Source organism: Oryzias latipes, chromosome 22, assembly GCF_053564925.1.
Source record: "Oryzias latipes strain Hd-rR chromosome 22, Olatipes_Hd-rR_3.1".
NCBI lineage: Eukaryota > Metazoa > Chordata > Actinopteri > Beloniformes > Adrianichthyidae > Oryzias > Oryzias latipes.
Genome location: NC_136258.1, coordinates 24,706,571 through 24,824,648, shown reverse-complemented (window position 1 = coordinate 24,824,648; position 118,078 = coordinate 24,706,571). Strand labels below are relative to the sequence as shown.

The window sequence follows — 118,078 nt, the reverse complement described above, 5'->3', positions numbered from 1 at the left end:
TAAATCTTGTGACTTCAAATTTTAAAATCTCAATTTTGAGTCATATTTTTTTATGATCTTGGGGAGTTTATCATGTTTAATTTTTCTTAATTCTCATTTTCTCATCTCCTTTGTCTGCTGCATGAACAAAGTCAACATTAAAGATTAAAATAGTTTGAAAATGGACAATAATACAAATAAAACCAAGAAAAATCCTAAATATGTTTTAAAGTTATTTTTTTAGTTTAACAAGGCTTTAAAATATCAAAATGCCTTAAACAATTATTTGACTTTGAACAATAGAAATGTTATAATTCAAAATATATTAATTTTCAGAATTTGACATCCTCTTCCTCTTAAATAAAAGTAACTTAAAGCATTGCAAAAAATATTTACAATGGGTTTTTTTAAAAATAACACAGACATTGTTTCAAATTGAATGTTATTTACTAGATTTTAAAAAGTACATGTTTTGGGCTTGCTTTCACCACAAAGGAAACAGAAGTAACCCATCTTTCAGCATTTTTTCTCCGTTATGTTGTGTTGTGACAGCTTCCACATTGTGGAGCAGATTAACGTTGTGACAGACAAGTCAAATCTAAAAACAAATTAAAACTATAATATTTTTTAAAAAAAAGTTTGTATTTCAATTACCTTTGAGCCCAGGTTTGTTTAGCTGCTTCTTCTGCCTCCTACCTTTGACTAAGACACGTTCACACGTGGCTGAAATTCTGGCCCTGGGTTGAAACTGGATAAACCCAATTACAGAGCCTGGATGTACTCACATTACTCTTCCTAACGACGGTCTTAAGTGGAGCGAGCTCCAGACAAACAGGGAAGGGCCTTATTTCCCCTAATTCCATTAGACAAACTTCAAAGTCATTAAGCAGATATCAAACACTGACACTGCTTTCTGTAAGCAGGCTACTGCGAGTGGTGCTGTGTTGGAAACCTGTTGTTGCTTTTGTGTCTCAACGGTACCCCATGCTTGGTTTTGGGTGTTAATATTTCATTCAAATTGTTCACTTTTATCACGTCCTTGAATGTTGCACAAGTTTGCAAAATAAAGATTTGACCTTCTAGCTCTCAGCTGCCCAAAGGATGGGAGAAGCCAGAATCCTGTGAGATGAAAGGAGCATCAACTAAAGGCCCTGTATAGACAGAAGGAAAGGCAGCGCATCTTTATTTGTCTCACAGTTGATGGCCAGACAGTCAGAAAGAAGGTTTAAAGGATTTTCTGAGCATCTGAGAGCCAGTTAGCAGATCACACATAACCTTTATATAAAGAAACCTTTTTTCTGACAACCATAACTTAAACCAAATGAACACCGGAAAATCCCAGCCACACTCTTTCTGCTAACCAACAAGAGATAACAGAGGCTGGACTCTGTCTGTAAGGCTTTTTCTGGAGAGGAAGACGAGATCACAAAAGTGATTTAATACAAACTGAAACCAGTTCAGAGCTACAGATTGGAGTAGTGGTGAGCACTCTTGTGAAGTGTGAAGTATTTGGTTCAAATCCCAGCATGGTCCTTTACGTATGGAGTTTGCATGTTCTTGCATTGCATGAGTGGCTTCCACCCATTCTCATCCCAAAACGTGTAGTAGCTACGTTAGTCCACAGGGAAAAACGTAGCGGTTCTACAAAAACGGGCTCTAAGTCGTAGCTACTACACATTTTGGGATGAGACTGGGTTGCTGGCTTCCACCCACAGTCCAACAAAATCCTTTACAGTGTAAGATGCTGTTCACCTTTCAGCACATCCCGTCAGCGAATCAGCTTTCACTGATTCACTAAGGTGGTTTGGCAGAGATTTTTACGCCGGGTGCCCTTTCTGACACCACCCTGTATTTTATCTGGGCTGGGAGTTCCGGCACAGGGAGACCCAGACTTGGGTCCTCTTCTGGATACACAGTTAGGCAGATGTGTGAGGGGTCTCCGCTAAGGACCCACGCTGGATGAAGGTCATCGCGCAAACAAAGCCTGGTTTCCGGCACGCTCTCACCCACCCTGTCCGGCCGCTATGCTTTACAGTTTAAATGGTGATTTTAAATAGTGTGGTTGTGCGTCTGTTTTGGTTTGTGCTCTGAATTCCCTCTCTACTTAGTTCGTCATTTTTTCCAGGGTGTCTGAGTGTACATTTCCAAAATCCAATGCCCTGGAAAATTTCCAGATGTCTCTGCAAAAAGCCATTTTGCATCAATGCTCACTAGATTAGCAAATATAGACCACAATGCAATGCGTTTTAAATATGTCTGTACATTAATTTGTTGTATATCTTTCAAGTTTTTATCATCAGAAGTGGATTCATAAACAGTCTTCATAAACTATTTATAGTTATTCGATTTTTATTATGGGTGACATCATATTTAGCATTAAAAAACAAGTAGTGAGCATGTGTTTGAATTGGATTCAAATTCAAGACACTAGGTAGTCTTTGAGGGGTTAGGGAGTGAGTGAATTTAAACATAATCTGTGTGTGGCCCTGCAACAGACTGACAAACTGATCGGGTGAACCCTGCCTTTGCCTTTTAGTGGCTCCATCGCCCCCATGGAGGCAAAAATGAATGAAGCAAGTTAGGAAAATGGATGGATGGATGGCTACAACTCCAAAAAACAATAAAACAAGAAGACAGTATGCAGTTAGAACGTTTTACTGTTTTGGGGTTAACCGAATCTGAAACTAAAGGCAAGAACTGTATTGTTTCAAGTCTTTAACAATTGGTAAAGGGTTGCAAGTAAGAGATACATCAGGGGTCATACAGGAGTCTGCTCCACAGAAAGCAATTTAAACCAGTAGGAAGTCTGCAAAGACCACATAGAGTGCAAAAGCAGTTACAATAACCATTTATCCTGCTTTCATGCTTGATACGAGCTGATACATGCCTGATTTGAGTAGAAGAATCAGTGAGCCACTCACAAAGGAGAAAACACACAGCAGCTCATAGAGTTCTTACCCCAAGCAGGATAAGATCACCCCGAAAGGAAAATTTCGGTATTATATTATTGCTTTTGGAACTCACTTCCCTAAAAATCGGTAAATCATTGCCCACTAAGGGGGCATTGGAAGCCTGTACCTGCCACAGCATTGGCGGTGGAGCTCTGACATCTGCAGAGATTGTTGAGCTCCGTGTCGGCTCCAGGGGAACGTCGCAGTGCCGCTGCCGCCTGGAGGTCAACAGACTACTCTATCAGTCAACATAAAAGGTGGTGAAACTTATTGTTGGATCTAAAGGTATTGTTGTATACCAGTTAGTGTGACACATGTGCACTGGCTCCAGTAGTGAGTTACAAATGGAGTTGAGAATCTTATTTCAACACTGGAGGGAAAGATGATCTTAGGACCAGAACCTTTAGATGGGTCAGACAAAAACACAGTTTATAGCTTTAGTTTGGGTAATCATATAGTGAAATAAATGTCCAGCTCTCAGTCTTTTAGTACTTGAATGCAAAACATGGAAACCTGTTTGGTTTTGGCAACGTGAGCAGTAACTGCGTCTCCCTGATTCTGTCGGAAATTGACGTGCCGAACAAAAGAGTCCAAACACCTGTGTTGAAGAGAGTCTCTATGTCCTCCTTTAATTTAATAAAAATGGATCTGCAAAATATAATACAATTTTAAAAATGAATACATCCATTTCCCCGGGATTTCTGGTCACTCTGCAGATGAAATCAAGAATGGAAACCTTTACATAAATGTTAGTAAACAAAAATGGAAATGTCTGAACAGACTGATGAAGTACTTGGATGAGAGGAGGAAGGCTTTGAGAAGACAACATACCCAGATGCTTTGACTCAACTTCAACATGTCATGTGAATGAATGATCCCATCTCTGTGGGGGTCATGGGTGGAATATTGGAACCACAGAAAGATCCTTGTCAGGATTGTAGCATGATCGTATTTGTATTTGTGTTAAAAATTTGAATTACACCCAAATGTTGTCATGCACATATTCAATTTGTTCATTATTCAACATATACAATATGAGAAGGAGAAAAGGTACCAAAGTCATTATGACAGAAAAATACTTGACTTATTTGTCTTGCATTTTTATAAAGGTAAATCTGAAAGAAGTTGATCTTATTTAGCGCTGGGTGTGTTTTATTTTGAAAGGAAATTGGATTTGCTGCTGTCAAAAGCCAAAAGTTAAAATTGTTAGATATAGAAATACCCAATACAGTTTTAATTCAACTGTAGCAAATATATTAAAAAACTAAATCTTATAAATGAATGGATTAATGGCCACAAAAACAAATGTAAAGTGGTCTTCGTGGCTCTCAGGGTTTTGTCAATAAGAAACTGGCCCAAATGGCTCTTTCAGAGTAAAAGGCTGCAGACCCGCGATCTAACGTAACCCCCCCCCCCCCCCCCCTGCTGTTTTACAGTTTCCGTTTCAATGGGTTGGAAAGTACCCAACATCATCAGCTGTTTCCCAGTTGATCTGCTTTGTTTAAAGTCAAACAGTCATGTGTGCACATGAGGATGAGAACACATAGCAAAGTGTTTCCAAATCTCCCCATCGACAACATCGAGGGCCTCACCACACCGATCCATTCATAATTTAGTATTTTTACACATCTCCCTGCGTTTTAGAAGGTTCCACATTTCTACCATCCATGCTACACACTTTTGGTGCGTGATCAGAACATTCACCTGATAACTGTTCTGCACATTAACAGAATTGCACCTTTATTTAGATCCGTGGAAGAACAAACGTTCTTAATTACCCCATCTATCTTAATCGAAAAAGTTTTTTGCGTTGCCACAGAAACAGAAACAGAGGCAGTGCAGTGCATTATTGGTACTGGTTTGAGCCTTTTTTTATTTTGTTTGCTGTGTTGTTATCTCCCCGGGGCTGGTGAATAAGACAACACTGTTTGTGTCTCCTTTGCTTATGGATGTCGCTCCTATTTTTGCTTGCAGCATTTAACTCATTTTTTTTTTCTTTTGCAAACCTCTTCTCCACGTCAGTTGCCTTTCCTCCTGCTCTTGTCCTCCTCCAAAACTCTTTGCCCCCAATGTAGCTGCACTAATGCAAAATGTATGAAGGAACACAGGGCCGTGTTAGCTGTAAAAAGAAAAAAGAAAACATTTCCAAACACGGCATCTGCTCTATTTGTTCATTTTTTAGAAACCTACTTTGGTCCCACTTGGGTCCATAACAATGCTTAAGCCAACCGAGCTGCTGAAGGGGCAAGACCCTGGACAGTTCACCTGCCCCATGCGGGGCAACACAGCGTCTGGTCTTTTTTATATAGTTCCAAAACCAAAAGTCTCATCCCAGTACAAGTTTCTAGAAACAAAGTTGTAATGGTTATTTGTTAGTTTCTTGTGTTTTGTTTGTGAAATGCTGTTTATGAGAAGTTTATTTTATTTTGAAAATACTAGAAGTGTTAAGAGTGCTTAGCGCACATGCGGTACGAAAGACGACGGAGAAGAGAGACGCTGGAAACGTCTTTTGTACGCAAAATATGTCATGTGTGGATGCCAGAATAACACTAAGACTTTCTCCCATATCTGCAACGAATTGATTTATTCGTTTATTTTATCTGTCTGCTTACATTGCATGTTCGCTGTTAAAAGGGCGGCCGCGATAGGGCGGTCGACCCATGATCGTATTATTGTATGTTCGATTCCCGCCTTGCACATCCATGTGTCGAAAAGTCCTTGGGCAAGACACTGAACACCACCTTGCCTGTGGTGGCAGGTTGGCGCCTGTGTTCGGCAGCGAATCCGCCACCAGTGTGTGAATGTGTGTGTGAATGTGTGTGTGACTGTGTGAATGGGTCTGTGACTGTAAAGCGCTTTGGGCCTTGTAGGTAGAAAAGTGCTATGTAAGTATACGCCATTTACCAAAAGATTTCTATCATGTTTTTATATGCAGTTTTCACGGTGGATTTGGAGAGACCAAATGAACCCGTTAAGAAAACCATTTGTGTCTGTGAATGCCTGGTGTGGAGTCACAAAAGTACTAGAATTCACCAAACTGCATGTTTAGATCAAGCATTTGTCATTTCTAATGTTCACGAAGAGTAATACAAGGGGGCAAAAAAGTCTTCAGTCAGCCACCAAGTGTGCAAGGTCTCCCACTTAAAAAGATGAGAGAGGCCTGTAATTTTCATTATAGTTAACTTTGGAGGGAGTTGAAAGTCTGCGTTGCCCAGCGACAGCCCCAAAACATCACTGCTCTAGAGGAGATCTGCATGGAGGAATGGGCCAAAATACCAGCAGCAGTTTGTGAAAACCTTGTGAAGACTGACAGAAAATGTTTGGTTGCTGTCATTTCCAACAAAAGGTATAAAACAAAGTACTGAGTTGAACTTTTGTTATTGAACTTATACTTATTTTCCACCATAATTTACAAATAAATTCTTTGAAAATCAAACAATGTGATATCTGGATTATTTTGTCTGTCATAGTTGAAGTATACCTAAGATGAAAATTACAGGGTTTCTCTCATTTTTTTAAGTGAGAGAACTTGCACAATTGGTGGCTGACTTAAAACTTTTTTGCCCCTAGTGGTGCTTTCGGTGTCGCTTAAATGGAAAATGAACAGAAAAATTGAATTAGAGAGTAATTAAAATATATATTTGCCACAAAAAAAGAGATCAAGATAAGAAAAAAACTTGCAATATTCAGATTCAGTCCTCTAAAGTGAGCTTTCTCTCAAATGCTGCTTCCTCAAAGAACTCCAATGTGGAACTTTGTCTTTACCAGAGTTTGAGCAAATAAAATAGTAAAGAAACTCCTAGATCTCACATCTTTACTTCCCTTTATCACCTCTGCTTTTCCTGCTGTCTGAACATCTCCAGTTTCATCATCACCAGACAGAGACTCAAACTCTTGACGATTTTTACTTGGACAATAGCGAAGCTGCTCCCAAAACCAGCACAGCAGCCGATTGGATTTAAACAGTGCCAAAAATAGCTGGTTCCAGAGTACTCTTATCCACTGTAACCATGGAAACCCTGGAAATTTCACATTGCCCTGAGAGGAATCAGATGTACACGTGGGAAGCAGCTAAGGAAAGGGAAAAGTATTGATTTGTTCAATTAATAAACAGCACAGATTTAGATTCTTTTGCTCTATTTTCACAGACAGATTTTTTTAAGAGGAGCAAAATACCTCAGAGCTTGAGAACAAGTTAATTTCATTTTCTGAATTACATCATGCTTAGGAGCATGTTAAAGTACATCCTTTGTGTTTGGCAAATAAATCCCAAGTGACATTAAGTGCTGATTCCACGGGTCTGCCCACTTCCCAATCAACAAAAACACACCTCTAGTAATCCACAAATTGGACTTCTAAATAAGTAAATAAATTAAAAAAAACTTCTCCACATTCTTCAGCCTGTAAACATTTTTGATGTAGAGTTGGATTCTATCACATGGAGTAGATCGTTCCTGACAGATCCAGCCTCCAGTGGTCATTTTGGGAACTGCAATATTTTACAATTCGTGGTTGGAGTAGAATATTGGAGCTCATTGACAGATTTAAGAAAGAAATACAGACACCCCATTTGTTTAGTTTTCAAGTGATGGAATCATTGTATGTAAAATGTTTGTGTGCAGCTCTTCCGTCAAGGCTCTCCTAGTGTAAAGTTAAAAAAACGTATTTTACAGTGGAGCATCATCTGTTCATCATTTTAAGACATTTACTTTGTTTTGACTTTGTTTTTGGATTTGTACATTTGTATCTTGTCTCTACACATTTTTCATTTGTTGTAAAACATAAAAAGTGTTTAAAACTGTTCTATTTTTAAATGTAGTGGGCTCCCCACAACAATTACTACTTGGAATTGAGTTTTAGTTTTTTTGACGATTTATAGTGTAATACAATGGAAAATATCTGTAAATATATGTAAATCTGGAGTAAATGTGGACCAGTACAAGATTTTCATGCATTGCCACAAAAACTGTTTTAAAGTTAAGGTATCAAAGTTAAAGTAGGCACTGGATTACCAAGGGTTAAGCCGAAAAATCTGTGATGTTTAGAATTTTTGTTTAATCACAAGTGAATTTCTTTATTGATGACATAATTCAATTTACATGTAAATAAGGGACGAGCCTTATTTCAATTCAGTCTAACGGCTCTGCCAATGGAGTGTAATGGAATTAGATTAATCATTCAGACTTTTCTCGAATTTGTGTTTTTAGTGGTAAATGTTGCTTTTTTTTCTTTAGCACACACACGCACGCGCACACACACACGCACACACACGTCTCACGCAGAAGGTGAGAGCAGACAGGAACAGATGCCACGCATGCTCAGACGTCATAATTAGGTCCTCCCCTCCGTCTGTCTCTCTGTCTCACTGATCGGATGCAGGAGAAGCATCTCTGTATCCGTGGTGCTCACAGAGGGATGGACGTAAACGTCAGGTCCTCTTAATCCTCTCGTGCTCAGCACCCCGAGCGCAGTGAGGTGTGCGCAAAAGTCCGGCTGAGGCGCAGCGCGGCGCCCTTGAGGACATTCAGGACAGCCGCAGGAAGAGCAAGAGAAGGAGGCGAGAAGACCGGGAAGCGCGCAAATGGCCAGGGAGAGGTGACGGGGCGTTGGGCATGTGAATAACGGAGGCAGACAGTGAAGTTCCGTCCGGTGTTCCGCGGATCAAAGCAGGTGAGTGGACGCAGACTGGAGCCAGAACGCGCCAGACGGTGCATTTCTAATCACTCATCAAACAATCAATGCACCAGCGCCAAAAATAACATCCATGGATCAAAAGCTGTCAGGATTTTAATAAAACCCAGATACTGAATAATAAATTCATACGGTCCTGATGCGCCAGAGGCGGGAATCCAACTCGCAGAGTCGCCCGCGGCGCTGCTCCAGTCAGAAAACAGGGAGACGGTGCTTGAAGATGTGATTTTAATTGAGATTTCAAAGTGTTGTTGCCGTTCTGGCTCTACAGGAGTGCAGCACCCCGAATCATAACCTTGAGGTAAAATTAATAAGGTGCAGCCGCTCACCTATAAACAGCCTTAACCACGTTTAGGGCAGATCTGCTTCAAGAAGCTCTGACTGATGCATCATCCTTCTGGCTCCATTAGAGCTTCCATTAAATGACTGGAATATTAATATTAATAGTAGGCCTTTAGAGGACATCTGTCACATGAAATGCAAAAGAGGAAGGGCAGAAGAGATTTCTCCTTAATATTTGGTTTTATTTAGGAAAGCTCTCTAGACAAAAACCCCTCTGATGCCCTTTTAGGCCGTGCAGGTGAGTTGTCTCATGGGGGGCTCACTCACATGGTTGCATAAGGTGTAAAATCAGCTTTGGTGAGTGGAGCAGCAGCACTGCAGAGGCAGTCTGCATCATCCAGCTCACATTCTGGGAAGAGAGGAGCCAGACAGGAACATCCTGATCTCCAGTCATTTAAATGTTTTTTTTGTTTGTTTTTTATTTATCTTTTTTTTTCATGTTTCCTTGATCTCCATGTTTTTAATGCAACCTTATCTGTCAATCATAAAGCAAAATACATTCTGGGATGTCAGGGCGACCTCGAGCGTTCACAACTCGCTGTACTAAGGCCACAAATCTGAACAGCTGCTGAGAAACATCCAAAGCGTTTCCTTCACACCCATTTTCACAAAAGTCTTCATCATTTTCAAGGTTTTATCTAAAAAGAACCACACAACGTGAGCTTTAAAGCTCTTCTTTGTGCTCATGTGTGTGAATGTTCTTCCAGAGAACATATTTGATTTGATTTATTTTTGTTTCAAGCATTCCTTGTAGTCAATACAAAATTCACACAGATTTATCAAACTCATTACAGAAATGATGAAATGCACAGAAAAAAAACAGACAAAAACAAAGATACACGTCAATCACATTTGCTCAATTAAAAATTTAAAACCCCTCGCAGCTCCCCTAAAAAGCTGCACCATTGATGGGTTTAGCAACTGTCTTTGAGTCTGTGTGCTGCAGTTTTCAGCTAAGAGGCAAAGGAGCCAAGAGCAAAGACACTAAAAATGGGATTACTTTTTAGTTAAATAGATATTGTAAAACGTTTCACCCCTCAGACAGTTCTTGATTTCATTTCTGTTTCCGTCGTTTAAAGACCCAATCTGATCATCATTTGATGATTTTTTAAAGCGTTCCTAGTGGTCTTTTAAATATAATGATGCAGTTTTATGGGAAAATTTGAAAAACTAGGTCGTTTTCATCAAAAATTCATCTCTGAGTTGTGGCTTGTCGTTGTAACTTCTATGTCACAGCTATAAGCTTTTCCATCTGCATTCTTTTCGTCTGCTCCTGCCAAAATAACCATGCGAATCATCCACAACACTTTAGACATACCGGATCGGTCGAGGCCCGGGTTAACAACGACCGCCACCGATGCTGTTAACCTACAGGGTGTCGGTGGAAATTTGACTACTGTTGGTGGAAGAAAGAGGGGAGGCAGAAGGGTCCGTGACCAGAGAGAGAAGGGAAAAGGCAGGAACATAGGTTTGAGAATAGGGACTCTTAACGTTGGCACAATGACAGGGAAAGGCAGAGAGCTGGCAGACATGATGGAGAGAAGGAAGGTAGATGTACTGTGTGTGCAGGAGACAAGGTGGAAGGGCAGCAAGGCACGTAGTATTGGAGGAGGATACAAACTGTTCTATCATGGTGTTGATAGGAAGAGAAACGGGGTAGGAGTGATTCTGAAGGGGGAGTTTGTAAACAGTGTTCTAGAGGTGAAAAGAGTCTCAGACAGGATGATGAGCCTAAAGTTAGAAATTGAAGGGGTGATGGTGAATGTAGTCAGTGGGTATGCGCCACAGGTTGGCTGTGAGTTAGAAGTGAAGGAGAGATTCTGGAGTGAGTTGGATGAGGTCATACAGAGTTTTCCCAGAGGAGAGAGAGTTGTTATTGGAGCAGACTTTAATGGGCATGTTGGTGAGGGCAACAGAGGTGATGAGGAGGTGATGGGCAGGTTTGGTGTGAAGGAAAGGAATCTGGAAGGACAGATGGTGGTGGACTTTGCGAAGAGGATGGAAATGGCTGTAGTCAACACTTACTTCCAGAAGAGAGAGGAACATAGAGTGACATACAGAAGTGGAGGTAGGAGTACTCAGGTGGACTACATCCTATGTAGACGAGGTCATTTGAGAGAGGTTAATGACTGCAAAGTGGTGGTAGGAGAGAGTGTAGCCAGACAGCACCGCATGGTGGTGTGTAAGATGACTCTGGAGGTCAGGAAGAAGAAGAGAGGGAAAACAGAAAAGAAGACCAAGTGGTGGAAGCTACAGAATGAAGAAACTTGTGAGGAATTTAGGCAGAAGTTGAGGCAGGTCCTGGGTGGTCAGGATGAGCTTCCAGAGGACTGGGAAACTACAGCAGAAATTATCAGGGAAACAGGTAGGAAGGTGCTAGGTGTGTCATCTGGAAAGAGGAAAGACGGTAAAGAGACTTGGTGGTGGAATGAGGAAGTACAGGAATGCGTCCAGAGGAAGAGGTTGGCTAAAAGGAAGTGGGATGTAGAAAGGACTGAGGAAGGTAGACAGGAGTACAAGGAAGCGCAGCGTAGAGTGAAGAGAGAGGTGGCAAAGGCCAAACAGAAAGCTTACGATGAGCTATATGACAGGTTAGACACAAAGGAAGGAGAGAAGGACTTGTACAGGCTAGCCAGACAGAGAGACAGAGATGGGAAGGACGTGCAACAGATAAGGGTGATTAAGGACAGAGATGGAAAGGTGCTAACAACCCAAGAGAGTGTACAGAAAAGATGGAAGGAGTATTTTGAGGAGCTGATGAACGAGGAAAATGACAGGGAAAGAAGGGAGGAAGATGTGGTTGTTGTGGAGCAGGAAGTAGCAGAGATTGGAAAGGATGAGGTTAGGAAGGCTCTGAAAAGGATGAAGAGCGGAAAGGCCGTTGGTCCTGATGACGTACCTGTGGAGGTATGGAAGTGCCTAGGAGAGGCAGCAGTGGAATTTCTAACAAGGTTGTTCAATAGGATTTTAGAGAGTGAGAAGATGCCTGAGGAATGGAGGAGAAGCGTTCTGGTCCCGATCTTTAAGAACAAGGGTGACACGCAGAACTGCAGCAACTATAGAGGAATAAAGTTGATGAGCCACACAATGAAGCTGTGGGAAAGAGTAGTGGAAGCCAGGCTTAGGAAGAAGGTGGAGATTTGTGAGCAGCAGTATGGTTTCATGCCCCGTAAGAGCACCACTGATGCCATTTTTGCTTTGAGAATGTTGATGGAAAAGTACAGAGAAGGTCAGAAGGAGCTGCATTGTGTGTTCGTAGATTTAGAGAAGGCGTATGACAGGGTGCCGAGGGAGGAGCTGTGGTACTGTATGAGGTCGTCTGGAGTGGCAGAGAAGTATGTCAGAGTAGTTCAGGACATGTATGAGAGAAGTATGACGGTGGTGAGATGTGCTGTAGGTCAGACAGAGGAGTTCAAGGTGGAGGTGGGACTACACCAAGGATCAGCTTTGAGTCCTTTTTTGTTTGCTATGCTGATGGACAGGCTGACAGACGAGGTAAGACAGGAATCTCCCTGGACAATGATGTTTGCGGATGACATTGTAATTTGCAGTGAGAGTAGAGAGCAGGTGGAGGAACAGCTAGAGAGGTGGAGGTTTGCTCTGGAAAGAAGAGGTATGAAGGTCAGTCGTAGTAAGACAGAATACATGTGTCTGAACGAGAGGGATCAAGGTAGAAGCGTTAGGTTACAGGGGACTGAGGTGAAGAAGGTGCAGGAGTTTAAGTACTTGGGGTCAACAGTTCAGTGTGATGGGGAGTGTGGAAAAGAGGTGAAGAGGCGAGTGCAGGCAGGTTGGAGCGGTTGGAGGAAAGTGTCAGGAGTGTTGTGTGACAGAAGAGTGCCAGCAAGACTCAAAGGAAAGGTGTACAAGACAGTGGTGAGACCAGCTCTGCTCTATGGGTTAGAGACGGTAGCAGTGAGACAGAGACAAGAGGCTGAGATGGAGGTAGCGGAGATGAAGATGTTGAGGTTCTCCTTAGGAGTGACCAGGTTAGACAGGATAAGGAACGAGTACATCAGAGGGACGGCTCACGTTGCCTGTGTTAGCGACAAAGTCAGAGAAGCCAGACTGAGATGGTTTGGACATGTTCAGAGGAGGGATAGTGGATATATTGGTAGAAGGATGTTGGAGATGGAGCTGCCTGGCAGGAGGGCAAGAGGACGGCCAAAGAGGAGATACATGGATGTCTTAACAGAGGACATGAAGTTGGCTAACGTTAGGGTAGAAGATGTTCATGATAGAGTGAGGTGGAAAAGGATGATTCGCTGTGGCGACCCCTGATGGGAAAAGCCGAAAGAGAAAGAAGATTCTTTTCGTCTGCTCCTAATTCACAATGTTTTGAATTAACCCTTGTGCTATCTTAAATGACCACACCCTTACATTGACGTGTTCTCCCTACCATGACAAAGGTGGATAAAAGTGGAAAGATTTCATGTAATCCATGGACACCAGTGAGGTTCACAAATCATTGAAGAAAAAAGGTTCAGTGCACTGTCTAGTGGGTCTAGATGACCCAACTCCTAATGTTAAAGTACCTAGGATAGCACAAGGTGTACTCAAAAATACAATTTTGAGCTTAATTTTATTTATATATGTCCTCCATCATCAGAGAAATGCCATAAGAGCATGTAAAAAAACACATCATTTTTGTCAGTGTGCCTTTAATTCTATCTATCGATCGATCGATCGATCGATATATATGTAAATGTGTATTTGAACTTTTATGTAATGAAATATGAAAACTTAGACATTAACTTGTCTTGTGAACTCCTTTTAATTACCTTTTAAATTAAGTAATTTGATGATATATGCTCCAAAAACAGACCCCCCCTAAAGATAAGTAAAAAAATCATAACTAATTGGCAAATTTTCTTTAAGTAAGCAAAACAATTATACCTATGGGGTTAGAAAAATTGTCTTATCAAGAACTCTTATTTTAATAATAATTCTAAACATGTTTTCTCAAACTAATTTTACCTTGTGATTGAAAACCTGCTTGATAAGATTATCATTCTTGCAAGACAAAAAAATAAAAAAGGATGTTTATACTTTCTTAAAATTAAGTTAAAAGAAATATTGTTGTCAGTAACTGTACAAAATTAAATAACTCAAGTTTTCCTGCCAATACATTCAGAAACATGTCATCAGCCAATGCAAACTTTCAAACATTTGCAATACCTTTTTTTTTTTAAACAATCAACTGCATATTATATGGAGTTAGCATTTGTGAAATGAATATAAAAGAACCACCACATGTGCTTAAATTTGAAGCTTTAATCCAACCAACCATTTTTTTTAACCCGCCATTTCCCATTCGGGGTTACCAGTGCCTGTCCCAGCTACTGTATGGAGCGGGGCAGACCCTGGACAGGTCGCCAGTCTGTTGCAGGGTAAATTTTAAATCCAGAACTCTTCCAATCCTTTATTTCTAACAAAAAGTGATACATGTTTAGTTTGGTTTTACTAAACCTGTATGAAACAAATTAACAAAGTCTGAATGAATGTACATTTCTGGAGCAAAAAGCCTTTGCAAGAGCCCACAAGTAAAATGAGAAGTTGTTAAAAAGTAATCGGCAGAGACAAGAGCCTTCATTAGATGACACATTAGAGTGCAGAAGGTCAGTGAGTGGAAAGAAGGTGATGAAAAGTCATTAAGGAGAAGGTTAGGAGTGAAATGAGGCGAGAAGGTCACATTTATGTAACTGTCATTGCCAGCAGACACTGAGCGCGCTCAGAGGAGACTCAAACACCACCAGGCAGTTAAGATTCTGTTTCATTCCAGCAAACATCACCGAAAACTGTTTCAGCGCTGACTGGTCATAAGCGCAGTGCTTACGTAGACCGCAGGGACACAAGGGATGCTGTGAGTCACTGCTATTATTATCTCAGATATTAAAGATATATGAGATAGGCTGGATCCTGGAGAGAGGCGGGGTGATGGGGAGAAGACCTCAGGGAGTCTCAGAGAAACAGATATGCCATCTGAATCACTAATGGTGCCGTTTCTCCTGCAGGTGACTTTAAAAATGGAGTCCACACATCTCCTAACTGGCTCCAAGAAGCGCGTGAAGATCCACCCTCACACCGTCACCGCCAAATACGCCACGCAAGCCCCCTACGCCCCGCAAGCTGGAGTCCACACCCACTTCCCTCAGCCTGGGGACGAAGGCTACGACGACGCTCCCTCCTTTGAGGACTTTGGTTCATTCCTAGAGGAGACGTCAGACAAGAAGAAGCTGATGGAGAGCCGGCGGTGGCCCCTGACGCTGTTTGGCTCCAAAGAGAAGGACAAAGACACGGCCCACAAACTACAGCCTACAGGAGGAGCAGAGAGCGATGGGGGTGGCAAAGCAGCAAAGGGTCCTGGAAAAGGGGTCGGAGAACAACTGGCCAGTTTTGGGGAGGCGTCGGTGTCTGCGTCGCGACTCACCTGGGTGCTGCTGCTCTGCGCGGCACTGGCCCACGGCTGTCTGATCGTTCTGACCCGCCTTGCCTCTGAACAGTTTCACTTTGCCCCCCTGTTTCTGCTCACAGTGCGGTCGGTTGTACAACTCCTCTCCGTGGCTGCTCCCCTTCTGAAGGGGGAGAACCCCTTCGGACCAGAGGGGTACCGGCTCCGTCTGCTCTGTTATGGCATTGCCTACTCCCTCTCCCTGTGCTGCGCCTACTCTTCCTTGACCTTTGTCTCTGCTGGAAACGCAGCAACAACCTGGCGCCTGGCGACAACAGCGTTATCGGCCGTCCTTGCCTTCTTGCTCCTGGAGGAGCGGCTGGGGTTGTCCGATGTGATCACCATTGTCGCAGGGCTGTGTGGTTTGGGGCTTCTGCTGCTCCCCACCGTAGATGAGAGCAATTCTGATTCTCCGACTGACCCGGTGACTTTCTGGAAGGGTGCGTTTGGATGGTCTCTGTCAGCGCTGGCGGGTCTGTGGATGGCCCTGGCGCTGGTCGGGTACCGCTCTCTCAAGGACAGGGTGGGGGTTGGTACTGCTTTATTCACAGTAAGTTGGACCAGCTGCCTGCTTGCTCCGTCTTCCCTGGCCCTACTACAGGAGGGATGGGCGTGGCCCGCGAGCGTCCCAGCGTGGGCCATAATGGCAGGCCTCGTGTCCTGCTCCGCAGCAGCCTTCCTGGGAATGACCCACGCCCTCACCCGGCTCCACCCGGCTCTGGTGTCCGCCTCTCAGAGCGTGGAGGTGCCGGTTGCCATGCTTCTGCACCTGGCGGTGCTGCCTTTGGCTCCCACCGCGCCTGAGGTTGTGGGGAATGCCATGGTGGTGCTGAGCGTTGGATGGCTTGTGGCCACGAAGCTGTTTCTGCCTCGAGGGGGCGGCTTGCGTCAGAGAGAGGAATACGAGGAGATTTTGGACTCGCCCATCAAATAGACTCCTCCCCTCTTCTTGTGAAATAAACTTTGTCCTCGGTGAGGCTGTTTCTGTACATGAGAGACTTCTAAATGTTGATTGGAGTTTTAGCTGTTTTGTATTGTCGTTTCTGTTTTGGGAAAGTGCCAATATTGTGTCTGTGACAAGTGCAGTGACATTAAAACCTCTGTGATGAACACCGCCCGCTGTTCTGGCCAGTTTTAATCAGCGCTCCTCATCCGCGGCCATCTTTTAGGAGCCAGCTGAGCTTCAGCCACAGCTTGATACCATCTATCTGGCTGCTTTCTGCTGACGAGAAAAAAAAAAGAAAATGAAACGCGTGAGGTGCGTTGCATGGCCCACAAGTGCTACCGGCCCTCGCCGCCACCCCATTACCCCTTTTGACCCACCCTCGCTCTCCCCCTCTGCCACCCTGCTTAGAGCTGCATGTGACAAATTCATAAAGAAAAACACTTAAAAACATGTTTGCTTTTCTGTTGGTTTTGTCTTCATAGCAACTATTTTGTGTTTAGGTCGCCTGGTGATGTCAAGCAGGTCTGTGTCATTTTTAGAAGATGCATTTATGGATTTCCTTGGCAATGGAGGGTTTTGTTAACCCAGCTAACATTCTTGATTTTTATTATTATTGAAATCTTCCCGAGGTCAAAGGTCAATGAAACTTTGGCTGGTGTGGTTGTAGACCTTACTTGGTGGTGTGTGAAATTTCTGGGAAAACGAAAAAAACAAAAGTTTTCTTTTCCCATATTGTGGGAAAATCGCCAAATGTTACACTTTACCACATAATGGCCGGGGTCTTATGGCCATCCCATAATAATTTTAAAACTGCCATTGGATATTCCTGACTTCTGTGTTTTGGTTTCGTTCATGTATTCTAAATACTTTTTTGAGCCCCCTTAGAGATATTTTTGGCGGTTTTTCCAGCTGTCATGTCATAGTTTTTTTTTTTGCCGGGGTCGTTCAATAAATCTTCATTTTCAATTTTGGTAAGTTAAGAGTTTGAGGCTGGAGCCAAATTTTCCCTCAAAGGCACAGTAAGTAAGTTAAACTGTGAAAATAGTCTGGTTCTTGCAGTCCAGGACTGCTGTGGGATGTAACAAAGAAAAGGAGGACAAGTAAGACAGATAAATGAAGGGCCGAGAGGAGCCAACGTGACTGACGTACAGATAAGAAAACACTGGAATAAGGGAAGGGGGTGAGGTCAGAGATCAAAACAGATGGCTGCAGGTTGTTTTGACGCCAGGCGGGTGGTGAAAAACAAGATGGGATGTACAAGGAGCAGCCATTACACTTCATTACTGCCTATCAGGGGCATGAACATCACCACTTTTTCCAGGGTTTTCCCCTTCATCGGTTTGCCGCCTTCTTTTCTTCAACTTTCTGCAAACATAGAGGCTTTTATGAAAAGCCAATGACCTCAGCAGTCCTAGACAGTTGCTGGGAGCCATGCAAACACAGTGTGATGTCTGACCTGAACTGTTTTCTTTGACCTTTAGCAAAAAAAAAGTTTTCATTTCTTTAACCAGATGCTGACACAAACACAACTTTGTAAAATTAGCTTTACTAAATAAAAAGTTTGTTTTGATGCTTTCCCTAAGCAAAAAGTGGTCTATTTAAGTGTACTACAAGTATAGTCTATACTAAAAGTGAGGCAGTATATCTGAATTTTATTTCTTTTATCTACTAACTATACATTGTAAATTCAAAATGTTCCAGTTCAGTCTAAAGGATTCAGTTAGCATAGCTCTTACTCTACATGTACATGGTCTATAGCAGGGCTGGGCAAACACTTTGACTCATGGGTCACAAAGAGTTGGACGCTAAAACATGAAAAAATGCTTTAATTATGATTGAAATGTTTTTTATTTATTTAAAATAGAACATTTTGGAGCTTTTATGTCAAAACTGTGGCTTTTGTTCTCATTTTAGTGCCTATTGGACCAATGGGTTGATGTCACGATGATGGAATGATTGGAGATATTACTTTTTAACTTTGTCGAGCCAGAATAAGGCACATATGGCCCCCGGACCGCAGCTTGCTCATCCCTGGTTTCTAGTAGCTTTACTATACTCATAAAATAAACTTTAAGTGTACTACTTTTTGCTGAGGGTTAGTTTTTATATTTATGTTATGTTAAAAATAGTTAATCGTGAAGTGTGAGCATTTTATTTGATGATTGACCTACTTTTATTTTTAATAGAATGTTTTTTTCCCTAAATAAAAATTAAAAGTGAGACAGAAACTGTTAAAAACAAACAGAAAGTAGCCCAGACCATAATACCATCCACCTCTGGTGCTTTCAGTAAGAACAGTGGACGTTGTGGGTTTGAGGTTTGTGCAGGGCTGGGCCCCGCGGGGCTTTACAACATGGTAGGCTGTAAAAGTTGTGTCCTCCCGGATTCAGACGCTCTTAAATGGACTAACGAGTGGAAGAGACCAAACAACCAAACCGCAGCCTCTGACACACCTTCATTCACTTGGGGGTGTTAGTGAACACACAACAACACAAACACACTTATCAGGAGGAGGTAACAAACAAACCTGCTGCGGATGTCGTCAACGTTGTTATTTATATGTTTGTGATAAATAAATGAAAAGCTCCATTTTAATCTTTTATCCTTTTATTACACACAGGGTTTGTATTTTAAAAAAAGCAATGATACAAAAATATATTAAAGCTGTGTGCAAAGCTGCAGTCAATCAGTAAAAAAAAAAGATCACACTCTGTCCTTCCTCAGGGTTTCTGCTTGCTGTATTACTCTGCTCAGCTGCAGGTGAACCTTCTGCAGCTCCGTTACTATAGCAACCAAAGCCTTTTCCATCAAGGCCATGCCCGATGTGGACGTCACCTCCTGCTCCTTGTGGGCAGATAGAAAAGGCTTCACACCTGAACTGAATGCCACTCCCAAACTTCCAGGTCTCTGTGTCACTGGGTTTCCCATCATGCTCTCTGCCTCCTGAAGGTCCCGTGGTTTGGCGTTTTCCTCACATCTGCCGAGGATCATCTGCAAGGTGGCGTTCATCCTCTTCTCCCTCTTAGCCTCCTCTCTTCGGAGCTCCATCAGACCGTGATGCAGGGTGGTGCTCACTTTCGCCGCCTGCTCCCTGCAGGCTGACTCCAGACTGGGTGCACAGAGCTGGCACGCCCCCTTGGCCAGCCTGTCCGCCTGGTTGCTGAGAGAGGCCACGCCTCCACCGCAAAGCTGCACTGCTTCCAGCAGCATGTTCTGCCTCATGTGGGAGTTCTCCAGAGCAATGAAAAGCTTATCCCAGCGGGACAAGTCTGCATGGCATGGCGTGGAAGGAGGCTCCCCTGCAGACAACAACCATTGGGGGGGGGGGGGTCAATGCCTGGTTTATAGCCAAAAACATCCACCTGTATTCAACCATGCGAACAGGTCTGGTACTGCAAGGACAAATTCTTTTAAATGTCACTAAACTATAAGTGATGCTGCTGCCAGCCCTTCAATTCTCATAACCCCTCATAGAAACAAATTGTAGACAAACAAACTTAAAGCATTCAGAAAATGTCTTCAACCTGGAGGACTAGAAACATTTGAGGAGCGCCTGAAGACAAACAACATGGAAAACATTTGTATAAAATAAAAACAACAAAAAAATCCATAAGGGTGTTTAGGTTTGTGCCTTAACATTTAGCCGTGTCGTGTTTGAGATCATAATACTTTCAATAATTTGGTAAATATTTCTCTAATTAGTATTTATATATATTTATTCATTTCCCACAAAACAATTACAAAAACAAAACGTTTTATTCTTTTTTTGTGACAGTTAAAGGGGAGCAGAAAAAAGGAAACTTATTCTACTCGCTTTGCTTAATTAATGAAGCGATTTAAACACATAAAAATATCTTACAAAAAACCTTTCATATGCAGAATATTTCATATGAAGGTAAAATAAAATAAAAATGCTTAGGATAAGTAATGAAAGGGTTACCACTAAGTCTGTATATAATTTAAAGTTAGATGACTTAATGCCTGTCAAAATAAATGGGATGCCATAAACAGCATCCTTAAATGCTGCTTATATCACTTTTCTCTGCTTTTTTTTTTAGACTAAATAAAAAATGTTTTGGAAACAGAATTTAAAAAAAGCATACTTTCCTGCTGGTCCTCATAGATGTCATTGTCATAATTTTCTGCATGATTTCCTTCAAGCTCCACAGGATTCACTCTGAGAGACAAACCTGCAGCACCAAGCCAGCACGCGACAGACCAGAACCTTAGCATGATGCAGCGGTGAGACCTGTCTTCTGCAGGTAAAGACGCAATCTAGCTTCAATCTGACTGTTTACTGATCCAGCTGCTGTCAGGGAAAAGCTTTTAAAACTGAGCCAAAGTAAAGGAGAGGGGGGCGGACCATGGAAATAAGGGAAGGTTGTGTTGTGGATTTTTTAAAGGAAACGCCCCCGTTTCTTCATCAGAACAGCATTGGTTTAGTTTGTATGTAGTCTCACTGTAATCCATGACGATAAAAATGGATGAAAATTGTGTTTTTTGCAGTTTTAATGTGTTCTTGTGGCATTATTCTGATGATGGAGGACATGTATAAAGAAAATTAAGCTTAAAATTGCATTACTGAGCATCTGATGTACCCACTTGGAGACAAATAGATCCATGGACGTCTTGGTTTTTCTCGTCCCAGCTGGCATCCGGCTCCAAACTGTACGGCTGGATAGCTCCACTATTGCTCGCCATTTTTGTTGCACCGGTAATGTTGGGTTGGGGGTGTGAGAGGCTGGAAGCTGGGTGGAAAGAGTGTAAACAGAGAGAAACTATCTCCTAGAAAATGACAAAGACTATTTGGATTTTGGATAAAAGTGGCATAATCATAATCAAAGGACCACTGGGAATGCTTTGAAAATAGATAATCGGAGTGGGACTCTAAGTCCTCTATATGAAAGCAATTGATATGACTGTCAGGCTGAGGGAAATTGTTTCCCGTGCTTTGAGTACACCTGGATTAAGTTGCTAACAAACCAGTTGTTACTGTTAAAATGTCCAGTTTTCTTTCTGACATGTTTCAGGTTTTTTGGTTTAAAACGTTCAGGTTCTTACTCAGTTTTTTCCTAATCTTAGTTTAAGTTCTTCTCCATACAAAGCTTCTGCACTTGAGTCCTTTAATATTCCTGACCGTTATTTTCTGTCTGAACCAAGACAACAAAACTTGAATGTAAACCAGGAATGTTACGTGAATGCATAACTTCCTTTTAGTTCTTTGTCAAACAATAGTGTTCATTTTGATTCATATTTAATCTGATGTTTTAAGTGAAGACACAAAAATTTGGTTTTCTTCTGTGAAAATAATAGAATTGTATTTTTCTGAAGTCATGACTGTCCTGATTCTTGCACTTTCTCCAGTATCCTTTATTCTTCCTCCTTGTCCTTGAAGAGGAGGGTTATAATGTGTGTGAGGGGTGTGCGACCTAGAAGTAAACTGAGATTTATCCTCAAACTTCCTTTTCCCATCCCTTCCAAAGAAAACTGCAACTGGATTTCTGCTGAAAATCTCAACACTGTTTTAGGTTTTGGTGAAAAGCAATTGCTAAGCAATTTTTAAAATCCCCTTTCAGGCACTGATTATATTTGGTTGCCTGGCAACAGTGTGGATTAAGTATGAAGGACCATTTAAACTTGTTATTTTTTGAGGAATGTGACCTTGTTATAGTAAGAGGTCTGGCCGGGAGATGATGGCGTTCAGCTGCAGGCACAGAACACGTCAGGCTCTGAGGAAGAGCCCTCACCTTCCTCCCTGAGACGACCCATCCACATGCACGTCAGCGGGTGGATGTGAGATCATCCACGCCCGCCGAACTGGAACTCCAGCGGTGGGAGCAAAAAGTAAGCGAACATGGCAGATTTATTTCAGGAAAAAGAGAAAACCTGCAGGAAGAGTTGGTCTGCAGATGTGGAGGTGGAGACAGAAAGGTGCTCTGCTGGGGAGAAAAGGGGAAAAAAGTAAAAAAATGTGGAAATGGTTACTTATTTTTGAAAAATGTACCTCATTTCTATCCAGCAACAAATGAACACTGAACTATGCCGGTTTCTGCGCCCCTTCTTGCTCCCATCATGCTGTCGTTCCTCTGCTTTTGATTTATTCTTCATCCCATTTTCTCCTCTACAGGTTAGCTTCTGTTCCAATATCCCATAATTCACAGGAGGCACAATAATCAGCAAATGCCAGACGCCATTAACCCCCCCCCCGCGCGCCTGCACACCACACCTACAGTTAAAGCCACCGGCTAAACTCCTGGGTGGGAAGAAGGAGGAGGATGAGAGACATGGAGATCAAACGACAGAACATGGTGAAAGATGATGATGAAGATGGCTAAAGTTACATTTGATGAAGGTCTCCTCTTCTTCCTGATTGAAGGAAAAAAAGGTGTGTGGGGAAAACAGATGAAGCTTCTTCCTGACAGAACTGGGATGCCGGAGAAAGTGGGACAACGGTTGTTGTTGGGATAACGCTAAACAGCGGCAGACTGAGACGGTTTACGAGAACTCTGTGGTCTCTCAAAGCGGAGCGCCAAACCGAAGACAGCCTCGTGTTAAAGAGTGGAGTCATAAAACACGTCTACTCCTGACATTTTGGTAGCTGACGTCCTCAAATCATGAAGATGCACAGCAGAAGCTGTGACATTTGAGCAGTTTCTATGTTTCGCTCACCCCCCCTTTGATTTTAATTGCACCTTAGAAATGCAGAGGCCTTTAGTGTGTGTGTTTGTGTGTGTGTGTGTGTGAGGTGGGGGGGTTCAACACCACTGTCACCACACAGCTGGAAGTGTCCCTGTAAGCCCCAAGACACCAATTTAAATGACCTAATTTAACACATGCATGTGTGTTGATTTTGGGTTGTGTCTTGGAGGCATCGGGCACATGAGGGAGAGGAGGGCTCCCTCGCATTGAAATAGGTGTTGGGGGGCCCCTAAAGGTGACTGGAGCCAGATCAATTCTGGTTGAGCTGCTCTCTCCGTTTGGGGGCCCTCAGGTGTGGGGGCTGCTGTGTCTGCCAGGGCTGGTGTCTATGAGATTTTTGTATTTTTGTAAAGACATAGTGAGAGTCTTAAAATGTGTGGGTTTAAATCATTGACTGTATATCAGAACAGGACTGAGTGACTTCTACCCCCTTGTGTTCCAAACAGGAAGTACCCACAAAATTCCTTGTCCTTGGTAATTCTATTTAAAATTACATTCTGTAATGTAAGTTATTCGAGTTGTAAACTGGCCAATCAGATGCCTTAATTAAAGCAGGTGGAGCCTGTTGGGCTCCACGTCAAACGTTTGAAACACCTGATGGACAAATTAGGGGTGGGGTGTGAACTACCAACAAGCTTACTCTTGATTGGCTAGAGTGGTTGCCATAGAAACGTGGACTCAGACCGACTCGGAACAATCGCGGCTTACTGACGACGTTTGGCTCCAACATGGTGACGTCTCCAAACATGGAGACTGAACTGACTTCGGCCAGAAGTGAGTTATTTTCTATGGGTGATGTCACGCTCACTTAGTCTGCTTATCATGTGCAGTCAATGGTTCAACTCCATGTTGAGGTCATAAAAGACTCTAGAAGCTTGACACTTTGCATCATGGGAAGAACTAGGCCTGTGCTAGCAGCTTCCTGTTCCATCGGGAGGATGTCCCATTATGAAAAAAACAAAAGCAAAATGCCAGACCTGCCCATCACCTGCTCGGAAACACAGCTTTCCGCTTCTTTTTCGTATGACGCAGCAGTATCACAGAGACTAATGAGGGAACTGTGACCCTCTGGTTAAAATTGGAAACATCAAAACAGATTTGAGATGTGCCAGGCGCTGAATCAGAGGAGCGGAAGAACGCAAGCAACTGTGGACAGATTGAGAGAAGAGAATCTATTCCTGTTTAGTGAGTCACATGAAGCCTCCTCTCTTAAAATGCAAAGCACGTCTAGCAGAATGATGTAAATGTTTATAGTGGTATGGAGCCAAAAGGCCTCCTGAGAAATCTCAGATCGATGCCACGCGAGCCAATGACGGACCGTGTTCGGGTGGCAGCTGAGGAGATGAAATTGGAGGAAAAAGAAGGAGAAACCTCAGAATTAGTCTGTGTTGTTGGGGCAAGTGATGCAAACCATTGACTGTATACGAGACCTGGACTGAGTGCTCTTCACGCCACTCACAGAAATGTTCTTGAGCATATTGGTGGAGCCGGTAATTAAAATAATTGTACATTTTGTGGTACAAGCACCAAATTTAGTATGAATGTACCTTCAGATTCCCTCTTTCAGAAAAGCACGTTGGTGACAAGATAATCCAAGATTTCAAATATATAGAATATACATGTAGAAGGTAGCCCTCAGGTTTAAAGACTACATTTGGTGCATGAACAGCCCATATTGTTGAGACTGGGGAAAATAGACTCAGCAACAATTGAAAGGATGACCGCCACCTTTACAAATTATCAACCCAGCCGGCTCCGCTTTACAGGGGGACAAACAATTCTTTAGTCAGCCATCAAATGTGGAAGTTCACCCACTTAAAAAGATGAAGGAGGCCTGTTATTTTCATCCTAGGTATACCTCAACTATGAGAGACAAAATTAGAAAAGATAATCCAGAAAATCCAATTATGTGATTTTATTTTAATATTAAACATCTAAAACAGTAAAAAGAAGCAAGTATTAAAAGAAAGAGATGTTACCAAATAACCAGGAAAACCTGTAAACTTAAAATTGGGACACATAGTTGATGTAGGTTCAACCTAAAAGTTTGATAATTGTTACGAAAGGAGAGAAAACAGGAAAAAATGATCACTAAAAATTGTAATCTTGAGCCAGATTATATGTGTAAAATACATATTATAAATATTTCCTTCAAAAATTTGATAAAAATGAAAAAGGTGTAAAAAGTAGTGAATGAAAGACATTTCCAAATAATCAAGAAATATTAAGCTTTTAGGAATGAACTGCATTGTAAAACCTAATGAGTCCACAGAATTTAAATATTATTTTGTAACAGATTACACAATAATATTTAAGTTGTTATAAAAATGTCTAAGTTTACATTTATTAAAATTTACATTGTCCTAGATTTGAATTATTTCATTTTAGAAGGTTTCACCCAAAAATGTAATAAAAATGAAAAGGATGTAAAAAGTAGTGAATAAAAGACATTAACAGACTTTGTCGTGCATAAATTCGGTTTTCTGGCCTCGAAAAAATTGAATGCACTTCACTGGTAGTGTGCAAAATATCCTGCGCTATTTTTTACAAACAATATTTATCTTAATCATAAATCTTTGTCTTGGTCACCATATTCTTCATTTCAAATCATTATGGGATGGCGACACGACCAACGGTTTGTCTGCCATTTTGTGCGATTGAAACGCGGATTTACATCGACATCATTTACATCGGAAATGGTCGCTTGAACGAGCATGGCTGAGGACAGCGTGGCTTCTGCCACATCTGCAGATCCAGATCAGCATCTTTTACAGAAAAAAAAAAGAGAAAACACTCAAATTGTAATTTGCATGTTTTTTTTATTTCTCCTCTCAAGCTTTGACTGGAAGTTTCAAACTTGAACCTTGATGCAAGTTTACAGAATCTTTAGACACTTTAAAAACTCTATATTTATGAAGCTTTCTAATTGGTACATAAGACTGACCGGAAAAATCACATGGAAATGGAAAAATGGAGGCTTTTAAAGGGAAAAAATGTAAAAACACAATACCGTAAAGAGGGGAACATTGCTTTTGCTTGTGAAAAACAGCAGGGAACAGCAGAAAGCATAAAAAGCCCAATTCAACCTGGGTGTTGACATCTACAGCCATTGGTTGGCATCAGTGACAGACTATCACATTCACATATACAGTATATATATTTTAATAACTCTGGCAGTTTAAAGATTCACACAAATACTGACACAAATGTTTGGCACAAAGTGTTTTCTAAAACCTGAGATGTAGTGAAGGGAAATGAGTCGGGAGTCGTTCCACTTGTTGCTACCAGGAAAGACTCAATTCCTTTTTAGACATGAATAATTCATGATGATGCCATGTTTGGAGAATAAACGTATTTACAGCTGCGGGGGGTTCTCTCCCCTGTGGGATTCATTTGGCATAATGCATGTTGGTCCTCCTAATGTTCTACGATCATCAGACATCGGCTGAAGGGTGACGGGCGTTGATGCTGCGTCCTGTCTGCGTGATCCCAGCAGTGCATCCTCTGCTGCGGTTGTTTCGCTAACAGGACGAGTGTTTGTTGGCACCGCCTCACCGACGGTCCTGACAGAGGCTGCATCTGTGGCTGCGGCGGGGAGTCTGCTGGCCGAATAATCCCGGCTTGTGCGGCTGTGAGTTGAGACGTTGTTGTTGGTGGGATCCAGAGCAGTTAAAGAAGAATCCTTCTCAGTTTTGGTCGGGGAGTTTAGAGACCACGAGTCCTGATCGAAGTCTGGAAGCTGGTGGACAACTGCAGGCGCGGATGTGATGTCATCCAAGTCAACAGTCTTTGCATTGACACAGGTGGAGCGTGCAGACTGCCAGTTGTTGGAGCAGAAGACAGCTGGGATGCTGAAAGAGAAAAATGAAGCAAAACGACTTAAGAAATATTTTAGAAAAAAGCTGAATTTTATATGCATGACATGGTTTGTGAAACTGCTTCTGCAAAAGTTGCATTACAGGTACAAAGCAGAGCTCAATAGTTTTTTACCAATGCATGTAGGGGTTGCTATGGCAACCCTAAAGAGAGCAGTTTGATGTTAATTCAATGTACAAACGCGATCAAAGCTCGTGCGGCGGGATTTGAGCTTCAGGCGTGGCGGGGGGGGTCTGGCAGCAGGGCGCTTTAGGCGTCACGATATTTCCAAAGTTCAAATATCTGAAACTTTATGTAAGGGTTAATGGCCGACGAAGTGTGCATTATCTGAAATGAACGCACGACGTGGAAGCCTGAACCGCCCGACGCCAAGCAAAGTGCGTTAATGCTGATAATGCACACTTCAAAGGCCATAAACCCGCTTCTACCATGGTCACTTACAAAAGAACGAAATATTCTACCAGTTTTTAGTACTTTATTCTTGTCATTTTTTCGGTTGGTATCGCTTTCTCACAAAAAGCGGACTATTTACTGCTTGTATGCAGCGGCAAAGGAAAGTGATACATATGCTGAACATCATGATGTGTTGAATAAAGCATCAGTTTAGAGAGAAAGTTCACCTCCTACCGCTGGTTTTAGTCCAGATGATGAAGCTAAAATTTGTTTTAGAAGCCAGCGCAGTGATACAGAACATTTAAGCCATGTGACCGGAACGTGATCACTTTTTAATGCACACCCAGCAGCCAATCAGAATAGAGTATTCACTGGACCATGGTATCAGATATTTTTATTATTTGTATCGAAGCGATAATAAAAAGATCCTCCATGTTGGTTTCTTCCTTTTTCCCCCCTCCTCTGACTAATGCGAGGAAGCGAGTCATCAAACTGGGTCACAGCGAGACAAAGTACTGCTGCAGTCGATGGTGAAGCTCACCTATACAGTCATTGCTTCCAGGTAGCGACCAGGTAGAAGACTTTTAACCTCCACCCACACGTGTCTGGAGCGTCGACACTTTTGAATGCTCCAGTGCCCAGCATTGAATCTGACCCCCAAATCCCGTTCGGTTTGAACGCAGCATAAACTTCCTCCCTCCGTTTACATTCTAGACCAAGACGGACATTTCTGGGAAGCTGGTAGAAAACGTCCTGCTGTGTTCATCTCTTCTGCATTCATTTGAGTTATTTGTTTGAAAATGAGATCAAAGACTGACCTTGCGAGGTGTTTCTGAAGCTCTTCAGCATGTTGTTGGCACTCAGCAAAGTAAGAGGCCTGAGCGTCCACGAAATCTGTTAAACTGCGCATGTGACTGATCTGAGGCGGATGAAAAAGAAAGAAAGCGGAAACGTAAACAGGCATGAAGAAGTGGAACACGGGCTTCCACGTTTCCATGCGTGTGTACTCACGTGAGTGCTGCCGAGTCCTTCCAGAAGCCGTCGAGTAATCTCTGCCTGTCGATCGAAAAGACTCTGGCAGATTCTCAGCTCCATCTCTGCCTGCGAACGCGTTCAGACCTTATTAGCTCATGGCTTTCTCTTTCCACAGATTACCTCCCAGCAAAAGGCTCCACTCTGTTTGAAAAGCCCCAAATGGAAACCACAGAAAGGCTTTTGGAGCTTTTGTTGGTGAAAATAAAAGCCTTCCATCGGGCGCCATGATTGCTCACATTGTGTACTGAGTGGCGTTTGGATGAATAATGACAAACGAAGTGCAGGACACAAGCGCTATGATGCATTTAAAAGCCACTCTATTAACTAATACAGTATGTGCAGCCATGCTGTATGAATGACGCCGTAGGGAAACAGCAAAATGCAAAATCCACTTTTTGAGCTTTTAAGTGTATTATAATGTTCATTCCCCCCAAATAAACTACCCTAAACCGGTATTTTGATCTGTTAGCTATGAGCACCAGCCCTTCTCAATCCATAATAATTAGTAGGTCCTCGCATTGTGACATCACAAAATGAAGAACAGCCCCTTCCAGGAAGAGTCTGCACTGCCAGCACCGCCCCCTCCAGGATAACCCACTTTCTCTGTGGAGCTAGTGGTGATGCTTTTATTTGCACAATATGCACATCCATCTCTGCAAAAGTTCAGATGTTGTTTTTTTCCGTAAGTGACGCACAGACATGCTGCCGAGGTCGACCCTAGGTTGATGTCTTGAAATGGGCGGCACCCCCATGGAGAGAAAGGGGGTTCCTCAGCGATCGAGTCGTTTTTCCTCCGAGTAGGAAAATGACTTATATTTCATAAGAGATGGTTCTTTAGTGTGCCAAAGGTAATATATAAGATCATACATACGGATAGAAGCAGGACATTGTAGGCCCTTTAAAAATAAAGCAGTGATGTTTCTGAAGTGTCCACCCACACATCTGCATGATGCAAACTCTAAAATCTGATGCTACACTACCATTTCTTGCATTTTTTGTGCTTTAACACTGGAACACTTCCTAAATAAACAGTAAACTCTGCGCTATACAAACTGAATCTAACGAAAGTTAAAAACAAGACCATTTTTAAAAGAAAAACATGTCTTATTTTCTGTCTTGCAAGAAAAATAATATTTTTTTTAAGCATAATGTTAGTTTTAAAAAATATGTATTAGCGACTGGAATTTATTTCCTTCAAAAACAATTCTTGGTTAGACCGTATTTCTTACCCCATTGGCAGATTTTTTCACTTTTTATTTTTATGAATTTTTACTTATTTTGTCAACCATATATATATATATTTTACCTGACAGATTTCCTGAGCCCACATCTGTAGAGCACAAGAAGAGGAAGCGTTAAAGCAGCAGCTTCATTTGTGTCTGAAAGTTTTTCTGCTGTTTTACAGAAACACCAACCTTCAGCCATTTAATCCGCAGGAAGCTGAACATATAAGACACTTGAGACAGGTAGTCGTCTTTGAGCGGGTTTGAATTCAGGTTCTGTTTAAAAAAAACAAACAGGCGAGATGAGGATAACAGCTGAAATGTATGTTTTTAGAGATTAAACATTGATATTCCAGCGATTTTAAAGGTTGAAAACTCACTCTGGCCTCTGTGTCAGCCTGATGGGCTTTCATTAGTCTGCTCTTTGCTATGTCCAAGTCCAAGCGCTTGTTCACCAACATCTTGCGCTCATTCTGCCAACATTCGGACACATAACCAGCAGTTGTTTTCCTACACTTTTACATTTTTATTCACTTATTCATGACATTGTTTTTAATAGTTGTTATTATGTAAAGCAGGGCTTTGTTTGAATTGTGTTGATGCATTTTCTAAATACAGGTGATGACGATGGTCTGCCGCATCGCTGGCTGCAGAGTGGATGTGGGCCCTTCACCTGTATGGCTCTGTACTCCCCCTCGGTGAAACAGCGCAGTGGCGTGAGGAAATGAATGTTGACGCTTTGCACAAACTTCCTCTCCGTTTCTCCAAGCTGCTTCTGGGTCCCTCCACACCTCATCAGCGCCGTTCCTGATCCGCAACATGAACCCATGATGACCACGCTTGCCGTTAACCTTCTACATACGTAGATTCATCAGGAGAATTCACACTCACCATAGGGTGTGGTGGATCCGACCTCCAGACCGGCCTGGACCATTTCCTCCCCCAGCAGTTCGTGCGCCCGCGGTCGGGGTGGGGCGCTCCACTCCAGGTGTTCGTAGAGGCGGTCCTCCAAACGCGCTCCTGTTGACGGACAGACACTCAAAAAACTGTTTTTAGAATTTACCATCAATGAAGAGGATTTGAAACAGTGCTGACACACGATCCTTAAACTCCAGAACTTTATTCCAATACAAACACACTAGAAAGGAAACAGAAAGATGCATAGACTCATTCATCTGGAAACTGAAAGGTCCACTCGTTTGGTATACAGAAGACCTGAACAACCGTTTTAGCTGAACTACTTGAACTCCAACCAACATAATTACCCAAACTACAGCTAAGAGAGACTGAAGGATCTTCCTATGGTGAACTGAACTGAAGAGATAAGAGATCTCCAAGGTTCAGCTAACCGCCATTTAACATTTTATTTTTACATCAACCACTCGGATCAACATTTGATCTATTTTCAAAGCGTTCCCAGAGCTGTATTAATTATGATTAGGCCATTTTGAGTCAAAATCAAAAAACCTGTGTTGTTCCCCTCCCGTCAGCTGTCTCTTTACACTCCCTCCCACTAGCTCACAGCCCTCTCACAAAACCCATCCCAACATTGCTGGTGCATGGATCTATTCGTCTGGAAGTGGATTTTCTACATCACAAATCATTTATACGACGGCACTTTTTCATCTGCTCCAGGTTCACAATGATTTGAATAAATAAATATGTAGGAATACAACTTTAGGCTTAATTTTCCTTATATATGTCGTCCATCATCAGAAAAAATACCACAAGAGCATGTTAAAAAAACATTTGGGTCTTTAAGGATAGGAAGCAGACTAAAAACACAAAGACATCTGGAACTAGTAAAGGTATATAATGTAAAGGTTTTCTTCTGCTTTAGGATATGATCAAAAACTCCATGTAGTCATCACAATGTGGTTTATCTACATCAGTTTAAAAAAAATTATAACATAAAGGCAATATTTTTTTTTAAATATACAGGAATTTAAATCAGTCTTTCTGCATAATTTAAGTCTATAAAGTTAATAATAAAAACAATCTCAAATATTATCATTTGTAAACCTTATTGTTAGGAGAATTGCATTGTAATAAATGGGTTCCTCCTAGATTGCTTCCAGTGATGATTTGTGGACTTATTTCCATTTTTAAAGAAGTATTTTGGTCTTAAAACAGCAGCAGTCTGACTAGTAACAGAAATTCACCGGGATTAGGCTGCAGCAAAACCTCCGTCTGGGTGATGATCTGCTCCGTCCAGACTTTGGTTGCGTCCGCGAGGGCCAGCAGCTCCTCCAGCCCGGGATCCAACGCAGTCTTATCGGTTTGGCCAAGACTTTCCTCTGTCAACTGGAAAGATCCGTCAATATTTAATTAATGAGCTTATAACAAGAACAGCAATAAATACAAATATATAAAACTAATAAAAAAAATATAATAATAAAGTAAAAGTCGACTTTAATTTACCTGAACAGTTCGGTTGATGAACTGACCGGCATCCACAGCCAGGCGCGTGAGATCCATGATGTCGCTCTGAAGGTCACGCGCGCACTATATCCGTGTCAACTTACAAAGCGGCACGAAACAAACGGTCCCACTGGACCGGGTCAGTTCTCCTCAACCAAGCGAACGACCACGACATATACCCGTGACCTGCAATCCGAGCAGCCCTTTGCCTCGTCATAATGAATGCATGTCATCCTTCCATGATGATGATCACGCGCCCACGTCGACTTTAAAGGTTATTTTCTGGACATCCGCAGACTTATTTTAATAAAAAGTTTAGTGAAGGGTTGGAAATAAATTAAATGTTCAAATTTACAATAAAAAAAAAATCCGTCAAAACGTATATTTTCTAGCGAAATCAAATAAAATCCACTGACAAAAAAAGCGTCAACTTCCTGTTGAGATCAACTTCAAAATAAAAGCACAACACTGCATTTCTACAATGAGCGACCAGTCCATTCATATATTTATGAGAAAGAGACAGACGACTTCTTGATTGAAAACATCCCAATGAGGCCCATCAAATACTTTATCTTAAAAGTCAAAAACTTGGATAAAAAACTCCTATACCAAAGACAATTGCCAAACCAGCCACACATTAATAAAGAGGAGTAAAGCAATAATAAAAAACACAGCAGCGTTCTGTGTGTCTGAACCCATATCTCTACAAAAATGACTTACATTAAGAAAAATGAAGACATTCTAAAAAGTTCTACAGCTTCCAATAACCATACAAGTTGACTGCTTCCATGTCTGTGTGCAAAAGAAAAACAGGATTAAAGCTGCTGGTCAGGTGGCAGCTTGAAACGCTGCGCATCTAATGAGGGTTAAGAGATTAAAAGACACAGTACCCAGCAAAAACTAAACCAACAAAACATGTTTTATTACAACAAATTTACAGAAAAACAAAAACAGAATTATAAACACTTATTAGAAAACTTGCAACTACAAACGTGAATTCTTCAGAACATTTTTATCAAATCTTCAAAAAGTGCTTGGATGGCGGGTTGGAATGTGTGCTTTTACAGGTATGGACCCCAACCCAAATACATCTGGCAGAGAAGTTTTTCATCCGTGGCCTCTTGGATGAGGTAATGCACGTGTCCTTCTATGGACAGAGGTAGTCCCAGCACTTTGTTCCTGCTCTTTATCACCCCCAGCAGGCGCTGCTCGATGTCACACACATGTGTTTTCGCCTAGAAGATATAATTTCAGCAAAACCGAGTTAGTAAATGAAACGTACCTGACGCAGACTAGTGGAAAGGCTTTCTAAATCTAAGAAAATAGTCACCTTTTCATTTACTATCTCGCCAGTCTCGTGGACTTGGGTCTTTGACAGTCCTTTGGTTTGTTTGCTCCACTCCACCAAGGGGTCATGAAGGAAGGTCTTCAGCACACTAGAAGGGGAAAAAAAAAAAAAAAAGAATATGAGGCATATTGTGATTAAAGAACTTCAATTTGGTATATTCACGTTTGCAAAAATGCCTGGTAAATAGTTTTATATTAAGCTATATTTTTAAATATTTTACGAGTCTACCTCATCAGCGGCTCTCGCTGGTCTCTCATTAATCTTAATGTGACCTCACAGGCTTGTCGAAAGAGGCCCTCGGTACCCATGGGCCCCATAGCGTGGACCATGTTTTGGGTCAGCCGGAATGGAACCACCTCAGGCACATCAAAGGTCTCCCCCTAGTGGAGAGAAGTAAAAATGAAGGAAGTGATGCTTCTGAAAACTGGGTTTTTGCTGTTTGTAATGTGTTCTTGTGGATTTTTTTGACGATGCAGAACTTATATAAAGAAGATTACGCTTAAAAATGCATTTCTGACCATGTCTTTATTCAAATCATTGTGAAAGGGAAGCGGATGAAAAAAAGCTGTTTGAAAAAGATCATAGTTGTTTCATAGAAGCTGCAATCGGCAGATGACAGATTTTTAAAAACAGAACATTTGTAACGAAAAGACCACTGGGAATACTTTAAAATAGATCAAAGGATGATTGGAGTGGGTCTTTAAAACTTAAATATGTTTATAATTTGAATTTAGACAAAGACAAACCTTATTGAAGAGGCAGTTGAAGTCAACATGAACACACTCTCCAGTAAATGAGTCAAAAAGAATGTTTTCTCCGTGGCGATCACCGAGGCCCAGGACGTAGCCGACCATTGACATCACAGCAGTGGAGCGGCAGTACGCAGAGCGACTGCTGTACCACGAGGTTGGGTCCGGGAAGGTCCGCAGGAACCACTCATGGAAGACCGGCGGATGGCGGGCGCACAGCACCTCCTTGTGGATCCTCAGTTTCTCCTCAAAGGGAGCCGTCTTTGGTAGAATAAGCTTCCTCAGCTCTTTGCCCGATAAATAGACACCTGAAAAATAGAGAGAAATCAACGACTCGGTTCCCTTTTTAGTAATTGTGTATTTTGAACGGATGAATACGTTTCCGAGAGTTAGGTTACCCCTCTCCTTGTACAGCTTGGTGAGGATGTGTCGCAGTCCAGCGGTGTTGTTGACCCACTCGATGATGCCGCACTCCTCATTGAGGGGAATCACAGCGTAGGTGCGGATGTGAAGTTCCCTCCGCCTCGACTCTGCGTGTTTGCGCAGACACTATGCGCACAGAGAGAACGGAACGGCTTTACCGCTTATGTTACAGTATTTGAAGTATTACTGCAATTCAGAAACAGAATCATTTACAACTGCAGTGAGATTTGAGCAGCTCAGGACAAACAGAAGACATCAATTGTGTAACAAAAAAACTCAACAAAATCCGCAAAAAAAAATCCTCCACTTTGGTACAACTTTTGAGTTTCTAAGAATGTTTTATCTTTAAGGTGAAACCTTAGTGACAAATTAATATGATGCAACAGTGTAAGGATAAGTTGAGTTTATATACAAGAACCTAAACAGGCAGGTTATTCCCTTACAGCCCTTAAGGTTAACCATGAGGTCAAGAGGAAATAACCACACACCTTGTTGATGAGGCAGTTGAACTCCATGAGCCTGCAGTCCTTCCTCAGATCATCTTTCGGTTTACACATCATGGTGTAACTTCGGCCATCGGAGCCCCTCAGACTTATCTTCTTAGGCTTCTGTAAAGAAGCTAAAATCTCCACCTACACACACACACACACACACACACACACAAACACACACACACACACACACACACACACACCACTTTCTGTAAGTATCTACGTTGAGCTTTCTAACTCCTATAAAGTTAGCGTTTCCCTGCTGTTCACCTCGGGGGGATTTGTCCCCCAAAATGGGGGAACATTAGTGCTATATTTGATTAATATGATCTTCCTAAAGTAGGAGGGTTTGTTTCCGGTTCTCATAATGACAAAAACCCAAATCAGACATAAGATCTGATCATAATCCTCCTGATACATCCAACTGTTTTTGACCCCAACGATAAAACATTTGCTCTTACAACATCTTCAAAGCCATCCAGGTACGCCCAGTGGCCTGGGAAAGCGTCGTGCTTTGCGTTTGTCCCGCCGGTTGAAGGCAGCGTCGGGATGAGAACGGACTGCAGTGGGATCAGGATTTGGCTGAAGGTCGGCTCCTCCACCAGACGTTTCAGCTGCTTGAAGTGAACGCTGATGCTGAGGGTGGTGCTGTTTCCGTCCACCTGGATTGAACGCACGTTTACAGACATGAGGGAGGTTTACCTCGCTTTCAACAAAATAATCAATGAAAAAGAAGAGTTACCGGTTTGTTGCAGAGCTCCAGCAGCTTGTCCGTCAGTCTGTTGGCATCTCCAATAAACTTGTCCAGAGACGGTTTTAGACTGATGGCTTTTTTAAGGATCTGATTACAGCGGTTCATACGCATGTGGTACGAAGACTGCAAAGACGTGCACAGGAGAATTCTAGCTTTTAATACTGAGGTGGTTGAATAGAACAGTGTTTTTCAACCTTTTCTGAGTCACGGCACACTTTAACCTTAAAACAAATCCCGCGGCACACCAGCATCCAAAAATTTAAAAAAAGAAGGATAAACTCATGGTCTATATTGATCTACAGCCCCTCCACAATCTCACATGCATTTTTGAGATAATTGTTGCAGAAAAAGCTGGAAACTGCAGCTGTTTTTTTCTAAAAGATTCAATAAAAGTTAAGTTAGAAGATTTAAAAATAGTTTGATGTGTGTTCGTTGGTTTCAAGACGTCTAACGACAGAACTCCTTTTACCCTGTCACTCTCACAACCCAATGGATCATGGGAGATGTAGTGCATAAAACGGCCGGAGATCGGTTTTCGGAGCTTCATGGTTTTGTTCACTTGTTCCACGGTCTGATACCGGATTCTGTGGAAAGCTACAACGCAAAAGACGAGCTTTAGCTGGTATTTTTGTTAGAACTGAGCGACTTTACGAGCTAAATCAGGACAAGGAAGTGAAGACTTTAACCACTTCTGATTGGTCAGACTGATGACATGTGATTAAGCCCCTCAAGAATGATTGGTGGAGACAGTCAAAGGGACGGGACTTTTCCCAAATACAGCCGGAGCTGCAGCTGAATCGTGGTACTGTCATTCTTATCAAAATGTCTTTAATAAAATAAAATAAACGCAAAGAAAAAGTATTTTACGATCTTTTATATTCCTAACTCCTCAGTGTTTTATCAGGGCCTGTTTGGATGAACACAGAGCTGAAATCCTGGAGATGGGAAATGTTTTTAGATCAGTTAATGAGGGCAATTTTCCACGGCACACTTGACCATCACACTGGTTGAAAAACATTGGAATAGAACAACATTTGCATTTACATAGTAACACCTTCAAAAAATTGGATATATTCACAGAATAAAACAGCATTGACAATGAATGTCGCAGTTTTTCCTTTTAGTAACTATATTGATTTAAAAGCAGGCAAACTAAAAAGCCTTTTAAAATAAAATGTCTATAAAGTATATTAAAGTTCATTTATGAAATGATCTTCAACCACAAATCAGAGGCTAAATCAGTACTTTTTAAGTTAAAAATAGGAATAATGGTTGGTGGTTGTTTTTTAAATATTTTTTTGTTATATTTTGTATTTAAACTAAAAGATCCACACATGTTGGTGTTCGCTATCTTTTGTATTCTTTTCTTTTTTGTTTTTTGGGAAACAAGTGAATTAATGTGTTTATTTTTAACAATGTAAAAGGAGCAGAAGAGAGTTTTGCCCTTTCTGTTACCCTTTCATCGTCACAAAAAATGTTTGTGTGCTGTATTGTTATATTTACTAGAAAGTAAATGAATAAAATCAAATCTAAAACTTCATCTTTTTTAGTTCAAGGCATAATGATGTAGCTTAAGAGTTTTAATTTTGTATTGCCTGAAACGAGCACTTTCAAAATGTAAAAATAAAAAAAAATTGTCCACTATTTAAACTATAATATATTTGGCATTCTGGTCTGCATCAGAGTTTGCTTCCTTAGATTATCCGCTTCGTTTATCAGGCATAAAACCACATCTACAGTCTGGTGCAGGCCAAATAAGTGAATTCTGGTCCACTTGCAAGTGAACCCTGGCGCGATACGGCAACGGTGAGAAAACAACAAAAGATTTGACCTTTTCTGGGAAGTAAAGCAAGGAGAGTCAGTAATCTTGTGGGTTTTAGTATGAAAAAAAACAAGCTTCTTTTTTTTTTTTTTCTGGTCTAACGCAGTTGGAACAGCCTGATGTTTTGACACAGTTTAATCCGGTTAGTGTGAAGGTAGACCAAACCAAAAAGAGATGTGAAATTTCCATTCTAACTAAATCTGGTGGACTAATAGAAGAAAAGGGGAAATGTAGCTGGAAATATGTAACAAAGAGTATAACCAATACAGAAACATACAGTAGCTGCCCGTTATGATTGGAAAAACACTGCATCGTTACCTTGGAAACAGCAGCCATCAGCCACATGGCCTGCTGCGGGTATGCCAGGAAGACTTTGGCTACGATATTCATTAAAGCAGCAAAGACCTCATCACTGGAATGACACACTCTAGAGATGAGCTGGGAGAAGGCGGTGAGGAACTGGTATGGAGCCAGGTTGGCGCAGTGCTCAGACACGATGGAGTTGATTTTACTGAGCTCCTGTCGCATCTGTCTGTCTGCGCGTCCAGCTGTGAATGAGAGGCGTGAAGAAGCTTCAGTCATGTCGGGCGGTGGATGGCTGGAGGTTTTTGGTCACTCACTTTTCTCACATTCACACACTTTGGCTCCAAAATCCAACCAGAGCGACAGCATGCGAGGCATGGCCTGGTAGATGTACTGGTTTCCAAACTGAAGTGCCCTAAAAAGTACAAAGATTCCACAAAAAAAGAAAAAAGAATTGCAGTGTTTCCCTGTTGATTGTAAGAATTATCTTCTCAAACAGCCCATCATAGGCGAAATCCGGCAAGTAGTGATTTATTTTAGAATAAATATAGATAAAACCCCTCATTACACACTTTTCTCTAACAGACAGAAACATTTTCACACTTTTCTCTCTTGTTTAAACTCTCAATATTCAAAGCTTTGTAGAAAACACGTCCAGTATTATAGAATGACAAAGATTGATGTAAATTTGTCGAGCTGAATGCATTCTGTATAGCATACAGGGCACAAAGGAGACTGACTGGCAAGGTCTACAACCAATTTTCTTCTTTCATAACGGTGGACCGCGATCTAGCCAGGAACCGCTGACGTCACTGTAGTTTTGAGCCACAAGGTGACGTCTAGATAGAGGAGGCTAACGTACTTTCCGAAGAACGTAACGATGTATCGGATGAGGTTTCCTTGCTTCTCCAGCTTGTTATCGGTCACCATTGGCATCACTTTGTCATAGTACTTAGCCAGATAGAAGTTCCCATCCTCCCACTCTGGTAGAAGGTTTGTCACATCCTGAAAAAATGCAGCAGATTTAGAGAAGCACTTCAGTTTGAAGAAGAAAAAAAAGTAGTTTAAATACAAATGTAAAGAGTGATGAGAATATTAAACAATATGACCTTATAGGCCTTCATGATGGCATTAGACTCGAAGTTTGCCGTCTCCTCCATGAAGCGTCCCACCAGCAGCATGGCCTTGCCTTTGGTTTGAAGGCTGCGTGGGTCCATCAGGGGCTGATTATCGGGGAAACACTGTGCCACGCCCTTCTGCAGTACAATCAAGGCCTGGTGGACATCACCCTGATCACAAGAAAATGCAGAGATTTTGTTAGAGATCATCTCTGCTCCTTTGTGGACCTTTGAACTTTGTTCAAAAGTTCAAATAAATGAGTGCAGCGTTACTATGGTGACAGAGCTAAGCTTGTAGTGGTAGGTGGATAAGTTGATGGGCTGGATGCACCTTGGACCAGAGCCACTTGGCCTTCTCTGTGACCAGCTCAGCCAGGTGAGTGTTGTTGGCGTTGAGGAGGGCGTTGAAAGCCGTCTGGTGGTGTCCGGCCTTCCTGGCCACCCGAGCACTTTGGAGCCAGCACTCCCCGACCAGCTCCTGACGCACAGGCCTGAAGCACGGGGAACACAAAATTATTTCCCGGACTTTTAAGTCAATCAAGAAAACATCTATTTTAAACAGCATTCCCAGCATTATGATTATGAGGTTTTTAGCCAAAAAAAAAAAAAAAAAAAAAAAAAAAAAAAAAAAAAACCTCACCGTGCAGCCCCTGGCTAAAAACCTTTTTTTAGCCAGGGGCTGCACGGTGGCGCAGTGGTTAGTGCTCTTGCCTCACAGCAAGAAGGCCCCCGGTTCAAGTCCCGGCTGGGGGACCTGAACCAGAACATCAATGGGGGACCTTTCTGTGTGGAGTTTGCATGTTCTCCCCGTGCATGCGTGGGTTTTCTCCGGGATCTCCGGCTTCCTCCCACTGTCCAAAAACATGCTTCATAGGTTGATTGGCAACTCTAAATTGACCATAGGTGTGAGTGTGAGAGTGAATGGACGTGTGATTGAGGATGTTCTACCCTGCGACAGACTGGCGACCAGTCCAGGGCATCCCTTGCCTACGCCCAAGTGGCCGGGATAGGCTCCGGCAACCCCGTGACCCCGAAAGGGAAAAACGGTCAAGAAGATGGAGGTTTTTAGCCAAAATCAAAACACCGGTGTCCTCTTCTAGGACATAGTTTCTGCAGAGTGACTGTAGGTCATTAGATATTCATGTGATTTTGGTTCCCCCATCTGTTTACACGCTTTCCAGATAGCTTACAGCTCATCACAGCCCCCAAAATCTAACATTACCGGTGCAAAAAAACGACGAGCAAAATTGGAGCCTTTCAGCTGAACCGTTTAGATCCAGATTCCAGCTCAGACGAGGAAAATGAAGACGTACACGGATCTATCCGTCTGCAAGTGAATGCATTTGCAGGGAGCTCCTTTTTAAACTGCATTTTTTGTCTGCTCTTTATTTAGAAATGCAATTCTAAGCTCACTTTTGATATACATATATATATATATATATATATATGTATGTCCTCAATCATGAGAAAAATGCCAGAAGAACATGTTAAAAACACCAAGAATGACTTTTATCAGAGTGGGTCTTTAGGACTTAAACACCACCTTAAAAAAGGTCAATGTGTTTAAGTTTAATTTATGCCTAAATATAAAATAATGTTTTTTTCTATTAACGTCTTACTGTGGTCCCAGGCTGAGCAGGGCGCGACGGAGAGCCAGGATAGGTTCTTTGGCCCTGAAGGACTTCTGAGTCATCTCCAATCGGTCTGACCAGTGGGGGGGCAGCTGGCTGAGACTCGGAGTGGAGCCCCCAGTCTGCAGCTCAGTGAAGGCGTGCTCCAGCTCACTCAGCATGTGCAGCCTGAACACGCAGACAGACATTTTTCTTTGCTGGAATCAAAAGCTAAAACGGTGACAGGCGGCTGATGTTAAGCACGGACCGGACGATGTATTCGTATCCTCTCTGGTAGGTCCCACACTCATAGCTAGCAGCAGACAGGGGGACCACTTGTTTGGTCCTCACCAGCTTCAGCTTCTCACAGAAAGTCTCAGCGTCCTGCTTTTGCATGGAGAGCAGCAGCTGGCCAAGCCCCACTCCCCAAGTGCTCGACTGCTGGTCTACGGGTGGAAAACAGAAAAACAAACTCAGTCAAAGCTCAGTGCAGAGATGTTTTAAAAAGGAACTAACATAATAGAAAAACAAATCTTAAAGATGGGTCAAAAGTCTATCTTGTTACTTGTAAATATAAAGAAAAATGCAAATCTCTTAAAATACTTTTCAAATCCTCTTTCAACCTAAAATCCTTCAGCTCATGCTGCAGTGTGATGCCACCAGTTTAATCTTATTAAAATGTTGGCCACAATTTTTCCACCCAAATAAAATGAAGATAGTTTTTCTTTAGGCAAAGCTATTTCATTGCAGGTTCTGTTCCTGCCCGGTCCCGCCCATGTGTCGAAGTGTCCTTGGGCAAGACGCTGAACCCCACTTTGCTCCTGGTGGTTGTAGGTAGACGCCAGTGTTTGGCAGCAGAGCCACCGTCAGTGTGTGAATGTGTGTGCGCATGGCGAAACAACCGCAAAGTGGTATTCATTCACGCATTTCTGGGTTTTCCTCTAAAAACCTCCGATAAACGAGCGGGTTCTCACATTGTAACGTAAATAAGTGGGGAACAGCCCCTTCCAGGAAGAGTCTGCGCCGCCAGCTCCACCCCCAGGCTAACAGACACACCCACTTTCTCAGTGCTCAGCTAGCGTTGATGGGCAAAACGCTTTTGTGCACCATTTGCACATCCATCTTTGTAAAAGCTTGGACGTTGTTTGTTTTCGTGGGCAAAACACAGACACGCTCTGGCTTGTCGTCATGAAATGGGCAGGACCCCAACGGAGAGAAAGGTGGTGCATCAGAGATTAAGTCGTCTAAGTTCTGGGTAGATAAATGAGCTGTGAAAATAACTAAAATTTCATTAAAAGATTGTTCTTTTGTGTGCCAAAGGTAATATATTATTATATATATGGATATAATTTACTCTGAAAGGTTTAAGAAAAGCACGACATAAGCCCTTTAAAATAAAATATCTTTTCTTAAAAAATATTCTGTCGTTTCTAATTTTCGTTATAAAAACGGATTCCAGTCTGAAGTTGAATTGGGTTTCCTAGAAACCAAATTTCTTCTTCACCTGAACTTAAATAATCTTCCAGCAGGTCCCACTTTCCGAGCTTCCAGGCTGCCTCCACTCTGTAGGAGTTCAAGTCCGATTTCCAATGCTTCCTAAAGAGGTTTAAGCAAAGTGAATCAACTTCAAATAACTAAGACAGAAGCAGTCAGAAAGCTTTCGTGCTCGTGTCGTACTTGTTGGCTAGAACTCCGTTGACTTGTGTGATGACTGTGGAGAGTTGTCCCAGACCGAGCATAGACGTCATCACGCCATGATAATGGTCAATCTGGAAAAGGGAGTTTTCCGGTTCACCTCCAGCAGATGGCGGGAATAATAATCAGGCTTGAGTGCGGGTACCTGGTCAGACTCCAGCTGTATGGCTCGGTCGTAGCAGGCGGTCGCGTCTCGGAGCAGGCCGATGCTCTCGTGCTCCAGTATCTGTTCCCGTAGCGACGGCTCCTCTCTCCTCAACGCGTTGACGCCCCGCACTCCATCGGGCTCGTGCATGGCAGCGTACAACGTCTGCAACAGCAGCCGCACATTCAGACCCATTGACCCCCTTAAAAACCAAAGGAACTTCAGAGGATGAACTTCACCTGCAGGAAGCTTAGGTGGTCCTGGATGTTTAGCTTGTTTTCTAGGATGTAAGTTTCAAAGTGCATGAGAGCCCGGGTGTACGCTTTGGATCGCAGGGAGGCCTTGGCCAGAATGTCCTGTGGAATTCCCTTCAGGAATGCCACCACGCTCTGGAAATCCCCACTTTCTAAAAAAGTGAAATTCCACCAACAGGGTCAGAGCAACAAACTGAAGCAAATATGCAGGAACAGAACCCTTTTGCTGTAGTGCTGAAGCTCCAGAGAGCATTTAAATCTCAGTCAGTTTCCTCGCTGTTACTCCTAAATGACCATCACCTTTGGGTTTGGAGTACAGGATGTGCCGGCTCCACTGCGTCAGGTGTGATACCATACTGAACACAGTCTGAGTGCTGGAGGCCGTCTCCTGGGCTCCGCCTCCTTCCTGTGCATCACCTTCTGTCAGCACAGCGAGCATCTCCTCCGTTACCTGACGAAAGCCCACACACACATCAGAGAAGAAGAACTAGAACCCCGAGGAGTGTTCCTCCTCTTCATCCTTCCTCACCTCCTGCTGCTCTGCAGGTGTGCAGCCCAGCAGCATGTAGCGCAGGATGTGAGGCAGCAGGTAGATGGTGACCTTGAAGTCGTGCTTGATGATGAAGCTGCAGCATTTGAACACTCTGCTAGCCAGCTCGTGTCTCACCTGATGGACAGCAAAACATTTTAAAACTATAAAAAAGTGGATTTGCAGATCTGATTCAATTAAAAACAATTGAAGTTAGAATAATAATTGAATTAAAAATACAATGTTTTCATAATTCTGTGAATTATGGCCTACTTGAATAATCAAAGCAGAGGATTTTAGCTCCTTTGGGACACAACAGCATGAAAAAGTATCAACGTATAACAATGTTTAAATAAAACATGGCTGTTTTCATAAATACTGTTTAATGGAAGGATTATTATGAATTTGCATTTTTGTAAACTTTTCCTGAGTTTAATTGTGATCGAAAGATGTGTACAATTTAAACAAAATTAACAATCTAAATGTAATTTTTACATGTCTTACTATACAGTATTTTTGTCAATCCAGCCAGAAGTTTAATTAATGACTTTTAAGACACAGTAACTGAGTTACTAACTCATTTACTTTTGGGGGGATGTAACTAGTAACTATAACTGCCGGTAATTATGTTTTAAAGTGGCCGACACTGGAGATGGATCCGGTTATCCTGGGTATTTTTGCCAAAAACAACCTTTAAAAAGTAAAAACGTGTTTACGACATGACATCAAAGGCTGCAATATTGGACCGTTTTACTGAAGGTAATTCCATTCAATCTTGACAGAAAAACCCCCAAAAAATTAAAAATAAGGGATGCAAAATAAAATTGATTTTCTAATTTTGTTTCTGTTAGATATTTTATCATTTTTCTATCCACATTGGTCCATTATTTTTTTTTAAATATATATAATTCATTACTCTGTTTTTCATGTAGAAACTCGTTCATAGTAATAATTTTCTAAATAGACCCAAGCTGTTCTTTTTGGGGAAATGCTAAAAAACTGAAAAGTAAAAACCTAAATTTACGTTTACAATTCATGCAGATAATTTAAGGTTAGAAAACCTTTAATTCTTTCTCCTGATCTGAAATAAAAGTGGATTTATTTGCTAGCGGGCATTGAGATGGTATCTACGGTAGGCTGACCTTGCTTATGAGGTAACCGGCCCAGGTAGCCGACCAATCAGAAAACTTGCTCCCTTTGTTGCTAAGATAAATGGGCTTCTTCAGTTTAGACCAGTTCACCTCTTTCTGGCTGCTCTTATATCTGCAATGAAGAAGAGAAACACGTCTTTTATTTAACGTAAAGCAAGACTGGAATAAGAAAAAAAACCAACAGGATGGTGGGTGAATAAAGAGGGTAAAAGTTTGGGTCTGAAGGTGTGAACCTGCTGTTGAGATGAGGCTCCAGAATCTCTTGAATTTGTTCTGGAAATCTCCTCCACAGCCGGCGTCCTGGGGTGTCACTCCTCCCCTCACGACACTCGAATATAGACAGGAGTTCCTGCCGCGCACAAACAAAAATATACCCAAGTGTGGCAGGGCCATATTGTGTTCATACAACTTAAGTAAATATTTTCCTCTTGGAGGATCAGTACGGGGTCAAATGAGGATCATCTTGAAGCAGGGGCGTCCAAACTTTTTGCAAAGAGAGACAGGTTTGGTGAAGTGAAAATGCGAAGGCCGACCATTTAGCCAGCGTTTAATGGAAACCCTTACTTCAACAATGATTTGTTTGTTTCAAGCATTAATCACAGATTACATTAAATAAATGTAAAGGTTAAAAAAAACAGATAAACAAAAACAAAGTCACATTTAAGTTACATTTGCTTAATTAAATATAGTGATCATTAACTAAAGTCAAGTAGAGCTTGATTTATTGCTTGAAAAGGAGTGGGAAGAAACGAGATAATATAATCCCACCCCCACTGAGTTACATCATTTAAAGTTTCGTGTTGTTTTCGTAATCCGGTTCTGATCAGAGATTCTTTTTCAAGTTTCAAAATCCAGTCCTTGTTGATTATCTTCAGAAGGAATTCTTACATCTTTTCAAAACACAATGATTCACACTTTAGGTAACCGATAGGTAATAATAGTTATTATTAGAACACATTATTACATTAAACCAGTAATTATTGCTACACATAGCGGATCAAGTAAAGAAAATCTTATTGATTGTAATTAAAACATTTCGGTAATCATTATTGCACATTACACAACGGAATACTCATTGATTGTAATTAAAAGAGCTTTGATCATTTCAACACAAGTTCACACATGTATTTGGAATAATTTAAACATCTGTTGACCCTTAACTCCTCTGATCTTCTTATCGGGAAGTCAGAGTTTCTTTAGACATTTTCTTGATTATTTAGATATTTGAACACTGTTTGAACACTCTTACTTAAACTTTTCTTTGTGGTTCTTCTCAATATGATCTTGAAGTTCCTACACCCCCTTAGTTTGAAGCCTCCTTCATTTTCTAAGATCTGTTCTAATGCAAATGAACAGTAAAAGTCGGTGGAATTGTTTATTTTTAGTCATTTAGATTATTGTAATTGCCCTGCTCTCTGGTTTACCCAAAAGGTCTCTGTCAAATTTGCAATCTGGTTTTTGAGCCTAATTTGACTCCATAGATCAGACACCTTGTAGAACAGAAACTTGTAGAAGTGGAAGATCTTTCAAACTTTAGCTGGTCTCTGATAAGAGATATCTTTAAAATGATCCCCCAAAGGTATAACCAGACGTGTAGATATATATTTAGATATAATAACTCTGCAATGGGTGTGTTGTTCCAATTTTCCTAAGATGCTCTCCATGGGATTTGTGGTAAAATGTGTTTAATTCAACACTTCATTTGCATCAAATGCATGAGCAGATGATTATAAAGTTTTACTTTTCTGGTTCTCTTTACAAACTGGACGTCTTTTTTCTTAAAGAAGCTCCTCAGAGGCACACTGCATGAATCTGACACGAGCTGAGCTGTAACAGAAGTACCTGGATGGCGTAAGCGGCTGAGTCCTGGGCGCGCACGTCGTCAGCGTAAGCCAGAAATGTCCTGGTCAGTTCTATCAGCAAATCGTAGGCAAAATTGGGATCATCAACGCCAGTCTGTCACCAAGGAAACGACACAGGAAAGAATTTTGTGTGAGTTAGCTTGTTTCTGAAATGATGTTAAAAAAATTATTATATGTTCCAACGCATTAAAAAAATAATGAATGACGTCAAAGCTCAAACAAATGAGTGAATATTTACTTAGGTTTCCAGACTTAGGATCTACAGAAGGTAACGTCTCTAACTCTTTGAGAAAAGCAACGGTTTAAAGAGTGGGGTATCACACCCACCACAAAGGTGTTGCGGTCTCCGTGGGTGTGTGTGTGCGACAGGTCCAGACGTCCTGGATCCACGGCCCCCAGCTCCCCGAGACACTCCCCGCAGAGAAGCCTGGCTTCCTGAGACGCGTCCTGGCAGCCCTTCAGCAGCACCGACACCAGGCTGGAGATGACCGGCTCCACCGCCTCACTGGCACACACCTGCCGCAGCAGCCACTCCTGCAGAAAGCAGTGCTTACCGCACCAGACAAAACCTACCAGACGGCTATCCGTTCCTATCAGATCCCAGAACGTTCGGTTCTTGTGCTTAATCATCGTACCTGGTTGCTGTGCATCATGTCCCGCAGGCTGGTCAGAGCATGGACCCTCACATCCACGTTCTCGTGCTGGACGGCTCTCATGGAGAGCTGCAGCGCCGCCGCCAGATCGCTGCTGCTGGCCGTCAGCTAAAAGAGACGCCAATCGTTTGATTGATTCAAAAACCTATCCTCACATCATTAGTGTAGCCTCACAGACCTTTTTGTAATCCTGCAGAGCTGTGTGGATGTCTTTGAGCTCCGGGTGATCTGGCAGAAAGTAGATCTCGTGAAGGTAGTCTTGAACTTCCTCCCTGTGAAAGAATTTTTTGTTTTTATACTGTGGTCTGGGTGAATACGCGATTCTGATTGGCTGCATGGTCTTTAAAAAATGAGGCTCACAGTTTTTGGAACGTATCCCTTCCTTTTTTAAGCGATCTATGAAAGGAGTTCCTGTTCTTTATGCTTCTAGTCGTCTCTGAATCCCTCCGCTCGTGCCTGCTCCTTTAAATCTCTGCCTGATCGTTGCACCGCAAAGCATTCGGTCAACTCACCTGCTCTGTTTATACTGCCTGCTCGTCTACCTGTTCTGCTCGCCACTCAGCCTGACTTCCAGCTAAATACCACTTAAAGTTGTTTATTTTTCAGGGATCAGTTTCATTTAGCATTTTAATATTCTATTTTTGCTAGAACTTTCCTGCATTGCTGTGAATGAACGTATAAAATAAATCATTTGTTTTTCTTTGCCTGTTGTCCAAGATAAGGAAACGGATGATGGCTCCAGTTTCTTTAGGCTGTGGGGGGATCAAGGGGAGCAATGCAACGATCACGTGACTGAGAAGAGGCCCGAGGTGTGATGGTTCCACGCTCCTCACAAAACAATCCCATGTTCTGTGAACAATAGAAAAAGAAGCAGGAGGTTTTCTTCAGATTCTTCCTGACGGCTGCAGGGTTTGTTACAGGTACTGACTGGCAGCACAGCAGAGGGAAGTCTTCTTTGTATCGGAGGCCGGTGCGCAGCGTGGTCATCATCTTCACCCTGACGGAGCTGATGTGCTTGGAGCCCATCAGGCGCATCAGAGCCATCACACTCGTCAAAGCCTGAAGGGAGAGAAAAAACGGACGAGAGTCCACCAGACTTGACACATGAGGCACTCCTTCCAACAGCCGGAGACTCACCAACTTTTTGCGGTCTTTCTCTCCTGCACTGGAGCTCAGCAGCTGCATGTTAAAGAAGGCCAGAATTCCCAGAAGCTTCGGCTGCAGGTAGTCTGCCTGAGACGCAGTAGATATAGAAAGACCAACTGAGCAAGGATTCAGTTTTAATCTTTATAGTTTACAAAAACAAGAAATGCAATGTTGATTCATTCTAATGAAAAAAGTAAAAACAACTTCCCAGATTCTGCTACAGACTGTAAAAGAATCCCAAAATACTGAACCCCAGAGAACCGGAGGAGCATCTTGTTTGAAGTAAACCATCAAAAGGAAGCATACCATGTGTTCTGGGGTGGTAATGTCTCGTGGCCCCTGATACGGATCGTCATTGGATGCAAAGGAGGCCAGGATTGCCAATCCATTAAAAACCTGTAAGAGATTTCAAACATAAAACAGCTCATTTAAAGTCACACAACTTTAGAACACTTAAGTCTAAAAAGATTTTTGGCAAAAACAACTAAATTAATGTTTTGTGTTCTCACTGTAAAAGAAAAAGATTCCTGAAAACAAAAACAAAGAAGAATCAAATTGTATTCGGCTTCTGCAAACTTTCTGACTGAGACATTTTACTGGGATGTCTGACATCCTGTTTCAAATAAGGAGGGGAGTGGGCTCTTAAGGATCCTCCATATGTGTGATGCAGGAAAAGAGGAGGAAAAAAAAAACAGAGCACCCAGTCTGATTTTTTTTAAATGATGTTTTTAGTGTTTTAACATGCGCTTGTAGCCTTTATCTCATGATATCTCATGATGATAACATAAATGAAGATAATTATGATTACAACTGTGTTTAGTTTTTTTTCTTTATTCAAATCATTGTAAATCAGAGGCAGTCATAAAAAAAGCAGTTTGAAACGCTTGTAGTTGTTTCATAAAATCTACAATTGGCGGGCCGCACGCTGACGGGACGGCATGAACCAACCTGCTGGTAATGTTCTCCCAGACGCAGCAGCAGCTCGTTGTGAAGACCCTGGTAGTCTTGGCGTAACAGAGAGCCCAGTTCGATCTCTGTTTCACTCTGAAACAACATGACCGGAAATCAATATTCAGTCTGGCTGTCTAGCATTTCACAAAAAAAAAAAAAAAAAAAGGAGGGATCCGTTAAAAAAAATGGTCATAATATCGATTCATGTAACAGTTTGATTAAATTTCTTTCTTGCAAGTCAGAAAATAGATGTTCTTTTAGTTTTTGATGCAAATTCCCCCCTTTTTCAGTTTAAATGGCATCTTTTTAAGCACAAAACAAATCAGTCTCTAAGAAGCTTCTTCGTTTAGGATTGAATGAAATCCTCTTGAACCATCAGCACGTGAATCTAAATTAAATCTGTGAAGGACCCCAGGAGGGAAAATCGGCAGCACTTTCAGAAACGTATCGCCAGACCCAAATATTCAAAGACTGCTAATATTCTGACCAATATAATTCCTTCCCTTCAAAAAACAACTTTACAATAAAAGTGAGCTTCTTATAAACAGCATTTTACCTAAAAACAAACAATTTTAACAAAATTGACAAAAAAAACTGTCTTCAATAGAATAAAGTAAATCAAGGTATAGAAATCTGATTTGAAGAACATTTGTCACATTTGACATCGTTGATGATGAATGTACGACCTGCAGGTAGTGGAAGGCCCTCTCCAACTCTTCCTTGGTGCAGGAGCAGACCAGGTGGCTAAAGATGTATTTAAAGTTGTTGATGAGAATCTCCCTCCTGTTCGCCTTCAGCTCGATTGCGAGAGTACGAATGAGGGCGGAGCCTGTGGGGCTGGCCTTAGCTGCCAGGTACGGCAGAAGCACCTGGAGCGTCCGCTGCAGGAAGCAAACACTGCGTCACTCATTCTGCAGTGGCATGGTTTCTCCCGGTGTGTGTGTGCGGCTTGGCATACTGTGAGGAAGCGGTGAAGGTCCGGGAAGTCGAACGCGTGCGCGGTCTGAGCCAGGATGTCAAGAGCCAGCTCTCTTTGATTGGCCGATTCGCTGCCCTGGTCTGGGGTGCTCCTCAGCGCCGATGCGTGCCGTGAATGCAGCGACTCCACAAGAAACTACAGAGGAAACGACAAACAGTGGTCACATTTTTATTATTACATTAAACAAGGAATCTATAGCAATAAATGTACACTCAAAATCTGAGTTTACTTCATTTTCTAGTAAAAAAAAAAGAAGCACAGAACTTCCTAAAAACATGCAAAACTTCAAACATTTTAACTGCAAATACTTTCAGTTGAAATAAAAAAGCTTTTTATAAGGTCAACCCCCCCCCCCCCCCCCCAAAAAAAAAAAACAACCAATGTGTAAAGAGTGTTAAAGATGCGTGTATTTAAAACTGCATCCAAGCAAACCAATTCTTTTCTTTTTATCAATTTCCTAAAGACAAATAAGACTTAAATCAAGATCTTTGATCCTAATGTGGAGCGATTCATCAAACTTTGTAAAATAAAAAAATAAATCAAGTGTAGTCCTGCATTAGGCAGTAAGTTGTGAATTAGCAACATAAGGTGTGAAGGAGATGAAAGTTTTTTGAACTTTCTGGAGAAAATGAAAGAACTAAACCAGGGGTTTCAAACTGCAGGCCTCGAGGGCCGGCCTCCGGCTGGTTTTCCAGAAGTCCAGCCACCGATTACCTGGATCAGGTGTGTTTAGCCAATAAGGAGCTTCAGAAGCAGGCTGGTTGGAAAACACGTTGGACGCCGGCTCTCGAGCCCTAGATTTGGACACCCCTGAATTAAACTGCCTTGATCAGGGCCGGCCAATCCTGGTCCTCAAGGCCTCAACCCTGCCTCTTTTCCAGGGAGAAAGCTGGGCAGGGGGATCCAGATCCCAAATGATTGAACGTACCAGTTTTTGAAGTCAATTCAGTCAATCATTCAATTATCAGTCAATTATTCTTGTAAAATTACCAAGGGCTGATTTAAAATTGTTTTACTGTATATTGTTGTGCGTTTATGATACGTTCTTAATAGAACTACTATCTCTTAACATTTTTCCTGTGTTATACATGGAAAACAATAACATTGAAATACTCATTTTAGAAAAATTAAATGTATTTATCTTTTAAACTCCATGTAGAGCTGGACTCAATAAAATCACTGTAAAAAAACTAAATCCATTTAAAAAGAGGGTATATAAATGACATTCTCTGCCGTCTCAACCCACACGTTTCAGTTTTTTGATGATTAAAACGTAACGCAATGATCTGATGTCCTTAAAGCTGCATCCGCCGGGTGGGGTGGGGGTGTCGAATACCTGACATATAGGGTTCTTGTACTGACTGAAGAGGGTCTGCAGCTTCAAGCCTTTAGCAGCAGCCAGCGCTCTTATCTGAGTGTAGGCATCCACCGTCACGGACGACGACTTGGACAGGAGACAGTGGAGGAGCCGCAGCAGGGAAAAAGACACCAAACTACCCCGAGAAGCTCTGATAGAAGTAAAAAATATAAGAAAAAGTTCATTCAAGTTGAGAAACATTTGCTAAAATTGGACCAATGTTATTACAGATAAATAAAGAAAAATCCTGAAACGGCAGCAGCGATTCTGTTGGTGCTGAGACCGAGGAAGAAAAACGGCTTATATACCTGCCAATTTCTCCAAGAGTGAGGATGAGAGTGCTACGCAGACCGTCGTCTCGGTTCTTTTTGGCGTTGCTGAAGGACTCCTTCAGACGCGCGACCAGGAGCTGTGGAGGTTAAGTCGTTTTATTTTCATGTTATGATCGGAAAAAACAGGCTTTCAAATCATTTGATGTTTCTGACCTCATTCAGAGTGCTTCCTTCTGAGTCGCTTGCAGAGTATTGGATCAGGAATTGCACCACGTGGCTGAAGCGCTCTCTGACGGAAGGTTCTGGATCCTCCATGAGGTCGGTCAGAGAACGGAGAACCGCCTGGGAGTCGCTGCTTTCCCTGGTCAGGTTCACATGCTGGCAAAGGTGAGGCAGAGCTTCCAAGAAGGCTGAGATGGCAAAATATAAAGCAAGCAAATCCTCTTTCAATTATTAGATATTATATATTAATGGAGTATTTATGGAAGGAAAAATAGAAAATTTTCTTCCTAAAGTACCTTGCTTGACGCCACTTGTAGCTTGTGATCCAAGTAAAGACAGAAACTGTTTGATAACAGAAACGCTGAGGGATGGCTCTACTTTCCCATCATGCTCTGTTTTCAGCCTGCAGTGGAAGCAGAGGAATTTGGGAGGGCTGCTGTGTTCTTTGTGTATGAGGGTAGAAAGTCCAGACTGAACGCAGCTCAAGTCTCCAACGATCCGGGCGAGCTCCACCTTCACCTGCTCCGATTCATCTTCCTGCACAGACCTGCAGCGCCCAGCAAAGGAAAAAAGCAACATGATTAATGACCAAATAAGGAAATCCAACATGTTGTGACTGCACGGGAAGTTTACGCACAGGAGAGTTGTCCCGATGAGGCTGTGGAACCCATTTCCCAGGTGATGAAGAAGGACCGGGAAAACCCGGACGGCTGCAGCTCTGACGGATTCATCCCGATTCTGCAGCGCTTTTGTAAAGACGCACAGGCGCCACGTCTCACACACGCCGCCATGCAGGAAGGCGAGCAGCGACACACAGTCTGCCTCGATTTCAGGTGCTGGAGAAGAACACAGACAGATTCTAAACCTTTAAAAACACCTTTAGAACCAATATATGAGGGAAAAAAAACATTTGACAAACTGAATATTTGACAGATTTAATATGTCATAAGTGTGTACTGCTTGTATAAATGCAAATATGATTTGAAGCAATTACAATGTTAAAATGATAGCATTACTTTCTTAATCAATTATTACTTTATGTATAAGACCCACTCCGATGAAAATGGTGCTTAGAACTTGTTCTTATGGCTTATTTCCCATGATGGAGGACATATTTAAAGAAAATTCAGCTTAAAATAGCATCTCTGAGTATTTCTTTATTTAAATCAGGTGAAGATGAAAAAATTCTGATAGAAAATATCGTATTTGTGATGCTAGGTCCCTGCTCCACTCCATTCTGATGTACGTACATCTGTTTTCCACATCTGGGCTGGAATCTGGCTCTAAGCTGTACAACTGGATAGCTTCAATATTGCTCGCCATTTTAGTTGCGCCCCTAAATGGTAGGTTGGAGGCGTAAGGGGCTGTAAGCTAGCGGAAGAGAGCATAAACAGAGCGCTCGAACTGTTGATGTCCATGAAAACAATGTTTTTTGATTTTATTTAGCCTAAAAAGGCCATTATTAAACCTAAAATACCCCTGAGAACACTTTTATAATAGAGCAAAGAATTATCTTAAAATAGATTTGACATATTTATGTATTTTTATTGCCTTTTCTTTTGTGTTTATTGCTTAAAATAAACCAAATTAATTCATCCAGAAACTTCTCAGCAAATAAAAACACTCACAAAGAGAGCTGTTGAGCTTCTGGGCCAAAGCAGGCAGCCAGGAAGGGAATCTCGAACTCTTAAAGGCGAAGGCAGACTTGTTCTCGCACACCCAGGGCAGAGACAGCAGAGCACACACATCCCGCTGCAGCTCATCCTCCCCTTTTCTACCCACTGTGGCAACAAGACGGGACAGCCAGGACTCAGTTTAGACCAAAAAGTTGCTTTTCAAGACCAAATATTACAAGCTTCTCTTGCATGTTTACTCACACGTCAGGTACAACACGAAGTCAAGAATCCCAACAGTGGCACGAACGGCAGCCTGGAAACGATCCTGCTCTCCAACGGCTCCTTCCAACACCACACGGCAGCTTTTCAGGACTCTGCTGAGGGTTTCGGCGGACACCCACAGGAGAGGACACGGACTGCTCACCAAAAACAGAGTCACTTCATCAGAACACGGCATCTGCACGAAGGGGAGGAAGCCACAACTTTACCTGATGGGGGAGAAGCAGCAACCCGCCACATGGAGGATGAGGGCCAGACCCTGCAGAGCGAACAGAGTCTGGGGACTCCCCGGTTCTGCAGAGCTCAGAGGGTCCAGCAGCTCCTCCAGCCGAATTTTCAGCACGGCCCAAACCTCGCTGCGGGCGCTCATGTCCACGTCACTAAGAAAACACAGGCAGAACCGTTTCAGACAAACCTTTTCCCATTGTTTTTCTGAAAAGTCATTAAAAAATTTAAAATTTTAAAATTTAAAAAAACTTGAGTGAGAAACAGCCTAATTTCTCAGTTTTTGGAATAGCCTTCAAGCTACATTTTCTGCACAATGAGAGGACAACCACACGTTCGTGTGCCCCCCCCCCCCCCCCCCCCCCCCCCCCTCAGCCGAGCCTGAACTTACTTCAAAGATGTGTTGTTGGTTGATGACTTGCAGGATCTTTTCGCAGCAACTTCTCCGTCTTCTTCTTCCCGGATCACATTAGCAGTCTCAGCTTTGAGGGCAGCTTGGAGAAAGCCCTGAGCACACTGCCAAATTACAAAAGTTACAAAACAGCAGGACTAGAAATACAACAACATTAGACGAAATTGGAAGTCTCACTCATCATATATTAAAAGTAAAGTGTCTAAAACTAAATTTGTTTGGAATAATTTTTTCTATTTATATATTGGAGGATAAATTTAAGGAAAATTAAGCTCTAAATTGCATTTCTGAGTATTTCTTTGTTCAAGTTGCTGCGAATCAGGAGCTGAAGAATAAAAGCCTTGAGAAAGCTTGTAGCAGCTTTGTACAGAGTTATGGCAGACGACAAGCTTCCTGCTCCATTCCACTCTAAAGCATTCACTTGTAGACGGCTTGATCCGTCTACGTCATTGTTTTCCTCTTCTGAGCTGGCATCTGGCTTCAAACTGGATAGCTCCAATATTGCTCACTGTTTTTGTTACAGCGTTAAAGGGCCCCCCACAACCCTGAGCTCGCAGAAGGGCGTGTAAACAGATGTATGACGGGAAGTGGGGGCAGGCTTACTCCGTACCTACGGCCCTGCCCACAACTTCTCTGCAGAAATATCTAATGAACTCCTGCCGCTCTGCAGAAACTATGTCTTGGGAAAGGACACCATTTTTTTTTTATTTTGGCTAAAAATGACATAATCCTGATGGAAAGATCGCTTGGAACACTTGGAACACAACAAATCAAAAAGATGATCAGAGTGGGACTTTAGGTATTATTTATCCTGTGAAATGCTGAGAATGTTTCATTGTCTTCCTTATTGCGTTGCAGTGTCTGATAATAAATAGAAAACCAATTTAATTATTTAATGGTTGCTGCAGAAAATCGTTTTTTAAATAGCTGGATATTGGGAAACGGTCAGGAACGTTAAAATTTGAAGATTTAGTGAAACAGCAAGATTTATAAAGGCACGTTTAAAGTAGTGGGATCTTACAAAAGTTAATTCTTTTTACTTCAAAAGATGAAAATCAAAGAAGTTATAATAAATAAAGTTTTGCCTCAAATTTATAAGGGGATTTTAAAAAAATACACCTCGTGCGTCCACAGATTCATAACCCTCAGTTTTAACAGTTAAAATCTGTCTAACACAAGGGGCTTCGGCTCCTTTTTGCTTCGCTGTTGGATGGGACAAGTAACGTAAAAAAAAAGGAAATTACAGGAGAAGATATGATTTCAAGCTGCTCTACTACAAAACAAACATGCTTTTTTTGTTTTGTCAGGATAAAAGTTTTGAATTCCAAGCAGAAAGTTCTGAAAAGTACTTTAAGAAATGATTTGTTAAGAAGAAAATTGAGGAATGTTCCGGCAGTAAAGACCATTTAGGATCTTCTCTTTTTTTCTTTGAAGCGTTGATATGGGAGCAGAGATAAAATAAGAATTTTATTCTTCTCGCTGCTCCTTTCCAGTTATGAAGATGTCTGGACTTTTGTTAGTATTGTGGTACTCTTTATGAAAGGAACAAATCAACAGAACAGGAGTTGAGCAGTAAATGAATACCTCCGCCTGATTGTTGGTCCCGACGGTCAGCGCCAGCGTGCGGCAGACCTCCGCGACCCGCTGCTTCCTCAGCAGTGCCGTGCTCTCGCAAACAGGAGCAGAAGACAGAGAGAAGCTGAAGAGCAGGCAGAGAGATTCAGCAACCTCTGCTCCTAACCTGACATGACCTCCTCCAAGAGCACAGACGCACTCAAACAGCTGCGTGAGATGCATGGGCTCAAAGTGGGAGGGAGGAGCTTGAGGAGGCTGGAACACGCAGCTGATCAGCTTCAGGAGTTCTCCTTCATACGGCCGTTCCTCCTTCTCCGTGTAGGAGTGCGTTTCCAGCAAATGGAAAAAGGCAATAAAGAATTCGTGGCTCATCATTTCGGGAAACCCCTTCCACTCAACCAGTTCCCTCAACATCACCATGGAGAGCCTCTTTAGCCTGATGTTGCCATTGGCCAAAATGAAACAGGCCGTCTCCCAGGCCAACGCGAGGTCCTGCCGAGACATGACCCCCCTCAGAACGTCAGTTATGATGTGGAGGGTTGCAGCAGTCAGGGACTCTAAGGCAGCAGGCGAGGAGAGTACGAGGGAGGAACAGCTGAGATAGGAGGAGGAGCACGTGGGCGGGAAGCGGAAGGGCTCCAGCAGTACGGGCCATCGGCTCTGCATCTGGATCCCCTGACCGGGTCCTCGCTCAGCCAGGAAACTGATGTGAGAATACAGGACGCCGCTGAGGTCCCGGGCCAAAAAAAGGAGCTCCTGAGTGAGGCGGCTGAAAATGAAAGGCACCCTGACCCTCAGAGTGTGAAGTAAAGAGCACAACACCGCAGAGACGCGTCCGTGGATCACATCACAGCTCGGAGCTGCCGCCACCCGAAGGAAGCGAGCAGCGACCCACCGACTAAAGTCTGAAATCAACAAGTCAGGAAAGAAAAAAGTTACTATTGATTATGCTTTTATTGAGAATTTGCTAGTTGTTTTAAGGATTTCTTACCCACAGAGCTTTGCGTGGCGTCTGGGTATTCAGCAGGGTGGCAAGCAGGGTTTGCAAACATCAAAGAAGAGGATTTGACTAAATGCTGCACAAAGTCCAGCAGCATGACGCACGCCGGCTCCGAGCTGGACTTCTTACTTAGACCTAAAGCAACTGGAACAACAGAGACTTTTAATGTTTCTTCAAACGAATCAGACTGAACATCTGTACAGAACAGAGTGAACTTAAAAAAGTGTAGTAAAAAAAGGGAAAAGACATTTTCTCAGCTTCAATCTCCAAAATATATTTTATCAAAAGTATATGATAGCATATTTCGTTAAGCGGATTTCAAACCTAATAAAGAAGAATGGCTGATAATGGCAGGAAGCTCCATGTATTTGTGTTTATTGAGACAACCAATATTTTTTTATTTACTTTTACAGATGAAAACACTCCCGATCAATCATTTTTGATTAGAAATAATATATTTTTCCAGTATAAGAATACACATTTATTCCCTTGATGTATGAATTTATTTCCAATTATGACAAAAAATTTTTTTTTTGGCATTCAAGTAAAAGCTAAAGCAACAGTTATTTTGACTATAGTACATAAATTAATATTATTTTAGATAAATTGCACATTTGCAACAACAGGCATCTCTGAGAAAAAACCCAACCTGTTGGCGTCTCCAGTATGAAGAGGCTTTAATCTATGCAACAAAGTTATTTCCAGTATTTTTGATCTTATGACTGCTAAACTATTAAACCACTACTATGAGTTCAAAAAAATAAAACATTATTGAACACAAAAGTCACATAAATACTATTTCTGAGTTTTAAATGTAGTCTTTTTTGTTGACCACTTAGAGGTAAAGGAATTGACCCTTCAGGCTTAAAATATCAAGATATGCCAAAAAACAAACAACCGTTCACTAGCACCACATATTGTTAGTGCCAGAAATAAAAACATTTTGGAAAATAAAATGCTTTTTGGTAAAAAGTATAACCTTCATCACATTTTCGTTAGATTTCTAAAAAAAAACAACCTCTTCTTAAGTGTCTTTTTCCCCCCATGATGAACAAGTACACTAAATAGCTAAATTTTTGACAGTTTTAACCATCATGATGTAAACAGGATAATCTGACTTCCTTTCCTGTATAACTTCGTTTCCCCCCCTAATTTCTTCCTAATAATCGGATTCTGTTTGTTCTTTAAACTTAGAAATTTTGTTTTAAAAAGAACACAGTCAATGGCAGTTACAAAAAAATAAAGAAACTTCAAAAGCGACCATATTTCAGTCTGAATGGCATACATATTTATATCAGTGATTTTAGAGGTTTTTTTGTGTCAACGCGTCAGATCTGATATTATTCGCAGTTTTCAAGTTGACTTACCGACATCCACATCGGTCAGGATCCTGTCTATGAACTGACACAGGATGCGTCGAGGTTTCTGCACCGTCTGGTCGTACTCAGCAGCGCCAGCACTGAAACAAACCATCGTTTGTGGCTTCAGCAGATACAGTCGCCAACTTGAACTTGTCTTTTTACCGGTATTGATTAGCCTTTTAGCTAATCTTAGTTTTTGCAGGACTCACCTTGCTAGCTCCTGAAGAGCCGGTATCATCGCGGACATCTCAAGTCCGTCCATTTCTGACGTCCTTAGCGCCCACTTTTATGGGTGCCCCACGCGTTAAGAAAAGTTAAAATACAAGCAATACGCGACACCCATCACATCCAGTCCCGTTCCAAAACTTTCGCTCCAAAATGACGTGTTCTGTTTTCATACGGAAGCTCTCGAGGTCCAAAACACACGAAAACGTTTTTAAATGGGAAAGGCGCCCTCTAGCGGAAAAGGCTTGTCTTAAAAAAAGTGTTTTACTCTCACGAAACCGCTCCAAAAGTATGATATTTTTTTCAAAGAGTAAAAGGACAACCATAGTATTTAAATACTCTGTAAACAACAAAAAGTCGATAATCTAAAAATCTAAAACTTCTGGTAATTTTTTAAACCTAAATACAGTTAGTAAAGAAACAGAAAAGTAACTTTTGGAGTCAATTTTTGCTTTTTTTTTCCTCTCAAACTTTTAAAATATCTCACCCATACCTATTTTTACCAATGTATCAGAACCACAACGACTGATTGAAAATACTGGCACACCCAGGAAATGGGTTATTTCAAGACTACACCATTAATATTCCCTGTTAAAAAAAGTTACAAAAATATAAAAATAAAAGCAGACTGCCATTCAAAAACAACTGTGTAAATTAATACCAACACAATTGGTATTTTCTGTATGTAATCATTGCCTAAATACTTTTGTTCTTAATTCTCATAATATCATTATGTCATCAAATGAGACACTGGACACAGGTGTATTATTTTTATTTTGTATTTTAATCACCAATTAAATAACAACACTCAATAGAAATAGACTTACAAAAACTGTTTTAAATTCATGTTGTAAACAAAAAAACAAAAAAAGAAATTAACCATCTAAAGAACAATACGACAAACAAAATTCAATCTACTTAGACACGAAAAACAAGGTAAATGTTCCCAACATTCATGGATATATCACAAGGGGGCGTTTATTTTTCTGATTTCTGACATTTTTCAGTGGTACAGCAATACCAGACATAAAGCAAATAAAACTGAGATCAGCAAATTAAAAAACATGAATAGTCTAGTGAAGCTGCTGATGAGGAACACTTGATGTCTGGTGATTTTAGCAAACAAATGTTTTTTTCCTTTTTTTGTTCAAAATGTTTTTTCACTTGGTGGTTTTTTTGTAACCATACCCCATGAGACAAGCAAAGAGTGTCATCACCATCTTGGGATTTACTTCCACCAAATCATCAGGCAAAGCGTACACTCGAGCTCCGATCTTTCGGGCTAATGAGATTGCGTATCTGAGAGGAAAGCAAAAAAACAAAAAACAAAGGTCAGGTAAAAAGATTAAGGGGAAGAAAAACAACATAAAAAGCATAACAAAATTAACGAATGAGTAAGCGCTTACTTGGCATTGTCGAGTTTATCTTCATTGCTCATCTTTCCCCTGGCATCTTTCTTCACCATGTCCCATTTAACAGCGCCGGGAACGATGCAGTCGATCAGGTCAAACACCGGCATGCTGGTGCTGATCAGCTTGTCCTGCATAAACCAAGCAGCATAGATTCACTGACGTGCAGCAGGTGAGTTCAAATGCAGAATCTTCTAATTAAAAAAAACCACAAACCTTGAAGTTACTAATCTGTGATGCCTTCTTTTTCTGACCCAGAGTGGTGTTGACCCAGTTCAGGATGATTTGATCTCCAATCTTCTCCCCATCACCCAGATCTGACAGAACCATAACTGTGTACCTATAAGCGCAAAGCTGACGTGTTGGACTACGAACACTTCTACAGCCGTATTATATAACAAGTGACACAATCAGAGTCCTGGATGCACGCACCTCCTCATCAGCTGCCAGACCAGCGCCAGGGTGTGAACGCGACTTCCCTCGTTCAGGTTTTCTCCTCCAACTCCAACAAGAGAGAAGTGAGCCACATTCTTGCCCAGCTGCACTGCATAATTGCAATTCTCCAACTATAAAAATAAAAGCACAACATTCTAATTGATTTACAACCCTCAATATTGAACTCTTCTTGTGTTTGTAGGTCACACCTTCTTCATGTTTCCCCCCAGCATGGAAAAAGGAGGATTGTTGACTTTTTTCCAGTTCACGGGCACTTTGACTTTCTCCATGAGCTGCAGAATCACCAAGCCATCGCACAGATCCCTGTGAATCAGAATGACAACGTCACCACAGAATCCCTATATCAGTCACAAAGTTAAAACAAATGCTGAGGATAAAAACATCCATATCACAACTCCACATAACGACACACACATCACGTTTTCCTCACTTTTACTTTAGGCGTTTTTGTGTGTGTGTCTTTTATTTTGCTGTAATTCACTGGATTGATCCAAACTGCAGAGCTGCCAGTAAATCAAATGTTTATCCTCATTTTAACCTTTGCAACATGTGCATTTCTGGCTTGTCTCGCTAATAAGTGCAAGTAAAATATGCAAAACACCTAGTTTGTGAAAGCACTAAAAACCTTTTAATTGCATGCTAACGTTTCCTTTTCAATTTATGATTGGGACTTTATTGTTTAACTCAGGGGTCTGCAACATTTAAAAGAATTATTTAGGTCAGTTTCCCAACAGGAAATGTAAAGTCCCACTTTATTGTTTAAAAAAATACACTTTATTCATGTTTTTTGTATACAGTATGCCATTTTTTTTTAAAGTAGCTTTTAAACATTTTCAATAATTACATTTTGTCTGAAAGTCTATATTACAATTTTAGCGTCTTTTACTTTTGACAGCATCACATACATGTTCCTTTCAAAAATAAAATACTTTTTGTGTCAAATAAGATTTTCATGCTGCTGCAGATTTACCGGAATTGAAAATCCAAGAAAGCCAACGGCCTTTCATTTCACCTACACGTCTTTTAGGGTTTGCCAGTTCAAAATAAAAGCTGAATGAAAACTGTTCCATTTGTCCCCCGTCAAATACATGGCATAACTTTTTTTTAGTGCCAACAATTGTCATTACATAGCAAAATATCCTGCCTGTGCAAAGGTTGCAGCTGTTCTTGTGATAAGGACCATGGGTTAAAATGATCACGTACCAGTAAAGATGGTTCACACTTGGAGAGACGCCCAGGGAGTTCATCCAGTTGCGAAACGTCTTTTCCTCTCTGGTCTCCGCTAAGACATGAAGACGTCAAACATTTTATGAGCAGAAAATTCAGAAACTAATCATCTGGGGCGATGTTTCCCCCCGTTCACCCATTATTTTCAGGAACATCATGTGTTTTCTGATTAAATTAGGTTTTAATTAAAAAGTGGCAGGAAAATCTCACCTTCTATACTGTCCCAGTTGCCTTTGTTGGCTTTAGCTCCCCTCAGACCGGGATGCATGTTGAACAGGTTTGCCACAAAGGCCAAGTTGAGCTTGCTGTTTCCAGCTGTGATGTCTCTGGGTGAAACAAACTGCCTGCAGTCCATTTTGGCCGCTTGCTGCAGCATCAGCTCAGCTCTTCTTTCCAAATTAAACTCCTTTACAAAACAATGTAAGTTTAAAAATGTTTTCAGCTGGAAATTTTTCACTTTGTTCATCTGTTTTTTGAAAAACAACATCAACACTCTGACTCACACTGAGGCCACCCATATCGATTCTGATGCCTCTTTTATTTTCCAGCATCTCTTCAATGGCAAGCTGGTTCAACAGGTGGAAGTAGGCCCTCGAATCCTTGCAGGAACCAATCAAACAAAGGGATTATATTAGCACTTGTATCATTTGACAAGAACAGCAAACACATGTGACTGTGGGAAGACAGTCTGGTACCTTGATGTCATCGCTAAAGTTTCTGATTTTTTGCGTTTTTGCGTTCTGCAGATGATAGTTGACCCAGCGGAGCAGCAGCTCCTCAGGTGACAGAGACATCAAATGTTCCAGCTTTTCTCCATCCTCCAGGAGCGCGATCAGGTCTAGATAGGAAACACACAGAATTCCTGTCATTTTACTCTGAATGACAGAAAATTGCATGATGGGGGGGAAAAAAAACAAAAACTAATCAAAACAAACAAAAACCAAACTGATTTACGTATGAAAAGCGGCTGTAAAACACTATTAAAAAACCTTTATGCACCTACCAAGGTAAAAAAGGTAAATCTATTTATAATAGACTAAAAATGTAAGGACTAAATCAAAATGATTTTTCTTAGCAGAACATTTATTACACACTTTCTACATCTTTCTGTCTGTCCCCATCCTCACTTACCATCATGAGAAGCCTACTATTAATAAAATAAATATCTGTCCACAAATGTGTACTACAAATGCAATTACTGCATCATTCCTTTTCATTTTCATCCTTTTAATGCTCAAAATTAGTGTATTTTGCATATTTCCTGTTCCATTCCAGCGTAGACAGTGAGACAGCACAGAGCTCCGCCTTATTCATGTAACGGTTCATTAAAATGTTTTTAGATCCTGTAGACATTTTTATTACACGCCCTTTCTTTCCATAGGGAATGTATTTTTCTATTGGTTCTAACATAAAGACAGAAGGTGAGGCAGGCAGTAGCCCTGCCACAAATATAGATGGCACCAGGAGTCTGTTGATATTTCACCATTTATTTTTGACTGGAAGCAATAATGGTAAATGTAATAAAGTTCTGAAAATTGGGTTTGTTATACTTTCAATTACGTGAAGTTATAAATAATGGATGACGAATGTTGGCCGAAAACATCTCCATAGAGACAAAGATACTTCTAAAACTAAAAGACGATATAAGGAGGACTTTTATGCTAAAGTCAAAGAGAATTTTGTCCAGAATCAGAGGAGAATTAACTTTCTTTGCACACACATATGTTTGTATGTGTGTGTATATATACATGTATGAATGTGAAAGTAATGGTATTAACATGTACAAAATGTGTGATGAAACTGTGGGTGCAGTACGCTGACCTTCATTCTTGCTGAGTTCAATGTCAGCGAAGAGGCCGACCTTGATGACTTGCCAGAGCAGGCCCAGGACCAGGTGGGGTTTCCCGGCCTTCAGATCATGGGCATCAACATTGACAACTCTGCAGCCGATCGCTGAGGCCGAGTTCAGAGCCAAGATCAGGTTCTCCTAAAAATTTAAATTAGTCAGACAATTCAGAAACTAACCAAGTATCAACGATGGCCTAAATTTGATCGTTAAAACTTTATATCTTAAAATCCTATATCTTGAATCACTTTAAACACCTAAAAAGTAAGAATAAAAGTATTGCTGGATCAACGAATCTGAATGAAACAGTTTCCTTTTGCACAGAAGGAAGATTACAAAATCACACAACGTATAAAACTGATACGGAGAGCAAATTGCTGTAAAATGAAGTTAATAAATTACTGGCTTGTTTTAATTAGCACAACAATAACTAAAAGTGAGATTTATTTAAGTGACACGTGATTTTTATCTGGTAATAAACAATGATATGATCCTCTTAATTATTAGCCATTTCATTTTAGAGCAGTATTTGTTGTTTGCTTTTGCAAAAGGCTGGGAGATGATTGAATCCAACCATCTTTATGCTATAAGATAGCAGCAAACCGCTAAAATTATGGTTACAATTGTCACAAATTATCCCCAAAACTACTGCTAGAACACAAAGCATTAAAAACATTAACTAACAATTTTAAAAGTATTTTATGTTGAACTCCAGACAACACTTAAGGGACAGGAGTCTCCTGAACTTGTAAAAAAAAAACAGTTACTCACCGTCATTTTGAAAGTTGTGAGCTTCTTTGTGTTGATGACTCTTTCATCAATCGTGTCGGGTTGAGAAAAATTGATCATTTTACTGAAAGAGAGCAATAACAGAAAAATTAAGAGCGAAGAGGGACACATGAACTCTGACCTTTCAGATCATCAGTTTACAGGCAGTTCACAGAAAGAAAGAAAGAAAGAAAGAAAGAAAGAAAGAAAGATTTTTTTTTTATAAAACTTTAATAAATCACGTTAAAATAAAGACACACTGTACATTAAAAAAACTAAGACCTAAAACGTACCCCATTGCGGAGCAACAAAAAGAAAACAGACAGAAAGAAAAGAAAAGAAAGAAAGAAAGAAAGAATGCTGTAAATACGGTTGCTACATTTAAAAATGACATTCAGACAGGTTTCAGGATAGATAGACAGCAGTGCGAATATGTTACAATCTTTTTTTCACCAATTTACGATTCACATTTGAGACTACATGCATATTGTTGCATCCCAGCATGCCTTTTTACTTTTTAATGCAAAATACCACAACAGGATGCCATCACGGAGGGAGCTGAACAGGCTCTCGTCATTTGGGTTCATGGGCAGCACATGGTGACAGTCTGGGTCGTTCTTCAAAGCTTTGTTGATCCAGTTGACGAAAGCCACCTTCTCCTCATCTTAAAGTACAAAGATTGACATCAGCTGCTTTGACAGGAAGCAAAACCAATCCCTACCTCATGCTGTTGTGGACATTTATGTATCTTTATCATTGGTTGTGTTCCAATTCCTTCTCTCCTCACTACTCATTGCACTAAATGGTGTGTTTGGCATTTTGTAGGGCTGTCTGCTTCAACAATTCCGAAACTGCGTGCCCAATAAATTTTCCACAAGTCTCTGCTAAAAAAACAGCGAGCATTGATGCTCACTAGAATATAATATAGACCACCTTCAATGTAGACCAATCAGACTTGAACCAATCACTGCTTATTGATGATTACTGGTTCCAACATGCGTGGTGACAATTAAAAAAAAAAGTAGAAATTGACTTCATTTCGTTGGAGCCGGACGAAAGGCATTTTCTACACATTTTCACACAGTCCAGTTCTCATATACAGTCAATGATCGTAATAAAAATGTATTCATCTTCCATTCTGGCTTTGGACTCTACTGACTGAAGGATTTTAATAAATAATAAAAGCAAAAAACAAAAACAAAATCACAACTAATGCAAAATTGCTATCTTATTACTACTATACTCTAAATTAAATGAAAAACATATTTTTTAGTGTTTAGATATGAATTTTCTTTTCCAAATTTGCTTATCTTCAATTCTTTAACAAAACTGTAACCTGTACATCTTTCTAAAATTGCTTTTTCAATGACTTTCTTTGACCTTTCTTGTGTTGGATTTGCAAAGACTTGCTGGTTTGACTTCCTTTTTTATTTTGAAAATCCACCAGTTTCTGTTTTTGTTCAATTTTATTTACTATTCCTTTTCCTTAAGCCCAAGTATTTACGTCAGTGTTTCCCTGTCCTGTTTCAGGAACATGCACACACACTCTGCAGTCCTCCTTCTCACCAGCGTAGGAGTGCTGCGTTCCCTCGCTGGAAATGTCTGAAGTGCCTCCAAAGGAGTGGATGCCATCTTTCTTACTGAGGACTTTCCTGAAGCTGTCGCTGAGCTCCTGGCTCTTCAGCTTCTGGTAGATCTGTCCACAATCAGGCGCTGTCAGTCCTCACGTCTGTTTGTGCGTGAGCTCGAATTTTCACTGAGTCAACACTTACGTAGACAAATTCCTCAAAGCTGATCTTTTGGTCCTTGTTTGTGTCTCCGCTGATAAAGGTCTCGATGATGTCTCGCACTTTGTATCCTGGCAGGTAGACACTGGCCTCTCTGAAAAGCTCCTGAAGCTCATAGTCACTCACAAAGCCGCTTTTGTCAATGTCTGCACAAAAACACAGGAAGGGAACTTGCATTTTTTACTTTTTGGTAATGATGTTGGTGAAAGGTGCCTGAGGTTGGAGCTACCAGCAAAGTGGTCTCTAGACCAAAGAGGAGCTTCATGAATGTAGTGAAGGTGGTGGGTGTGAGTGAGGAGGATGTTGAGCAGATGAAGGCAGCTGGAGCAGCCAAAAGATAAACAGAAAGCAGCACTGGACTGATTTTGCTGGCAAAAAAACTGATGGATGGTTGCTGATAAATGAGCACAACCATGGTTTGATGTCCCATAAAAATCCATAAGTTTGGAACAGACTAAGTCCAGATATTTTTATATGTTGACGGCATGGATGCATGATTACCATTGTTGCATCTAATGTACAGTACGTTGCTACAACCAAGAAAATACACCTGAACCTTTTCAAATCTTCCCAATAGTTTTATTTAGCAACCACATTTTCAATTTTGTGTTTATTAACTGCTATAAATGTAATGTTTTATCACATTTGCTAGCAATAAAAAGCAGTTACATAATAGCTTTAGTTTATGGCTTCAATAAAAGTTTAACTTTGGTCAAATTTCACATCTATGGACTTTGGGTTGGATGTGTAAATGTGATCATGCAGGAAAAGAAGCTAACCAATTTTTTCGAAAGCCTCTTCCAGCTCCTTTAGGTCCACTTTTGAAATCTGGGTGACATGATTCGCCATAGCTGTTTCTGTCGTTCATCAACCTGAAATGCAAACGCAAATTTTGAGAAAACACCAGGAGATGAAGAAGATGAACCTTTACAACGACATGGAGAGAGTTAATGGTTTTTTTTTTGTGTGTAGACCAAAATCAAGAATTTTCTGATTGTGTTAGTGAACTAATAGTATTTTCAGAGAAAAAGCTAAACATCTCAAAGATTTCCATGTAGTTTGACATTTCCGAATAAGAAAAGTACGATCAGATATTTAGGGAAACAGAGACACGTACCTTCATGCAAAGTCTGGCTGCAGGGTTGGAGCTTTGCTTCTCACCAGGACAGAGAGGAAGCTGGAGCTGATTACCTCTCCGAGGAGGAGTCACTCAGAGGAGAGCTGGTGGACTTTTGTCCCACCTGAACCTGGGACAGGCGTAGCCTGGATGTTAACATTTAACACCTCAGCTGTGTCATCATATTCTTGTCGGCAAAAACAGAGCCATCCCTGTGTCTCAGTCAAACTCTTAAACGCAAACTTAAAGGAGGAAAAGAAAAAACACTTCAATAGAAATTTCAAAAAGGACAATAATATCAGTTCATATGATGTAATATTTATATAAATTATCTTTTCCTTTGTAAAAACCAGACCGCTTCGTCAGATATGTGAAAAGTATTGTTTCTGCAGCTTGCTTCCCTGCCACTCAATGCCCTGTAACCTGAGGCGTGAGGCCAAGATTATAACTTAGATTAAATTGTCCCACTTCCTGACAGTACTGCTATTTTACAGCAGTGTTTTGACTTGTATAGCCTTACTCTTGTTTTTTACATGGAGAAGATTTCCGTAAAAAACCGACAGAAAACAGTTTGCTTGGAAAATATGGAAAAACTTTGTCTTTTTAGGAAAAAAAAAGACAAGAAATAAGGAGCTTACATTCAGTCTCCTGCAGGCTGTAGGGCTGAGTCCACAACTGAGCCGGTCCAGTGTAGAAAATCAGCTTTACTGAGAACTGTGCCCTCTTTTCTTCTGAAACCTTTTTAGCCCCTCCTTGACAACTCTCTTCATCAACACTCTTTGGTCGATGCACATTTCTACGATCTACCCCTCTTTCACCTGAAAAGACACCGGCGGAGCAGTTCAAAGTTTACTTAAATAAAATTGCTAAAGTGCGGGCTAAAGGTTTGATTCAGACTCACAAAACCAACTGTCTTCCGTCTCTCCAGCTACCCTTTTCTTCTTCTGACACCTGATCACCCCAGTTTCACTCAGGTTCTCGGGTTACTTCACAAGTCTCAGGAAAGTCTCCCCCATGCAGTAAAAACACAAACCTGCTGCTGAATAAAACATCCAAGTACGACACACATCTCAGTGAAATGATACCAGTCATTCTTTGTAAAAAATATGGAATTATCTAAAAACTGCTTCTGTTTAAATTATTACATCAAAATTGGTAAACAGTATATACTTATATAGCGCTTTAAGAGTGTGACACACAGCCACTATGTACAATTTTGTGCATATTGCATGAAAACTGGTCATGAATGTACATGGAAAAAGTGAGAAAAGTTGTGGCGTTTATGTGAAAATTGTACAGACACATCACGAATAAACAACACGTAAAGTGACGTGGATCATGAACTGTGCGTGATTATTGCCCTGTTTATATGCAATTGGGATTCGTGCGCCAATATTGTTATTTTCAAAAAGATTATAAAAAAATGGAGAATATGCTAAACAACACAAAAGATTTATGAATGAAATAAATATTATATGAAAAAATAATGTGGCATATGTTGTATACTAACAATGGAGTGCAAATGATTGTTTTGAAAGAAAAAAAAAAGATTTTCGTTGCTTGAGGCCAGAAACTAAAGTTATGTATGACCATGTCTGTTATTTTTAGTTTGAGTTCGCTGTATTGCTTAGGTTCACGTAACAGTGATGAGTAAGGAGAGTTTCACGAGTTTTCTGAGATTTGAGCTCAGGCTTCTGGACCCAGAGTCAAGAGGGCTGACCATCACACCATAGAACCCTACATACATTTACATTTTACAGGTTACAGTTTTCGTTTGTATTTGGTACTAAAGGTGATTTTTTTTGAAAATTTAAGATGGCACCCTCGAGGTCAAAGGTCGACGAAACTCCAGAGGTGGTTGCAGAGTTAAGCTAGCGTCATCTGCGTGAAATTTCGTAAAATCGATCCGCCAATCCCTAGTGATGTGTCCAGGAGGCATCCAGACCAGATGCCAGAACCACCTCAAAAGGTTCTTCTCAACGTGGAGGAGCAGCGTCTCTACTCCGAGCTTTCTCCAACTTAGCGGTGCTGACCCTCATCCCAGCTGCTTAACACTATGCCATAAACCACCCTTGTGCATGCTGGAGGTCCTGGCTCAAAGAAGCCTCATCTGCAAAGAGTTTTGCCGTTGTTGTTTCATGCACCACTCTTTTGGATGCTGCTTTGAAGTTGTGGGTGGATACAGTGAATTTGGACTTTGAAGCATGTCTCCTCAATCGTCTCCCCGACTCGCCAGATGCCACTAGAACATGACAAGAGGACAAAATGACAAGATAAGAGCGGTCAGAAAACCATTATGGAAATTGTTACATCTAAGTCACCTTTATCTTTCCTTTTTTGCTGGCTTTACTTTAGACTTCACAACGGACTGTTAGACTTTACATGGCTACTTAGTCCCTCCAATTCATCCTCACCTGGAAGTGTCTGCCTATCCTCCCCAACCCATCGTACCAGACTGAGTACAAAATGAAGGAGATGAGATCACCGAGGTAGTTTACAAGCTCCTCTGTGGCAAGGCACCAGGAGTGGATGAAGTCCTCAAGTACCACAAGTCTCTGAATGCTATGGGACTGTCTTGGTTGACACGTCTTTACAGCATTGCATGGCAGTGGGGAAACTACTAGTACTACCGGACTGGAAGATGGGAGCGGTGGTTCCCCTCTTTGAGAAAGGGACCAGAGGGTGAGTCCCTAATCAAACTCGTCATAGATGGACCATTTCAAAGCCTGCACACAATTCCTGCAGCTCTAGTACGCCTTCCCAGACTCCCCACAAAGTCCTGATACCCGCTGTTCACGACCAACAGCACACAACGATTGCGGCTGATGCCCTATTCCTCGTGGGAAACTCCGGGTTCTGGTGGCATTTGGTGAGTCAGGGAGACAATTGAGGAGACACGATCGGGTGGCTTCAAAGTCCAAATGTACGGTGGCCCTAAGTTTGGTTTCTGAAATGTTGTTTAGTTTTCTAAAATGTAATTTTACTTATTAACATTTGTGATCTTAAAAATGCTTTTGTATCGAGTGATTTGTTGAATAATTTGCATTTCAGGGCCACCGCACAAATGCGTCGCATCCACAACTTGCGAGCAGCATCCAAAAGAGTGGTGCATGAAACAACAACAGCAAATCAGCAACACTTGAAAATAAATGTAGATTAACACACAAATTACATCAATAAAATAAACATCAATAAAACACACTGAGGGTTATGTGGTCTATGTATGACCAGAGCTGGAGCTTGGTTCACAGTGCATGTTTAAATCCAGCAGGACTTCCCTTTATCACCAGTTTTGTTCATAATCTTTATGAATTTCCAGATGCAGCCAGAGGGGGTCTGGTTTGTGGACCACGGGATTTCCTCTCTATTCAATTCAATTCAATTTTATCTGTATAGCCGTCGACTTAAGTCGTCTTAATGGGCTTCGTACCAGTAATTGTAAGGTAAACAAACAATCAAAAAGGATCATAAATGCATAGAATTCAATAGGATGATACTAAAATTTAACTACAAAGACTAAACTAAACTGGACATCCCTGCCCTTTGACCCTCCTTCGCAGTAAGGAAAAACTCCTAAAATCGGATTCCGGAAAAAATGAAGAAATCTCTACTCTACTTGCAGATGAGGCTTCTTGGAGCCAGGACCTCCAGCATGCATTAGGGTGGTTTATGACAGAGTGTTAAGCAGCTGGGATGAGGGTCAGCAGTGTTGAGTCTGAGGCCTTGATTGAAGAAATGTCCTCTCTGGGTGGGTGGAGTGCTCCTCCTCCAGGTGAAGGAGTTGACACACCTTGGAATCTTGTTCACAAGTGAGGGAAGATCAGAGTGTGAGATCAATGGCTGATTGGGGCAGTGTAAGAGAGAGCAGAGTCAGAAAGTAAGCTCTCTATTTACCGGTCAATCTTTGTTCCAATACACACCTAGTAAATAATTGAATGATATTATTGTTATTCTGCATCGTAAATAAACATGTTATTTTTTTGTCGCAAAATGTTCATGACAATTCAATCCTCAGATGGTCAAATAGTAAATTTTATTTTGAAAGGCTCAACGCAGGGGGCGTGTCAAGTTTAGGAGGTCACATGACCCGGAAAATGTGGGGCTTCATTCCTGTTGTGGATTGCTCTCAGCTGCTGCGCTTTTGGCCTTCGCAGTGCAAACCGTCCGCTTCTGTCATCACGACCCACACGCTTCGGGTCGACTCTTCTCAGCGCATTATGTCGGGTAAGAGCCAAAGGGCACGGTGGCACCAGAACCGCAGTGCCTGCCCGAACCTTTCCGAACTGTCTCCACAACAACGCAGTATTTTTTCTTTTTCCTTTTTTTTTTCTCAACGCCATTCAGAGACCAGCCGCTGTGAAGTCTCGTGTTTTCTGACGGCGCGGTCACGTTTATTTCACGGCGGTGTGTTGATCTGCACAGTTTCTGCAGCAGATTAAGTCAAGTGGCAGTAGTCAAAACTGCACTTCCGGTTCAAATTTTTAAGAAAATTAAACATATAGTAGAAAACATATTTAAATTAAACAGAGTTTGAACAGGATGAAATTAGTTGAATATTATTATTTTTGAATAAATACTCGAATAAAATTGAATTGAATAAAAAATACTGCTTTTTAAAATATAAAACAGTCGTAGGATTTGTTTAATTTACAGTACAAACTGCTAATTGTTTCTTTATGCATAGTAAAATAATTTTTCAGACAAGTGCATAATGCATTAACATACAAAAGACAGTTTTTTAGGGTCCTGTCTGATGCTCGACATGCAGCTTGGTAAAGAATAACTTATACACTTATAAAAAAAACGGAATTTAAAAGTATTTCCTCAATTAAAACAAAGCAAGATGAAAAGAAACCAACTTTAGTCGACAAATCAATCTCAATAAAAATAAAATAAAAACAGACTTTTTCTTACGCTTTTATTTTGTAAACTGAACACTTTGGTGGTCATGGTTAATTCCTGGATCAGTAATGAACCGGCCTTCAAGTTTTTTTCTCCCCCCAGGAATATAAAATGCTTCTGACATAACCCCCCCCCCCCCCCCCCATCCTTTGGAATTGGTGCAAACGTTAATTTACAATAAATGTAGAAGCAGCAAAATCAGCTCCAAATGTAATTCATCTTGTGGAAACTGATCTGATTTATCACTGCAGGATGTCACATTCAGGCATGCATCCAATAAAAACCCAGGGAGGGTGCAGAAGGCGGGCCTCCCTCTATCGACGCTCTGGCCTTCCATTTGTCAATTTATTGTCCGACCTTAGTGAACGCATCCCGACAGGGAAGGAGTTTCCAGTAACCCCTCATCAAAATAATTGAAGTATCCAGTTGTTGGGGGATGTTTCCTGGCTGCAGGCCATGTTTGAACCAGTGGCGGCAAAACTGACTGCCGTTGTTCCTGTGCGGACTATAGGTGGATGTCGGGGGTTTGAGTCCCATTTTTCAGAGGAATGTTGGGACTCTTATTTTATACTGAAGAATTCTCTCAACAGAAACTTTAAATGTGTGACATTTACTCACCTGTTCATACTTGCATAAAGTTGCTATTCTTTAAAGTTGTTTTAATATCTTTATATGGAAAACAATATTTCATTTATAAATATATATCCTTGGTTGAAAAACTTTTTTAGGCCTCTTCTTTCTCACGAAAAATAAGGAAATGTTTTTATATTAATAAATACTTGACCTCTACTTTACTAAAGTTTTTTGGTTGACATTTTTTTTCTGTGCAGACCAAGCCTTTGTGACGTTGGCCACAAATGACAGCTATGCCAAGGGAGCCATGGTTCTGGGCCAATCGTTACGGAACCACTGCACAACCCGGAAACTGGTGGTTCTCATAGGACCTCACATTGCAGAACCGTGCAGGTATCGCTGTCTCTACAGACTTACTTAAAGCAAGCATGAGGAAGACTGAATACGGATGCAACGCTTTTATGTTTTTTTGCAGAGAGGCGCTTCAATCCATCTTTGATGAAGTGTGTGTTGTGAATCTGATGGATTCTGGGGATGCGGCTCATCTGGCGCTGATGAAGAGGCCGGACTTGGGAGTAACGTTCACCAAACTGCACTGCTGGACGCTCACACAGTACAGCAAGTGTGTGTTCATGGATGCAGACACCATGGTGAGAAAGAAGGAAACCTGAAAGCCATGAACAGATTCTTGCATTTAACAATCGAACAATGACTCAATTTGTTATGAAAACATGTGTTTGCCATGTTGAAGCAGAGATGCATTAAACCATTTTCTTCTTATATTCGTTTAAAAGTCCCACTCTGATCATCTTTTGATGTATTTCCAAAGCCTTTCCAGTGGTCTTTTAATTATGATGATGCAGTTTTTAGCCAAAATCTAAAAACCTGTCGTTTTATAGACATAGTTTCTGCAGAGTGGCGGTAGTTTATTAGAAATTTGCCTCTGAGTTGTGGGCGGCACTGTTGACACAAAGCAACCCCGCCCCCCCTTCCCGTTTCTGAAGAGCACAGAGCGGGAAGCCCAGCGTCTTTTTTCAAATGCCATGTTTTTGTCTGCTCCTGATTTGAATAAAAAAAAGTCGTAAAAGCAGTTATGAGCCTAATTTTCTTCATATAGGTCCAGAAATGCTTCAAGAAAATATAAAAAACGTTATTTTCATTGGAGTGTGTCTTTACCATTTCAAAGGTAAATGGGATGTTTGTTCATCTGCAGGTGCTGTCCAACGTAGACGAGCTCTTTGAGAGGGAGGAGCTCTCTGCGGCTCCAGATCCTGGCTGGCCAGACTGTTTCAACTCTGGGGTTTTCGTCTTCAGACCGTCCAATGAGACGCACGAAAAGCTGTTGGCCTTCTGTGGGGAAAATGGCAGCTTTGACGGTGAGCGTGAGGAGAAAGAAAAAATGTGTTTAAACAAGGCGTTAAAAAAGGATCCTTAGAGGTTGGTAGTAGCTGCTTACAGCAGTTTCTGAAACGGAATCATTTTGAAATGTGATTTCACAAACCCTTCCCATGCAAAGTGCAGACATGTGCATATGGGGTAAGCTAACTGTCAAAATGAAACGTGTGTTCATAGACAAAGTTGGGAACACTTTGAAAAAGGAAAAAAAAATGAACACAGCATTTGGTCTTATGTTTGACATGTCAGGTTTCGGAAACTGACTTATCTTATATTACAAAACAAAATTTCCCCAGTTAAATTATTTAAAAAAAAGATGTCACAAGGTCACATAAGAAGTCTGGGAACATTCATTCAGCTAAGTGCACATGCATACCGACTACCACGAGAGATGGAAAGACCCACTCTGATGAAAATCACGTTTTCAACACATACTTCTGTTGATGGACATGTACAAAGAAAATGAAGTTCAAAATCAGGAGACATTTCTTATTCAAATCAAAGTCGCATTGAAAAAAAAAAAAGACAAACTGTATCATAACAGACATGTTAAACGTAAAACTTTGTCTATAGGTACAGGTTTCTTTCTTTATAGTATAAGGTCTATATGGTATGAGATAACTCTTTTTGAGTTATCTTATACCATATGTTCATAAAAAGTGACATTTCTGGGTAGATATTCGTCTGCTTTAGACTCTTCAAACAATGATTGGATTACAGTAAAACCAGGTACATTTGGAAAGGCTGAAGCGCCAAAGTTCATGTGACCCATAACTCGTAGATCACACAAGACACTCTACTGCTGGGAGACTTGGATCTATTTATAGCATTTTTATCTTTCCAGCTTCTACTTCTATGCCGTCAGGCCGGAACAAAGTATTTGTCGTGTCAACGCGTCCTAAGCATCCGCTGTGCGAGAAATGAGAAAAGGTTATAATTAGGAGAATATCAAAGTCCTTTCATTTTTGATTCTGCTTCTTCTTCGCCTTCAGGAGGAGATCAGGGGGTTCTCAACAGTTACTTCAACACCTGGGCGACAGCGGATATTTCCAAACACCTCCCCTTTATCTACAACCTCAGCAGCATCGCCATCTACTCCTACTTGCCAGCTTTTAAACAGTGAGTGCATGTTTCTATTTCATACTCCGTTCGTGCAAATTTATCCCGAATCGGGACATTTCTTTGCCCAGAATATCTGTATCCTTAAAGAAGTTTAGTAAATAAATGATCTACAAGAATCTTTTCTGCAGTCTCTCCTGTGAGACTTCAGTGTTTCACCTGTTTTTGTCTGAATGCAAAAAATGATAGCTGACTTTAAACAACGTTGACTGAAATCTCGTTCTGTGAGGTTTATTTAGAAGCAGATCCAGTAAGAAAAGACTCAAAGGTAATATTTCAATGATGAATAAAATATTTCAGCATAGTAATTAGGTTTTCCACTCAGATAAGGTGAGGGAAAAATTCCTTTTTCAAAGAATTCGAGCTGTATTTCACACGTATGTGCAAATATTTAGAGTTGGACCCCAGCTGAATCAACAAAACTGGTTTTCCTTCTGGAGTCTGCAGCTCTGATAATCATGGGAATGTTGTAAAGCATCCCAACTGTTGAAGCTCCCAAAACAATACTGAAAATGTTGAGGAAGCTTGAACTTCTTCAGATATCTGCTGTCTCCAGCATAAAAGTTTCAGAATTCTGACGTTAAACAAGGCAGCTGATATGAAGGCACGTCTTTCACATTTACTATACTATTTTGTCTTTTTGTACTTGAAGTTTTTTTATGGGTTTTCATCAGAACGTTATAGAGGAGTTTAGTCATATTAAGTTTATTTAGTTTTTTGTTTTACATCAGTTTGTCAAACACGTTTTCATATCAACGTTTGACTGATAAACAGCCGTTTTAAGACTGGATGTGTTAACTCTTTGGTTCTTCAAAGAACGGACTCGGTTCTCGGGTTTCACATGGATTTTCAAGGGCAAAGCCCTTTTTCTAGTACTGTTTTGATGTGAAAACAGTACTTTAAAGGTGGGTTGTAGATGAAAGATTTACTTTTGTTCATCTTTCTTGTTAGTTTTTCTTCCTCTCAAGTTGGATCTTTGCACAAGACTTTGTCTAAAAAGGAATTTAAATAACATTGTTTAATTTGGAGAAATTTCTCCACATGTTGTCATCCAAATGAGCTGCAGATAAATTTAGCACGACTTGCTTTTTCTGTTAAACTGACTTTTATTTTGAAAACTTGTTCAAGTGATTTCTCAATCCCATCCTGTACTTTTGTGTTTGCAGCCATGTTGATGCCCTCTTGTCTCTGGTCTGTGCAGATACGGCCACAGTGCCAAGGTGGTGCACTTTCTGGGCAAAGTGAAGCCGTGGAACTACTCCTATGATGCTGAGAGAGGCGAAGTCAGAGGTCACTCGCTGTCGCCGGATGAGTGCCACCTTCACTCCGACTACCTGCTCATGTGGTGGCAACTGTACGCCAAATCCGTGGTGCCGCTGCTGCAGAAGGCCTACGGGGACACGCCCTTCAACAGCGGCTGTGTGGAGCCGAGCAGTGAGGTAGGACCAGTGATGGGTGTGTATTTGGGGCGTGGGGAGGTGGAGATGATTGTAATGTAAGGGGCTAATGCATCTGTTGTGACCATTGACTGTAGATATTAAGTGGACTGAGTGACCCCTCCCCCCTAGGCGTTCCAAATAGGAAGTACTTGCCGGTTCCAAGAAGCCAAAATCTCAGAGATCTATAAAGAAATAAATAGGAAAGAGTCAAATTGGAGTTGGAAGTTAGTTTTCCATTCTCACTCTGTCCACTTCTCTTATACAGTCAAAGGTTGTGAGATTTGCTGAAGCCTGCTGTTCTGGTTGGTCCAAAGCATTTTGAGGTTAATAATTAAAAAATAATTACAAATGTTTTATCAGTGATAAAAATAACATCAGGAAGCTCCAGTACATTCTCTAGCAGCAGCTTTAAACCTTCAGTTGTCCAGTTTTGTACAAAAGGACAAGAGTTTCATTGTTGTCGTCACATTGACAAGTGTGTGCTGCAGCTCAGCAGGAAAGTGTTTTTCACTGGATGAAGCTGATGTGTTTTTTTATGTTTTTGCTTCTGAAAGATTTAGAACAGGTTTTTGGCATCATCCATCTTTTACACATTCCTGTTCTGAGCTGCAGTTTGGATTCTTCCAAATAACAAACAGACTTGACCATTAATGGTTTTCTAACAGTTTTTAATTACAAGCCAGTGCAGCTTTCTGAGATAGAACAGTAGGGAAGGATGGGAGCGTTAATTCTCTGCTGCAAACAAAGTGGATGAACCTTTTTTAATGTTTTACTCTGGGCAATAAAAATGTGCAAGAGCAGTTTCTTGGATCCGCTGGGAGAATGCGCCTTAGTTTGGTGCTTTACCTTAAAAGGCTGTAGAGTCTGTTTGGCATAAGCTGGTACTGACCAATAAATGATCCCTTTGCTTTATCTAAAGGTACAAGCTTGTATTGTTCTGTGATGGGCCTTAAGCCGCAGCTTAGCATGTTAATTTTAAATGCAGAAAAACATATAAAGTGCATTTTAACCCCTTCATGCATTACTTCATTTCCAGTTATACAAAAACGTATTCTTCAGTTTTTTCTATTGAAGATGTTAATTTAAGTGTAGTCCTGGATTTAATAGAATGTTAAAGAGCTTAGGGGCCAAGTGGAGACTAAAATCAGACTTTAAAAGGATTTGGGGGGGAAAAGAGGGGAAAACCCTCAAGTGTCCTCATTTTTTTATTCAATTATAAACACTCATGTTTCCTCATAGTTGCAGTTTTTCTGTACGTTTGTGTGACTTAAATATTCTATTGCTGATATTTTGGAGGATAGGAAATGATTGTGACTATTTTAGAGTCCCACTCCCAGTGGTCATGATGTCATTGTCTTTGACAAGTTTCTGTGGAGCGGCTGTAGTGGATTCAAAATTTTGCCTTTGAGTTTTGGGTGGCACTGTTGGTGGGGGGAGTAATCCCCCCCCCCCTTCTCTCCTGATAGATTACAGCCCCTCCCTTCCCCAACCAAACCTTGCAGGTGCAACAAAAATTGCTAGCAATATTGCAGCTATCCAGCCATAGAGTTTAGAGCCAGAATTTAGCTCTGACGAGAAAAACAAAAGCCTACACGGATCTAGTTGACTAAAAGCGGATGCATCAGAATGGAGTGGAGCAGGAAGCCTGCCGTAATAGCCTTTATGTCACAGCTATAAGCTTTTTCCAATGTTTTGGGTCTGCTCCTGATTAACAAAAAGTTGAATAAATAAATTATTAAAAAATACAAATACATGTCCTCCATGAGAAAAATGCCACAGAAATGTGCAAAAAAACATCAAAAACACATTTTTCATTGGAGTGGGGCTTTAAAGTGACGGCAACATTTGAACATCTCTGCTTCATCCTGTGGAAGAGTTGCACCATATTTATTCATGAGGAAATCCATGCCACACACAAAGGCTGGGTCTGCTTTCCCTTATTACTCCCTAACCCCAAAACTTCTTAGTGCAGGACTTTCCAGTTGAACTCAAGCTCACTCCGTTTCTTTTTTTTAAATGCCAAATATGACATCACTCATTTGTCAAAGTGGACGTATAATAAATATGAACATTTTAGTGACTACTTACGAATCCACTGATGTAAACTCATGACATATAAAGAAAACATTAATCTATCAATCTTTATTGATATAGCACTTTAACATCTGCCAGACATCCAAAGTGCTGCACAAGTATAAATACACTAAAACCATAGGTAAAATTCAAAGAAACACAGTAAAACGATAACAATAAAATCATCAATAAAGGAAAACACACAACAACAAAAAAATGTAGGTAAATAGTTTTTTTCCTTAAAATTAAAAATCTTTCAAAGGCTTTGCATTGTGGTTTAAATTCTCAAATCTAGTGAGCATCAATGCACATTAGCTTTTCACAGACTTCAGGGGGAAAATTTCCGAGCTCTTTATTTTGGAATTGTAGATTCAAACACCCTGACTAAACGGTGAAAGCCCTAAATAGTCAGAGGGAATATAACCTAAGTGTGTGCGCTAATGCAGCGCCGTAACCTTTCCCTGGTTGTGCTCTGTAATCCAGGAGAAACCTCAGGAGGACGTGATTAGGCAGCAGGAGTTTGTCCCGCCCCCGTCGGCGCAGAACATCTCATCAGAGGAGAGGAAGCAGCGCTGGGAAGCCGGTCAGATGGACTACATGGGGGACGACTCCTTTGCTAACATTGAGCGAAAACTTGACTCTTTCCTGAAGTAGCAGACGGCAGAAAAAGGGAAACCAGGTGTGGAGGTTGTGTTGGGGTTGGGTGGCGTTCCTTCCACTGTTTGGGCTTGATTACCAAGCAAATAGATCAATACTCATGGGCAATTTCAGCCTCATTTCCTGCAACTTGCACCTAGAGAACGGGCATTTGAGAAAGTTCCCGTGCACTCTACTGTTTGTTTTCTTCTTTAAGAATAAGTTTGACAATTTAGGAAACCTTGTTTTCACTCCCAGGAGTGTGCTGCCATACTGAAAGGGAAAGAGATGCAGAAAAATATGAAATGTCCGCTACACTTGAAGAATCAGTTTGAAAGCTGTTTTTTTTCCCTTCACATTTCAGGGTCAGATGTGGTCACGGCTGACTTTTGGATTATCTGTCTGAAAGGAAGTAAAAGCAGAACATCAACTCTTTTCAAACTACTTTTGAAAAAAACCTTCAAAGTTTCATTCCGAGGTTTAAAGAGATAAAAAAAAAAAAAAAAAAAACAGGCCGATAAGTCTGAATTATGTGAACCATCTTGACTTTATTTCTTTATGGTCTTTGACTTTATTATTTATGAAGCCAACAGAGAAAGGCATCCCAAGTCTTCCTACACTGTGGAAAATCAAGCCTTTATCTGCAGAAAAAACGTGTTTTTCCTCTTTGTGCAATTATTGTGTCAAGCGTGCTGAGGTGGACGCACAGCCGCATCGCTGTCGGTGTTTGACGGCGGTCACCTCATCTACACCTCAGTGCTCACCAGCTCTCCGTCATGTCTGCAGTTTTGTGGTGTATCTGCACGGCTCAAGCCCGACTGAGTATGTGACGAAGTACATCCACCAAAGTCCACTCTGGTCTGGTTTCTTTGTACTTCCACCCGACCGACAACGGTGCGTTTATGTCATCACTTCCTTTTTTTTTGTAGTGCAACCTTCCTCCGTAGTTCCTGTTGAGTTTGCAAAACCTCACTGACCTTTTAACTGCTGCTAGTGACGAGCGATCCTGTTGACTCCGCCCTCTTTTCTCCACTTCACCATTTAAAGTCTGAAGCTCCTCCGTCCGTTAAGCACTCCAGCTGCAGCTTTTGGTGTGGAAAAAGATTAACTATAGTAGATGAATGCACAAGTAGATGTAAACCTTCTAATGGCTAATAAAGATGTGAAACTATTTGCAAATTCATTGTTTTTATTGTATTTTAAGTGCATTAACTATACTGACAATCCCATTTTCATGTTTAAAATACATGTATTCCACTTTGTATATGCATTTAGTCTGCAAACTATAGTGTTTATAGCTGAACAATAATTAGTTTATGGCATTTAAATGCAATTATTCTACAGTCTGATTGGCTTTAGGGTGTCCATTAAGTAACGCCATTATCTCTAATATCACTATTTTACCATCAACGGCAATGTTACCTGTCTTGCTTACTTTATTGCTTGATGCAGTGAACATCTTTATAAATAAATTGAATATACATTTAGTCAAGAGTTAAAAAAAAGCTTTCTAGGAGATTGTTAATTTTTCTTTCCCTGAAACAAACTTTTGCCCCTGGACAAAAAGGCAGTAAGAAGCATCATTTCCCTAATTTCAGAGGGAAATGATGCTTCTTATCACTTGACATGATATTTAGCTTATATACGGCTTACGTCCGCTGGTTAGTCCTCAAACACCAGCTACAGCAGAGAGGCGAGCTCTGTAGCAGTTACAATGACAATGCATCACACAGTCCATTCTTTGGGAAAACTAATTTAAATGCAAAGATTAAAGCACTAATATTTGATAAGTGACCATGATATAAGCAGGAAATGGTGTCAATTATCCATAAAATTAATCTATGTAATAAAGAGCAAATGAGCCCTAAAATCTTTATTTTTGTAGGAACGAAAGTAAGAAGTATGTGTACATTATGGAAGCTCCCCAATATGATGAGATCATATGAGACATTTCTTTTTAAACCCCGTCTAGAAAGCAGCAGTGCTGGAAAAAAAACGTCCCCTTTTATACATTCACCCACTTGAACTTTGCCTCTGAAACAGAATCTTTTGTTTAAGAACAAAATGCTGAACTGTCAGCAGCTAGTTCCTTTAGAGCAGAAACAGGGACTGACAAAAACGTTTGAGCACATTTACTGTTTCCTTGAATTGTGAACTCAAGCATGAAGATGATTCTGAGGCGGTGCAACACGCAGAAGAATCCCCGCCACAGCGTCACGCCTACAGCTCCATCAGCGCTCTGATGTCATCGATGCGAGAAATTTTCCTGTCTGCAGAGCCGAAGGCCTTCTCCACCAGATCCTGCTTCTTTTTCTGGATCTTCACCATGTTCTCCTCCACCGAATCCTTCACAATGAACTGAAAAGACGGGACTTTAAGCTTCTTAAAAGAAAGAAGGAAGGAGCATGGAAACAAAGTTTGCATTAACTGCAGGCCACGTCTCTGACCTTTGTGACGACAACGTTGTTCTTCTGGCCCAGACGATGGCAGCGGTCGATGCACTGCTCCTCTGTCGCTGGATTCCAGGCCTTGGCAGAGACACGCAGCTCGTTTAGATCTCCGTGTTTGAATAAAGCATCTCTAACTACATTTTATAAATGTGTTGATCCATCTCCACTATTAAACATTAGTTATCTTTAAAACTGACCATGTGATCTCAACTTTTGGCGTTTTCAGCAATTAAATAAAGATGATCATCTCAACGTTGCCAATAAGGTTCCAAACTGGAGATGTATTTTCTAATAATAATAATAATATAATAATATAATAATTCATTACTTCATTACTGATTTGAGACGTTTTTTTTTGTGATAAAATGTTTTCGTTTTGCTACTTGCTTGCATTTTTAGCCACAAAAATTTAGAATCTCAACAGAAAATCCAGCAGTTCGGATTCGTTTCTGCTCTTACGGGATCCATGAGGAAAACGTGGGAGGCGGCAGTCAGGTTAAGCCCCACCCCTCCGGCTTTGAGTGACAGCAGCATGATGGCAGGGCTGTGTGCCTCAGAACTCTGAAACTCCTTGATGACTTGGGTCCTCTTCTTTTGGCTCATGGAGCCGTCCAAACGCACAAAACGGAAGCCGTGTTCCCTGCAGAGTTAAATGAAAAAAAAAAAAAAAACTTTGTTCCACTGCATTTCTGCTCACAGAAACGTGAGCTCGTGTTTCTGACCTGAGTGGAACCTCCAGGATGGAGAGGAAGCGTGTGAACTGAGAGACGACCAGACACTTGATGCTGCTGTCTTCCTCCCGCAGCCTCAGCAAGTTTCCCATCAGAGCTTTTACCTGCAGAGGTGCAAACGTGCTTGAGAGGAGGAGACTTCCAAAAAAGTCCAGAAAGTCCTCCTGTTTAAAGGGGAACATTACTGACAGCTGAGTCAAGTAACTAATATATGTGAGTTTTTATTTAAAAAATTATTATGAAGAAGTGAATATTGGCCACATGAAAACTTCCTTCTCAGATTTTGGTTGGAAAGGCTTGAACATGTTTTCCTTTTATGGATGCATGAGAGTGCTGCATATTTTAGTGGTCTGCAGAGTGTTTCGACTATTTTTAGCTCGCAGCTGGATCCCAGACCTTTGAGCTCGTCCTCCACTTCCCATTGTTCGTACTCTCCTCTTCCATGTCCTCCTGAGGAAACTCCACCAACTCGCTGCTCTTGATCTCACTTCTACAGAGAGGGCATCTCGGCTTTTCCTTTGCAAACACGACCAGAACGTGGGAAAGAAAGCGAGTCAGCAGCAGGTTGTCGGGTACAAAGCTCAACAGAAACGTTTTGCTCTAAGGGGAGGAACCTGCTCGTTGCTGATGACTTGAGCGATGCAGGGTCGGCAGTAAACGTGGGCGCAGTGAGTGATGACGGGCAGACGGATGGAGTCCAAACACACGGAGCACTCCTCGTCCGAGCCGCTGGCCAGCACCAGACGCAGCTTCTCGATGAGACGCTCCCGCAGCTCTGCTGGCGTGGCTGCAGCGCCTGCACCTGCAGCGCCATCACCTGCAGCACACAACCACAGGAGAACCGCCTTTTAACGGATGTAAGTCAGGGGTCTGCAACCTGAGGCTCTGGAGCCTCGTGAGGCTCTTTTACCTCTCCATTGTGGCTCTCTGCTTGAAGAAAAGTCACGGACTATGAGGTGGATCAAGCATAACAGTCTGATAAGTTCAACTTTATTTCAGTCATTCACTCGGTAAGTCTCCTAACATAAGGTGGTGCAGCTTCAGTTTACCAAAGTTGGACTAAAACATTTAGAGCCCAAGGAGATCAGCAAGCACAATGGTGTGCCAAATGATAGTTTTTAAATACAAGTCAAAGATTTTTTGTGTGCCAAATGGTTCATAAACATGGTATGGGTCACTGATTATCATTTAATTTCGGTTTGTTAGGTTTACTAATTTACGGCTGAGACCATATAAATGGTGTATTTATTTTTTAATCACTGCTACTCATACCTACTATGACATTTGCTGCATTGAGACGACCCATTGTGGCACAGGCCGTTGTTTTATTTTGAAAGGAAGTCACCTGAACTTCTGTCAAAAGTTATAATAAACTATTTCATATTTAGAAAAAAATAATATTTTCTAATTATGTTTACGGTTTATTTATGCTCCAAAAAAAGCAATGGTTCATTTATATTTATAATAGTAACATAAATATAAAAGAGTGTCTTATTTTTCTGAAGGGTGAAGTAAGACTTGGTGGATATTGGTCAGTAAAAAAAAAGAAAAATATTGCCCAGAGGGCTCTTTAAATGGTGAAGGAAGCAGATCCTTGTTAGTATTAGAACGTCCAAGACAGTCAAGAACTTTCCCCCCAAAATGGACCAAGGATCTTGAAATTTCGGAGAGGAAACGACCCGCTCTGGCGGAATTGACCCGTTAACTTCTGATCCTATTCTCTCTTCGTGCACTCAGCTTCAATGAGGGTAAATGAAGCCGTGATGCAGCTTTATTCTTCTGATCGTTTAGAACATTTAGTTTCACTAAACAGAATTCTTTCTTTGATCCAAATAAAGACAGTCACCCAACTGTTCTGGAAAAGATTTTTAAAATCCTCCCCCCATTATCCTCACTATCCATGGGTTTTCAATTGTTTCCAGGTTTTTGTTTTTGTTTCCCATGAGCGCCTGTAGTGGGGGGTCTGAAACTTAAAGTAATTCAATGTCTTTCCAACGGACATAGTAATTTGGATTACAATGAGCTATTAGGGGTTTGAGTTGTGCGGAACAAAAGGTAGGTCAGGTAGTAGCAATTAACTGCTGCCGGGGGGGAAAAAAAATCCTAATTTGGTCCCATGGGTCCTTCAGGGACAAATTAGTAAAAGTTTAAAAAAAATCTGAATAAAAGAAAAAAGATCAAATAAGAAGAACCCATGAGAGGACTCCACAGCTCTCGTTTCAGTCAAAATCAAAAGCCATGAACAAAAATAGGCCTTTAAATGACCTTTTGAACCCTAAACCGTCGGGGCGATCAAATCAAATCAAATCAACCTTTATTTATATAGCACTTTTTCGACAACAGATGTCACTCAAAGTGCTGTGCATAAAATACAATAAAATTTAAAAACAAGATGACAAGACAAACCGTGCGACAACCCCCCCCCCCCCCCCCCCCCCGCAAAAACACACACGCACACACACACACACCCACACACACATAAATAAATAAATAAATAAATAAATAAAAAAGTGATAGAATGATAGAATGTAGAGACCTGGCTTTGTCCTGAGGTGGGAAAACGATAGTTTGGGGACATGTCCACACCAGCGACCCCCCAACCCAAGTTCACGGAGTACACCACCACAGAACCCCCCAGATCCGATCAAAAGAGTCAGACCCAGGAGATCCCACTGCAGCGACCCCGCTCACTGAGAAGGGTCAGTCACTGATGTGGAGGATCCCTCAGAGGGAAACACTGGAGTGAAATAAAATGTAAAAGGAATAAAATTAAAATATATATAAAACATGGACAAAAAACAAATAATTACATAAACCTTAATAGGCATATGAAGTAGTAAGAGCGTCTTAAAAATTAATAGAATAAATAAATAAATGTATTTACATACACATATAAAACTAGTTAAAAGAAAAATAAATTAATTAAAATATTTAAAAATAATAATAATAATAATAAATTAAAAATAATGATAATAATAATAATAATAATAATAATAATAAAATAAAATAAAATAAAATAAAAAATCCTAAAATTCAACTAAAAGCTAAATTAAAAAGGTAGGTCTTAAGCCTTCCTTTAAAAACATGAACTGTCTCTGCAGCCCTGAGGCTCTCTGGGAGGCTGTTCCACAGGCGAGGTCCGTAAAAACTGAATGAGGCCTCGCCGTACGTTTTTGTTCTAACTTTTGGGATAACCAAAAGGCCTGTATCAGAGGACCTCAGGGTCCGCGAGGGCTCATACTTTAAAATCATGTCAGATAAATATGAAGGCCCGAGACCATAAAAACATTTGTAAACCAATAAAAGAACTTTAAAATCAATCCTGAATTGCACAGGGAGCCAATGCAGCGATCTTAAAATCGGTGTAATGTGTTCCCGCCCCCTGGTCCTCGTCAGAACGCGTGCTGCTGAATTTTGCAGCAGTTGAAGATTTGCTATTCTTGTTCTGGGAAGACCAGAGAGCAGGGCATTACAATAATCCAATCTGCTGGTAATAAAAGCATGCATTAGCACCTCTGTACTGGCAAGAGAGAGAAATGGGCGGACTCTGGATATATTTTTTAGATGATAAAATCCTGTTTTTGTGATGTTTTTAATTTGTGGGATAAAATTCAACTCAGAGTCAAAAATGACACCCAGGTTTCTCACACACTGAGAAGTTTTGTAATTCTTTAGTTTAGATAAAACTATCTCTCTCTTGTCTTCAGAACCGATCACTAAAACCTCTGTTTTGTCCTGGTTTAGCTGTAGCTGTACAGCTAAACCAGTGTGCACTCATGTCATTACTGACATGAGTGCACATCTTTATTAGTGATAAATATCTTATGGTCACTAGCTTGAAGAATCCTTTTCTCTTTCACTGGGCATTTCGTTTGTTGCAGGTTTTCATTGTGAATTAAAATGTTGGTGATGAAACGTTTCTCTCATTTCTTTTATATAATTTTTTAAATTTCACTTACCGGTACTGTATTTGGTATAGAATCCTAGCTAATGCTAGAAAAGAGTTTATTTTTGCATTTCCCCTTCAATAATTGTCCTAGAGAATTTGAAACTGGTTTGGACTCTTCGTGTTTTGTCTGTTCTCTCCATTCATAACTCACAGGTGTAAAGATTTTACCCAAACCTGAGTTTGCTGCCTTTGCCAGCAGATCAGGGTGGCAGCAGTGCTGCCGGAGCCTCATCAGAATGACGAGCACATCGGCGTAATTCCTCAAGACGGTCCCTTCAGACACATATCTGTAAGAATGAGCACAGACGTTGACATTTTCAGATCAAAAGAGAAATTTTTTCCATTTATTTGATTCAGAAGTGACCCGTCTGCGTCACCTGCCGATGGTGCTCCGCCCCTCGTTGCATGCTAGCTCGTACTCCTCCCTCTCCTGCTGACTGAGCTCCACTTGCTCCACGTAAACCTTCTTCTCAGGCAGCCGCACCAAACGCTGGCCGTTTACCTCGCTGTTTTTGGTCCGCCGCAGGGTGATGTACTTCACCAAAGTCTGGAGGTTTCTGTGCCCATTTCACAACATTTCTCATTTTTTTTTACAGATCTATATCAAAATAAAAGATGGGTAAAAGCATTCAAGCAGAAAATTGCAAGATTTTTCATCAAATAAACTATGGTTCATGCTTTATTGTTTTTTACTTATCACTGGAAACTGGAAATTGGAAAATACAAGCTAAACAACGCCCTCTAGAGGATTGTCCTTTAACTACACGAACGTTTAGGAGCACTCACTCCAGGCCGGTCCTGTCTCCTTGCAGGACGGGTCTCTGGATCACTCTGTTCCACCACTCTCTGACGTTGAAGGGCTTCAGACGCAGAAAGGCCAGCAGCATCCACATGTCTTTCACGCTGTTCTGAATCGGTGTACCTTAAGGAACACATGAACACTTTCCTTTTAGAAGAATGATTCAAGGCCGCAGGATTTTCAATCTGTTTATACCAAAAACTAGGATCATTTAAAAAGTTAGCCAAGGACTGGATTTCAAATCAATAAGATTTGTTCAATTAGATTCAAGATTGTATACAAAAAAAACATTTCCATTCATAAAAATCTCCTTTTAGAAGATATTCCTGCTTACATTTCTCTGTATCTTACAGGGAGAACTCACCTGACAGAATCCATCGTCTCTGGGCCTTCAGCTCCAGCACGGCCTTACTCATCTGGGCATTGGGGTTTCTTATAAAGTGTCCTTCATCCAGCACCACCCTCAGCCAGTCGATCCCGTGTAAGGGGCTCTTATTCTGAAAGCACAAGCTCGTGAAACGACGTATTTGTGGGCTCATCCCCGTAAAGCGGTTTCACTCACCCCAAAGTCAGCAGACAGGACGTTGTAGGTGGTGATCACCACGTCCTGAGAAGACAGGAACTTCTTGCTCCTGTTGCGATCGGATCCGTAATACAGATACACGCCGAGCTTCACGTCAGGGTGAATGTGCTGCTCAAACTGGTCCTGCACAAGAAGAAAGTCAGGAAAATAACAGGGAGGAAAGCTGAAAAGCCGCTTTGACTGACATTCTTTTTTGATGAATTGTTTTTTTATGTACCAGCCAGTTGCTGAGCACCGATAGAGGACAGACGATAAGAGTGGCTCTTGCCGACGAGTCATCCGAGTCTGAGGTACAGGAAGACTCCACACCTGCAGACAGCAAGAGGAATTTCACGCAGTCTGAGCTTCGCTTTCACTGAAAAGCAAACCAGCAACAACTTACTGTCTTTGAGGGTGGACTTCTGAGAGGTTTTCTTCTTCTTTGGGCCTGTGTCTGATGAACCACTTAGAGCTGCAGCAAAGTCCAGGTCCTCCAGCAACACCGGAGCCTCTGTGCAACAGACAGAAGATGAGAGAATCAGTCAATTCGGATCCTAAAAAAGTGCTCGTCAGCTATGATATATGTATTATTTTCTGACATTTCTGTCACTGAAACGTTTAAAGTCCCACTCCGATCATCTGTAGTTCTGTTTTTAAAGTGTTCACCATAAATATCATTATGCCGATTTGAGCCAATTTCGAAAAACCTTTGCCGTTTTAGGACATAGTTTCTGCAGAGCGGCAGGAGCTGTTGTGGGTGCGGGTGGGACTGAATGTTGCACTAAAAATACAATTTTCATCACAAAAAGCTTTATCAAGCTTTTATTTTGACATGTAAGCTCACAACTTGAGTGGAGACGCACCTTTACCGGGTTTTCGCTTTGTGGGTTTCAACTTGCCTTTCTTTAACTCTGTAGTTTGAAAAACAAAATTAAAGGTATAAGGTCAAACTAAAGTACAAAAAAAAACACCCGAATAACTTGAAATAGATGTGAAAGCTCGTACTTTTCTGCTTCTCTTCCTTCACCTCCACCACCTCAGACGTGTCGAATGTTTCCTCCAGGTTTACTCTGATTCACAGATTATGTTTGACAGGATTTGTTTTTTCTAAGCTAAAACAAACATCACAAGTTTTTGGTGTCAGGAGTAAAAGATGCTTACATTTCTGAGCCGGGATCAGTTCCTTTTGAACTGCTTGCTCCTGCTGCTTTATCTACATGAGATAAACGCCACGTCATGCTTCCTCGAAACTTTTTGAAATGACATGAAAGGCGGGACGATTACCTTCCCGTCTGGAGGCCTCTGCCGTTTTAGTTTTAACCTTGAAAGGTGAGGGCCGTTCTTGCTGTGCACACAAAAATAATAATAAAAACTGTTGCATTAATGTAATGCTGTGAGAATATAAGAATTAAAAAAAATGCTTACACATTTCTGCACAGGCAGAGGCTTCCCTTTGTGAAAGTTGGTGAGAATCAGGGCGATTGTTGTCAGAGTTTTGCCCTGAAAAGCAGAACAGAGAAGACACATCTACAATTCAAATGTGCCCTTTAGTTTGCCTAATCCTGCACGCTTACGATCCCATTTATGGATTCAATTCAATTCAATTCAATTTTATTTGTATAGCCCAAAATCACAACAACAGTCGTTTCGATGGCATTTTTTAGTATTTCCAATTATCCTAACCTTCATGCCTTTGGAGTGAAACATGGAAACTCCATCACCCTGTGGCCTTTTTTCTAAAACACGGTTGTTTTAGCATCTGAGCGGCTTACCAGTCCCATGTCATCTGCCAGGATCCCCCCACGCACTCTCTCTGGGATCTCTTTGGAGGAGAAACACGTCAGGCTGTTGTAGTACAGATCGCCTCTTTTCTCCCAGAATGGCGGCAGCGCACATTTGTTTTCTCGCGCGCACATCCAGGAAAGCGCTTGTTTCTGGTGAGGCAGGAGGGGCGTGGCCACAGACTGCAGAGAAGATTAAAAAATAAAAAATAAATCACTGTTGGTCCTTTAATGCAGCTGTGAAGCAATTTGTGGGAAAAACATCAATTCTGTTATTCTTCTCACATCACATTATTGTTGCCATGAAGGATTTCTGCCCTCTATCATCATTATAATAACCATTTTTCCTACTTATATGAACTTGTTAAAAGTTAAAATGTGATCACACCTTATAGATCTGGTGGTAAATCTGAGTTTAAGACATATTATAATTAAATTATTTGAAATATTTGGACTGAGCTTTGATGTCGGTTGTTGCGATCGCTACGATTTGTTTACTTTCTTCACATTTCTGCCTGGCAACAACTAAATGATTTATGCAAACACCCCACTATTTTTTGGATCCAGAACAGACATTTTTAACAAATAATATAATTGACTTTAATGTTTTGGGCATGAAAAGATGAATCCAGGTTCTGCCGCTGCACTTTCTTCATCCTTGATAAGGATTATAGTTTCTTCGCTCATCAGCCGACTACTTTAATTACTTTTTAAAATGTTTTTATTTAACTGCCATCACTTTTGGGGCATAAAATTAGAGACTTTTTGCCGGTTGATCTTAAGTTCATTGGACGTTTCTCCTGAAAAAAGCAGCAGGTTCAGCAACTCATGTTTCCTGAGCGTGTGCACTGTAAACTTTGTTTAAAATTTAGCATTAGATGATTCTAAAGGTCATAAATGTAATTGATTATTTTTTTTACAATATTTCGGAAATTGATTCTGTTCATGCTACCGCATCTCTAAAATAGCTAGGTGTTTATTTCCAACTAGATGCCAATTTAAGGTGAAAAATTTCTGAACAGTGAGACTTTAGAAAACAAAAAGACTGAACTAATGAAGAACACAAACAGAAAAAAAACAGAAATCTTTATATCGACTGTTTTCCAGGATATAAATCCAAATGATCCAATCCCAAAAAGGAAACAGCTGACTGACGTAAACACGGAATCAGTACTCGCCTCAGCGGCTTCTTTCTCTCCGTCTTTACTCTCCATCAAACCTTCAAACAGGTTGTCAAAAGCATTCTTCAGCTGAAAGAGACAACAAGTGCAGAACAGAGTTTAGAAATGAGCAAAGGCTAGAAGATTTGTGTCATTATAATAACATGACAAATATTAATTTATGTAAAAAGACCATGAAATGTCTAAAGACCCACTCCGATGGGGTTTTTAACATGTACTTGTGGAACTTTTTTTACCCTCAAGGTGGGGGACATTTACCGTATTTTCCGGACTATAAGTCGCACCGGAGTATAAGTCGCACCAGCCCAAAAATGCATTATAAAGTAGAAAAAAACACATAAGTCGCACTGGACTATAAGTCGCATTTTGATGGGAAATTTATTTGACAAAATCTGGGACCAAGAACTAATAACTTTCACAACCTCATATGACACAATCATAGCAGACTGTTTATCTCATAATTTCACAGTAATTCTTTCTCGTACTTATTTATTTAATCCTTTCATGAATCATCATTGGCCAACTAATACTCTGTTTTCATCCTGTATTTGTAGAAACAGTTTTCACTTTTATTGCATTTCTGAATCTATGAAATCATTGGAAAATAGAATATTATGTTTTTAGCCTTCAAGATCTTACTGTAAAAAAAGGTTTGCTGATTCTCTGAGTCACTTAACATACTCTTAACACTTAACATACCTCATACATCAAATTTAGCCAGGAATCTCTGTTCCTCACAAATGAACATAACAGGAGGGTTAACAATGTGTTTATTTCAATTTATATCTAATATAAGTCGCTGCGGAGTATAAGTCGCACCCCTTGCCAAACTATGAAAAAAAGGGCGACTTATAGTCCGGAAAATACGGTATAAAGAAAATGAAGCATTTCTGGGTACTTCTTTGTTTAGATTGTTGTGAATCAGGAGCAGATGAAAACAATGCTGTTTAAAAAAAGACCGCTTTTGATACTGAAAATACAATCAAAAGCTTCCTGCTCCGCTCCATTCTGATGCATCCGCTTAGAGATAAATAGATCCATGAAGGTCTTCGTCTTCCTCCTCCCATGGCAGCTGGTTCACCAATATTGCTTGTAAACAGATAGGTGATGGGAAGTGGAGGTGGGGCTTTTATTTGTGGCAGAAAAATGGCTTAATCCTAATTAAAAGCCCACTGGGAACGCTTTGAAAATAGATCAAAAGATGATCGGAGTTGGACTTCAACATACTTTTCCCAGAAAATGGAAATGACTACCATTTTCTTTGTCCCGATTCAACAGAAAACAAACATTTCATGTCGTTAAATCCAGTTACCTCCTCTGCAGTTAGTGGGACAGTCACTCCTTTTTTGGATGAAAAAGCACGAGCGCCTGAAATGCTGTTGGTTTTCTGACCTGAAAGGAAGCAAATAATAGTAAAACCAGACGTGTCTGGAGCATCCACAGACGTTCCTGAAAGACTCAGGCATACCTGCTAATTTGTTTCCGTCTGAGTTCAGTTTGAATCCTCGCCGTTCCATGTTTTCCAGGACTGCATTTTTGTTCTCTTCTTTCCCCCAAAAGGACAAAATGACCGGCATGGTGAACGAGTTGTTTTTTCCGTAAGGTACGACCCTGACAACCACACAGGCAGCGGCGCTCATATCAACTCATTTATGTTCTGTTTTCATCTAAAAGTCAATTTAAAAACAAAACGACAAAAAACCTAATATACATTAAATAAATGAACAATCACAACTAACGTTTGGTGTTCAACAAGAACCCTAATGTTATAGGATGTCTTTCAGAACTGAAAAGCAATATACTTTTATATTTTCAATTTCACAATTTCTTATTTGGTCTAAAATTACAGAAAAGGATTAGGGCCATAGAGAAAGAAAAAAAAAGGGCAAAGAAAATTCTGACGTTAATTGCAGTATTGTGACTTTTTTTCCTCCAATTATTGGATAAAAGTACATCAAAAGAAAATGTAATAACGTATACATGATAAGAAAAAAACAGAAGGAGAAAGAATACGGTAAAAAAAAAAACAACAACATCAAATCTTAAAATTTAAAAAAAAAACTAAAATTTAACTCTTCTTGCTTTAAGAATGAATTATTGAAAAACAAAACAAAATCATGATTTTATAATGTTCTACTAATGAGACATTTACAAATTAGAATAAAACGAGATTTGCAATTCTGTTTATCCATTTTACGGCAAAGTTATGCCGAGACAGAAAAAACTGGCAAATAACCAGAAAAGGCATCAATTCCTGTTGTTACAACCTTTAAAGACCCATTTTGATCTGCTTTCAAAGGGTTTCTAGTGGTCTTTTAATTATGATTATGCTGTTTTTAGCCAAATTCAAAAAAACTTTGTTTATCAGAAATTCCCCTACGAGTTGTCGGTGGAACCATTGGCGTGGAGTAAGCCCACCCTCATTTCCCATCATCCCACTGTTTACACTCTCTCCTGCTACCTTATGTCTCCCAACACCCCCAACCATTACCAGTGCGACAAAAAGGGGATACAGTCGTACAGTTTGGAGGGAGACGTCAGCTCGGATGAGGAAAACAAAGACGTACATGGATCTGTTACTCTGCAGGTGGATGCATCAGAATGCAGTAAATAGGTTCCACATCACAGCTACAAGCTTCTTCAAATGGCACCTTTTCATATTTTTTCTATTTAATATTGAGAAATGCCTAATTTAAGCCTAATTTTCTTTATTGATGTCCTCCATCATCAAAAAAAATACCAAAAGGACATGTTAAAAAACTCCCCAACACACAACTTTCATCAGAGTGGGTCTTTAAAAACTTTTCCAAATTTTATGGAAAGCTCTGAACGTATGAGGAGAAAACCTAAGCGACACAGTGACCGCACCATGACACTCACCCCTCCACTTTAGCCAGGTTGTTGTCCATGACATGGGCCATGGCTGCAGCCAGTTCCCTCTTGATGTGTCCCACCTGGTTGCCATAAACGTTTGCAACCATCACTGCATTGCAGTCGTATGGGTTATGAGGTTCTCGCACCAAGCCCACCATCTCACCCTGGTTCACCTGTCCAGAGAAGAAACCCTCTGAAATGTAGGAGTATTTTTTATGTGTGTGTGTGGAAGAGACAGTCTGACCCTTACCACGCCTGTGTAATATCTGAGGCCCACCACAGAACCCCTCAGGTGGCCGAACAGCACGCTGCCGTCAGCATCCGCCGGCTCTTCGGACGCTGCAGCTCTGATGGCCTGGGACAAAGTCTCATGGCTGTCTGTGAAGAGGTCCACGTCAACGAACCTGCCCCATCCAGACCTCCACCTGTGGGAAAGCATACCTGCAGACAAAAAAAGACGGCAAAGATGAAGAGTTCTGTAACAAAATAAGGCAGTATTTATTTTATATTTTTCAGAAATAAATTATTCTGTATGTAAATAGTATTGAATCCTGCACTAACCAAAAAGCTTCTAGAACAGTTGAAACATGGTCACATTTGAGACTTTAGCAGAATCCTTTACCTATTTTATTTTTTAATCTGTTTTATCTTGCTATTATAATGGCTTTTTTGACATTTTTGATAATTTTCCTGGCAAATGTGAAACTTTTGGCATTTGCACATACTAGTATGGATTGTAATGTGTGATATTCTGTATGTGCAATATTTGTTAATAAAGTTTTTTTTTATTTAAAAAAAATGATGGTTCTGTGGAAACTAACAGTTGCAGGCAGCGGTGCACAACTTAAATTAACTTTCTGCTAGCTCTCATGTTGGAGGTGAGATGTATAGAAGCTTCATACTACTTTGTAGTTTAATTTTCGTTTCAACTACAGTTTTCGAGAAAACGAAACACAGCCATTCTTATGGAAAGTAAAGTAGGTAAGTGTTACTAAGCTAGCACGCGCCGTTTGTTCTCGTGCTAACGGAAGAACACAGAATGTAATAAATATCAGCATATAATAACGAGGCCTTACTTTCGATCTTCCTTCAGTGTTGATAGTTTTTGTACGGTTTCCCTGCAAGTATCCTGCTATCAACTGCGACACAATGTTCACAGCACTTTCAAATGAAACACATCTGCGCCTAGAATAATCCTTCCGTTGTTAACTTTCAAAATAAAACCCAATGACATGCTTTTTGGTGTTATTTTTATTTTTTTATTTGTTTGTTATAGCTGCTTGATGTAGAACTTTGTATAATATAAGAATTTAATTCTGAAGTTGATAATAAAAGTTTTGGTAAGTGCAGTATGTTATCAATCTTTTATGTGGATGCACTGGCAGCAGTCGTCATTTATCCTGTCTTTGCATTACAATGTCATTTTTAGTATGGTTTTATTTTTGTTTTTTTCCATAATTATCAAAAATGAAGATTGTATCTGCATTACATTATTATCACTATTTAATTTATTTTATAAAAACAGTACACCGGGCTCCTGAAGGTATACTTCATCAGTGTACTTCATCAGTTATATTTCATAGTTCATAGTTATAACATAGTTATATTTTTCATACACAAAGAGAGATTTATCATGATTTGATATGGTAGATATAGAAATATTTGCACAAAAATGTAAAGCTTGTGCAACATAAAGACAACAAATTCAACATTTTATGAAATTATAATTCAGATTATATATACTGTGAGCTATTATTGTGTGTTTTTTAGGTGTATTTTTGAGCTCTTAATGATAAAAAACAACGACCCTCAATTATTCATGTTGGATATTTTGTTTTGAAAATCTAAAGAATCCAACTTGTTGGTTCCGTTGAGGTCAACACACATGCGCAGTGCATATCTGTTTGAAGATACACTTTAGTTCTTCGTAATCGTTCTTTCACCGATGTTGTTTGGAATTATATTGATTATATCTTTCTCTGCGCGAGTTTCATATGCATTGCATTTAGCTAAATTCAGGGAAAAGTATTTACATTTTTAATTTTGATTAAATGTGAGCGCTACGGGTGCCGCTAGGTCCCGAATCCTCATGTTTGTGCGAGGTTCCGCTTCCTCTTCTCTCCACCAGGTTCCTCCTTGGACCGAACGAAGCACAGAGTGCCGGGAGAGAAAAAACGACAAAAGTCCACCGTGTCTGAGAAACCGCCGTTTCTCTTGACGAACGTGGAAGTCTTCGCGAAATCTCCGGCTCAAATCTGGATTTATAGTCGGATTCAAAGTAAGTAAGCCACTGGAGAACGTTTGAGGATTTACCCAGACAGACAGAGCAGAAATTCAAATTACGACCTGCAGATACTTGTTGGCACAACACAGGTGAGCTCTATAGTTTATATGAGTTATTGGATCACTTTTACTGTCACTTTGTTGGGACTTCCTTTCTCTTCCACTTGTAAAGAAACCAACTTATCGATCTGTTGAGTAGTAACTTAGTTAAGTGAAATCAGTTCGGTGAAATGATCCCTGCTCATACTTTTTTTTTGCAGTATTTTCACTTTTTCGTTTTTCAAAGCTTTGTTGTTGTTATCATGGGGAGGCTTAGACCGTTTTAGTGAAAATTCATTGGTGTTTTGATTATTTAATAAGAAAAACAAAGATCAACCAATTAAAAGCTGCACTGGTTCTTTTTTTTCTATTAAACTTTATTTAAAGCGACTTAAAATGACACCAAGGCAGTTTGTACAGAAATACAAACGCGCGTTTTGCAGTATATACTTATATTAAGCACTTTAACGAAGTACTTAAAGCTGCATTTCAAATAAATGGACCCCGAAAGAGCAAAGTTTGATATATATAATTTTTTTAAATATAATATAATATTAAATCCCCCCAATAAAGATGTGCCCATGTCTCCTCAGCATCTCCTTTTTAGTTACGTGGGTGTGACCCTCTCATCTCATTGCCACAAAGCAGTGCAGTCTTAAAATCTCTGGCTGTGATTTTAGTTTTCCTCTTAGTGCTTGTTGTGCAGCTGCAGTGAAGCAGCCATATGTGCACCACACCATGAAAGTGACACACCTGAAAGCCGAGGATAAATCTGCCACTCCATCCAGAACTGGAGGCTAAGGATTTCAGGCTGAAAATTACGATCCGTCAAATGTTGACACAAGGGCGAGGCAGCTGTTTGAATAACAGGATAGGTGTATGGTGTGGGTGTTGCAGCTGAGCTGGGCTTAAAGCAGAACACTAAGCGATTGAGGCGCTCTGCACATAACATCCACACAGTAGATGGTTGTTTTTCCATCTGGCTGTGCAGCTCGGCTGGCTTCTGTTATTGAATGAAGCACAGAAGCGTCACAGCTCAAGCTCTCTTCTTCCTGGAAGTCCTCCACAGAATTTCCTTTTATAGAAGCTGAACACAAAAGGCATGTTGTTCACTTCCTGTAAACAGCTTGGTGGCTGGGTTTGCTGCGTTTGGGTTGGACGGCTCGGTGCTGCAACCTATCCGGGGTTTGGGGAGTACCAGGATGAGGAAATGGTCTCCCCTAGATCCCCCGGATTATAAAATACTCCGAAGCAGGAGAAAGAAGGAAAATGAGGAACAGAGCGCATGATGGATATGGTCAGGGGACTGCATCTGTCCTGTTTTCTAGATGGATATTTTCCGTCCAAAGTTATCAAGTGTTTAGCTGGTGCAATTGGCCATTTAGTTGTTGCTTAACTGCTAGTTGTTTCCAAGGATGAACATTTTCTTTCTTCTCGGGTCAGAGGCGTAACGTCTTCAAACCAGAACTTTAAAGTAGTTTTTAGTTTACACACAGTTTTGCAATATAAACTGATGGTGATTACATGATTGAAAAGAAAACATACAGTTGATGTTGAAAACCCTCAACATTATGAATGAGAAAGCATGTCTGCCTCTTTACACTGAAAAACTGGTTTCTCTGGAGAGAACCCACAAAACTGCCTTTTTCCTTTTGGAATCTTAGGAAACCTCAAGTGATGTTTGGATAAGACAAGATTACTTAAGTATGATGAAGCCCGGTCATCCAAAGCCTTTTATAAAAAGAAAAAAATAGGATGATGGAATGGAAAAAGGCAACCAATTCCAGACAGTCTCTTTTTGCATGATGAAGTGACAAATGCTACAGAACGGTTCAAAATTGATGGTAAAAGGATAGAGAGGAGCGGAAAAGGAATAAATTATTCATCAAAAACGTAGCCAAAGATAAAATGATTCTGTAAAAGCAAAGCAAAAAGCTCAAAAACATAAATAAACATGATGTAAAAGCCAGAACTATTACAAATCACCCAAATGAGTTCAACTCAACTCACAAAATCAAGAAAACTTTGCTTTAGTTTTTGAAATCTCATTGGTTTGTGTACTGGACTCAATGACTCCTCCCCCCTCGCGTTCCAAACAGGAAGTAGTGGCCTCTGGTCCCAAGAAGCTAAAGAGAAATGAACAACTTTTACTCAGTCATTTTATTTGTCAGAATAACCATTCTTGCTGATACATTTTTTATGTTCTTACTAATCCTCATGTATTTAATGCTATTTTTTCTGTAGTTCAAGTATTTTAAGTTCTAAACTGACCAATCAGATAAAATGTTCAAAACGTTTGATTGACAGATTATCCCGAGCCCACTTGTAAGTGGTAGGGAAGTGGACTTCCAACAAGTTCACTTCTGATTGGTGAGAGTTGTTGCCATAGAAATGTCTACAAGTACCAACGTGGTCCAATCACTGGTTACTGATGTTGTCTGGCTCCAACTTGGCGGCTTCCGTATCGCAAAAATTGGCGACTGAATTGACGTCATTTTGTTGGAGCGGGAAGTAAGCCCTTTTCAAGGGGTGACATCACAGTCACTGTCCAGTTCTCATATAAAGTCAGGACAAAGGCAGGGAACAGGTTACCTGTCAATCATAGGACAATAATCACAAACTGCTCACAATTCAAAGTCACCAATCAGCCTAAGAAACATGTTTTTGGACTTTGGAAGGACGCCGCAGTACCTGGAGAACCGATGTCAGAACATTCCAAACCCTACACAGAATAGAGCTAGTCTATGGTACTGCTGTGTATGATAGAACAGGAGAGAAACGGCAGCCGAATGGGTAGTTATTCACTAACTTGTAGTGTTTGTTCTTCATCATGTGGGATCCAGGAGCAGAGAAACAACCCGGTCCAATCTGCAGCCCACAGCTACTTAAATTCCAAACCCAAGGCAACTTGTCTGAACCTGGCCAGCCAGCAGCTAGCATTTTCCCCCACCACACATGCACACACGCGCGCACACACACACACACACAATACTTCTGAAAACGCAGCATATTCTTGGACTGGGGCTAATTTTATCCTGTCGAGACACGAAGATCCCTCTTCCAAGATCTGGGAGGAATGAGGCAGCCTGCTAAGACCTGCCCAGAAAGGTGTGAAGAGAGAAAGGAAGGGTTAGGGGGCAGCTTAACAGCTACACAAGAAGCAGATGCAGATGTGCACAGCGGGGATATAATGGCATTTCCTTTTCTACCTGATCTTCTGTAAGAAGCAGAAGAGACAGAATTCAGGTGAGTCAAAAGCAGATAACAGCGATTAGGACGAGTGACTCAGTTATTGCTCTTTTTTGTGTGGTGGTTTCTGTTAGATCTTTATTTGTCTTTGTCACACGTATAACAGAGTTAAAAGGGGCTTCTGGTGACGGCAACAATCATACCTTAAACTTACTATTAAAATAATAAATAATGCATCACACTAAATAAAAAGGGCTTCAATGTGTGCTAAAATGTTTTAAAACAAGAGAAATAATAAAATAATTCATATGAAGAAAACTTCCACCGTATCATAATCCATAAAAGAGATCCAGGTTGAATGTTTTCTAGGCACGTTTGATTTGTTTATGGCAGTTGGATAAACACGGTTCTGGAATCTTTCTGTCCTTTCTCTGCTTAACCTGTAGCGTTTGCCCGAAGGCAACAGATCCAACGGGGAGTGTCCGGGGTGTGAAGCGTCTCCGATGATGTTCTTTGCTCTGTTGAGGCAACGGCAGCTGTGGAGGGTTTCCTGGGTGGGGAGAGGGCAGCCAGCAATCTTTTGGGCGGTGTAGATGACCCGCGGGAGAGCTTTCCTTTGAGCCATTGTGCAGCTGCTGATCCAAGTGCATGTGCAGTATGTTAGTCTACTTTCTACGGTGGCGTGGTGAAAGGCCACCAGCAGTCTTTGGTTGATGTTATTCTTCCTGAGTAACCTCAGAAAATACAGGCTCTGCTGGGCCTTTTTCCAGCAGCTCACTGGTGTTCTTACTCCAGGTTAGGCTCTCCTCCATGTGGACTCCCAGGGAGTTGTGAGGAGAACACCGAGTACCACGACTTTGTTGGAGCTGAGGTGTGATAAAGGTTTCAGATAGTGATCATCTCGTGCAGTAAGTCTTTGCTTTTGGATCGTCTGGTTTGTTTCCAACCTGCTTTTGTAAAAACACGTCCTCCTTGAGCTGCTGTCGTGTGCTTTGGTTAAGGTAACGTCTGCCTCCAGGAAGGCTTTCTCACGAGGAAGCGGTGTCAGCAGTAGGTCAGGTCGGCAGAGCTTACACATGCGGTGGGTTAAGGAGGAGGCCGGGCCCACCCGAGCCACGTTTCGTACTCCATTTCATTACAAGCTGCATAATTGGCGGGCAGACAAAGGAAGTGAGGAAACCTCTTGTTTGCTTCCTGTTTCCTGTGTGTGATGTCAGCCGCGGTGCAGCTCGGAGCTGATCGCTCTGCAAAGCTGGAAGAAGAACCCGAGAAGCAGAGGTCGCGTTTGAACGAGGGCGTCTGCAACACCCGCATTTGACCATATTAGGCTAAAGCATGAAATTCAAGAGAGCGTTCACAAAGAGTGTTAGGAAAGACTTTCATCCATTTGGCCATGTGTGATGTCAGCATGGATTTAAAGGATTGAAAGTCAAACTTTACCGCATCAAATCAGTCAATAAACATCCGTTTGTCTTTTGCACCTGTTTAGGTTTGATATTCCTACCTACACCTACAATAGATTATTTGAAATGATTTTGAAGGATAATGGGGCGTAAGGAGACATTTTATTTTAAGATGCGCTGCTTTTGTAGCAGCTTTTTTACCACGATTAAGAAAAATGGGATATAAACTATTATTTCCTCGCTGACTTCTTTTGACCTCCTGTTTTCACATGGCTCCTTCATCTCCTCCTCCTCCTCCTTCTGCCGATGTCCCTCTGTCTTTCTCTTTTCACTTGACCTCTTTTCCTTCCTCATTCATGCTCAAGACCCAAAGCGTCACCATTCAGCACTACTTCCTGTTCTCACTCGGCTGCTTCCACTCCAACGCACACCTCTGATCCTCAACTTTTAGTTGCACAGATGGGAGTTTTCCCTCGTGAAAGTGCTGACTAACATTTCCCAACGCAGGGGGTCTCCTGGAGCGCCGATCGTTGGAGAACGTGAGAAACAGGAAGCAGCAAACTACGAGTTGATGTGACCTCCCCCTAAACGTGTGCGTTTCCTCCTGACCCTGCAGGTGAATGTGCGTATAGATGTGTGACAGCGGAGTGTGTGAGGACAAGCCCCCCGCCCCCCCTGTCAGGATGAGCAGTCAAGGAGGAGGAGTCAAGGACACCCAGTCAGCCAATCACAGCTCTCGGCCGCTTCCATCCGAACCGGAGGAGAAGAAGTCCAGAAACAAGATCATCTCCATTTTTGCCCCAGAGAAAGGCAAGGCGCCCAAAAAAAACATGAATTACGTTGAAAATGTTTCTAAAAGTTTACTAATGAATGAAAACATTCCATGTTTTCCCGGCAGGAGGCAGGAAGAAGGACAGAGACAAGGACAGACCTGAGATCTCCTCCCCGTCAGACTTTGAACACACCATCCATGTGGGCTTTGACTCTGTTACAGGAGAATTCACTGTAAGTGTCGACCTCCAGTCTCTGTGCTTTTTACTGTTGATTTTATTTCCAAGTCTGCACGCGCTGCAGGGCTTTAATTATTTTCACCAGAGGAAAAACATTCCAGGTTGAAATTCCGGCTCAGCACTTCATGCCAGGTTTTTGGATGCTGTCAGTGTACCAGGAGAAACCAGAAATGCATGTTCTAGCCGGCATTTTTGACTCATGGGTGTTTTTGGAATAACTATGTCTTGTTTGGCTCCCTGTGTGGCCCGGTTATGTCACATTTTTTTAGAAATTATTTAGAATAATCTTCCCTAAAAGACAGATTTATGCATGAAGTGATTCCAAGTCTGATTGATTTTTCTAATAAGATTGTTGACTTCTGGCTCCTGAAATAAAAGAAGCCTCTTTTATTTTTTGTAGAGGAAACTTGTGTTAATAACGGGCTGTAACATGTAGTCGGATGTGATGATCAATAAGGAGATTTCCAGCACATGCATTTTTTTCTTTGATTGAAAGAACATTAACGTCACTCGGCAAAAAAAAACAACTTGAACCTCCTGACAGGAAGTAGTTCATATCTGTCAATCACTGCGATCAGTGGAAAGTGGATTCTCCTTTGCCTAAAATGGATCTATTAATTAATCCGTCAGTAAAAGATGGTCAGTTAAAATAATTGTTTGAAATTACACTTTTTGTTTAGATGACAAATTTGGGAATTCATAACCACATATATCTCTTTAGAAGAGGATTTCCAAGGGATTGACTAGCTCAGTGGCCCAGGTGTGTAGTGTCCATTACTGTCGAAGTATTTTGTGTTTGATTCCTCACTAGGACCTTTCAGAAACTTAAAAAAATTGGATCTATGCTTGAATGTCAGTGTGCTGCATTGGGAAGACGCTGCGACTGCAGCTTATGGCCTCCTTAAAGGAGAGAAAACGACCCCCTCTGCTGTTAAGTACATTCAGTTTATCGTCTGTGACCAACAGAGATTTTTACTGAATCATTATATGACTTTATTCTTAAAATATTTTGACTTTTTATGTCATAATTTTACGACTTTATTGTCTTAACCTTTTCTCATAATTTAATGACTTTATCATCAGAACATTTTGACTTTTATTCTCATAATTTTACGACTTAATTCTCTAAAAATCGTTTTACTTTTTCCCCAATAATTTTACGACATGATTTTCTTAAAATGTTGCTTTTTCCCCTCATAATTTTATGACTTTATTCTTTTACAATTTTGAATATTTTCCTCATAATTCTATGAAGTGGCTTTCTTAAAATTTTGACCCTTTAACTCATAATTTTACAACCTTAATGTCAAATTTAGTCTTTATGCTCATAATTTTAGGACTCGTCATACATTTGCTTGTATTTCTTCTTTTGGTGGCCTTAATACGCTGTCGTATCTTGTCTGCATGACAAGTTGGAACAAAAAAGGGGTCTTCAGGCTTATAAAGTTTTTTTAGCCATAAGGGCTGGTTCTTCTTACGGAAGGTTAGCATTTCAGCTGAGGAAAAGTGTCTTTCACTCCCAACACTGAAGCAATATTGAATTGGATGGACTGAAGCAATACATTCAGATATCTGGTCCAGAAGTTATTTGTGGCATTTCTCTGAGACCGCTAATGGATATCGGATCAGCTGATCCCTAGTTAAACTCCTTTTTCTATACAATTCCCTAAAGATTTTTTCGTTTGCAACCCAATCCATGTTCTGATCTTGTGATAAATGCAGTGTGAGCTTCCTGATCTGCAGCTTCAGACTTATTTCAGGGTGTGGTGTCCAACAGGAGCAGGAGCAGCTCTGAAACAATTTGACTGAAAATCCTACTTGTGTCATTTGGTCAAGTTGCCGTCCATGATCTTTGCAGCAGATATCCACTATTGGCACACAATGGAAATGTAGTTTCTTCTTCCCCTTTTGTATTCTAGAGGGAAGTGTGCAAAAATAAAAGACGATTTAAAGTGAAAGTTTGACGTGAAGCCTGATTTGATGGATTAATGCTGTTGATTTGCCTTCAATCTCTTTAATCCTGTTGGATTTAGTTGTAGAAAAGTCAAAAGATTACAAGAAAACCCTCTGGATTGGACAATTAGTTTAAGTAATAATAATGGGATGTAATAATGCATCAACTTCCCTTCATACAAAACAAATGTTTTCTGCTTTCTGTGAAGCCGCTCATTATCAGCCATTGATTGTATCTGAAAAAGATGAGTCCTCTTTTATAACTTGTGCTCTACTGGACAAAATCGATGTGGATTTTCTTCATTTCTCTTCATTCTTGTGGAAAGAGGAGCTGGTCCTGATTTTTCCAGGGAAAAAAGGATCTAATGACACTCGGAAAGCCTCAGGAATTTCCTGTTGTGTTGCCGTACAACTGTGGACTAGGCATGCATTGATTATATGCATTTTTTCTTTTTTTATGCAACATTTTAATTATATAAACTGCTTAACAGCTGGTTTTCTGTCATATGTCAGAATTTTTGGATTGGTAGAAGGATTAAAGGATGTATGTGAGATTCACTGTTTTTGTTGTTGTGGTTCTGCTTTCTACTCGGCCCACATTTTGTTGAACAGATACACATTTTGCATTTCTTTATTTGTTTGTCCAGGGAATGCCAGAGCAATGGGCTCGGCTCCTTCAAACCTCCAACATCAGTAAGTTGGAGCAGAAGCAAAACCCTCAGACTGTCCTCACCATTCTCAAATTCTACGACTCCACCAGTGGAAAGCAGAAATACATCGGTTCAGGTCAGCGTTTTGGCCGTCTCTCTGCAGATGAATAAAACTTTCTAAAGGTTTGGGATTGTGCACTCACACGTCTTCTATTGTTTTTTGTCTTTCAGATAAAGATTCGCAGTTGGTGAGTATCTTTGTTTTTATCGTTCCACCGATCAAACATTCCTTCAAAACCCTCTAATTTTCTTTTGTTATTGTTTGTCTTAGCCGGGAAAACAGAGTACTGCAGCCTCACCGTCTGGGAAAGATGTTGATGATGAGGATGATGGAGATGACACACCTCCTCCAATTGTGGCTCCAAGACCACCTAATACAATATCTGTGAGCTTTGCTTCAAAGATCTTTCTCTTTTTGTCAATTTTTAAACCTGACACTACTTTGATTTGAGTATTTTTACTCGCTTTTTTAACCATTATATTTCTTCTCTTCTGCAAGGTGTATACTAGATCAGTTATCAACCCAATCCCACCTCCAGATGCAGACAGTAACTCTCAGGCAGCAGATAAACAGAAGAAAAAAGGGGGAAAGATGACCGATGAGGAAATCATGGACAAACTAAGTATGTAAAACAGACTTTCATCAGCATAGAGCAGAAGTTGCACAATGCTGGACGAGCTTTGCTGACTTAATGAGTCATTTTGACAGTTTCAATCTGATTGTTTTTTTTTTTTTAGGAACTATTGTCAGTATTGGGGATCCCAAGAAAAAATACACCCGCTATGAGAAGATCGGCCAAGGGTGAGTTTGATTTTTAACCATTAAATAAAAGACATTATGAAAGCCAAGAAACTTTTTCAGTCAAATATTTCAGGTTTTGTTTAATGACCGTATTGAATTGTAATTTCTAAGGGCTTCCGGCACAGTTTACACAGCCATAGATGTTTCCACTGGTCAAGAGGTAAGAAAGCTTCATGTATATATTGTAGGTGTAAGAATATTGTAGTCTTTTTCTTTTTTTAAGAATATTGTACAGTCTTTAAGAAACTTTAACCTTTAACATTGGAGCTTTAGCTCCACTGTTTAGATTCCTTCAACTCTTCAACAATTTACGCAATTAATGTGATTCCAGCGTCATTCTAAAGCGGAGAAAAGCTGCCTTGCACTGATATACAGCACTTTACAGAATGAAGTGCTTACGCAATCAACATAAATCCGCTGATTCTGTTAAGAAGAAAGCAGTGCAACATTTTGTGCGTCAGAATCAGCGCATTCACATTGGTCACGTAAACAAAAGAATTAAAGCGTGTCAAAAAGCCTGTGTTATTTAGTACAGATGTGCAGTGGCAAGAGTCTGCCGATACGATACGTATCCACATACGCGTCCCATGATATGATACATATGGCCATATTGTAGTGCTGGTCAAAGAGGCTCAGTGTGCTCTGCTGCCAACTAGTGGTCGGTTTAAGTGGAAAACAAAAGTCAGACGCTCAAATGTTTATAAATAATTAAATAAAGATCATTCTGACAGCTTTTGGAATTGATAAAAGTGTCGCCAAATGTAATATCGCGATATATCGCCAATTCGATGGTTCCGCACACCCCTATCATTTAGAGGTTTCCAGCGACATCTCCAGGGTTAAAGGGCTAAGCTTTCAACTGGGATTAATTTGACCCACAGTCAGATCTTTACATGATGCCTGTTTTCCTTAGGTGGCCATCAAACAGATCAACCTGCAGAAGCAGCCAAAGAAGGAACTCATCATCAACGAGATCTTGGTCATGAAAGAGCTCAAGAATCCCAATATTGTCAACTTTGTTGATAGGTGACCCTTAAAGCCACACACACAAGACACGCTCGCACTACGCACCGCTTACATTTAGGGTTGGGCAAATATAAAGACGAACTGTATAGAATACTGAGCAGGTTAACATTTATAAAAGAATTTCAATTTCAATTCAATTTTATTTGTATAGCCCAAAATCACAACAACAGTCGTCTCGATGGGCTTCGAAGTAAACATGAACTCAAAAGGATCATGAATACAAAGAGTTCAATAGGAAAATACTAAAAATGAACTAACAAACTGACTAAGCTATACTGGCATCCCTGCCCTTAGACCCCCCTTCGCGGTAAGGAAAAACTCCTAAAAAAACGGATTCCGGAAAAAACGAAGAAACCTCAGGGGTGCCCACATGAAGGAGGGATCCTCCCCCAGGACGGACAGGCGATTTACCAGAACTCTTAGAGAAGAATTAACTTATCTAAATCTACAACTACATATATAAAAGTCCAGCAGACGAGCTTCATCCAGCCGTGGTTGTGTCGAGCAGGAGACAGGAACCACAGCCGGGTGTAGGAGCAGGAGCAGAGACGAGGTACTCGGTCAGGCACAGAGCAGAGACGAGCCAGAGATGAGCCAGAGACAGGATCCACAGCCAGGTGTAGGAGCAGGAGCAAAGGCGAGGTAAACGGTCAGGTACAGAGCAGAGACGAACCAGAGATGAGCCAGAGGCAGGATCCACAGCCAGGTGTAGGAGCAGGAGCAAAGGCGAGGTAGACGGTCAGGAACAGGAGCACGGATGAACCAACTGGAGTCTGGAAGCACTCCCACTCCCCAGGAGGGGAGAGGAAAAGAGGGACAATACATGAATCGCACTGCACCAAACAGAGGCATGGAGAACTAAATGATAAATTATGATCAAGAATAGAGGAGAGGAAGGGTAGAAGTAAAAAAATGAAAGAGGACAGAACCCCAGTGCACCATAGTTACCCCAGCTTCAACTTCTAGCAGCCTTTTAAAACAAAAAGTTATTGTTATTAAGTTTAATTTAAACACATTAACATTAAGTTAAATAATCTCTGAATACTAACTAGTCTGACAATAAGCCTGTCCAAAGAGGAATGTTTTCAGTCTAGCTTTGAATGTAGAAACTGAGTCGGCCTCTCTTACATGAGCTGGGAGTTTATTCCATAAGACAGGGGCTTGGTGGCTAAACACTCTACCTCCAACCGTACTTTTACTAATTCTAGGAACCACAAGCAGTCCTGCGTTTTGCGAGCGAAGTGTTCTCATTGGTTGGTAAGGGACTATGAGGTCCTTAATATAGGACGGGGCCATACCATGTAAGGCCTTATAGGTTAACAGGAGGATCTTGAACCTGATTCTAGAATCAACTGGGAGCCAATGGAGCGAAACCAACACAGGAGTGATGTGATCTCTTCTAGTTCTTGCTAACAATCTAGCTGCTGCGTTCTGAACAAGCTGGAGACTTCTTAAGGAACTCTTAGGACACGCTGCTAACAAGGAGTTACAGTAATCCAGCCTAGACGTAACAAATGCAAAAGAATGCTCATAGAGGAACTTTGAAACCTGTTTAAAAGAGTAGGGAACCTTAACCAGTTGTCCATTTTAGTGCGATGAGGGAGTTCCTAAGTGAAGCACAAGTATTTATAAATTTAGACATAAAGAAACTATTTGTGTGTTTTTGTTTTATTTAATGAGAAGAAAAAAATCAAAGCGGTTTGAAACATTTGTCAGTTATTGACTCTGCAGGGTATTCCCACATGAAAATGAGTTTGGTCTGTAATGTTCATTATAGAAACTGTTAGAGAGAGAATGTAAAAAAATAACCCAGGAAATCACATTATATAATTTTAAAATGAATTTATTTGCCCAAAGGTGCTGAAAATAAATATTTTTGTCAGGAAGAAAACTAACCAGACTGTAAATTAAGTCTGTAAGGATTTATTAGCTCAGTGTTTACATGACACATATGCGCAAAACATTTTTGAAATTCCAGAAATATTAAAAATGTTTACAATTACACTGTTTCCATTAAATCATTTAAGCAAATAAACACAAACCAATTAATGTGATAAGTCATGCAAAAACATGGCGATGGATGTGAACAATACTTTGATTTAAAGCAGATACGTTACAATTTCCGTCTCATTACAATGCATGGAGGGCACGAAGTATGTCTAGAGATCAGCTTTCTTCATTTTTAAAAGCTCTACAAAAGCTAATCACGTCTCCATGTCAGGGTTCATGAAAACATTCAGTCTCCCCTCCGGTATGGTGTGCTTTACTCCAGCTGAAAAAGCCGCTTTCTGCTGCTACTTCCATGTTTGTGTGACCCACATCAGTTTGAGAGGGGAAAAATAAAAACAAGAATCAAACTAGAGGAACTTTTTCAATTATTGTTTTGATGAAAATTAAAAAAAAATCTTAAGATTTACGAGGGCCAAGCTGGCTGCCTCCCCATCCTGCAGCGGCTCTCCGTCTGCCAACCAGCCAGCCGCCCAGAACCCGCCTGCCGTAGCGAGTGCGATCGCTCCAGCACCATGGGCCCCGGGACAGGCTAGCGACCTGTCCAGGGCGTATCCCTCCTACGCCCAACGGTAGCCGAGACGGTCTCTAGCTGGCTACCTGTGCAGAGTTGTTGGTCACGTGACTTATTTAATTTCGAATAATGTGTTTCCATTGCAGTTACGTTAATTTCCATAGGCCTCAAAAACCACTTCCTCCAAGTGCAAAAACTTTTGTTTGAGAAATGCATGTTTATTTTAAATTAAGCCAGTTCATTATCCCAAATCCAATTCGCGCAATTAACACAGCAATTAATTCCTTTGGAAACCAGCCTCTAGTGGTTAGTTGGCAGAACTAAAAAATGGGACGATGAGGTTATGTTAACCGTAGGAGGGTGGCAACTGAAGGTTCTTTGGTTTACAGTTATCTTGTGATCTTATGCAAAAAAAAAGTTTTTTGATGCACTTTTAAAAGACAACATTTGAACACATCTTTTAGCTTCCTGGTCGGTGACGAGCTGTTTGTGGTGATGGAGTACTTAGCTGGAGGCTCTCTGACTGATGTTGTTACAGAGACGTGCATGGATGAGGCTCAAATTGCTGCCGTCTGTAGAGAGGTAGGGTTCAAGGACCCCAAATCCTTTTTTCTTCTCCAACTTTAAACTCCATGAGTTTTAGAGTCTTCTCTCCGTGTTCTCAGGTCCTGCAGGCTCTGGAGTTTCTTCATGCCAACCAGGTCATCCACAGAGACATCAAGAGTGACAATGTACTGCTAGGAATGGATGGATCAGTCAAACTCAGTAAGACCAAGATAAGACCTACTTATAAAGAAAACATCTGCAGTAGAGACGGGGGATTTCATTGATCACAAAAACAAAAAACACCTGTTTCTCTGCCCGCAGCGGACTTTGGCTTCTGTGCCCAGATCACCCCAGAGCAGAGCAAGCGCAGCACCATGGTGGGGACTCCATACTGGATGGCTCCAGAAGTAGTGACCAGAAAAGCCTACGGCCCCAAAGTGGACATTTGGTCCCTGGGGATCATGGCCATAGAGATGGTGGAGGGGGAGCCTCCATATCTGAACGAGAATCCTCTCAGAGTGAGTTTGGGCTGCAAGGAGCTAAACTTTCAGCGGCTTTGCCATTCATGTTCTGCTTTTATTTTGGAATATTTTCTAAGTTTGTTGATTGAACGGTTATAATCTTTTTTTCTTCAGATTCTAAAAGCTTTGTAGATAAAAAAAAACAGCATCTGCAGGGCATATAATATGAAAGATATTGGATAACAAAAACAGGCAAACTTGCATTTGAATTTTACCCAACAACATTCTAAGACTTTCTATTTGAAGAACAAAATTTCAGACCTAATAAATCAGAGGTAATGGAACAAAATGTATTTTATTTCAACCGAAATCTTCTCAAGCACGGATTGTATAAAAATTAAAGTCATTTAAAGTGTTTCAGCAACTTTTATTTACAGAATATTGAATTTAAAATGTTAAAAATAAAATCCACAAAGGGCAGATAAGAATTAAAAAATACAAGTAAAAGAAAATACTATGATACTAATTACTTGGTGTTAAAGAAATTTTGAAAAAGTGTGTTTTAAGGTGACGTTAAAAGCTGTTTAGGTATTATATAAGAGGCATAAAATTCCACAGCTGAGGGATGGCAATGAAAAATGCCTGTCCCCCCAGAGTTTCTGTCCCAATATGGGAACAACAACTAGATACTGGTTGGAAAACAGTAAAGCTCTAAAATCGCTGCAAATAGTTTCACTCCATAGAAGATGGCATTTTTGACATGTAGCATTTTTATCATTGCGGAGGAAATGCATAAAGCAAATTAAGATTAAAATTGCATATTGGAGTATTTATTTAAATCTTCAAATTGTGTTGAATCAGGAGCAGAGGAAAAAATGTTGTTTCTACTAAAATCAGCAGATGATAAAACAAGTCAAATATTTTTTTTCAGTTGCCTTAGTGAACCAATCAAATTAGGACAATTTCTGTGATTTCTGAAAATACAGTTTTACCTGGCTTTGAACACCTTTCACCTTTTCCAGTATCGCTGTTGCAGATTTTGTTGCAATTTTGTTGCTTTTTTTAATGCATTCAGTTTGACAAATCTACATAAATCTTTGATCGCAAAAACAGACGTTTGCTACATGCTACGATGCTACAATACTGGACTTTTGAACTTTTGACAGTTTTAACAAGAAAGAAAAGTGTGAAAATGTCCTCGTTTGTCTATTATAGTCTGTTTAAAACATCTATTATAATAAAAGAAATAAAGATGACTATGTCACAAAAACATAAACTAAGCACAAACAATAAATCTGTCATTTTAAATGATTTGCGCTGAAAACATTGACAATATTCCTGAGATAGCAATTCAGATTTAATGTCACTGATTTATTTTTATTTTTTGTCTGCCATCTTTTTGTGGGTTTAGGCTTTGTATTTAATCGCCACCAATGGAACTCCTGAGCTTCAGAATCCAGAGAAGCTGTCCCCTGTTTTCAAATCCTTCCTATCCCGCTGTTTGGAGATGGACGTGGAGAAGCGAGGCTCAGGAAAAGAACTGCTGCAGGTGCCACAAACCTCCACTTTTTTGTTTCTTTCGTGTGAATGGTGCTGAATCAGAATCAAAGTGGAAGAACTACAGGCTGTGGATGCAAAAGCCACTTTGGATCGTCTTTCCATAATGATGAATTTTTGTTGTTTTTTTAAGCATAAACAGCCACAACCACTAGAGGGCACAGTAGGTGTGTTAATCTCTATTTGCTGCAGACAAATTTGGTATTTTCTTCTGCAATGCAGAAGAACAGCCACTCAGTCTTGCACTAGTTGTTCAAAAGTGACAGGATGAAAAATTCAACAGGTTACTTGATTTAAAGTGATTTAAAGAGTTTAGTCAACCTGTTTTCTGTTCTTTATGCTCTTATCTGAGGAATTGTTCATATGTTAAGTTTATATAATAGATTCCTCCAATGTTTCATGAAGCCAAATGAGCATCAATGTGTGATGGTAGTAACGTATGTATCCAGTCTATTAGTGTTATCTATTGCGTTATAATGATTTGCCTTTCGAGATAAAATGTCCGCTCTTGGTCCCGGTTTTTGTTAAACAAATGTCTCCCAAAAGTGCGACTTGTACTCTATTGCAGGGGTCGGGAACCTATGGCTCGCAAGCAATATATGGCTCTTTTGATGGTCACATGTGGCTCACAGACAAATCCTTAATTATTCCTTTTTTTTTTTCATTAGACCAGTCCTTCTCGGGCACGATGCGATGCCAGAGATGCGCAGTAGTAGCGGTGCTTGGAGAGAAAACTATCAGTTTACTGTTATCTATTATTTCATAGAGTTGGTACCACCCGGAAACCTGTGAATTGCCGTGCCTAAAACTGCGCGCTCCCGTCTCTGACGAAGAGCGCACAGTTTCGGGGACGGGATGTGTGAGGAAGAAAGCCGGGGGGGGGGGGTTACCGGCAGCAGGTGAACGGCGCAGGGATGGTAAAAACGTAAACCCGCTGCCTGTCACTCACCGCGGCGTGTGAGTGTGTGTTTGGCTCCAGGTCTTTGTCACATCTACAGAACATTCAGACCTACGATCACGTTTAAAGTCTCAACGCCTGCATGAAGCAGAAACTCACCACGTATCAACCAGACTAGACCATCAGCAAAACTACCACTAGAAATACTCATCATTTATTAGCAACAGCATAACAATGTTATTAAAAAGAATCCACAGACTTATTGTACTTTAAAAGTGTTGAAATTACATCAAATGCACACATTCACTTGTATATTTAGTTTTAAACATATTGTTGCGGACTGAGTTGGACTGGGTGGCTGTTGGGCCGCGTTAAAAGTTCTGGAGTTCATGGAACGCATCGATCAAGCAGAGATCTGATTGGCTCTCAGTTCTGTCGCTCAGCCTGTTGTTAGGTAATTTGGACCAATGGGGTTCAGCTATGGGCCGAATAAGGGAAATGGGAGGGCTGGAGCGGGAGGGGGGAATATAAAGATGGGAGAAGCGCTCTCGTCTCGGCGGGACAGATTCAGGAGTTGCTGAATTAATTGTTTGCCGTTTGTTGCGGTCTGCAGTAACCAGGATAAAGAACCTTAAAAGAAGTTAAGTCTCCGTGCCTCAGTGTGGGAAAGGGACGCTACATTATTGTATGGCTCTTTGGAAATTACATTTAAAAATATGTGGCGTTTATGGCTCTCTCGGCCAAAAAGGTTCCCGACCCCTGCTCTAGTGCGACCTCTATAGGATTTTCTTCATCTTTACTTTGTGCATTTCTACTCCAGAGCGACTTATAGACCAAAAAATGCAGTAATTGTATTTAAAACAGCTTTAGAGCACTATTTAAACACACCAAATATCAAAAATACTTTCAAATATTCTGCCTTCATAAACCTTTTAGTAAAATAATTGACTTTTGGGAGAGGTTAGAAGATGTTCGTTCGACACTTGTGGTGTTATTTTTTTACCACGTCTTGAGATGATTCCAAAACTCAACTGAATCGCTCGTCTTCTCATTTCCTAATTCCACTTCTTTCCATCTGTGCAGCATCCATTCCTGAAGATTGCAAAACCTCTTTCCAGCCTGACTCCTCTCATCCTGGCAGCCAAAGAAGCGATGAAGAGCAACCGTTAAATCTCTTCCCAAGAACTGTTGGAAATGATTTTTGTATCTGGGATTAAAAGTGTTCCGAAGCCACAGACGGTCAGCATCTTCCTCTGGTCTACATAGGAGGACCATCGGCGATCTGTGATCATTTTCATGTTTATTCCCAGTTGTGACAAAACACTGCTTTGTACCAAAACTGTTTTATTATTTGGGTTCCAAAGCTGTAGCAGTTTTTTTTTTCAGTTTGAACAACAATCAGAGAGATAATTCAGTTTTTATGGCCTTACAAAGTTTGAACAATCATAAACATAAGACATGTTTTTTGTCTTAATTCTTTGTTTAAAAAATTCGAATTAGGTTTTCTAAAAAGCTGCACATTTAGGAGGTGTTATACGTGCCGTTTTTGTCCAAGTGTGCCATGAAAAGCCAAAGTGTCCTTAGACTGCACCGTGAAACACTGCAGTATCTTAAAGCATCATATTTTGAATTCTTTTTGAACAATTCTTTATTGAAATCCACTCAGGCACCAAAACAGTTATGTACTGATGTACTGTAGATTTTTAAAATCCTTCGTTTTATTGCATGAATTAATAACAAAGTGCAAAAACTGCAGCTTTATAGCTTTCACTGTTAGACTAGAATATGTTTGTTCTTCTGTGGCCTTGTGTTCACAAAAACTTTATGAAACTGTTTAAATTTAACCTGGAGGATTTTTTTTTTCATATATTGTACAATGTTCTTTATTTTACCAGCTTTTATTATTTGTATATCTCTGTTTAATGTTTATAACTAACAGCAGAACTCTGTTCAAATTTTGCAAATTTATTTTTCTCTTGTCTTCAGGTTTCGATTTAGAGACAATCCTGTCCCTGATGGTGCAGTTATGGACTTTAAGCCATGAATGCTGTGGAACTTAGTGAATTATTAGACATGTTTAGAAAAGTTCTTCTTTCTTTTTTTTTACATCTTGAAATCAAACCTGTTTGGCACAGAATAAAATCCTGACAGTATGAGCCATAGACTGTATGGAAGCTTGTGTTTTTAAGAACAAAGCCAACCTTTTTTTATACATTTAGTTAATTAGGAACGTTTGTTTTATAATCTAAAGCTCCATTACTGGGTTACAACAAAAAGCAAAAGCAAAATAAAGCATGCAGACAAAACATTATGTCCTATTGACATGCATGTGGTAGCCGTGGTGTGGATGTAGAGCGGTTGACCTCTGATCAGAAGATTGCATGTTTGGGTGCTCGCCCCTGTGTTGAAATGTCCTTGTGCAAGACACTGACTATTGCTCCTGGTGGTTAGCGCCAAAGATACAGGTTGGCGCCCAATAGTTTTAAGTAAAACCATGGAGCTGGCTATATTTTTAAATGTTTTAAATTGTTGACCTTCAACTAAACATATCATACTTCAGTATATTAGAGTTCAGTTAAGATTCCGGCCTCCGCCCAACAATAGCTGGGATCGGCCCAGCAACCCTGTGACTCCAACACGGATAACGCAAATTTAGAAAATGGATGGAGTGAGTTCGGGGCTGGCGGAGCCGATGAACCTGGGAAGCATGCTTTTTGACGGTGGGAGGAAGTCTGAGTACCCGGAGAAAACCCATGCATGCACGGGGAGAACATACACAGAAAGCTCCCTCATTGGTGTTATGTTTCAGGTCCCCCAGCTGAACCGGGGGCCCTCTTGCTGTGAGGCCAGAGCGCTAACAACTGCGCCACCGTGCAACCCTTTAGGAGTGTGTGATGTCTAATTGATCAACCAGCAACCACCAGACATAACTGCCATACAGGGGTCAGAACAAAATACGCAGAAACACAAAATATGCAGAAAGTCTCTGTAAGAGCAACATTCTGTGTCCAGCATTAATGTCATGGGAACAGAACCTCAGCAAATGACGAGGAACTTTAAAAGTTACATTTTTTTGCCAATTTTGCGTTACTTAGTAATTTCCTCTTTATTATCATTATTTGACAATAAATGCTGGATATTCTTAAATAACAGGATTTAATGTCCAAATTACAGGAATAATAAAGACAGAACTATAAATGGGTTTTACTGTTTTTGAAAAAAACTTACTGGAACAAACAGATTTGTGAGGTTATATATTTGTTAAAGTATGACACTAGAGGGCGACATATCCTAAAACTATGTTGAGCTGCAGAGAGAAAGTTCCCACTGTCTTTTTATCAGTCACATTTGCACACTTGTAATATTGGTTAAAAAAGATTTCTCTTTATTTCGTTAAAACGTCCATCATTTTATAATTTTGTCACAATGATCTGTAGAGAAGTCTCTGATTCTTTTATGTTGGCAATCCACTTTATGGGTAATGAAGTTTATTTATTAATTAAATTTATTTACTAGATCAATCTGACATAGACTAACTCTAAAACACCAGCTCAATGCAGATATCACAAAACGTTTTTTTTATGTCTTTATGTAAAGCATTTGTCCCATGATTGACCTTTAATATAAAGCATGAGAATCAGTACAGACTGACAGACATAATCATTGACCCACACATCTATGAAAAAACAATATCTGAAAAACAGAAGCGAAAGATTGTCTTACTATTTCACTGCATGATTTTGTTCCTTTTTCTGTTGCAGATATTCCGTTGGATGACAAATATTATGATGAATCTCTTTTCTTAAAAGGGTTTGGATTTCCTGAACATAAAACTTCATCTCTTGCTGTTTTTTGCTTTTTCAAACCCTTTTTTTTAAATCCAACATCATGTCTACTTTGTTTTTTGAAATTCCAGGATGGGACCTCAGGGATCCCTGTGCTCTCTGGCAAGACCGGGGACCAGGGTTCACATCACATCTGAGCCTGGGGGTGTCCATGTCCCTGTGAAGTGGGTTCTGGTCCTTGCTCTAGAGCGCTGACCTTCTCCAAATTCCATCTATGGGTGGGCCTGGTTAGACGATGTTTATAACACTCCTTGTGGACCCCCACTGCTCTGGGGCGTCTTCTTGGCAGGGGTGGCTGGCCCCTGCCTTGCTTTCACTTGGATCAACCGTGGACTGGGTGGGTGCTTGTCTGGAGTGTAGGGCTGGTCTCCCTTGGGGGGCCCTGGCCCGTGGCCTGGGTAAGGGTGGGGGGATGCCCAGAACCCCTGGGTGGCGGTGGGATGCTTGTCTGGTGCCTCCCCGCTCTCTGGCTTTGGGGGCGGCTGTGGTGCTCCTGCTGGCCCTGGCCTGGCGGGCGGTTGTGATTGCCTGGCGGGCGGTTGTTCTCTGCTGCTATGGCGGGAGTCTTGGGGTGGGGATGGCTTGGTACTCTCCCTCCTTCTTTTTACATTCTATCACCCATTTTAGAAGAACATAAAGACCCACTCACCTTTGCACAAATAGTTTGAGTGATTAAATAAAATATTTCACGTTTTGATCTGGATGCATAAGTATGCGTGTGTGAACATCAGTTATATTGTGTACGTGTTGACATGTTTTGTATGTGGGCCTTTTTGGTGCCCACAGGTATGTTTGTGGCATTTTGGTGTGTGTGTGTGTAGAGGCCCCGCCCCCTTTTGAATTTATATAACTGACTGTAATGATTGTAAACATCTAGCAACATACTGCCTTATGCTGGTTCACTGTCCACCCCCCCTTCTTTAATCACCTTCCAATCCCCCCTCTGGCATCCCTCTCTCTTTTTACCTTCTTTTCTATTCCATCCGGTCCAGCAAAAGACTGTTACAGCCAGATATAAGTAAGATGAATAATATTTAGCCTAAATTACAAAAAGGGGTTTATTTAAATATACACCTAATGTGTCAAACGTTTCATAACCCCTATTGTACTATCGTAACAGTAAAATCTGTCCAACACAAGAGGCTTTCAGCTCTCATCTGTCTGCCCAGGAGTTGGACAGGACAAGTAAAAAAAAAAAAGTATGGAAGGGGGGGGGGGGGGGGGGATTGGATTGGGGGGGGGGGGGGGGGTCCACAAAAAACTGGTTTGAATAAAAAAAAGATGCAATAAAGTGGTATGTAAGACTGAAAGCTTGAAACTAATTCAGGAATTTCATATTTAAACCTACAGGCTTGCAGTGAGTTTTGTTCTTACCTTACTAAATGGTAATCTAATACAAAAAGCCAGGAGTGTAATTATAAAAATTGTTTCATACTAACATCAATTAAATATCTAATGTTTTAAAATTGAACATTTATTTTACAAAGGATTTGCAAATTATTAATAATCAAATCGTGTGATTTAAAAAAATACTAAAAAGTCAAATAAGATTTTACTTTTTAAAATTGGTGTCATCTTCACTGTTTGCATTGCTTTGAAGCTTTTCCTTGCTTTTTGCCATTTCTGAGGACATCATCATCAAACACTCCCTCTTTGAGTTCAACCTAACAGAGTAAACTGAAACAAAATGTAGACATTTGCATATATTATGACACTAAACTGTCTTGTCTTTGTCCTCCAGGGCATAAATCATAAATACTTCATTCTGTTTGTTCAGGTCTTTTAACAGGCGTAAAGATAGGAATGTTACTTGGCAACAGTGTCCTCTTTTACCTGCAGGTATTGTAAAAGTCACACACTTGCCACATCACAGCACGCTTTGTTTAAAGTCATGAGAGAGAGTCTGTCATTTTAATATACAGTTGAAACTAGAAGTTTACATACGCCACATAAAAACACACATATGATTTTTTGTTTCCTCACTGTCAGACATGAAAGAAGTATAAACTTTTCCTGTTTTAGGTCACTTACAATTAACAAAACTATTTCTGTTTGCTAGATGTTAATGAGACTTGTTTAGACACGTTTTTATTACGTTTATCAAAGTCAAAACTTTACATATGCCGAGATCACTACGCCTTTAAACAATTTGGGGAAACCACAGATGATAATGATAAATGTAAAAAATGTATTGGTATTTATTTAGTAATGGAGCAGAAAACAAGTA

The 118,078-nt window shown here is 40.8% G+C and overlaps 8 protein-coding genes and 2 long non-coding RNA genes across 20 annotated transcripts; 5 read left to right on the top strand and 5 right to left on the bottom strand.

Moving 5' to 3' along the window:
- Nucleotides 1–8,256: 8,256 nt before the first annotated feature.
- On the top strand, nt 8,257–16,594 carry slc35g2a (solute carrier family 35 member G2a). Its single transcript, XM_004082169.5, has 2 exons — nt 8,257–8,600; nt 14,978–16,594. The coding sequence occupies exon 2, from the start codon at nt 14,990–14,992 to the stop codon at nt 16,346–16,348; it is 1,359 nt and encodes a 452-aa protein (XP_004082217.1). The 5' UTR covers nt 8,257–8,600; nt 14,978–14,989; the 3' UTR covers nt 16,349–16,594.
- A 695-nt stretch (nt 16,595–17,289) lies between these two features.
- Nucleotides 17,290–20,665, bottom strand: LOC110017510 (uncharacterized). Its single transcript, XM_020713650.3, has 2 exons — nt 20,464–20,665; nt 17,290–19,659 (listed from the first exon to the last, which is right to left on the bottom strand). The coding sequence occupies exons 1-2, from the start codon at nt 20,591–20,593 to the stop codon at nt 19,064–19,066; spliced, it is 726 nt and encodes a 241-aa protein (XP_020569309.1). The 5' UTR covers nt 20,594–20,665; the 3' UTR covers nt 17,290–19,063.
- A 1,959-nt stretch (nt 20,666–22,624) lies between these two features.
- On the top strand, nt 22,625–30,255 carry LOC144989057 (uncharacterized). Its single transcript, XR_013653198.1, has 2 exons — nt 22,625–22,745; nt 30,205–30,255. It is a non-coding gene; the product is annotated as an uncharacterized LOC144989057 (long non-coding RNA).
- LOC101156861 (endophilin-B1) lies at nt 25,859–32,808 on the bottom strand. 2 transcript variants are annotated; one of them, XR_002872617.2, is made up of 11 exons: nt 32,008–32,808; nt 31,749–31,890; nt 30,478–30,606; nt 30,260–30,393; nt 29,967–30,059; nt 29,779–29,862; nt 29,670–29,693; nt 28,340–28,429; nt 28,147–28,247; nt 27,870–28,038; nt 25,859–26,910 (listed from the first exon to the last, which is right to left on the bottom strand). XR_002872617.2 is itself a non-coding variant. In XM_011490179.4 (10 exons), exons 1-10 carry the CDS (start codon nt 32,062–32,064, stop codon nt 26,415–26,417), a joined length of 1,350 nt encoding a protein of 449 aa, XP_011488481.1. In that variant the 5' UTR covers nt 32,065–32,807; the 3' UTR covers nt 25,859–26,414. The 2 variants fall into 2 exon arrangements, 1 of the variants encoding a protein (XP_011488481.1); XM_011490179.4 differs by lacking the exon at nt 27,870–28,038 and having other exon boundaries at nt 32,008–32,807.
- A 100-nt stretch (nt 32,809–32,908) lies between these two features.
- On the bottom strand, nt 32,909–58,714 carry atr (ATR checkpoint kinase). Of its 2 annotated transcripts, none has more exons than XM_011490180.4 (47): nt 58,519–58,714; nt 58,316–58,407; nt 56,940–57,092; nt 55,958–56,853; nt 54,353–54,477; nt 53,946–54,116; nt 53,719–53,873; nt 53,470–53,622; nt 52,479–52,677; nt 52,138–52,388; nt 51,833–52,029; nt 51,656–51,756; nt 51,327–51,498; nt 49,970–50,125; nt 49,698–49,892; nt 49,009–49,104; nt 48,367–48,456; nt 48,052–48,147; nt 47,843–47,973; nt 47,620–47,763; nt 47,093–47,186; nt 46,897–47,022; nt 46,589–46,795; nt 46,242–46,355; nt 44,633–44,748; nt 44,391–44,511; nt 43,249–43,386; nt 43,020–43,170; nt 42,705–42,871; nt 42,466–42,630; nt 42,303–42,394; nt 42,130–42,221; nt 40,894–41,071; nt 40,635–40,814; nt 39,347–39,506; nt 39,007–39,186; nt 38,760–38,902; nt 38,215–38,312; nt 37,913–38,142; nt 35,761–35,895; nt 35,480–35,680; nt 35,016–35,159; nt 34,503–34,653; nt 34,102–34,412; nt 33,584–33,735; nt 33,338–33,443; nt 32,909–33,242 (listed from the first exon to the last, which is right to left on the bottom strand). In XM_011490180.4, exons 1-47 carry the CDS (start codon nt 58,569–58,571, stop codon nt 33,069–33,071), a joined length of 7,752 nt encoding a protein of 2,583 aa, XP_011488482.1. In that variant the 5' UTR covers nt 58,572–58,714; the 3' UTR covers nt 32,909–33,068. The 2 variants fall into 2 exon arrangements, with proteins under 2 accessions (XP_011488482.1, XP_011488483.1); XM_011490181.4 differs by having other exon boundaries at nt 38,224–38,312.
- A 585-nt stretch (nt 58,715–59,299) lies between these two features.
- Nucleotides 59,300–67,900, bottom strand: pls1 (plastin 1 (I isoform)). Of its 2 annotated transcripts, none has more exons than XM_078940846.1 (17): nt 67,783–67,900; nt 67,145–67,274; nt 66,807–66,899; nt 66,013–66,173; nt 65,807–65,936; nt 64,772–64,904; nt 64,244–64,325; nt 63,448–63,613; nt 62,322–62,464; nt 62,130–62,225; nt 61,837–62,032; nt 61,603–61,681; nt 60,588–60,702; nt 60,376–60,509; nt 60,160–60,283; nt 59,941–60,074; nt 59,300–59,833 (listed from the first exon to the last, which is right to left on the bottom strand). In XM_078940846.1, exons 3-17 carry the CDS (start codon nt 66,874–66,876, stop codon nt 59,695–59,697), a joined length of 1,902 nt encoding a protein of 633 aa, XP_078796972.1. In that variant the 5' UTR covers nt 66,877–66,899; nt 67,145–67,274; nt 67,783–67,900; the 3' UTR covers nt 59,300–59,694. The 2 variants fall into 2 exon arrangements, with proteins under 2 accessions (XP_078796972.1, XP_011488484.1); XM_011490182.3 differs by having other exon boundaries at nt 67,145–67,386; nt 67,783–67,872.
- Nucleotides 67,901–71,200: 3,300 nt separating this feature from the next.
- Nucleotides 71,201–80,460, top strand: gyg1a (glycogenin 1a). Of its 2 annotated transcripts, XM_011490183.4 has the most exons (8): nt 71,201–71,368; nt 72,877–73,012; nt 73,095–73,269; nt 73,833–73,995; nt 75,007–75,133; nt 76,335–76,572; nt 79,129–79,324; nt 79,646–80,460. In XM_011490183.4, the coding sequence occupies exons 1-7, from the start codon at nt 71,227–71,229 to the stop codon at nt 79,297–79,299; spliced, it is 1,152 nt and encodes a 383-aa protein (XP_011488485.1). In that variant the 5' UTR covers nt 71,201–71,226; the 3' UTR covers nt 79,300–79,324; nt 79,646–80,460. The 2 variants fall into 2 exon arrangements, with proteins under 2 accessions (XP_011488485.1, XP_004082220.1); XM_004082172.5 differs by having other exon boundaries at nt 79,129–80,460.
- Nucleotides 80,461–81,398: 938 nt separating this feature from the next.
- On the bottom strand, nt 81,399–94,818 carry hltf (helicase-like transcription factor). The gene is made up of 25 exons (XM_023951901.2): nt 94,685–94,818; nt 93,859–94,049; nt 93,615–93,781; nt 92,203–92,345; nt 92,047–92,126; nt 90,732–90,803; nt 89,545–89,736; nt 89,198–89,272; nt 89,057–89,117; nt 88,934–88,985; nt 88,778–88,842; nt 88,636–88,683; nt 88,176–88,283; nt 88,011–88,102; nt 87,773–87,916; nt 87,575–87,707; nt 87,198–87,333; nt 86,789–86,968; nt 86,586–86,698; nt 83,077–83,279; nt 82,859–82,978; nt 82,454–82,566; nt 82,191–82,371; nt 81,729–81,809; nt 81,399–81,639 (listed from the first exon to the last, which is right to left on the bottom strand). The coding sequence occupies exons 2-25, from the start codon at nt 94,045–94,047 to the stop codon at nt 81,502–81,504; spliced, it is 2,886 nt and encodes a 961-aa protein (XP_023807669.1). The 5' UTR covers nt 94,048–94,049; nt 94,685–94,818; the 3' UTR covers nt 81,399–81,501.
- On the top strand, nt 82,287–88,580 carry LOC110017504 (uncharacterized). The gene is made up of 2 exons (XR_013653197.1): nt 82,287–83,319; nt 87,564–88,580. It is a non-coding gene; the product is annotated as an uncharacterized LOC110017504 (long non-coding RNA).
- Nucleotides 94,819–95,462: 644 nt separating the features above from the next.
- On the top strand, nt 95,463–114,168 carry LOC101169249 (serine/threonine-protein kinase PAK 2). Of its 7 annotated transcripts, none has more exons than XM_078940843.1 (16): nt 95,492–95,981; nt 101,030–101,061; nt 101,139–101,332; nt 101,421–101,527; nt 104,133–104,271; nt 104,367–104,383; nt 104,467–104,580; nt 104,695–104,818; nt 104,934–104,997; nt 105,109–105,157; nt 105,911–106,023; nt 109,009–109,126; nt 109,210–109,309; nt 109,412–109,608; nt 110,963–111,100; nt 113,090–114,168. In XM_078940843.1, the coding sequence occupies exons 3-16, from the start codon at nt 101,155–101,157 to the stop codon at nt 113,174–113,176; spliced, it is 1,545 nt and encodes a 514-aa protein (XP_078796969.1). In that variant the 5' UTR covers nt 95,492–95,981; nt 101,030–101,061; nt 101,139–101,154; the 3' UTR covers nt 113,177–114,168. The 7 variants fall into 7 exon arrangements, with proteins under 7 accessions (XP_011488487.1, XP_011488486.1, XP_078796969.1 ...); XM_078940844.1 differs by having other exon boundaries at nt 95,502–95,886; XM_023951902.2 differs by having other exon boundaries at nt 95,685–95,981; nt 100,888–101,061.
- The last annotated feature ends 3,910 nt before the right edge of the window (nt 114,169–118,078 follow it).

Bases quoted from the DNA above. Each gene is read 5' to 3' on its own strand.
- atr (XM_011490180.4), bottom strand. From the start codon at position 58,571: ATGGACGGACTTGAGATGTCCGCGATGATACCGGCTCTTCAGGAGCTA. The intron at 44,512-44,632 runs GTTCACACCTTC...TCTTCATTGCAG, and splicing joins GAGCCTCATCTCAACAGCAG to ATATAAGAGCAGCCAGAAAG. The intron at 33,444-33,583 runs GTAGACTCGTAA...TTCCCCTTCTAG, and splicing joins CAGCGAGAGCCGCTGATGAG to TGTGCTGAAGACCTTCCTTC.
- pls1 (XM_078940846.1), bottom strand. From the start codon at position 66,876: ATGGCGAATCATGTCACCCAGATTTCAAAAGTGGACCTAAAGGAGCTG. The intron at 66,174-66,806 runs GTTAGCTTCTTT...GTTTTTGTGCAG, and splicing joins AGAGGCTTTCGAAAAAATTG to ACATTGACAAAAGCGGCTTT. The intron at 60,075-60,159 runs GTTTGTGGTTTT...TGGTTTATGCAG, and splicing joins CACAGATTAGTAACTTCAAG to GACAAGCTGATCAGCACCAG.
- LOC101169249 (XM_011490185.3), top strand. From the start codon at position 101,155: ATGTGTGACAGCGGAGTGTGTGAGGACAAGCCCCCCGCCCCCCCTGTC. The intron at 101,528-104,132 runs GTAAGTGTCGAC...TTGTTTGTCCAG, and splicing joins CTGTTACAGGAGAATTCACT to GGAATGCCAGAGCAATGGGC. The intron at 104,581-104,694 runs GTGAGCTTTGCT...CTCTTCTGCAAG, and splicing joins GACCACCTAATACAATATCT to GTGTATACTAGATCAGTTAT.
- hltf (XM_023951901.2), bottom strand. From the start codon at position 94,047: ATGCTTTCCCACAGGTGGAGGTCTGGATGGGGCAGGTTCGTTGACGTG. The intron at 88,843-88,933 runs GTAAGCATCTTT...TCTGTGAATCAG, and splicing joins ACTGATCCCGGCTCAGAAAT to AGTAAACCTGGAGGAAACAT. The intron at 87,708-87,772 runs GTGAGTGAAACC...TTGTGCTTTCAG, and splicing joins TCCTGTCTGCTGACTTTGGG to AATAAGAGCCCCTTACACGG.
- LOC110017510 (XM_020713650.3), bottom strand. From the start codon at position 20,593: ATGCTAAGGTTCTGGTCTGTCGCGTGCTGGCTTGGTGCTGCAGGTTTG. The intron at 19,660-20,463 runs GTATGCTTTTTT...TGTTGTCTGCAG, and splicing joins CTATGAGGACCAGCAGGAAA to GGGAGCCTCCTTCCACGCCA.
- slc35g2a (XM_004082169.5), top strand. From the start codon at position 14,990: ATGGAGTCCACACATCTCCTAACTGGCTCCAAGAAGCGCGTGAAGATC.
- gyg1a (XM_011490183.4), top strand. From the start codon at position 71,227: ATGACCCGGAAAATGTGGGGCTTCATTCCTGTTGTGGATTGCTCTCAG. The intron at 71,369-72,876 runs GTAAGAGCCAAA...TTTTCTGTGCAG, and splicing joins TTCTCAGCGCATTATGTCGG to ACCAAGCCTTTGTGACGTTG. The intron at 73,270-73,832 runs GTGAGAAAGAAG...GTTCATCTGCAG, and splicing joins TCATGGATGCAGACACCATG to GTGCTGTCCAACGTAGACGA.
- LOC101156861 (XM_011490179.4), bottom strand. From the start codon at position 32,064: ATGGATCTCACGCGCCTGGCTGTGGATGCCGGTCAGTTCATCAACCGA. The intron at 30,607-31,748 runs GTGAATTTCTGT...GTCCGTCAACAG, and splicing joins TTTGCTGCAGCCTAATCCCG to GAGCGCGTTTGGAGGACCGC. The intron at 28,430-29,669 runs GTAAAATATATA...ACGCGTTCGCAG, and splicing joins GGGCTCAGGAAATCTGTCAG to GCAGAGATGGAGCTGAGAAT.